Genomic DNA, 144,179 nt, shown 5'->3' on the forward strand with positions numbered 1-144,179 from the left:
AAAGAAAAGAATATACACACACACACACACACACACACACACACAGCTCATTGCCCTTATTTTGAAGCATTTATAAAATGTAACTATTTCTGTTAAATCTATTTAAAAGTATCTTAAATGCTAGAGGGAAGGTCGTCATACAGCATAGGAGTCTGTAAAGGTTCTGACGAATACTCGTTCCTTCTCAATTGTCCAACATACCAAATGCATGACCTTAGCTCATCACGAAGCACCTGTTCTTTGAATATGTTTTGATCAGAGTGAACCAACACAGATAAACATAGCTAAGAGCCTTCTGGACTGTACTACCAGCTAGTTAAAGACAATAGTAACCACAAAACAGCAAGACATCTCAGACCCTACATCACCCGACGCTTTAGAAAATTTTCAAGGGCATATGTACTTGGCATTGAATTTAGGTTTGAATGGAAGTAACTTTTCTCTCCTGAGTGGCAGCTTTGAAGAATAATTAGGAAGCACTAGAATAAAAATTGCATTTTATAAAATTCTAGATTTCGTCGTGCAACATACCATCAGTGTAAGTGGGAAACAATTTGAAAAGAAGAAAAAAAGAACTGAAAAGAGTGATGGGAGTGAATAGAGGGGGAAAGGAGGAAAAGAAAGAAAACAGCAAAAATCAGGATTCTATTAGAGTATGCCAAAGGTCAAATTATGTTTAATAACCTTTCTAATTTTATGAGGTATAAATATGATGATAGTCATGTCATGACATCATTTAGCCCTAGATTTGAAGGAGTGCTTGGTCATTTAGATAATGGAGCTGAGGATGGTAATAGGATGAAACGTATAGTGCAGGGTGACAGGTTAGTTCTTTTAGGATCATAGGCTCCTTCGTAGTGCTGCATAAAAGGGATTATTATATTGGCTTTCAGAAGTATCTTGACATTTCCATTAAAATCATCATTTTGACAGGTTTATGCATTCAGCCCCTTTCATTTGCATGGGATTGAAACTTGACATTAGAAATCCTCAGGCCAAATGCATTTTAAGCATCATGCATACTTGCATATTTATGTGTGCACGCAGTAAATGCAACATGTAAGCCTAAAGAATACATAGCAATTTTTAATAGCCTTGTACTTTATAGCTTTTACTTAATTGCTCATTACTTTGGTAAGTAATTAGGTAATCTACCAAAAAGGTGAAAAATATTTGAAGAGTTAGGATGAATGTGGTTTGCATTAAAGCTATATTTTTGGTAGTAGCCAGTATACTTAGTGCTTAGTAAGTTAAGTATTCTGGGCTGTTAGTGCAATTCTTAATTTGGTAAAGCCATTCATATACAGATCTTCCTTGACTTATAATGGGTTATGTCGTGATAAACCCATTAAAGTTGAAAATATCATTTAAGTTGAAAATGCATTTAATATACCTAATCTATTGAACAAACATTATTGCTTAGCCTAGTCTACCTTAAATGTGCTCAGACCGCTTACATTAGCCTATAGTTGGGCAAAATCCTCTAGCACAAAGCTTATTTTATAATAAAGTGTTGAATAGCTCACAAAATATATTTAATACTGTACTGAATGTGAAAAATAGAACAGTTGTATGGATACAGAATGGTTGCAGGTATATTGTGGTTTACGCTTGTGATCGCATGGCTGGCAGGGAGCTGTGGCTGGCTGCTGCTGACTAGCCTCACGAGACATTATCAAAGCATACCACTAGTCAGGGAAAAGATCAAAATTCAAAATTCGAAGTATGGTTTCTACTAAATGCATCTTGCTTTCGCAAAATCCTAAGTCAAAAAATCCTAAGTCAAAACATCTTCAGATGAGGAATGTCTGTAATTTAAACGTTATTAATTTTTTTTTTCATATCTTTTGGCTTTCATTTTTCAAGGGCTATGCCCTTCATTTAAAACCATTGAATTTCATTCCTTTAAATTCCTGTACATAGACTCATTACCACTTACCAGGTCAAACTGGGCTTTCTTTAATGTTTTCTATTCCCTAGCTACTCAAAGGGTGATTGGAGGACCAACAACATTGGCATCACCTGTGAGCCTATTAAAACTATAGTCTTGGGCCCCACAACAGACTTGCCTGTTGCCTCTTAACAGGATGCCTATGTAATATTCCCATGCGTAGTAAAGTTTGAAAAGTTATGGTCTAAGAGCTACTCAGAACAAAAAACAAATAAGCAACAAACTCTGTAAAGTACCCTGGAGTTTTCCATTTTAAAATTATCGATATATTTATGGGGCGCCTGGGTGGCTAAGTTGTTTGAGTGTCTGACTTGATTTCAGCTCAGGTCATGATCTCAGGGTGGTGAGATCAAGCCCTGCATTTGGCTCCCTGCTCAGCAGGGAATCTGCTGATATTCAGTCTGCCTGTCCCTCCAACCCCCGCAACCCCTGGTCTCTCTCTCTCTCTCTCTAACAAACAAATAAATAAATCTTTTTAAAAAGTATCAATATATTTAGAAATAATCAATTACCAAAACTTTCAGCCTTTTACTGGAAGCCTAATGCTAAAGGCAGACCTCTCAAATCTTTGATGTTTGTATGCCAATTCTACTGCTGTTAAAACCCTCTGTAGCAGGACTGTATTGCAGTGTAGACAAACTGGCCTGTGGGCCAAATCAGCTCATAGACTATTTTTATATGGTGTGCAAGCTAAGAAATGTTAGCACTCTCAGTGACTGAGGGGGAAAAAAAAAAGGAAAAAAATTTCATGACACATTTTAGACAACTTACTATTTATGGCTACAACAACAGACTTGAGTAGTTACAACAGACAGCACAGGTCCCACAAAGAAACAATTATTTACTATTTGGCCCTTTAATGGAAAAAAAATTGTAGACCCTTGCTCTACAGTATAGATTTTGTGTATGTGTGATAGGTGATAATAATGATAATCATGAAGCCACTTTGTTAAATAAAATTATTTAATGTCCTTTAGGACTTTGGATACCCAGGATAGGGGACTAGAGAAATACATAAATCAAAAATTATTTTTATTTTGCTTTGAGATCAGCAAATGAAAAGTTTCATATAATAAATTAACATCCATAATATATCATCGTATTGTTAAATTCTTAGATTACTGTACAAAGACTTTAAACTTTAAGTATATGGGCTCAGCTTAGGAGGAAGATATGCTATGAAGGCTTCTGGAAACAAAACTGACTTCATGTTTACCTGTGTTTCTCAACTTAGGAGAATTGCTTGGACATTCCTCAAAACCTCTGAAGTTTCTGGTATGGAGTGGGATCTTTGATATTTCTCTTTTTTTCAGAGCGGATAACCCCAAATTGCCCACTTTGATAGATGTCTGACTAGTGGTAACACATCCCTTCTCAATGTGGTCACAGAACTAAAATAGAAGGAAATTGTTGGTGAGTAGCAAATATGTATCACAAAGTCCTTGAGTTTTACTCCAAAGGAAAGAAGAAGCAACACTTCAGACTATTGCATTTAAAATACTGTAGAAGATTAGAAGATAGCCATTGACAGGAAATGAGGAAGACAGAAGAACTACTACTACAACCTACGACTTAGGAAAGGGACAAAGGATCTCAAAAACCTATGACAGCATTGCTATAATGTGGAAGAACACAATGAGTCATTGAGAGAAAAGATACTTATCTTAGTACTCTGTTTAAAATAATAATAAAAAATGTGATGTTTGACACATTTCAGAAGGATTTCATTCCAAAGGCTTAGCTTTGCTGCTAAAGAGGTATGTTTTAATTATCCGGAATATTTGAATATGTGAACATCTTTGCACACCATACTGGATACATGAAAAATCACTATTCTAAAACAATAAATTATAGAAATAGCATTGGTTTTAACCAATAGGGTCAGCAGTCAAGCAAGAGAGATTATCTCATAGGACAGAGTAAAGTATCTGGTGAGGCATACAAACAAATGGTTTATTAATACACTTTTCTTCCTTTGCATCCAGTTTATAAATTAATTATTTTTTATTGTGAATCTTTATAAGAATTCTAATCCACACTAGAGAAAGCAAAAGTACAAAGCAATAAGACCCATTAAAAAAGGTTAACCATATTTTTTAAAATGAGAAACTTACCCAGAAAGCTTTCTAGTGACCTATGGTGTCTATGAAGAACAAAGATAGTTCTTCAGTAATATGCAGTATATATCTCACATTTACTCAAACAAATTGGTTTGAAAATGTGTAAAACTGAATATTCCATTGCTTGCCTCTAAGAATAAAACATGTGGTGTTGCATTCTCGCAATGAGCACCATTTTAGCATTCATCTAGTGCTTCCTTCATGGGCTGTAACTTGGCTCATTCATCAGCCTGAAATGGGCTAATTTAAAATAGTCTGAGAAAGAAAAGGGGAAAAAAGCTAATTGTCTGCAAAGAGGTGTTAAGAATGAAATAAAAATATAGAAAATTAGCAGTTGAAGAGGTGTCTTTTTTCAGCTGTCGCAGCCTAGTGTCTGAGGATGCGTACCAGTAATTTGTGAAGATGTGTGGGTATTGAATTGCTCTGTGCACAAAGCCAGTCTAGTGAGTGATAACTCCAATACCAGCTTTGACTTGAGTGGATTAGGTGCTAAGTGGGTTTAACAAAATTACCCCGAGCATTACATCATATTCCTCCCATTGCTTGTGACAGAAACTATTATTTCTGTGAGACTCTGCTGAAATGAAGTGGTCAAAAATATGAAAGAGGTAAAGGGTAAGGATAAGAAGGATGGTGAAAAAAGGGTATCCTCATGTTTAGCCCTTATACTCTGAAATCTAGGGGAGAGTTTTGCTGAAATTAGAAGTGCCCAGCTTAAAAATTACGTTTCTAGTCTGGTAAAGCTTTAGCAAGATTATCCTTAAAACTTGCCACTTGTATATTTGATTTTGGAGTTCTACAAACATTTGAGATAAATAAAAATCAATAAAAGTGATTCCAATATGGTGACTATAGTTAACAATACTGTATTGTATATTTGAAAGTTGCTTAGAGATTAGATCTTGAAGGTTCTCAAATGGATTCTAAAGCAGAAAAAGGAATGCTTTGAAAAGTTTTCTTTGCCAATTATTACATAAAATTTTACCAGCAGTGAGCAAGTTATAGTTTTCATCAACTAAATTGAAGTCTATCCCTATAACCCATGTTATCCAGATGATATGTTTTGTTAATTGGCACCTTAGAGATAGTCAAATATGTAGTCAAAATAGTCGTCTTGAGTTTTCACTTCATTAATCAACTGTTTAACTCTGTCAGGCATTTTTGTAACTCTTTCTTGATTTTTATAACTTGTAAACTCATTACAATCTAATTAAAAGACCAGGTAAGCCAACATTAGCAGTGATTTTTCCCAAGCTAATATTATTTGTAAGTCCATTTGCAGTATTACATTTTCTTGAGTCTGAGATACATTTAACTATTTTCTTTCTTTCTGAGAGACATTTGAACTATTGTTCAACACACTTAGCTGGTGCTAGTCTTTCCACAAACTAGATTATTTTGTTTCACAGGACAGCTAAAATAATGGTATTTCAAACATTGGATTCATCTGAAGAAGTCATATAATTCCCATTTTATAAACTAACATTTTTTTTCCTCTTTGCAATCCCTGAAAAAGTATGACTATGGAAGAGATATGTCTTCATCTAATGCTAAATAACTAAACTAGAGGTGTAAGATTGGCCTAATGAAGATCTGAAGACACGAGCATTATACCTGTTTCACATTTTTCTCAGACATGATTCCTTATATTTCTAGTGCTAGACAAATTCAAATAACCAAGGGTATACTTTTTTATGTTCAATAAACAGTGATTAAAAACAGAGATCTTTTTAATAACTGAGTTAACAATTGTGACTTGGATCACATTTGAACACATTGAACCTAAAAAATTTTTGAGAATTATTTAAAATTCCTCCCTTCGAAATAAAAAGAAAAAAAAACTAGTAAATTACTTACAATAAAAATTTGCTAGTATCTATGAGAGATTGGAGAAAGGTTCAAACAGTTTCAAGTGTTTCCCCTCAGAACTCAGGAGATGGGGTGAGGGCAAAAGAAGGGGACTCAAGCTTTTAGACAATCATTAAATATTTACAGGGAATTTAGATTATTAACTTAGTTGTGTTATTTTTAAGTCAGACCTTCAGTTTCAATTAAGGAAAAATTTGCATTCTTATTTTCAATCAAAAAAATAAAGAAAGGGGGGGTAATCAGAAGGGGGAATGAAGCATGAGAGACTATGGACTCTGAGAAACAAACTGAGGGCTTCAGAGGGGAGGGGAGTGGGGGAATGGGATAGGCTGGTGATGGGTAGTAAGGAGGGCACGTATTGCATGGTGCACTGGGTGTTATATGCAACTAATGAATTATGGAACTTTACATAAAAACACAGGGATGTACTGTATGGTGACTAACAATATAATAAAAAATATTATTATAATAAAAAATAAATTAAAAAACTAAAAAATAAAAAATAAAGCCTCGTCTTCTGTAATTACTATCTTTTCTCATATAGTGTATGTGTATGCATGGGTGCATGTTAGAGTATAGGTAACATTGGGAGAAAATGTCATAACTAATGGAAGAAGAAATGATTATTAGTGGGAATTCTGCAATACCGAGTCAGGAACATGCCCCAAAATAGCTTCGGGTTGATGGGGAATACTTAAGCTGCCAGTGGTTTAACTGTTACTGACAGAAATCCCCTAGGGCAAGGCAAGTGATGAGCAGTGTAAGGAGCAGGCAGAACACAGTTCTGGACAAATGCACAAGCCCTCGTCAAATATGGAAACTGCCCAGATGCATCCATGTATGTCTCCAGGATGGCACCCTGAGCCCCACCAAACTTAATCACCTTGTAGCACAGACATCAACATCTCTGATATGTTTACTGACAAAAGAAGGATCTTTGATAAATCTTGACAGTAGGAACATCATCAAATAGAATTCTTTGGGTTTGGTTGCCTCATTCTTTAACATATTTGCTTAAGTCACATCTCTTACTTTGATTCCCAATAGGTTCTATTGTCTGTGAAATGAAATGATTTAACACTTTCCTTAATGTTGTAAAAAGCACAAAATAAATTTTAGCAGTTATTATTATAGTGTTTTTCTGACAATTGCTGGTAAACCATAAATGGGAAAAGAGTCGAGTTCAAAATTTAATTACATTTAAGAACCCTTCTATCTCCCTGGTTTGATAATGATGGCTGTGAATCCCTTGGTTCTCTGCTTCTCCATGATAACTTCCCAATCATAAAGGGAATTTATCCAATAAATTGTTAAAAAGTATGCTTATATCCTTTTGGACTTATTTTATGGAAAACATTTTAGGCATGCCAAAACTGTTGGAAACAAACAGCCACATAGTTATTTCAATGAGCATGGAGCTACCAAAATTTGCTGGGGAGCATACGAATGGGGGAAAGGAATAAGCACCAAGTGAGAAAATCCCAATACTAAAAGCAAATAGAGAGATATTTTAAACGTTAGGACAGTTTCAAGATGACAGTACAATAAGGTGGTAGTTAAGAAAGAAGACAAATTCCCTTTTCTAGTTGAAGAAATGTTCCAAAGTGTTCTTTAGGTGATGAAAAAACATGGCAAAGCAATTGACCAAAAAAAAAAAAAAAAAAAAAAAAAAATAACACAAAAAAAAAAAAAAAAAAAAAAAAAAATTAGGATCTTTTACTTTCCAATAGTGTTTTCCAAGCGAAAGAAAAAGTTTCAGATCTTTTTTTTCTGGGAAAAAAATTCTTTCTACTCTTTTCCTCCCAAGAAGAGCACAAGATGGGGCAAAAGGAAGAGAAGATAGAATTGTCTATCTATTAAGAGAACTGGAGTCAAAGTTGGGCTCACATTCTGGTCCACTGCTTGTTAATTCTGCACTGTTGGCAAACTATTTCTTCTCTTGAAGTCTCAGGTTTTTTGTGGATTGCGTATTGGAATTCAGTAGCATGTGCTTTATATATGACTAAGGTTGTTGTGAGGAATAAATGATATCATGCATCTTGAGCAAGTTTGTCCTACATGGCACATGAAACACTAATCAATACTAGTTCTATCACTATGTTGGGTAGAACAGAATTTTCATTATAGCCTCAGAACTTGGGAAAGTCCTCACTAAGAGCTGTGGTGAAATAAGCTTAGGAAACAATAAGTTAAAGACAGAGAAACAATATGTTTACTGTAAATCCCTAGATACTTAAATTTTAAAGAGTATATCATAAACTTTGAGAAGAAAAAAAATTATTTGAAATCCCTTTTTAATCTAGTGGGACTTGTATGCAACAGAATAAACTTTGAAAACGTCACACTTTTTATCTGGAGCCATCCAACTGGATGCCCCAAGTTGAATTTCTCACCCTTTTAGCAAGTATTTTAGAGTGCTGTTACCTCCAAAACTATAACCTTGATCTTATTTTTCATTAATTCAAAAACCTTTACCTACTCTCCATGATTGCAGAAGAAATTCTAATCTCATTAGCATGGCATTCAATGACTTCGATAGTAATGTCGTTAACCTTTCTTCCCAACTCTTTTCTAAGGATATCAATGTCTCTTAAAAGCACTAGGTGTCCATGGTTTCGCACACTATTTCCTAAACCCTAATGAAACCAAACTATTTCTTCACCTGCCAAAACCTACTCACCTCTTAAGAAAGAGTTCATGTGTCCACACCTTTGGGAAGCTTTCCCAGTACCATGTTCTTCTAAGACAGAACCTCTGAACTGTTATAACATTTTTTTTCAGAGATTAAGTACAGCAGTTTATTTAAGAGAATTGTTATTATATGCTATGTCTGAATCCATTTCTCTTGTTTCTTATAAATTCAGAGAGGGAGTGGAATGTGTCTTTTTCATTGTTTTATCTTCCAAACCCAACAAGATGTCTGTGCTTAGTAGGTGCTCAGAAAGATGGCTTTGAAAAACTGGAAACATGGACCCTGCTGCTGTGGGTTACAAGAAATATTTCCATGTATGGGAGGGAGAAATCTACTATTACTGCTCTGCTAAAACACAGGTCTGCCTCAAGGCAGGTGACTATAGGTGTGCTTGCCTGGAGGTAGTGAGTACAAGTCAGTCAAATTAGTCAGTTCCTCCTAAATCCAAAGAGTATTTTTCAGTTCCTTGTCAGAAAGAGAATTGGGACAGTCACAGATTACTGAAATCACCAGGATACTCTCAGTTTATGTCTGTTAGGAAAACATGAACATAGCCTACATATGGGCATTTCAAAACCAGTTTTTGTGTTTAACAAATGCTATGAATTAAAGTACCCTCAAATTGCAGGAAAAAAATGCACTATTCAATTCGGAGCAAGAAGTTATTTTTCTCCTTACAGTAAAAATAAGCCTTACTTAATAACACTTGTAACACACACATACAAAGAATAATTTTTTTGAAAGGGCAACTACATGTTTTTAAGTTGGCTAGGCCTTCAGGAAGACTATAAAGATTGTTAGATTTATGTGGAAGGGGAAAAATGAATTCTAATAGTCAAATGTAAACATAACAAATACAAAATTGACATGATTGTTAACATACAGCATTTTAAGGACCAAGTAAGTTTTAATACAAAGCTTTTATATATGAATTCAGACTTTTTTCCTTAAAACAGAAATAGAAACAGATTATTAGCCATCATGTATGTCCGGAGATTTTGGTAAATGAACATAATCTAGTTAAGGGAGAAAAAAAGAAAAACAGGACGCTAGGAGGCCTGTTTATTTATGAGGAATCATATTTTTCTTCTTGATTCAAAGATTCTTTGGTCTGAAAGACAAGCAATCTGACCTGCTGATGCTATGAAAATTTTGCACAGAGGAAATGAACTGTTCTATTCATTTCATGTAAAAGAGATCTTACAACAGTCCTTCCCAACATTTTAAATTGCTCTCAAAAGAAGGGATCCGTGTGAGAGCCATCTGTATGGACTAAAACATCCTAAAGGCAACTTCACTGCCTGAGGTGTGACGCTACTGCAACTCAAGCAGAAAACTGTAGTCTTTAGCAACTTCAATGCCAGAGGAAAGAGATCCAGGCTACCAGAAAGGCTAGAAATTGAAGGGGAGAAAAATCACAGAAGGACAACCCTCAAAAGAGGAAGCTCCTCATCTGAGTTTAAACTTCTATCAAATCTTTGACTGTTTCCTGAACTACATATGAATAGGAAATATTCTAGAAAGTCTGGTGGAAAGCAAAAAAACCAGAAAAATCGGAAATATAAGCAGATATTTTGGCTGCTGCTCACCACATGGGAACACAGGATTGGAATCCATTTAATTAGAAAGCCTGGATAAGCACACTGGTTTAACATTAAAACCACAGAAGGGTCAGGCATTTTAAAAACAAAGACACAATTTGTTTGCATGTTAAAGAAAGGGGGAAAAAATACACTGTTCATAGTAAACACGAGAATGCTGGGATGGCTATGTTACATCAGATATTCAAAGCCAGGAGTGTTACAAGAAATAATGAAAGTCATTTCACAATGATAAAAATATCAGTTCATCAGGAGAACACAAGAATCATAAATATGTACACACTAATAGCAAGTTTTCTAAATATAAGAAAAAAAACTGACAAAATTAAAGGTAGAAATAGACAAATCCACAATCTAGTTGGAGATTTTAACATTCCTCTCTCAATCTCAATAAATGGTAAAACAAAGAGATAAGAGTCAGGAATGCTTGGATGGCTCAGTCCGTTAAGCATCTGACTTCAGCTCAGGTCATGATCCCAAGTCCTGGGATTGAGTCCTGCATTGGGCTCCCTGCTTAGAGGGGAGCCTGTATCTCCCTCTGTCTGCCAGTCCCTCTGCTTGTGCTCTCTCTCTCTCTGACAAATAAATACATAAAATCTTTAAAAAAATCAATAAGAATATAGAAAACATGAGCAACCTTACGAGAAAGCTTGAGCTAACAGTCACTTACACACCTTGCACGAACAACTGTAGAGAACAGATTCTTACCAGTACACATGGAAAGTTCATAAAAATGTACTATGCCATGAGTCAAGCATCAATAAATTTCAAGCACTGAAATCTATTACCACAACAAAATTAATTTAGAAATCAATAACAGTAAGATATCTAGAAAATTATCTCAATATATGAAAAGTAAAACACACTTCTAAACATCATGGGTAAAAAAAAGAAAATCATAAAAATGTCACAGGAAAAGATTTTGAAGTGAATGAAAATGGAAAACACCAAAATTAGTGAGATGCAGCTAAAATGTTGCTTAGGGTGATATTTATAACTTTAAGTTCTTATAAAATAAAAAGTTTTAAAATCTATGAACTAAGTTTCCTTCTTACTAATAAAAGAGGAAAACATTAAAGTCAAATAAGTAGAAAGATGGAAATACTAAATCTAAGAGATAAATCAATGAAGCTGAAAACAGACAAAAGAGAGAAAATTATAAAAGGCAAATACTGATTCTTTGAAAATTATAGAAAATAATGGTCTTTTAAGACTATGCAAAAGGAAAAGAGAAAAAAATACAACATAACAATCTCAGGAATAAAATAATTCTATTAAGACAGATTTTATAGATATAAAAATTAAAAAGGGATATATTGTAAACAACTGTGTGCCAATAAATTAGATAATCCAGATGAAATGGGACTGAAAAAAATAACTTACCAAACTCAACACAAGATAAAGCAGAATGCCCAAAGTATGCTGTAATTGTTAGATAAATTGAATTTGTAATGGGAAAAAAAATATCTTCTCACCAAGAAAAATCCTTATGAATATGGATAGACTGAATTTACCAAATGCTTAAATAAGAAAAAAAACAAAAAAACAAAATAACCCAGCAATCTTATACAAATCTTATACACTTATGTGGTCATCATCTCTTAATACCAATGCCTGACAAAGATGCTATCAGTAAAGAAAATTAGAGACCAAAATCACTCATGAACATGGATATAAAAATCCTTAACAGGGGTGCCTGGGTGGCACAGCGGTTAAGCGTCTGCCTTCGGCTCAGGGCGTGATCCCGGCGATCTGGGATCGAGCCCCACATCAGGCTCTTCTGCTATGAGCCTGCTTCTTCCTCTCCCACTCCCCCTGCTTGTGTTCCCTCTCTCCCTGGCTGTCTCTATCTCTGTCGAATAAATAAATAAAATCTTTAAAAAAAAAAAATAAAAAAAAATAAAAATCCTTAACAAAATATGTAGAATCAAGCAATATATAAAAAAACTATACATCATTACCAAATGGAGCTTATCTCAGAAATGTAAGTTCTGTTAAACATCGAAAGAAAAAATCAATCCATGTAATTTACTAGATTAACAGAATAAAGGACAAAAAATTCCACCTAAACTCAAGAAGAAGACAAGGATGTCCCATCTCATGACTTCTGTTCTATTTTGAGGCCCTAGCTCATGTAATAAGGTAAGAAAAAAAAAAAATAAAGCCATAGATGTGAGAAATAAAAAGATAAAACTGGGATTACTCACAGACAATAGGATTATTTTGGCAGAAAATCCTAAGGAATTCTAAAAAACACAAAAGACCTAAAAAGGAATGAATTTAAGATGGTCTCAGGGTAAAAGATCAATATACAACATTACTTGTAGTTTTATAAAGTACCAGTAAACAACTGAAAAATAAGATTACTAAATGAATCAATACCATTTGCAATATTATCAAACAACTTAAATGGCTAATAATATACTTAACAAAAACATACAAAGCCTGTACCCTAAAAAATACAAAATGTTGTTTGGAGAAATTTAAAAAGACCTAAATAAATGGAAAGATACACCATTATCATAAATTAAACAACATTTTCATCATATTTATCTATAAATCCAATGAACTCCAGTTAAATTCCTATTAGTTACTTTTCTGGACAAATTGTCAAGTTGATTCTAAAATTTATATGAAAGTTCAAACAATATAAAAGAGTCAAAAAATTAAAAACAATATATGGTTGTAGAAATTATCACAGAGGTAATCAGGTCAGTGGTATTAATGTAAGGATAGTCATATAAAGCAAAGAAACAGATAAGAGTGTCCAGAAACAGATTCATTTCTAAATGGTTAATTTTTAACAAAAACACCAATACAATTCAATGGGGGAAAGAACACTTTTATACAAGTCATACCAGAATAAATAGGTAAATTTATGGGGCACCAAGCCTCAATCTTACTTAAATCATAGACAAAACTTAGTTAAACAGGGCTCATGGACCAAAATGTAAAATCTCAAATGATAAAACTTTTGTTTCTTTAATTTTCATTTTTATTTAATTAACTTATATATTAATTATTTATTTAACAGAGGGAAGGGGGAGGGGCAGAGGGAGAAGGAGAGAGAGAATCTTAAGCAGTTTCCACTCCCAGCATGGAGCTGGATGTAGGGCTTGATATCAATAACCCTAAGATCATGACCTGAGCCTAAATCAGGATTTGGACTCACCAACTGAGCCACTAGGCACCCCTCAAATGATAAACATTTTAGAAGAAAATTAAGATTTTTTTAAAACTTTGTGACTTGGAAAATTAAATGATTTTTTTTCATGACTTTGGGGTAAGGAAAAATTTCTTAGAATACAAAAAATAGTAAGAATAAAAAAAACCTCTAGATTTTATTGAAATGAAAACGGTGATGTCATAAAAAGTCATTAAAACTGAGAAATGAAAAGACAATTAATATGAAATAAATATTTGTAATACACATGTACCTGGCAAACAACTTGTATCTAGGATGTATAAAGAATTCCTATAAAGAGTAACAACAGTGACAAAAGCCTCAGTTAAAACAATGAACAGAATACTTAAATAGGTCTTCAACAAAAGAAGATATATATGATATATATTCAAGACAATAAGCAATGAAAAGGGGGTTGGCATTATTAGCCATCAGAGATATACAAATTAAAACACTCGCATCTGAATGGCTAAAATTAAAAAGACTGACATCACCAAATCTTGGTAAAGATATGGATCAGCTAATACTTTCAAACACTGCTGGTGGGAGTATAAAATGGTACAACCAATTTGAAAACTGTTAAACAGTTTCTTCTACAGTTAGAAATATGTTTACACTATGATTTAGTAGGATTTTGCCTAATTAAAGAAATGGGCAAATATGCCCATGGAGAGACATGAATAAGAATATTAGTACCTGGTCCACAAGAGTCAAAACATAAAAGTATTTCAACTGCTATCATCAGGAGAATGGATAAAATAATTGTGATATATTCATACAACAGCCCTTAAGAAGAAAAATTTCCTACTGACACATTAAAAAACATGGATGGGCTTCCAAAACACTATGGTAAGTGACAGAACCGGACACAAACACTGCATATGATATTATTTCATGTCTATAAATTTTAACAAGACTGGATAGAAAGTGTGATACAGTCAGGTCAATAATTGTCTATGGGATGAGAACTGACATAAAGGAAGGACTAGGCCATATTCTGGGGTGATGGAAATATTCTGTCTTGATTGGGATGGCTGTTACACAGACGAATTTATCAAAATTTATCTAATCATACACTTGAGCTGTCTGAATTTCACTGTGTATACGTTTTATTTCAATTAAAAAATATTCTGCCATGATATGGAATGGGCTTTGAGAGAAAATTAAGGTCAGTCGCAGAAAAATAAAATTACAGCTATTTGCACACCTTTGTACTCAGTAAAGATACACAAACACATTCAAATTCTTGCAACCGGTACATTAACCAAATCAAGTAATCATTTTTAAGTACAAGAGAGGAAAATATCATAGTGATAATTTCTGAAATATGTGAAAATTAGCATTTTTTATATTTTGATTTTTTACTTGTCACTTGAAAACATTTGCATTTAAAGTTTTTCCTATGTTCTATCAAGTTCTGTTTATCTTATAAAAATGTTTTAAATTTAGAAGGCTGTAAATGAACAGCACTGATTCTTATTTATTTTTACATGTTTTTTGCCAGTCTTTGTAACAGTTGATATTTAACATTTAAAATTGAAAAGAAAGCATAAAAATTTACTATCTCTCAGAAATAGGATAAAGATTTCATTTTATTTTGAAAAATATGGAAACATGTCAGAGCCATATTGTTCATTTACAAATCAAAAACACCATATTCACATTTTCTCCTTTAGGAAAATTAGTAAATTTTGTGTTTTTGCTCAAAAAATATTAATGAACTAAGATTAGGAATCAGGCCCAATTTTTCTCAGGAGTGTTGGATCTAACACTGGTATCAAATATTTCATTTTGCAAAGGCATTATTTCATAGAAATGCATTTAGTAATAATGAAAAAGGATCACATGTTAGTTTTTAGGTTGAAGAAAATTCCAATTTGACGTTGTAGACACTTCTTCCTGAATGTTAAAGGACAGGGTTATGTATTTACCTGCCTGGTGGGCATTTCACTCTACCCTACATCCCTAAACCCCTACCAGGAATGTCTCTGATGCTTATAAGTATGTTTCAGATTAGGTGGGAAATGCAAAGAATGAATGTCAGGATTATTGAACATTTTCATTCTCCATTTGAATTCAAGAAAGCACTAGTCAACAAGACGGAGAAATAGTTCCCATGATCCTATTTCATGTTTCTCTGTATGACTAAGCCATTCTTATTCTACTTTGTCATATTTTATATTAATATCTTGAAAAATTGTAAAGGTTACAACAGATCCAAAAATCTATTGGGTCACGTAGGTGTCATGAATAAATGAAGCGTGGATGTAAATAACTGAGCACCATGATGAGGATAGCGACCTGGCCCCCTCCACAGCAGGGGCTACCCAGCGTGGCATAGTACCTTCTAGAACTTACGCATTTTCATAAGAGGCAGAATACCCACATTTGTACGGAAAATGTTAGATGTTGAAAATAAAGATTCAAAAACTGTCAGACGGTGTGCAAGCTAAAGAGAATCCACCTGCCTCTATTCATTTAGTGTCACCAATTCTCCCCCTTATTCATCCTGCCCCAGACTCCATGGTTGAGAAAGAAAAATGGTGAACAAAATCCTACTAAGAATACAACATGTATGGTTATTAGGCATAATTTGAACTTTAAAGTGGAATGCCAAAAAAAGGTAAATAATTAAACCAAGTTACATAATGTTTAAATTTGAGGCATCTATCTACAGACCAGACGCAAAGCTAGAGTTGACAGAGAGGTGTACAGAACCACCCAAATTTATGGAGGCTGTCCTTCTTTGGTGACTGCTGTTGATTGCATTCTATTCTGGGATTGAGTGATGTTTGAGTAATTTGAGATAGAAAGATTTAAGAAGTCTTTTAACGCTACACTGTATTTTTCTTCCTTATAACCTTTAAAACTGGAAGAAAAAATAGAGACAATGGCAGAGAATTTAACATAATGACTCATTTGTGTGTTAATTCTGAAGCAACATGGTACCATAACCTTAACAAATAACATATTAGTAACGCACCTCTTCTTTGTTATTCTAATTTAGGAGGTTCTCAGAACATTCTGAGACATACAATATGCCAAGAAAAAGGGTGCTTAGCACATTTTACTGCGAACAGTTGTTACTATAAAGTTGCAAAAGCTGTAACTTTTTAAATCACACAGGTTTACTACTATAAACATACTAATTCTGCATTTACTACCTATCTGGGAATTTTCATCTATGGTTTTAGAAAATTTCAATGAAATTCAATCCAATTATTAGGAAATATATCTACTTTGGTTCCTCTTCTTCTTCTTTGTTACTATGTATAGATCACTAGATTGTAAGGGTCCTTCTTCAAGTATATATACTGACGGGTTAGCCCTATTTTACATTATAGTTGTCCAGTGAAGCACATCTGTCCTTACTTATTAACATATGAGAAACAGACTTAAATCCAACAAAAAAAAAAAAACTCTTTTCAAAGATTTTAACAAAAGATATCACAAGAATTCAAATATGTCTTGAGATAATTGGTGAAGCTTCATATTACCAAGTCTAGGTATATTCTCAATAGGATTTATCCCTTGATATAGATGCAATCCAAAATAAATGTGACTAGGTTTCTTAAGGCATTGTTTAGAAAGGAGAATGGAGAAATACCAACATCATGCTTGAGCCACACACGTACTTGCCGTGTGTGTGTGTGTGTGCGTGCACGTGTGTTTATGCACATGTATGTGTGTATGTATACACATGTACATATAATATATATAATGTTATATATTTATACATATAATGTGCATAATATACAATTTTCTTATTTTTGCTTTAGCAAAGATAATAAATGTAACCAAGCAGAAGATTAGGAAGGGTGTGGGGAATGACAGTTCACTTTTGAGCTCTGAAAATAATGATGTAACATGTCAATATCTGTTTTCTCGGCAATTTAATCACCTACAGAAGCCATAATTGCTGCATTAATTATGTTCTGAAGCTGACATTTTTGGTTTGATGAAAATATACAGCCACCAAGGAAAAGCATTCTTTACTTCTACCAAGAAAATTGATAGCACAAAGCTTTCTAACCAAGGAGAAATGTGACTCAGGCCAACAATAACCTCAGAAGCTATCATTTGTCTATCAAACAACAAATATATGTATACATTCAAGACAGAGAAGAAATGATACTCTTCTGTAGTTCTTTGAAATTCTCAATCTTAGCAGGGTCTGGGTGACCAAAATGGAAACAATTTAGGAAATTCATATCCTCTAAAACAAACAAACAAACAAACAAACAAACAAAAAACACCCCCCCCCCACAAAACATCTCTTGAGGTTCAAAGCCACTATTTATTAGAATTGCTCAACTAAAGTAGTTGAGATAGAGTGGACATTTCAGATTATGCCTATACCATTAAAATTTTCTTGCAATATTATTAGTTTTTGTATAATATGGGCTAATTTACTATACCTTTTAAGCAAATCATGTTTTATAATACTATCTTGGAGAGCATTTCATTTAGTAGGTACTTGATAAATATTCTCTCTACATTTCCAAAGACATACCTACAAAATATGTTATGTAAGGGGAATGATTTGTCATGTTCCTTCCCTTTGATTTCCTTTTTTTTTTTTTAATTTATTTTGTTTTATTCATGAGAGGGATAGAGACGGACAGAGCACATGCAGGGGGAGAGGCAGAGGGAGAGAAAGAAGCAGACTCGCTGCTGAGCTGAGAGCCCAACCTGGCGCTCAATCCCAGCACCGAGATCACGACCTGAGCCCAAGGCTTAACCATGTGAGCCACCCAGGTGCCCCTGATTTCTATTTTCAATTCAAATGTTAAAAGTCAACTCTTTTCAAGATTTTTTTCCCACAAAGTTTAATGCAACTCAGCAATAACCCAAATATTCTGAGTCAATTAGAAAACACTTATTGGGTACTTACACTTTGCCTGACAGTTTGTTAGGTATTAAGAAATGTAGACATAAAAACTCTTCCCTTAAGTAGTTTTCAATCTAGTTAGAAAGACAAAAAACAGACAGCAGAGGAGAAAATGTAACATAAGAGCAACAGCTGAATTTGAATGGTGCCAGAAATTTATAGCATTGAATTTGTCAATTACCCAAACAAACTGATGGGCTACATTACAACTCACTCTTGTAACATTTATTTGTTTTTGTACTCTAGTGTTTGGCACAAGTTATAGTCTTACTGAGGGAAAAAAGATTTGACGGCATTTGTTTGAACAATAGATTAACTGGATCATTGGAGAATGAAGGCAAGTGAATGTTCTTAATTTTTTTCATGGATTATTGATTAAACGGGGGGGGGGGCTTTTTCTTTTACATGATCCTACTGAAACTATTTCCTGAATGATTAAATTGGCCTTCCTTTATTGAAGAGGAAAATTGACCAGAGCAGGCCGTGGCCGGAGGCCCCAGAAGATGGTAAGTTACTAATAATAAGCTGGAGATAACCAGAAGCCCTACTGGGAGCAAGAGATAATGAGCCCTTTCTGCTCCTGCAAACAGGCTTCCTGCCACAGGCTCCCGTACTACTGTTCCCGCCTAAAGCAGCCCCCACTCCCCCAGTTTAAAACCCCTACCAGCAGTCAGCATAGCCTTTGGAAACTGACTGCCTGCAGTCCCCTATAAAAGCCCTACAACCCTGTTGCCTGGGGCCCAGAATTTGGAGCACGATCTCATCTGGGTTTGCCGGCCTAAAATAAATCCGAGTTCTCCTACTTCTCCGAGTGTCACTTGGTCTCTCTCAGGTGTGTTTCTTATTTTTCTGCAACATTTCAAGGATAATTTATTAAAAATATGTGAAGCATTAAAAATGCCAGAAAAATCTGTTAGTCTTAAAAATCACACATTAAATTTGCCAAGCATAGGGGAAAATGGGGTTGGGGGGAACTTTGAAAATATAACAAGACCACCAACAAAAATAATAAAATTTACTTAAGATATTGTACTTTAAAAAAGGCTGTGTTAAATTCCTAAATGTAAATAAATACTATTATAAATAAAGACATTTATTTTAAAAATAAAAAGATATAAGTGATTTGATGAAAGAGAGATATAAAGAAGAGTTGAAAATGCTAATTATGAAGGTAAGGTGAAAATGCACAAAGAAAGAAGAATGACCCTAGAGCCAAACTGAACTACCAGAAGATATGGCATGTGGACAACATTTAATCCTCCTTGCTTCATTCAGCTTTGTATGTATACTTTGCATTTCAGCTACTGTTACGTGGTGGTAAAAATCAGTAATTTGCCAAGAAAATTGTTTACGGAATATTGTGACTTCCACATCAAGATGAGAACATTCCTTAAGTGAAATAAGCCAGAAAGAGAAGACAAATACTGCATGGTATCTCTTAGATGTGTAATCTACAAAAATAAATGAATAAATAAAAAAGCAAACTCATAGAAGCAGAGAATAAGAATAGATGATAGAATGGTGGTTACTCAGGGCTGGGAGATGGGAAAAATAGGGAGAAGTTGGTAAAGGTTACAAACTTTCAGCTATAAGATGAATAAGGTCTGAAGATCTAAAGTGAAACACGGTGATGTTGGTGATAATGCTGTGTTGTATAATTGAAAGTTGCTAAGAGAGTGGAACTTAGGTGTTCACACACATACAAAAAGGTGAGGTGGTGGATGTGTTAATTAACTCGATGTGGGAATCCATTCACAAGGTATATGTATATCAAATCATCATGTCGTACACTTTAAATATATTACAATTTATTTGTCAATTACACCTTAATTAAGCTGAAAAAAATGACAGCATTCCTCTATCTACCAATCATTAGTGAACTATTTTACATTACAAAAACATATGTAGAAGAACAAACTTCAATTGCATTAATAAAATATATATATTGTTTGTATTCTCAAAGGGATACTTTTCCTTTTTAAAATGAACACTAGGATGTTAATATTCACAAAAATAGTTTTAATAATCTTTCACAAACTATTGGAGAATAAAATATTAAAATATTTAAGACACAAGAAGTAGGTGTTAAAATTGAGAGTCACTAAATGAAACTTCTAGATTCCTGATCATAATATTACCTTTCTGGCTTCAATGCCCTTGCATATGATACCTTATTTTCCTTTGCTAGGATGACAATTTCTTACTTATCTCATAAGAATCTCCTTCTTATGAAGAATTTCCTCCTTAAGAAGAATCTCTTCTTTGAAGCTTACCTTGACTATCCATAGGAAGATTACTCAGGTCTTTGACCAACCACTGTACTTTGTCCAGATCTTTTTGGATATGTGTTTAAATGAGAACAGGTATGATAAATCAAATGCATTCTTTTGGTCACCAAAATTGGTGCTTGCATGGTGCATACTAACTGTTAAATAAGCATGTGTTGAATAAACAAGGAAGTACTTGTCTCTGCCTAGGAGATGTTGAGATGCATTAAAATAAAAAGTGAGTAATTAGTCTGATTTCTCCAGAATGAATTCAGGGACTGAGGAATATGCAGGTGATTATTATAGGTAGTGGGGATGATTAACCAAAAGCCACAGTGACATTAATTATGGTCATATCAGTTTCGTAAAGTTAAATCTCAGGAACCAAAATGGAAACAATGCAAGCTACAATTATAATGGCCACAACTGTATGGCAATAGCAAAGAGTTTTCTCATCTACACAATTCTATGGTGAAATTTGTGACTTGCTACTAAAAGTTCAATCTTTTTTCATAAAAATTCTTTGAGATAGGGGAGTCTGGGTGGCACAGCAGTTAAGCGTCTACCTTCAGCTCAGGGCATGATCCCGGCGTTACGGGATCGAGCCCCACATCAGGCTCCTCCGCTATGAGCCTGCTTCTTCCTCTCCCACTCCCCCTGCTTGTGTTCCCTCTCTCGCTGACTGTTTCTATCTCTGTCGAATAAATAAATAAAAGCTTTAAAAAAAAATTCTTTGAGATAGACGGACTTATTTTAATAAGTCAAATAGTCACCCAGAGCACACTTCTGTTACTTTCAACTAAGAGGCTTGAATAAGGTATAAGAGTAGAGATTTTTTTATTGGTGGTATAGTTGTTTTAAAAATGGGAATTCATTTTATAGATATTAATTCATTGCATTTATACAACCAAACATACCATCCATTTCTTAGTTTCCATAAAATATAAAATTTAAGAGAACATGAATTAACTGAATGGCTTACAAATGGTAGTCATTTCAGCATAATCTCTATAATTAATTTTTATGGAAAATGTGAAAACCACAGGTTGATATACTATTTTGAACTGTCTTCCTATAACTGCAATGAGAAAAACAGGTGGTGCCTGTAATTATAAGACATACAACGGTATAAAGAACACAATGCTTTGTCTGCTTGGGATGCCCTTTCTGTCCTATTTACCAAGACTCTCTTAGTCACCTTCCTAGATGTACTTCAGATATTATCAGCTCCATGATACCTTTTTAAGATCCACCGAAGGAGAGTTAAGAAAACACCAGTTCTTGTGTCTTTAGTATTCTATACATATTGTACTAAAGGCTACTTGTCTTAGCAATTGCTAATTTATATACCTTACTAAGCTTTTAACTTCTAAAAATCATGATTTACACATCTTTACATTTTGCGTACTTCACAGAGCTCCTGAAACAATGTAGCAGCTCAATATATTTTAAGTAAATAGAGTGAATGAATGAATGGAATCAATATTTTGAAAACAATAATGAAAAACACAGGAAATCAAACTGATATCAGAAAGCAAGTTAAATTTAGGTCTTGGAAATAAAAAAATATATAAATATTACATAACTGTATTTTGCATGTACTCAAATACTTTGATGGCAAAACTAGGGTAGTTCAGAGAAAGAAAAATTCTGCAACAGAGAGCAGAGCTAACACTTTCAAATAAGAAGTACAGGGGAATTTGCCAAAGGTGTTAAGATGTGAGAAAAAAAAATGAGAGCAAAGTGTGCATAAGAGCTTCAAACCAACCGGTCCTAAGCTCTTCGAGTAATGGCCTTGGGGAGAGACTTGTACACTTAGAGAACCAGAAGCATCAAATGTCACTATTTCAATCTCTTCCTGGAAAGATGAAGAGTCAGAGGCCAGGGAATTTAACGGACTTATCCATATTATTAAGAGGTGAGGAAGCCAAGCAGGGAATCCCAGTAGAAATCAGATAACAAGAGCTGGGTTCTCATCACAAAGTACCAAAAACCAAAACAAAACCCACAACAAACAAAAAACTTTTGAAATCATTTGTTTTTATTGGGGTTTTTGTTTTCAAAACAAAAACTCTGCAACTCTAAGGGATAATGACTGCTGTTGGGAGGTGGCAGAATTAGTAACAGAACACAGATTTACCGTATTTACCATATTTTCAGTCTACTATTCTAGTTCAGTATAGTAGTAAGAGTATTAGCTTTGAAGTGATATCAACCTGTGTTAGATTCCTGCCATCACAACCTACTGTGACGTGGCCATGGACAAATTACTGGCTAAATATCAATCTTTGAATCTGTAAACTGGGATTAATGAGTGTCCAGTTCATACTGTTGTCCTGAAGAGTAAATGAGATAATGTAGGACAAATGAATAATGCACACCCCAGCAGGTAAGGTGAGGACAGGACTCATAAGCTCTAAAGATACCACAGCAGTCACTGCAGTCTCCCTACACATGATCAAAGATTTATTGCCATGGACATCACAACTGTGCTGTCTATAATAGTCTAAGAATAGAACTAGCACATGACCCAGCAATCCCGTTTCTGCGTACATATCCAAAGGAAATGAAACCACTTCCTTGAAGAGGTATCTGTACTACCATATTCACTTCAGCATTACTCACAATAGTTAAGGTATGGAAACAACGTAAGTGTCTGTCAACATGAATGGATCAAGAAAACATAGCATTAAAAAAATGATAACTATGTGATGTGATAGAGGTGTTAGGTAAAACTATAGTGGTAATCTTACTGCAATATATAAATGCATCAAATCAACACTTTATACATCTTAAATTTACACAATATGTCAAATCTTTAAAAAAAAGAAAAAAGGAAAAAGGAAAGAAATAAATACAGACAGAAAAATATTATTTAGCCCTAAAAAAGAAGGAAATCCTTTCATTCGCAACAGTATAGATGAACTTGGCGGGAATAAGCTAACTGACATGAGCCAGACGTTGAAAGATAAATTCTGCATGGTATCACTAACACATGGCTTTAAAAAAAAAAAAAAAAGATTAAAATCGTAGAAATAGAGAGTAGAAAAGTGGTTGTCAGGAACCGGGGGGAAGAAATAAGGAGAAAGACGGATAGAAGGGTTAAAAAAAAAAAGAAAGAACATCGGGAATCTATTAATGGTTAAACTCTCAAGTCCCAATGATAAATATACATCATGTTGACAGTCAATTAATAAAGAAGTCAATAGTTACAATCTGAACTGAGAAGTGATAATAATAAAGTTTATTTGTAGGCTATGTTTTCTTTGGATTCTATATATGTGGGCTGGAGCAAAGACTATAATCACATTGTTTTGTTCACAATATTCAAGAGTACCACATTTTTAGTATGCAAATCCTTTTACAATCTGATCCCACCCTACTGTTTCCGCCCTTTTCCTGTTCTTTACCCCAACAAAGACTTCACACAGGTGATGATTATAGATACAGAAGGTTTCTAAATCACTAACCAAAATTTTCCACCATGATAACTCTTGATCTCACTTTCTTTTTTCCAACTGCCTATTAGCCAATGCTGTTAGATGGACACTTCCAAAGAATATTTTATTATAGGACCGTCCTTCATTGATTCTTGTTTGAGTCCTTTGCACACCTGCCCCTCTCAGGTTTGTGACCATACTCATTTCAACCTTAATCTCCTACAAAGCCTCAATAAACTTCATAAAACATATTCTTAAAAAAGAGATCTCCTCTCGGCCCAGGCTGACCGTTCCAGGCAGCACTTGGTCAGAAGAGAATTTCTTTGAGCAAATTTGTAAAAGATGGCATTCTCCAGGCCAACAGAGCTCCAGAAGAGGATGCAATGAGGTCTGGACTGAAGCTCCCACTTGCTCCTACAACCAAACACAGCAGTCCAGATCTTTTCAGTATTAGTCCTGGATCCAAAACCTCTGGAGCCAGATGTGTTTCAGAAATCAGAATTTTTTAGATTTTAGAATGGTAATTAGGTGCACATTTTAGTATATTTTATAATCCTCTGGCAGGGTTAGGAGCAGCATCTCATGATGAAACACATTAATATTTCTTCAGCAAATATGTGAATAGTCACATAAGAAAAGATAAATAAAAACTGTAAGTAGTCTCATGTCAGATAAGACCAGAGTTGCCTCCAAATGTGAGTTCAGGCTGGGCTAAAACTGAACGTTCTTGTAATTTATGTTTAGGTAAAAATTAACCTAACCTGAACTCATATTTGGTGGCAAACCTGGCTGAACTGACATGAAGATATTTATAGCTATTCATTAATTTCTAAGCTTCTTGAGAAGAAGATTTGCAATTTTTTCACCTTTGTATGCCCTCTAGCACCTTTTAATGAACTTTCCAACAGTAGCTATCAATACATTTGTTGAATTGAATACACACACATACATATAAACACATATATCAAGACAATAATATTTTAAAAACAAGAGAAGGAAGACAACTAAATGATTATCATGGAATAGCAAATAAGTCAAAGCATTTGTACTTCTTTCCTCCCCTTTTCTGCCATGCCCTTAGGAAGTATATGGGTAGCTTAGTAAACGAAATCTGAATTTGCTACTTTTACCCAGCAGAAATTCACATACCAGGAGCAGAAGCAAGTGCTTACTTGTCTTGCTTCATTATCCTAATGAATAAGATAAGACTTTCAGGGATTTGTAACTGAATCTCAGACGTCGAAGTGTTCTCAGTTTTAAAAGAAAATTTGTATCTGTGCATATAAAGAAGAGCAAAGAACGATTATTTCAGGAAAATTGAACTAAACCTAGTTAATGTAGACTTAATTTATACATGTTGATATTTAACCTTTATGGCATAAAATGTGCTTTATATAAGAAACAGATAACATTGCACTAGAATTGTTGTTTTATGTATTGTAGGGGGATATATCCTGCCTCAGCCTATGAATCATATAAATCTACACACCTTTCTTTCTGCAGAGGTGGCAAAATGCCCCTTCTTTTTAATGCTCGAGAGTGAACCATTACGATAAAGAAGTGTGGGCTATTTTCAGAAGTAGAGTAGAAACTTGCATGGTGATAAAATCAAAAGCCCCTTGTATCTAGGTAACAGAAAATCTTTACATACCTATTGTTATTCATCTCCATGATGCATAAATATAGATATGTAGCCGTATAACCCAAGTTCTATACCCTCTTCACAATAGAGGGTTCTCTTACTCCAAACAAGTTTTGAACTTAGGGAAAATTCATAATAAAAATAAAATAATACATATGAATAATTAATACATGCATATAGTCCATGATAAAATTATTCAAAAGAGCAAATTAAGATGATATCAACCATTAATTAAACACCATTTAAGGAAATTTCCTGAAATTATTTCTCATATCAATTGCTCCTCCTTTTTTTAACTTCAGAGTATCTAAGATTACACTAAATGGAAATATCTTACATACCTGACTACAGAATCAATAACGAACCATTTAGAAAAGATAACTGATAGTATGGTGTCCTTACTCTGGGTTCTCCTGAAAAAAGAACCAGAGACAAGACTTTGGGTTCTGCTGGCTTCTCAGGCAGGTGATCACAGTGAGAGAGGCACAAAGAAAAAAACCACCAGAGCCAACACTACTGAACCTTATGGAAAAATGGCACTCAGTGCCACTAGAAGTCCTCTGAATCACATTTAGATTACAGGGATGCCCTGCCAAAGAATGGACGGTTGGATCATTCCTCCAGTGACTTACTTTATTCCACTGGTTGAAGAATTCCCTTACGGCATTAACTCCCTTGAGTTTGTGTTATACCTGAACTTGGGTTGATCAAGCAACAGAAGAAAATCCTTCCATGTGGATCAAGACTTTTGAGTAATTAAGAGAATGGGATTTATTACCTGTTAATAGTGTTGCTGGAGCAGAGAATCACCGGTCTGGGCCTTCCACTTGCAAGCATATGCTTTGTTTCCTTTCATCATTATAACTGATATAAATTATTTTTTGAGAATGGAATGTTTACCATGTTCTAGAAATACTACACACACACACAAACACGCATACACTCCTGTGAAATTATACATATATTTTCTGACATTTATCCTGAAGCATACAAGAAGCTCCTTTCAGCCCTTCGAAAGGAAACAGAGACATTTTATGATGGCATAAAAGAGGGCTCATGCATTTCCCTGGGGCATCAATGATCAGGTTGCACTCACAGAGCCTGATCACTTCCCACCCCCCACCCATAATCCAAGATGGACTTTAAAAATAAAAAGAAAGGTACTTCACCAGCATAGGGCTGAGGGCCCACTAAGGGTAATAAAGGGTTATTACTAAGTACTATGTAGACAATGAATGATGATTTTGTTTGGTAATCAGTTTGATGTTTGGCAAGGAGAAGACAGATAGTCCTAATCTTTGGACAATAATTATCTATGAGAGGGAGCTACTAAATGATTTAGTAAATGATTTAAAGGACATGAGTGTGAGGACATCTGCATTTCAGGAAGATCACTTAAAGGGAGTGTACTAGGAACATGTGAAGCTGAAGGAAGGGAAATGAGAGAGAAAGCTAGTGCAGAATTGAAGGCAAGGAAGGCTAAAGACCAGATGTAGGCAATGGGAGCAGAATGGAGAGGAAAGATTTCAGGACCATGAAAGCAGCCTAACAAGGAAACTTGTTGACTAAATGTTGGCAGGTCTCTCTGATGCTTCCTGGTTTCTGCCTGGGTAGCAAGGTGGATGGTAAAGTGGCAAAGCAGACATTCAAATCCATTCTGGCAGGTTTCCAACCTGGTACACTCTCTATTAAAGCGAGACTTATGGTCCAATTTTCAAAACAAAAGGAATGCAAGCAATTTCTTCTTTCAAAATTACTTTTTTGTGTTTCTGTTTTCTGCTTACTTAAAAAAAATCTCAAGGAGACTCACAAGTAGTTTTTTTCTAACCACCTCAATTCACTTGATATTTAGATTAATATACTTGAATTTATTTCCTTGTAATAAACAGATTGACTTGTCCAAGAGCCAATAAAAGCAGCATAGGGGCACCATGTATTTCTATCAGAAATATAGTATAGCAACTGACAATAATAACAGTAATAATTATCCAATTTCAAGATGGAGAAGTACCTTTGACCTCTATTTGATCCTTCTGGTCTATCTCAGTCTGATTCAGCATTGATTTCTTTCCCAAGGAAGTTGCTATAATCATGTTATGGCTGATTTATCACAATATGCTTACTGGCTAGTAATTTCTCATCCTGAACTTGCTTCTCTCATTTTTTTCCTCCATGAAAAGACATATTGAAATGTTCTGTTTTCTTTTAAAGCAAGGCAGATTCTCCGAGTGTTCTTCCATATTTCTCTCAGTGGGTGGTGTTAAGTGACCTCCAGTCTTTCAGAACTCTCCTAATTGCACTATATATGTTGGCAGGGCAAAAATCAAGCATAAATAAAATAAATAAAGCTTTCTGCAGGAAATCTAATTTAGATTGCAAATATGGTAATAGAAAAAGAACATATGCTCAGAAATCACTAGGTTTAGGTTCTAGAATTTTCCACTAAATTTTTGTGATTTTGAGGAAGTCACTTAGTCTTTTTGAATTTGCATGTCTTTGCTTTTAAACTACATTTAATTGAACCCATTCTATATACACAGATATGCATACCTAATAATTTTATGCACATCTATAAATTTTGATAATATAACAAAAATCATTACTATAGCTTAGTGTGGGCTTTGATGTCAGTTAGTAGATCAGTAAGCAGGTATTCATCATTGAAGAAGAGCATACACTTCATTTCAGGTGAGTTTTATATGAGAAACACCTTTAAAATTATCCAGTAACCCTGGATAGTACCACTGGGGTTCCTCAATTTACAAATGACAAAACTGAGGGTCACAGAGATCGAGTAGTGTGCCTTAGGTTCACATGGCTTATTAGTTCTCCCTTCAAGGGACTTCAAGCCAGGGCTTATATTGTCTAATCCAAATCCTTATAATTCCTCTGCCAAAAAATTAACAGTTGCTGGCACATGGCCATTAACAAGGAAATTAATCAGGAGAGATCAGATAGTGCTGTGCAAACAAACAACTCCCAAATTTTGATGATTTAATACATTTTTTTCTTCATTCATGTTTTACCTCTGCTGTGGGTTGCTGTGAGCTCTGCTATGTATCATTGCCATGCTAGGTGCCAGGCTGACAAAACAGCCATTATCTGGATTTTTGCCAGTCACCATGAGGAAAAGTGAGAGAAATGAGCAAAGCACAGCATGGCTCTTAAACTATCTCCTATAAGTGACAAGTCACTTTTTGTCAGATTTCATTGGCTAAACAAGTCACATGATCACATGCAACTCCAAAGAAGACAGAAAAGTTAATTTCTACCTTATGCCCAGAGAATGTGATATATTTAAATGAACATAAATAATGAATACCATAGCATGTTTAGCAAGTGAGAACATAAAAAATTTAAGTTTATTTCTTAAAATAGAGAAGTTCTTCAGAGTCACATTTATAATGCCCAATTCTCTCATAATTTGTCCCTGAATCTCTGACATAAATCAAACCTTCAGGAACAATAAAGTATGTACTTCTGAAAATTTAACAGTCAACATTTAAAGCAGACTTTACCTATCAGTGACCTACTGGCAAGATTCAGCTGGTACATGGGTTATCTGGCCCAAATAGCATTTTTTAAAAATACTGAATTAGCTACTGATATTTTAAAATGGAGATTTCGGGTACAAAAAAAATGTTTCTTTTAAAAATCAAAGATCTGGTAGAAGTTGACAATCATTCACCCATGGCAAAAGTTGACGATGCTAACATTACCCTCTATTTAGATCAACAATTTTCTAGTTGGTTCTAGAAACCATAACTCCCTCTTTTCTTAACAACCAGGTTGTGTCACTTATTTAATGTGAATGACCAGTCAGAAACTGCTAACTGTGCATCAAAATGTACTGTCCCACTCTTTGGACAGAGTATATTTCTAGAGTATATTTCTCAGTTGTCTTTGTACTTGGGCAATATGGCTTATTGCTTTCTGGTGGAATGTGAGGGGAAGATGTGTGAGCCACTTATTGTCCAATGCCTAGGATATTCCTGAATACCTGCTCTGAACTGTTATAGAGACTTAAAAAAATGTCCATTGTGTTAAGCCTCTGATACTTTGAGATTTTTTACAACAGCAGTTGATTAGCCTATTTTGACTGGTAGATGACTTATGCAGACATCTGAGTGTGCTCACAACAAACTACTTAAGGAGACTCTTGTACGTACTATTCTTGAAAATTCTCAGGGACCAAATCATTTCCATGTCTTTAGCTGGAGCAGAGGGAGTGAAGGAGGCAGAGAGAAAAACAAAAGAACGCAAAGGGAAATATGAAAATGCACACCCTGCATGGTTTGAGAAAGACTAGTTGAATCAATTCGGCTTCATTTTAGAGCAAGAGTAGGAGAAAATGCACAATTTTAAAAGGATGAGAATGCCAGGTTAAGAGAATTTGAAGTAAACTGTGGGGAAAGAACAAGTGAATTAGTTTAGAGTAAAAGTGATATGATCTTGCATCTGTATTTAGGGCCACTCATTTTATATCACTATAAATTATAAGTAGGTGAGCTTGGAGAAAGTGGGATCGTTAGAAGGTGCTATAGGCATACCATGGAAAAAAAGATTATCAGGTATCATTTATTGAGTGCTTAATGATTCCTGGGCCCTAGGCAAATCCGTTCCTATGCATTATCTCAATTAATGAAAGCAGTATTATAAAATATCCATTTTACAGACAATAATATTGTAAAATGCTAATTGACATAGCAAAAATTACATGTTTAATGGGTGGTGCAACTGGGATCTGAACTTAAATCCATCTCTTTTTCTTTTTTTTTTTTTTTAAGATTTTATTTATTTATGTGACAGAGAGACAGCCAGCGAGAGAGGGAACACAAGGAGGGGGAGTGGGAGAGGAAGAAGCAGGCTCCCAGCGGAGGAGCCCGATGTGGGACTTGATCCTGGAATGCCAGGATCACGCCCTGAGCCGAAGGCAGACGCTTAACGACTGCGCTACCCAGGCGCCGCCCATCTCTTTTTCAAGTCTGTACTAATAACTACTAAAATATAGTGTATAATGCAATCTGAACTTAAGTAGTGAAGACAAAGTAGAAACTATATAGGAGTGAAGAAGTAGCAGTAGGACTTCCAATTGATTTAAACTGTATTGAGATGCTACTAAGTACCAAGCACTGGGCTGGAAAAGTAAAGCATTGTTTTGACTAACAAAGAATTGAGAGTCCAGGGGTAATTGAGGATTTGAGACAGAGACAATGGCCAGGCTGTCATACCATTATTATGTCTCCTTCCACAAATGGAGATTGTGGTAACTAATTTTATTTTATTTTATTTTATTTTATTTTATTTTATTTTATTTTATTTTATTTTATTTTTTATTTTTTTTAAAGATTTTATTTATTTATTTGACAGAGAGAGAGACAGCCAGTGAGAGAGGGAACATAGGCAGGGGGAGTGGGAGAGGAAGAAGCAGGCTCCTATCAGAGAAGCCTGATGTGGGGCTGGATCCCAGGACTCCAGAATCACTCCCTGAGCTGAAGGCAGACGCTTAATGACTGGGCCACCCAGGCGCCCCTTTGGTAACTAATTTAAAAGATGGTCCCTGAAGAATTAAACCACCTACTATTTATGTTTTTCTATATCTCCTGTGTTCATTGAATCCAGGCTAGCCCTGGAACTAGGGTTAATCAATAGAATATGGTAAATTCAACCTGTGCTCATACTCACCTAGCCTTTAAGAATACAGGCAGCTCCCTAATTCTTTCCTCATGGAAATCTTACTTTGGGAGCCTCAAGGTGCCATGGAAGAAGTCTCAATACAAGGTGGAGACTGCACATGGAGAGACCACATGAAGGAAGCACATGGAAAGGTAACATGGAGAAGAGAACACTTCAGGCTATATAAAGAGGGAATGAGGCCGAGCCTTCCCAGAATCAAAGCTTCCAGATGAGTCTAAGCCGTATGCACCATCAACCTTCAATAACAAGAAACCCCAAATAAGATCAGCCTAACTGATCCCAAACAACACAAAACAATGAGAAATAATAAATGGTAGTTGTTTTAAGTTTTTAAGTTTTGGAACATTTGTTACACAGCAATAGATAATTGAAAGAGGGACATTACATGTCTGGAGGATATTAGAAAATGTGAAAAAGAATGGATTTGAATTAAAGAAATAACTTGGCTAAAATAATAATAACAATGGCAACAAATACAATAATATCAATAATGAGATTATCAGGCATTTTAAAAAATTCAAACCCTTGATTGCACCAGACCATTCCTATTGCATTGTGTGTTACTGTATTAATTCAGATACAAGAAAACACATCATGTAGCATTTGAAACAAGAATATCATATCCTTCCAATTACAGCAACATTCATTGGATCCTAATTCAATGGATTGAGCCCATAAGGTAGGTAAAAATTGTTCCCCCAACCAATGCTATAAAAAAAAACTCCACTGATTTATGCATTTCATCTACTCTAATTATCATCATAGTTAGAAATGGCATCCCTTCACATATAATGAAATAGTCTGTTCAGACAGCTGTCCAGTTACTTCAAATTCCAGTCATCCATCACCTAAATCTTTATGGAGCAGCATGTGTTATTAGCCCATTGCTTACAGGCTACCTGGTTTTGTGACTTCAAACTATAACTGGTGGGCAAAGGACATTACTACATTGTGCTCACATTTTTCTGCATAAAATAAATGAACTATTTGTGCACAGAAGGCTTCAATTCCATATTGCCAAGCATCCATGAGATAAAAGTGAGTTGCACCGCAGGTAAGGCAATTTTGTCCACAGAGTTGACACGCAAGAAATATCTGTGGAGCAAACACCTGACCTCCATCAATCCATTACCTATTGATTCTGAGAGAAAATGAGGGGTTGATTATTCATCTCAGGTAAAAGAAGAAAAATGAAACCAACCTAGGCAAGACAAGAATGTATTTTCAAAGGGAAGGCATCTGGTAGTCTAAGATCATGGCTTTAGAAGGAATAGTGCATAGTAGAGTCATAAACTTTGCATAAATTGTCAGCTGGAGAAATGCCAACAAAGGAGAGATATGGGAGTATCTTTCTTCTACGTGACTAACTCCTGTTACTATTGCAGGATTCTGATCATATAAAGAAGAAATATGCTTGCACGTATGCATAATTTATGGGTAAAAATTGGCACTATTACTGGTGTGAAATTTGGGAGGGTACTGTTGAATAAAAAGGATGCAAAACCTTACTAATTTTTAATTATTTAGTATAAAAGTAACACATGTTTGTTGTAAACAAAGGCATACATAGTCACACAGGGAGAGAAGAAAAATCTAAAATAAAAGTGAAATACTTCTTTATCTGTTCCCACTCACATTCTCTTTCCCCAGAGGTAACTAATGTTAATGGCTATACAACTGTTCAGACACATCTGTAAACACATACAAACAGATACCTATATAGACACATGTTTAAAAGTGGGTTTAAGATATATATAGTTCTGCAATGTGCTTTTCATAATAATCAATAGTGACGAGTATTGGACCTTCATCACTTTCAGTGCACATAGAGATAACTCATTTCTTCAATGGTTTGCTTTTATTCCTAAAAATGGGTGAAACCAATTATTTAATGCTTTGTCTATTGATGGACATTTATGTAACATCAACACTTGTGTGACTATTTCTATGGCAAGATAATAACAACAATAATAATAACAGTGATCACTGCAATAGCTGACAATTTCACATTCTTACTATGCACCAGGCACTATGCTAAATGCTTTATGTGCTCAGTCTTCTTAGCAATTCTTTGAGCCGAGTATTGTAATTGCTCCTTTCGATGGTAAAATGGAGGCTGGGAAAGGTGACATAATTTGTCCATGTCACACAATTAGTCCTCCGCACAACCATGATTTGAACCTAAGTCTGTGCCAATACCTAGATTATTAGACATCACACAAAACTGTCCTTTGAAAAAAAAATTTAGAAGAAATAACGAGTAAAAGGACATGCCCATTTAAACTTTCACAGCATAGCGATTCGATTTGTGTCTACTCAAATATTTAGTGTATTACTTTAACTATACATATGTATTTACAATCTCATAATATGTAAGATCATCTATTAAGTTAGAAATCTAGATGTTCCTCACTGGCATTTTACAAGGCAATTTTGGGAGAGCTCACCTTGTGCCTCATTTACATCAGTGTCTTCAAAACAACCAGGACCACTTTTGAACTGTCTTGGTTTTCAGCACACATCCTTTTCAATTCCATTTCAGTTGTGGGGGACATGAGGCTCCTTGAAAGTAGTGTGAATTTGTCCCTGATAATTTTATCCTCAACTCAAAGTAGTCACTCCTATGATATTAGAAACATTTCTTTTTTTTTTTCCATTTCCCATTCTTCTTATAAGCTTATACATACTTTCCGAAATGGAATCATTTACTGAATTGTCTTTTAAGAAGTAATATGAAATCTTTTATAGACAAAATTACATACAGACTAGTACAATGTTAAGTGCCTTAATTTCTATTTTGCTCAGGCAGCTGTAGGGAAAGGCTCCCAGTTTTAACAGTAAGTCTAGTAGGTCCAAGGGAAAGTCAAATGACTGTGTGTGTGTGGGTGCACACGCGCGCACCCACACACACACACACACACACACACACACACACACACTATGAGAACCAAACCAAACCAAAACAAAACAAAAATCCTGTCTAGACAAGTGGACAGATTTTTCATATCTAAACTTGCTTGCTAGGATAGAAATAGGAAAAAAAAGTAAAATCATATATAACAATTAGTTTACCAGATTACAAAATACTTATTGAACTACTGGTTTAAATGGATTAAAACATCATCAGTATATTGATCACTTAGGGATTTGGATCATAAGCAACAGAGAGTGAGTATGATAATTTGGGCATAAAAGTAGTTTATTACAAGACAGAAAATAGCTCATATAATCTCCATTTGGCCTGGAGATCCCAGCTTGGAGGTCATGTTGTTAGGGGGAAAAACATCTACAAATCATACTGTGGGACTGGTCCTGTGATATTCTATTGTCAGGAGTAGACTCCATACTTCATTCCAGCTGTGCCTGACCCTGAGTTGTGCTGCCTCTGAAAACCGGGTGAGGCCACCATAGCTAATGCCATTTATGCCATATTGGATTTCTATGTAGTCTCTATTTCCTTATGACATTGGCTTTCTGATCAAAGTCCAGGTAAGCTAGTCTGATTGGCAGAATTTAGTTCATCTGTCCATGCTGCTGAGAGGAAAGTTGAGAAGTCTGGTGCCTGCCATTCTCTTGATTCTTTGATTCACATGTTCACATATGGAAAAGTGGTCCTGAGCTGGAGCTGGCAAAATAATGAAACATATTCTCTGCTGTCCCTGAGCTGAAAGGTCTTACTACATTATTTTTTCTATGTTATAATTTTATCATTTGGAAATAATGACTGTTTATTGACCCCCACAAGTATTTTTCCCTTGTAAGGATATTCATTCCCTTAAAATTCTGAAAATGATTAATTTTAGACCAAATTACATGTGATTTCCAAGGTAGTTACAGTAGAGAAGAGATTGACTTTAAACTACTTGAAGAAAAGGTTGTATAAACATTGGCTCATCAGTCTCATAAAGGAATTCCATTTCCTACACCAGAACTGGCAACAATTTTGTGAGAGTGAAGTGCTCCTATACATACTGTATCAAGCTTTTTATAATCATAATATTTGGAACGTCTGTGGCGCGCTCCCCCTTAAAAGTACTTTAACAAACATTAGCTATAATTGTAAAGAGCTTTAGGATCCTTAGGGATGAAAAGTATTGTATAAATGTGCCATGTAACCATGCCTATTACTTCTGTACATTGCTGCATAAATTATCAGAAAACGAGTAAATGGATTTCAGTTTCATGCATTTGAATGTTAATTGGGAAGAAAAATCTTCTTTCACCAGTTTGGAGATGACAATTATATCACAGTCTATTTGCTTTAGCAGGTATTCACTCTTTGTTAATCTTGACAGATTATAACCTCAGGTGCGCTCTGTGTCTGGAAGTCTTTGTGTGTATCTTGACACAAGGTTTAGTGTCAATTCCAATGTTCAGTCTGCTGTGAAGACATTCTACAGTATCTCTGGCCTCACTATATATCACCCTTGTACATGTACCTAGATTCTGCTGAAGCAGAGAATCTAATCCAAGTGGTTATTACTTCACTGAGCAGCCATAATGCTCTGCGAGTTTTGTTATTGTTTGGCGAGGGATTTCGATAAAGAAATTTAAAATCATACGTTAACAATTTTTCTAAAATATCAAATTCTTACACTTCTATTGAGCGACAAGTTTATTAACAGTTCTTTCTTGGTAGCATACCAAGTACATGTGGTTGGTCCCTGATGTTTAATTCTCATTCCAGGAAGCTTAATTTTTAAACCACAGCACTTGGTATTTTAGCTTCTCTGAGTTTTTCCAGGCATGAAAATAAATCAAATAAATAGAAGGCTTGCCTATTTTAAAGTGATTTTTAAAATTTTCAGAAGTACTATTAATCTTCTTGCCCTGGAATTCTAATACCCAGAAAACCATCATAATTAATCCTTTTTAACATCTCTCCATTTCATCCTTTACTTTGTATATTGATTAATGCTAGTGTTTAACCCAGTGTGGACTTCCAACCATATCATGCTTCCAACGTTAGTGAATAAATTCAGTTCTATTATATTTAAACAAGGGTAAGAATCCTCTCAGTGTAAAGGGCTTGTATCTGAAACTTTTTTTTTTTTTTTTTTGAACCATCAGGGCTGTTGCAACCTAATATCCCTGAAATTCACCTTGGCTTTTGGTTCTTCATTTATAAATTCAGGCAGATCCTGTGGATGAGTGAAGCAGGCCTGGCATAACACAGCTGGCATCAGTAGGGCTTCTGCTATTTGAAGGTAACGGTGGCTAATGTAAATTACTGCCACATGTGGATGTGGATTTTGAGCCGCTATAGCTTCTAATTTATCAGGGAACCCAGAAATCTAGAACTTGAAATAATGACAACTAATTCAGATAGAAAATAACAGCACTGCATAAACACTTCCATGGACCAGATTTGGTCTAAGATGGGAAACAACCATGGCTTTCCATCCTCCTTGCCTTCTGGATTGGCAGGCAGTGCCTTCACCTCCATTACAGCTTTGACACTACACTTCCTCTTCAAGACTTCCTTCTGGATTCCCTTGCTGACTCTACCTGAGCCCAGAGATTCCCCACTGTGGCACTTCTCTTCTTGTGCTGCAACCTTACAGGCTCACCCTAGCCTGGTAGTGGGACCCCCCACAGCCACCACTTTAGTTTAAGCAGGCAGCCTTTGGTGCTTGAGCTATTAGGATAGTCCTCAAACTATTCACTTTGTCTCTAGTTTCTCTCTACTTTAATATAACCTTCCCACAAGTGACAGGTTAATCTTCCCATATAGTAGCTTTCATTGTATCACTATCTTGCTCAAAAGCCTTTAACTGCTTTGCATTTCATAGAAGAAGAGATTTAAAATCTCACATTAATAAATTCTAGCCCATCACAAGGGCTTACCATGGCCCAATCACTGTAACTAAGTGCTTTACATGCATTATCTCATTTAATTATTGCATTGAGGTAGATATTATTACCCTTATTCTATGGATGAAGAAACTGAGGCTAATCTCCCACTGACCTCATTTTATGTAATGAAAAAAATATATAATCCTACAATGGCCTGGAATCATATGTTAAAAAAAAAAAAAGAAAAAATCTCCATTTTTATTTCAGCTCTGTCGATTACTGGCTGGGTACCTTTTAAAGACTTACATAAACTCTCTAAGTCTTATCTTCATCATCTAGGGCAGAGAAAACAATACCTATCCCTCAAGGTTATTTAGGATAAAATGAAATGGTTTATGTATAGTATTCAACCAAGGAAGGTTGACATTATTAGCTTAAAGTACACTTAAACTTTGCATTTCCCACTAAATCAAAAGTCTAAGAAGAATACTCAATTAAATGTATATTGGTGGAACTGGAAATTGCTGAAAACATGACTTCAGAGATGCTCAAATGATCACATTTGCTTCTTTTTTCACTTATTCATTCAACACACACATTTATTGAGGGCATTGTATATGCCAGACACTACATATATGGGAGAGGCAAATACGAAGGTTGGCTTCCAGTTTTAAGTCATAAAAATTAGAGGAAGAGGAGTAGGTTTATGGGGGGTAGGAAGGAGGATGAGTGCAGTTGTGAAGCTGTTATTATTTGTGATATCTCAATTGACATCTAAGAGAACTATCAAAGAGGGCAAATTGACATAAAGTTCCACAGTTCAGAAGAGAAGGCTGGCTAGAGAGGGAAATATAGAGGTCTAATGCACTTATATTTTATTTAAAGCCACAGGCCAAGATGAGAAGATTCGGGGGGGAGAGAGAAATAGAAGAATATATAGACCAGAGAGAGCACTGAGTAATCCCAACATTCTGAGGTTAGGTAAGAAGGAGGAGCCAAAAAAAAAGGTGACATAAAATCATAGTCGAAGAGGCAAGAAGAAAATCAGTAGGGTGCAGTGCCAAAGAGGTCATCTTTAACCACATAAAAAATTTTAGAAGGGCAGGTGTTGAAAAGAGGTTCTTTTGATGAGGTGGCCTGGAAGCTTCTGGGGACCTTAGAAAAGTATTGATGAAATGGGGGCAAAACACAGAAAGCATTGTTCTGCCACCTTCTTACTGATATAGGAAACTCCATTTCCCAATGTTGCATAACCTTGAAAGCTACTGCTCAACATTTATGATTGATTTGAGGGGAAAATAGTTCATCAAAAATTGTAATAATCTGAAGGGCCATGAGAACACTAAGGGCTTGAAAGAAAGTTTTTGGATATCCGACTAGGGGAGGATAGGGTTTGGGGGAGAGGGTGAGGGGTGAAATGACTGGCAGTGCTGAAGACAAGATCTCCCCCTACTTTTCCCAAGGGACTGACCTGGTTTTAGTTTCCTGAAGTTTTCCTAACTACTAAAATACACCTCATTTCATGCTAGTGTTGAACTAACCTTTATCTTAGGAATCAAACAAGAGAGACAAAGCTTCCTGAAAAGTATGATTCCTCAAGGAAAATAGCTAATCAGCAAAATAGCATTTTCCTTTTTCTAGAGTGCAAAGTATGCTGATTTGATTTCTAAATGCTATGGTTACCATCAAAATGCTGATGAAATCAACTCCACACACCCTGCCTGGGGGCATTCCTTGTGCCCAAAAGTGAGAAGCAAGAGAAAAACAGGCTTTTTCAAAAATCTCTTCCACCCTTTCTCTCTTCTTGAACTATTTCGCTTGTATTGTATTCTTTATCTCTTAAGAACATCTGTTATCTTCCACGCACTGTACCAGTGTTAGGGACATATCAGTCAACCAAACGGACATAACATCCTACTCTCATGTTGCTTATATTTAAGTGGAATGGTTAAGACATTACTTCAGGAAAAAAAAAATCGTGCCCATTTCAAATATGCTATTCTGTGAATGTGAATGAGTAAGCACATTTGTCCATTATAGTTCATTAATATTTATTAACTTATTAGTACTATTTTGTTGTCAGATTATTTAGCTGAAACATCAGAAATTGGGAGCCAATGGAAATAGGAACAGGGACAGATGTTTTGAAGGCAGGGGTAGACAGAATTTTGGAAAAGATTGGAAAAATGACAAAATAGCAAAGAGATTAGATCATTTTCTATTATTCATAGCAGTTATACTGAGAATTTGGAATCACTAGTTTAAATTAGGGAGGGTTTGAAACAAACCTATCCCACTAATGTCACAATTTTGTGAAAAGTTTATGAAGCTGGAAAACATTAAGAAAACCCTACACTCTTCCATATCTTGTTTATTGTAAATAACACTGCAATAAACAGATGGGTGCATATATCTTTTCAAATTAGAATTTTTGTTTTCTTTGGGTAAATATCCAGTAGTGGAATTACTGAACTGTGTGGTATCTCTGTTTTTAATTTCTTGAGGAACCTCCATTCTGTGTTCCACAGTGTCTGCAACAATTTACATTCCCATGAACAGTGCACAGGGTTCCCTTTTCTCCACATCCGCATCAGCATTTCTTATTTCTTGTCTTTTTAATAATAGCCATTCTGCAAGAAGTACAAATTTCCCATTATAAAATAAATAAGTCACAGGGATGAAAGTACAGCATAGGGAATATAGTCAATAATATTGTAATAACGTTGACGTTGTTCAGTGACAGATGGTAACTAGACATATTATGGTGAGCCTTGTGTAATGTACAGAATTGTCGAATCACTATGCTGTACACCTGAAACTAATATAGCACTGTATGTCAACCATACTTTAATAATTAAAATAACAACTTAAACAATTAGACAGTTAAAATAATAATTTAAGAAGCACACTCTTTTTTACTTAATATAGACCTTAATTGGCTAGAGGGACAAATGATAAATGACATCTAAAGAATCTATATTAGTAAAGAAAATAAGGTATCTTCTCTTCCAAATATTCCACACTGAACTGATCAAATATTCCTGACAATGGAAGAAACTGTCCAACAAAACTCTGTTGCCTGAATATTAGTAAGCTGTTAGCATATTTTCAAATTCTCATTCCTTCCAGATTTGCATGTTGAGAAAGTGATTTATGAAATGACTAATGCAATGAAGACTTTAACCCAGTCTGGCAAACAAGAAAGCTAATTAGTGGCAATAATTTACTTCTGGTTGGAAATTCATAATTTGCTGGGTCATGACCTATAATTAATATATTTTCTGTGTTTCTTTCTTTGAGATAATTGATGGTGCATATTGAGTGTTGCTTTAGGAAAACTTATGTCTTAAGTGCAATTAAAATTAAACCATAATCTTGTGTAGGTAAATTATGTAAGACATTTGAAATCAAAGAATCTGCAAATTAGTGTCTCACAATAACAGTAGAAGAATTAAATGTCTTACTTAAAATCACACTGAATAAACATAACCTTATAGGAAAAAAAACTTTTTTGTTTTCTGAAATGGCATTAAAAATATAACTATGACTCGTTACTGCTAAAGAAAAAATATTTGCTCAAGTTATCAATTAGTATAGTACACTGAAAACAGACAATTTATTGTTATGGAGTTTCCTTTGGTATTGAGAACATTTTAGTAAGAGAACAGAAATTAACATAATTAAATTCTTGTACTTAATACCTAGAACGGACCATTGCTAGCATTTCTTATCTTATTGAGATAAGTCATATCCTCCTGTGCCCTTCTGTCAGAGGCAATTGTTATCACTGATGTAGCAGAGTCTATTTTTATAAATTATTATACATATCTTTATATATGATTGATCTATTCTGTGTGTAGGTTTTGTAACATTTTATATAAGTAGTATTGTAATATATATTCTCCAGTTTGCTTTATAACTCAGCGTTATAATTCTAGAATCTATCTATATGTGTGCAACTTGTTTTTTAATCAAAATTGTGGTTTTGAAATTTTTCAGTATGTGTTTCCTTGTCTATCCCGTTCCTGTTAACAGCTGTACTTTCCCATTTACACACACACACACACACACACACACACACACACACACACTAACTTGCCCATTATGCAAATTATGGACATTTATACACTTTCTCGTTTTGCTATTTTAAATCGTTACAGTAAACATACCTGTACATCTTCCTCTTGTAAAGTTGTATAAATATTTCTCTAGAGAATAAACATGGAAGTGAAATTTCTGGTTACGCACATATTCAATTTTACTGATAATGCCAAACTATTCTCTAAAGTAGTTATTCCAATTCACTCTTCCACAACAGAGAGCTTGCAGTCATTGCCAATACTTGATACTTTCATACTTTAAAATGGTTACCTATCTGATGGGCAGGAAATAGTATCTTGTTTATTCACTTATTTGCATAGGTGTTTTCTATGTCTCTTATCATTAATGAAATTCAGAACTGCTTCCTAAATTAATGTTATTTGACATTCTTGTTTGTCGCGTGCATGGTCATATTCCTTTGTCTCTTTTCTCTGTTTCTTTGGTTTTTTTCCAATTAGCATATTATAGATTTGCCTTTCCAAAGTATTTTATAAATAAACATATTTTTGATAAATTAAAACCACTACAAAGTGTAAAAAGTAAATTTAAGCTTTTCATTTAACCTCATCCGTCTGCCATTCTGCCCAAATCCTATTTAAGAATGCTAGGACACTTGGAAGATTTTATAGAAACAGGGCTTCATGCTGCAAATAGCTTGGTATTTGCTAAAGTCCTCAAAATAATTTCATTTAGGACCTAGGGGCTTTGCACAGGAATTGTCCTGTCACTTACAAATGTGCCCATACGGACACTGACATTGCTCTAGCAGTCCCTTTTAGGAGGCTGCAACCAAGTGGAATGTGGCATATGTCACAGTGATGGGTATGAAGAGATTCAGTGCTCTTAAATACATCATTACTTTGTAGGGACTGAACCTTGTACAGGGGTTTCCTGCAATCTGATCTTTACCAATAAATCTTTCACAAATCTCCACGTGGTATTCTCATGATTGCTGTGAAGATGCAATTAAAGGGACATCTGGGGGGAAAAAAGAAAAAAAAGGTAGAGTTTCCAGAGGGGACTGAAGGGGAAAAAAGAACCTGAAATCATTTAGGCATACAATGATGAAGTAAAACACAGCACATTAGAAGTCAAATAAAAAAGTGATAGCAAACATTACATGCATATATATGCATACACACATATATATGTATTGCAGACATACATATATATGTACATTTATGTATGCATACACACATATATACATGGCTCTGAGGATGTGTTCAGCAGAGCACTAATCTCCAGCAAACAGTTCAATGAGTCCATAAAATTTACATCCAAATTTATTTCATTTGCTCTAATGAATCATTATTTACATAACCTATCTGGAAAGGATTCTTTTAGGTAGGTATTGTCAATATGATTAGAATTTAATATTTATATAACCCCAACAATGCACTAGGTACTGCAAAATTGATGAAATTGAAGCAAAATCGTAACTTTCACATTTATCTACCTAAAGATAATATTTTGCAACCTCTGTCTACTGTATTTTCCGTTACTGGGAAAAATCTCTATTGAGGTTGCTTTCTAAACATACAAAGATAAAAATTTCCTGACTTATATTTAGAGAGTAACTACACAGGTTGTAAGACTGTGAGAATAATAAAAATGAGGTGAAAGGAAAACTAGAAGAGGAGGTAGTAACAAGGCCTTATATTTTCAAAAGAGAATAGAAAATATTGAATCAGATTAAGTACTGAAGAATTGAAACAGAATTTTGAACAAGTTGTTATCATAAAAATCAATTCAATAAATATTTATTAAGTAGGTGATTTGTGCATTCTAAGGTCACCCCTAATTCACTGGTTTGGTAAGTCAGTTGCTTTCAAAAATAGTAATAGTAATAATAATAATAATAATAATAATTTAAAATCCTGATATAAATCACCTGAAATTGAACTCACATAGTACAGACGCTTGAATCTTAGTAAATGATGATGTTAGTCATCATATCCACTTATCAATGAGGGTGAAAGTGAAATTAAGGATAGTGAACATGGAAAGAGGGTATATAGCACAAGTATGCTAGAATTTGGTTAGGCAAAGAGATGATCATCAAGAGGCAAAGGAATCAGATTTGAATATCATCTTAAGGAAAGAAAGAAATACTTTACATTTCTTGTTTTAAATATAACTTTTATTATTCTCATAAAATCTGTATAAAATATTAAGAACCAAAAAAGTGGAAAAAGGGGAAAAAGTCCCCAAATTTATACCAAGTTTATTTATATGATGGAACCCTAATAAAATATTAAATATTCTTCTACCTGTTTTGTGTGTATGTGAGCACGTGTGGGTAAACACAGTGTTTAATATAGGATTTTCTAAACATCATCTTTTGTAATTTGGTATTTTAAATGCACACATAGAAATCCACACATATATGTACACACATACACAACCTTTCCCTGTCAATGCATTCAGATTTGCATCATGCTATTAGTGGATGCTTGTATGTCATTGTAAATTGTATTATTATTTTTTATAATCCATTTCCTCTGGGATTTTTTTTCTTCTTTTTTTAAAAATAAATAATGCTTTTACAAGCACAGTTTTTCTAGTTATTTTCCTGGCGCGTCATATATACAGTTTTGCCTCTGAGATTCTAGTGAAATTAATTTCTAAAAAGCATCTCTGAATAAATGAAGACAGAAGTGGAATGTGTTCAAATAGAAACTTAAAATTTCAGTCTATCTATGTTTCAGGTGTATGGGAACCAAAGTAAATAGTTTTTCAAAAGCACAAATTTGAATTAAATATACATAATTCCCGTTTAGTAACATAGTTATTTCTTGTGTTTGCAATTATATCTAAAAACGCCTTATCATTAATAACTAAAATATATATTAAAAATATTAAAAACGTGACAGGCTTAGGCATCACCAAGCTAGAGGGATGACGACTCAAGGAACAACGGAAGCTGTCTATTGTCTATACTAGCTGAACTTCAGTTCTGCTTATTATGTAATTTAAATTTAGGCATATGCTCTCATATCAATTTATGACCTAAGATTTGACTCAGTGTTACTTTACAAGGCTTGAGCTAAATTGAATATCTAATATTGAGCTAAATTGAATATCTAATGAGTAGTGAATATCTAATGATATTGAGCTAAATTGGATATCTAATGAGTAGTGAAAATTTTTAGTTTTCACTTGGTTTGGGTTTGGTTTGGTTTTTATAATGAGACATATGCCATTTAAGTTCCATTAATTCCAGTAGAAGGAATTAAAATAATCCATATTAATCCTGAGGGAGATGTCTCCTGTCATCAGATTTTAGCCCTATCTGGTGGGACAGTTCAATTGTGTGTTTTATAATTCACACAGAATTACTGGAGTGTGAATTACTAAATAGGAAGGCCCTTACAGCAAAGGAGCATTAGAAAACAACACTGAACTGGAAGAGATTTGTGCTTTACACCAGCACTATTTGATTGTCTAGAAAAATCAGAGGACTTACAGACTAAGACCCTTAGGTTATATCTTCTCTCTAATAGAATAAAACTTTTAACTTTGGATAAATAATTGAGCCTTGGTATCCTCAGGTGTAAACTGTCTATCTACTAAATCTCAGTGTCATGAAAATAAAATGCATGTATATATAAAAACACATCAAAGTTCTTAGTAAACTCAGACATATACATAACATTGTAATACCAAATTTTACAATTCATCAGGAAATGCAATGCAGTCTTTCCTACTAAAATCCCTGCTAAATGGCTGCAAAGTTGACTCCTACAACCTGGGATCAAATATCAAAATGTGATGTCAAAAGTCTGTATGATGTTCTTCCTTTTGAAAGAAATCTTTCAGTCTGTCAGGCAGTCAGTTAAGAGTAGGTAATTTTATTGAGTGCTCTCTCTGCCAGGATATTGAATTCCCTCGCCCATCTCAAAAGCTTTGTGTTATCTCTGACTCCCACCTCTCCTTTGTGTTCCATGCCTATCAGTTATGAAACGACATGGGACACCCTCCATTGCTCCTGCTTTTGCCGTTCTGGACCCATGAGCTCAGCCGTATTTCATTTCCTGTCCTTGATGTCAATAAGGTTGTTAATTCTATCCTTACATAAAAAAAGCATTACTCTAACCAGTTTCAAGATGTTTCTGATCCTTACAACCAAAATAGTCATAATTAGGATACTTTCTGGCTTACTCCTCCACATGAAATCTACTTTATATGGAAATTATTATTTCCTTCGGATTCCCCAATACCCTGTATCTTCACTTGTGTATTATTATTTTTATTTTTCTATCTCTGTCTATTGAAATTGCAGTTCTTCTTTAAAAGCCCAGTTTAAATGCTATTGCATTAAAGAAAGCTGTCTCATTCAGGCCACCAGGCTGAGATCCATTGTTTTGTTTTGGTTTTACCTCTCTAATAATGCCTCCCTACTTCCTATGTTGTATCTTGCTACATTACAAGACTTTATCCATTGTCCATCCTTCACCATCATACAGTAGATCATTGGGTATTTGTGAACAGGGAATGTTTTCTACTCATGTTTAAGACCTACACATGTAGCATGGTATTTTTAGTCACTGTAAGAATAGATACATGTGGGGAGAAAAAAAAAAGGAACGATGAACAAAGAAAAAATGACAACTGCACAATATATTATAGGACTCCTTCTAGGAAAAGCTTAGAACACTGAAAATGTATTGGTAGGAAAACCTTTAACTGAAATAATAAATGAATATGTGTTGTTTATTTTAGAAGTCTTACTCTTTGAAAATATTGTAATGTCTTCTTTTTTACTACTCTACTCAGGGTCTGGTAGGCATGGAGCCATCTCAGAAGCACCCTGAGACACCAGCAAATGGCAGCACCCTGGCCATGGACCTGATACTAATTTAATTTAAAGAACACATTAGTATGATTTACATTCTGTTTTTGGGCACCATTTCAAAAGGGAGGCTTTACAAACCTCCAGCAATTCACTGATGAGACAAATATGAATGAAAAATTGATAAGTAACTGTGATAGAGCCAGTTGGAGCAACAAAAAGAACAAAGAAAGAAATTTCAAAAGTATCAGATAAGTGAATCTGGATCATATATTGACAATCAGGATAGCCAACATTATCATCATTCATCATTCCCAGTTGAATTTTCACAGTAGGTGATACTGTTCAGTTGAAGAAACCAATTTATCTATTCATTTCAACTCAATTATTCATAAATTCTGTCTCACTAAGGAGACATAAGAGAGCCAACGGATGATGAAATCTAGAAGTTGAGATCATATCCAATATTATACTATTGAGTTGGAAGGGCCATTTTGTCTCAGTTTCCTTCCCACAGAAAGTCTCTTTTGCAAAGTCCTTGGCAGATTCTTGTTAATCTCCAGGTAGTGCATTTTGTCATTCAGATTTTGTCACAGATACCACCTAAGGACTTCCCTGAACAGGCCATTTAAATCAGAGTCCTTTGAAACTATTTATGATAGCATTGTCTTTTGTTTTCTACACAGTGCTTATTGCTATACAATACAATACTACTTATTTAATACTTTGTTTACTGTCAGTCTCTACCCATAGAATGTTATATCCATAAGAACAAGGACCGTGTTTAGATTGTTCACTGATGTATCTAACTTATCTAAAATCGTTCCAGGTACATGGCAGAAATTCTACTAAGATGTAGTTCATGTTACTGAATAAAACTAAACATTACTTAAAACCTACAGTTGCTATCTTTCAGGGCAGTTCACTCTATTGCTAGAGGCTCCTGTTAGAAAGCCCTTCTACTTTTGGAGAAAAGTCTGTCATCCCATGACTGACTTCCTGTTCAGGCTTCTTTAACAGGGCTATTCTACCTTAAGGTTGATCATTTTAATATTTGAAGACTCAACCTTGAGTCAGTCGACAAGTTACTGAGTTTTAATCCTTTGTTACTTCCCCTCCTAGACACCGAGACTGATTTATTTATTTATTTATTTATTTATTTATTTATTTATCTATTTATAACAAAAGTTTAATAGTTGCAATGGTGGTTAAGATGCAATAGGTATCATGCTACCAGAGCAGTGATTCTCACTTTCCTTGAGTTCATGGACTAAGTGTTATGAATTCAATGAAAATACAAATGTGCTCATCAGAAAATTGTACATGCAAGCAAAAATTTACATACTATTTCTGGAGATTCACAAATACCCCCAACTCTACTTAAAGACCCTGAATGATGAACAAGGTGTTTCAAGACACAGTCCCAATCCTCAAGGAGTCCTCTCTCTACAAATGGGCAATCACCTTCCCTATGTCTTCTTTTCTCAAGGTTTCATAAGTGCATGTTGCTGCACAGATGGTAGTTTAGAATCTAAATGGTTAATTCCTATCTCAAGACAAAAAGGTGCTTTTTAATGTTAAATTGTGTAATTTTCAACTGCAAATTATGAATGGTAAATCAGATTCTCTGGCCTATACCTCCAAGTCACTTGGTAAAAAAAAATCTTTCAAAATTTAGAAACATAATTCTACTAACCATTGTTAGGGATATTTTTACTTACATGGCTTTAATTCAGTGATTTGAAATATAACAAAATTGTATTCACATCCTCTCTATACTCTGTTCCTGATTGTCTCCTTTTAATAAATTCCACTGAGAGAAAAAGAATTTATTTTTGGTTTGCAGTGATTCCAAGGGCAAGATATAAAGACCTTGATAGCTTCCTAAGTGATAAAAATTTTCTATAGGCAACATGCATAAATAAAATGATTTGTTTTAACGTGCACTCATTATAGACACTGCCTGATGTATTTCTCTCTATAGCAAATTAAATAGATGTTTTTATTCTGGCAGAAATCTCACTCTCCCCACTTTGCTTTTGTCTCTCTTCTGAGAGGGATGAGACCTCCTCTGTCAACTTAGAAGCTCTTACTGTCACTAGGCAGAAAGAAAGCACCTCTCCGTGGATGAGGACTATCGTCTGCCAATAGATTTGGCTGTCAACCACCCAAAAGCACTGTCACTCAGTGTCAAAGCACTAACAACAAAGCAATTATCCACACAAAAAAGAAAGAGAATCAGAAGACCCAAGTTATGTAGATAAAACAGAGCCAGTGAAAAATATAACAAGCATCTCTGAAAACTAAAGTGTAGTTCTCTTCCTCCCTCCCCTCTCTCCCAATATGCTGCCACATCATCCGTAAATCCTTCCTAATTTTTTTTTTTTAACTTAAAGCTTGGCAAGTATTCCCAATTATTTTGTGAAACACCAGCAACTTATTTTCCATAGAACATACTTCTTCTATTAGAGGTTTTATCTTATTTGAGGGAAAAAGATACATTCAGGATCAATTAAAATTCAGACAAATCTATGACTTAATTTGTAAAAGCCAAGTAGTAACAGCCCTCGAAAAAAAAGACTATCATACAGAGGATAATTTTAAATGGACAGAATAGAGTTGGAAGCAGAAAAAAAGCAACTGAACATTCAATTTTGATGATGCTAGGCAAAGTGTATCAAATACTGCAATACTAAATAAAATAAATTTTAATCTATAGGCTACTAATAAGCCCTGCAGGTGTAAATCAGGTTAGCATCCAAATATGGTAGAAAGACAGTGGCTTCATAACAAATTGAATTTTCTCCCAGGTTATGTAGTTATTCATTTTTTAAAATTTCTACATTCATTCGACAATTATTTATTAAGCACCTCAAATGTCCCAACAACTGTACTAAACTCTGAGAATGCAGTGGTGAAAAGTAAAATCATTCTTGACTACTCTGGAAAGAGTCTATTGGTAAAGATGAATGGAAGCAAGTAGATAAAAAATCATTTTCGACTAGGGTGTCACGATAGTTCAGCTTTCTTTCTGGCTCTATATTTCATTTGTCCTGTGCCTTTGAACAAGTCATTTCCTTTCTCTGGAGCAAATTTCCATGCTCTGGAAAACAAATGAGATGGGCTAATCTATTAACTTGTAATAGGCATTTTGTTCTAAAAAATTCCTGGTGATTCTATTTGACGGCTTCTAAAATCGCTTTCTATAATTAACATTCATACTTACAGGAAGATAACCTGGCTATCGAGAATACTTTGGGTACAACACTGAAAGAAGTTTGTGAGTTTTATTACCCCTGAAATCCATAACTTTTACTTAAGTCCACTAACATAATCATCATTATAATTAATATTATTACATTTTCCAGGTGCAGGAATTTGTGCAGCTTTAATGGGAACATATACCAGAAAAAATAAAATTGATAAAAATATCCAAAATATTCAGAATATGTTAAAAACTGTGGAAAGTTGTGGGGATGATGGATAGTCATTTAACTAAATTTGTTTTTAATTTAAACCTTTAGAGAATCATTAGTGTTCTACATTACTATTGGATGAAGACATCTGTTATTAACCTAGATATATCTCTTTATCCTCTGGGTGCTTAGATTTTTCCAGGTGAGTCTTATCAAAATATAAAAATATGGTCTTAGAATTAAAAAAAATTGTACCAGGCCATGAATTTTAACTTTGGTTCCCTTAGATGAGAAGTCCTATATAATTTTGTAAGCCGTTAATTATCATGAGAATATGAGATTATATGAAGGACAGGATTCGTTTTAATAGTTTGTTTTTGAAAAGTTAACAAGATTTAATCTGTATTAACAATAAAGATTTAGTATTATTTTTTAGTAGAAGATAGAAAATTTGTATTAATAATTACTCAATTTGTCTAAGTCCTTTGTAGAAAAATTTAAAATATAGTAAGTGCATTATATAATTTTTGCCAAAGTCTGAATTGTCTTACTTGATATTGAAAAGCAGCATATTCAGTATGTTCATGAGTAAAACTACAGGAAGAAATAAAACTTTTATGCAGAAATGATGATACACTGATAGTTTATTAATTCATTTCTTATTTATTTATATTTCTTTCACCACATCTTCCCCTGGTGATTACTTAGTTTGGTTACTCTGCTTTGAAGATAAACATGTATTCTATCTTTCAATAAAAAAACAGTAAAATGGTGTCAGGATATGAAAATATGTGAGTAAGTACCAAAACTGTCTAAGAAAAGCTTTCACGTAAGAAATTCCATACTCATTTCATTAGATTTATACACAGAAGCCAAGATTCAATGTGTGTGTGTGTGTGTGTGTGTGTGTGTGTTTGTGTGTTTCTTCTCCAAAGTAACATCAACTATTTGGTAATGATCTGTGAATCCTAATTTCTAGATGGGAATCCTAACTTCAAGCTAATTTTCTAGGTAAGAATCTGGGAGGCTGGGGAAGCAACAGTGATATTTGAGAAAGATCAGATTAAAGGCATAAGATTGCACTGAGTAAGTTCATGACAAATAGAATATATGTACCTTCCCCCAAAATAGGTAGGCATATTTTATTCATATTTCATTCCGGATCACCCAGCACTGCTGGTATATACTTCAATATGTGGTATATATATTTGTCATACAGAAATTAGTTAAATGGATGCTATAAATAAGGATTCTGATTTCAGTACAATTTCTACCATCAGAGTAACTAGTTGAATTAATGACCTCGATGGTAGACTACCAACTCTGAAATTATATCAGTCTAATTATTTCGTAAGAAGAACATGTCATATCAAACATCTCAGATCATAAATATATCTTTCTTATTTTGAGTAGTTCAGATTAAAAAGGAACACACATACACACACAGAGACATATACACACACGGTACTCACTCCATTCATAATGGTTACTTATATTTCAACATTTGTATTTATGGACAATTTTAGGCTGATATAGAAAATATATAGAATGAAGAATTGTCTTTTATTTATTCTTTTTCCAAGGTACAGAAAATTTATTTTCAAATTATAAGAGGAGCTATTGCTATATTTTACAAGCTGGAAACCTGGTGGAATCATAGGCTTTAAATTATTTTGCATCTATTTTATGTAGTTTTGCAAATATAATACATTCATTCTATTCCAAGGTGAGAAAAACTTTTTTTTGAATTTATTCCAGATTTCATAAAAACTGCTTGCTAGACATCTCCATTGATAAGGCAAAGATGATAGTAGTGTTGATAGCAAATGCTTACCTAGCCTAACTTGACCCTGTTCAAAATGCTTTACATACCTCAGTCCATTTAATTCTAACAGCAACTCTCTGTGGTTTCTGTTATTTCTATTTCACAGATGAGAAAACTACAGTTAAGCAACTTGCCTTGATCACACAGCTAGTTAAGTGGCAGATTTGAAATTGGATCCGATGCATTGAGCTCCAAATTCAATGCTCTGAACTGGTAGGCTGATGATATCAATATTAATATGTTTTAATTAAAAATACTAAAATATATTAATCAATGATAAATTACAAGAAATAAAAGTTGAATTTATCTTAAAGATAACTTTACAAACTGGTTATTTTAGAATAGATGCTTAGAATTAGAAATGGTTGTTGGGGTGGCAAAAGATTATATCACTTCCTGATGTTTAGATATAGAATGGTACAATTCCATAAAAATTCTAAGAGAAAAATGAGTAATTTTAGGTAAAATAGCCCTGTTGATTTAAGTTTTGAAGCAATAAATATTAAGGATAAATATTTCTTTTTGTACAGATTCATTTTGAATGATCAGCTTGACAAATAGTCATCTTGAGTTTACTTGATAATTATTAACAATTTTACTGAATGAATTTCATTTAATTCTGATACTAACTAAAATTCTACTCGTACATGATATTTTTCAAAACGTCAGCTAAAGGACTTACCAAATATGTTAAATAAATACAGTTCTAAGCTACAGAAGTCTCAGAACCAATTACACAAAAAAGGTCAACATTTACCAATTAAATAAAGAACTTTGCATTCCAGTATGTATTTACTAAAAGCAAAACTAAAAATGTAGAAAACTCATGTGGCTTTCTTATATACACAAAGATGGCATTAGTTTTGTGAATGAAGAGAAAAAGTTACTGAACAATTCATCAGTATTGAGTTGTGCTTGAAATAGTAAGATAAGTAACAGAAAATAAAAAACTCAAATTCAGAAGGATTTCAAATTTTAAAAAGAAAAAATCCTAGGTATGTTCTTTTATATTGTATAAGTGCAGACAACACTTTGGCATTTCTGGGGAGTCCTTGATAGAAAAGGATCAGTTTTTGAGGTGGACCCCAAATGGTTTTATAATAGTTTCATTTTGTCCTTGAATAAAATGGGCCAGGCTCAGAGATGAGTTGACTAAACACAAAGGGTGATCTTGACCTTTCCCTAGCTTTGAGTTTACCAGAGCTCTCCTATTAGAACTTTCATAGATCTACTTTTATTTTATTTTATAGTTGTATGTATGTCTATATATTTTGTCTTATCTCCAGCACTTCCAAATCTAATAGCTGGAAGTATAAAAGAAGTCCAGAAATTGTTGTCATGTATAGCGCATATGAATGAGTTTCTTAGAATCATTGCCAATTTGGGTATCTCCCAACTTGGAAACTTTCCCAGATGGGTGCACTTAAAAAAGTTATGTCATTCTCCAAGTTGTTGTTGATAAATGTTTCTGTGGATGCTAATAGACGTAAACGTTATTTCCTATTTAGACTAAGTATAGAAATGGAGCATTTACAACATCACATTAGAGATTCTTATCAGCCAGGAGTGGAAAAGGGCCTGGGAAAGAGACAAAAACATTACAATTGTATACAGTGATTAATTCATGTGTAGGGTTTGCCAAGGTGTGTGTTTCTGGAGAATTCAAGCCAGAGCTCAGAAATAGGTCTGTGATTGTCTTATGTAGGAGGGGTTCACAAATATCTGAAGTTTTAAAATAAAAGTTCTCTGTACCTCTAACTAAATTATACTATTTTTTCCTATTATAATGGTATAGACTAGGATTCATCCTGACCAAAAAGAAAAGAGAACAAAAAAAAAAAAAAAAAAAAAAAAGGAATATGGGTTTGCTAATCTGATTCTCCCTAAACTATACTCAGAATATTCAAAAAATTTATTGGATAGCAGATGGTGGGAAAGTATAAGAAATGAGAACATGTTCTCAGCACTGAACAAGGACAGGATTTTCTATAGACACACACAGTGGAGAAAGAATAGTCTCAGTGATGACATGATCCTGAATCTGAGGATCTGAGGAGAGAGGTAACTCTATTTTTAAGAATCAGGTCTTTGCCAATTTCTTTTGCTTCATCCAAACAAATATTGGGAAAAGAGAAAGGAAAGGGAAAAAATGGAGAAATTATGTGAACTCAAGCAGAGAGCCAAAGACCACCATTTCAAAACATGATAATTCCTTTGGAAGTTCAAGGTTAGAAGAATATCAAATTGATCCAAAATAAGACACATATTAATATTTAATATGACTTCCTCCTGTCCATGTGCCAGTCAGACATTTGGTCCTTAGCATGACATTAATGAGACTGTGAGCTCCTTGAGACAGACACCATGTCTGGTTTATTTCTCCACACCCCATGGGATCTATCCCAGTGACTAGTACTTAGAAGGGGCTCAATACATATTTGAAGAGAGAAATCCAAAATAATTAGCCTTGTGTTTATCTTAAACAAAGCTTTGCTTCCATTCAAAATTAGTTACTTGCTGCCACACCGCTCTGAAAGCCTCTATATTGTCAATGAATAAATATAAATAAGTACAAATCACTGTTACATTTGCAAAATTAAACACTGAACTGGGTGGTTGCTAGGGCCCTTTCTTAACATTTTTTTATCTCTGGATACATTGTCCTGTGTTCCTCCGTTTTATGATGAGACCAAAAAAACGTAGGATACTAGCTTTGGTAATGCTTTTCTCTTTTCAGGTGGTGATTTTTTTTCTTCTTCTTTCTTTCCTTTCTCTTTTCTTTTCTTCTTCTTTTTTTTTTTAGGTAGAGGGGAATCAGTGTGAATATACTGGCAATTTCAAATAAAAACTATTGCTTTGCTTCAGGTTAAATCACTTAACCTGCTGTGAAGCAATTAGAATCCATTTCGCTATTGAGCACAGCTAGGTGCTTAATAAAAGGGTCACAGGGAGTCACACACAAAGATGGCCACTCAACGCTGCAAATCCACCAGCTGTGCAAAACAGTCACTATCCTGATGCTGGACAAGTAGGTCCATTCCCGGACTCCCACTCCCCATCTTGTAAAGACTACTGAGTTCCAGAATTTACAGCCTATAAGAGTAAGGGAAGTGATTGCATGCATTTTTTAAAATGCTATTTTATTAAATTTTATTTTACATGATAGAGAATGTTGCCAGAGTTTTTTACATACATGATAAATCTCTCACTTTTCTTATTTATTGGCAAATGATGAAAGTCAAAAACAATTCATCACCTGCCGGGGCCACTCATATATAAAACCAAGCCTGCTGTTATCCACCGTGCTTTAAATCAAAACTACACATCTAACACACTCTCGCCCTCGCACATTCCACACTCAGAGAAAAGAAAAGGCAAACATAATAAATGTCTTCTCAGAAACAGAGGCAGTCCAACAGTCAGCCAAAGCAAAATGTTCTCTCTCACATTTACCTATATTGTTCTTCTTAAAGAAGTGTAATGGGAAATCAGTCCAGATTTCCGATGTTGTCACCCAAGTCTGGAGCCTACTTAATTTACCACTTAATTAACCACTAACCTTTTCTTAAGATTGCTCAAAACATACATCCCTGTCTAATTCTCTAAAGTACAATATAAACAGTATTTTTTTCTAATGAAAACAAAGAGACTATATATTTATGCAAGAGTATGAAAGAAATGCAAAAGTTATTTTTGCTTTTACAATAGGAATATGTTAAATGTAAAAGACTACTTAAGGGGTGGAGAGCCACGTATGTGTAATTAAAAAAAAAAAACTTTTTGAATGTGCCAAGCAGAAAAAAATATTAATAGGCACTTATGTAGTTAAAGAGACTTCTATTTTAATTCTACCTCCTGAAATACAAATTTCTAGAACTGCACCCTGCCATAATCCTAAAGTCATGCTGAAATTCCTACTTACATCAGGGATGTTCCATAGTATCTTAATTTTATAACGGTAAAGTAAAAGCAATTCACATTTTTTATGCATACTTTGACCATAATACTGGTTGGCTGAGTATTATTTTGAGTTCCTGTGGCTACTGCCCATTAGTTCCAGTGGAGAAAGATAATGACTCCGTGGTATAGCAATTTATCATACCACTGCTAGATCTGAATTCCATATTCAGCCACTACATGTGAAACCAATCCAGAAAGGAGATGGGAAACCAGCAAACTTGAAAACCAAATATCTTGCATCAGTTATTGTTGACTACTGCAAGAAGAAAATGGTACTGCTTTAATTGTTTTGTCTGAGACTCCATCTTATGTAAATCAAGAGGGAGTTGCTCTGGGGCGCCTGGGTGGCTCAGTCATTAAGCGTATGCCTTCTGCTCAGGGCGTGATCCCAGAGTTCTGGGATCAAGCCCCACATCAGGCTCCTCCGCTAGGAGCCTGCTTCTTCCTCTCCCACTCCCCCTGCTTGTGTTCCCTCTCTCGCTGGCTGTCTCTCTGTCAAATAAATAAATAAAATCTTAAAAAAAAAAAAAAAAAAAAAAAAGAAGGAGTTGCTCTGCCTCATTGAGGCCTCCAAAAATTTTCTCCCTTTCATGGGTCAGGACATGGAATGAAACAGAAAATCTATGAAAAGAGTACTTCAAAAATGGCAAAGGGAGAACAAGTATGAACTTACTGAACTTGGATTCTCTTCTTGATTCAAAGAGTTGAAGACATTTGTCTAATACCAGCAGAAAAGTAGCACAGGCTGGCTTTCTCTCGTTGTTTTAGACAAATCAATGGAATTTGTCCTGAAACATCCATACTTTTAATACTCTTTGCAACCAGTGGAACGTTTTTTTGTTTGTTTGTTCATTTGTTTGTTTTTTTAGGATGACCAACTGAGGTCTAGGATGCTCAGGGGCCATAATTAAATCTACTTTCTGTGAAATCAAAACATTGGGTTTGGCTTCATCAGCACTCTGAATAAAAGAAAACTATTATTTCAGTGGTAGAGAGTTGGATTTCTTACATCTCTAAGGATATGGTTGGGGCAGCAGCTACTTCACCAAATCCAATCTCCTTACAAAGCCAGAAGTCAAGAGATTTATCATTGCCAATGCTGGGCGATTAGAAAGTGTAATTCATCAATGCCATTTAGTGGCCAGTGAATGAATGGATCAGACCTATGTGGAAGCTGGCTTTTAATGGTAGAAGGGGAATTCACCTAGACAGATAATCTATTTCTCAAAAAGGAATTGACTTTAAAAAGTCTATTTGATTGTACCCTCATTCATTTATTACTTGTATTTGGAAATGTCCTATCTACCTCGTTTTCCAAGTCCTTAATCCCTCTCTACTGGATCTCTGACCTCTGAGATTATTTACTTGTTGAAAAGATTTTCACAGTTATCCAAAAAGACCAGAGCAAATACAATATGGAAAGGAGAAAACAACCAACCAACCAACCTTCATTTTTAGGCCACTCCCACTTCAGTAGACCACCCTGAAGAATCTTCAAATGATAAGATACTCATGGCTAAGTTAAAAACAGAATATGACTGAATTATGCAAGCCCTACTTACACACTTAGTTATGCTGCTGTAAAAATAGTCAAGTGATAAGAGTTGGCCAAAGAATAGTGTGTTGAGCTTTATTATAATTCTAATAATAAATTTTGGTTTTCTATTGAAGTTAAAATTAAAATTGTCTTTTCTGACACTCTTGAAACACATAAAATAATTCATCTAATTACTTTGTTAGAAGCATGCATGGAAAATACATTTCAGATTCAGTTCTCAACTATTATTCAGATACTATTTTTTGAAGCCACGAAATTACTCATGATATGCCTTCTGAAAATTACTACAGTCAAAATCAATTCCTTTCATTATTTACTTTGTGTATGCTCTTATATATTTTTTAAGTGACTTCTCTTCCCTGCCCCCTCCCCACACCGCTTTTTCTGCCCAATCTCTTTAATTTACCATTCCTTTCAATAAAGGGCTTATCTCCATGAAAAGTATAATACGTTCAAAAAGTAACTTACTCTCACGGAAAAATACGCTTTTCCTCATTGTGAAGGTATTTCCTCTCATGACGTCCATTTCATAATTCAAGTGGTATATATATATTTTTAATATATATGCCTAAGTCAAGGCTACATAAAGAGTTGTCCTTGGGTAGATGTAACCTGAAAACTGTTACTGGTCTGCAATGTGATGAGATGGTGCTAGGATATAAATTACAACACTAGGCATACTGTTGTGTTCAGCTGACATTTTTTTCATAGAAGGACTTTCTCAATAAGGAAATGGTCAGAGGCTATTAATAAGTAGTTTAAGTACTAGCACTTTGACTGACAAAAACTACCATGTGTAATTGGTCTTATGCCTAATCTGTTTCAAAGATCTGTGGACTTAACAAAAGTATAGCTTTATAGTATTGTAACAGAGGACCTATTTTCAGTCATCTTTTTCCCTTTTCTACCACAGTGCTATTTCAGTGGCATAATGTACCATATCATTCATTCAGTCATTCACACATTCACTCTATATTTAACAGAGTGTCACTTCACAATAATACTTGTTTTCACGGAGTTTATATTCTGATAAGAGACAACACCGAATAATAAAATAAACAAGTGTATAAACTATGTATATTCTGAAAATCATAAATGCTTTGAAGAAAACAAAACAAGATGATGTGATTAAACCTGGGAGGACAGAGTGGCATATATGTGTTGCTTTAGAATGAGCATAGGAGCTGAGAACATAATGTTGAGGAGAAATCATCCAGGGGGGATGTAAAGGAAGAGCTGCTTTCACAGAAAAAGGCCGTCTAGTGCAAAGGTCCTAAGATGGGATGAGCTTGACATGTTAGGGGAGTAAGAAAAGGGCTTGGTGGAAATGGAGCCTAATGAGTAAATGGGGAGGCCCACGGCCTACACTAGGAAAGACCACCAATAACACCTCTTCCTTAATCCACTTGTCATTGGATTGGCATTATCACTTTAGCAGGCATGTTTCTTCTCAAATTGCTTAACATTTCCAATTCTAATTGACAGAATTATTGAGATCAACAAGCTACTAGCATGTCTAGAGTGATAACATTAGGAGTTATAATTAAATGTGTCTGACTTGTTTGAGAGCATAAGTTACTCCTTTAAAATCACTCTTTAGGACTCAGGATATCTAATCAACTGAACACACTCTTGTGGCCTGAAAAAGCTCTGCCTTGTGGAGATTTATTAGAAATTAAACCAAATAAAAAGCTAACCCAGGGTCTTGGAATTTGATTGATTCAGAGGCCATACAGAGAACATGAATAAGTGAAATGATCATGAATAAGTCAAATGAATAAGTCAAATGATCAAATGATTATTCTAGTCTGATGGTAAACTGCAACCAACAAGTGTGGTGTGATAAGGAACGATGGGATCATGGTGAAGTGGAAATGAATACGCCCTTTCTCAATGTACATGCCACCATGGAGTTTCAGCCCATAATTTTTACATGGGCATATGGCTCTACTGCGGCCAGATCTTCTGATCTGTTCATGGGAAGGCAGAATTTGGGATTTGGAGATGAATGCAAATGATCATTTTAGAAGTTGGCAAGTTATTAAAAGCGAAGTAGATCAAACAAAACACAACTTCAGGCCTCCCTTAGCCCACTGGCTGCTGGTTTGCAAACTCTGATTTAATCATGGGGCTCAGCTGATACTCGAGAGGTGAATAAATATGACCATCTTACTATATGGCAACTTTCATCAATGGCCAGAGGGCCTGTCCCATTTCTTATCTTGCATGGTGGTAGTTTAAGCCTCGTAACAATAGTCCACAACAGTTCCACATTTTGTAACATGCCCCATCACTGGGGTTATAAATTCTGGGAATTTCAAATTCTTCCTAAGAGGTTAGTAAGTTTAATGTACTACCCAGCATCAGTTAGTTAGCTAAATGATACATTTCTACACAAAGACAGAGATTAATGCCACAAGGACATATTTTAATGCCGAATACTTTTTTTTAAACTTATAATACCTAGTATTACTCTAATGAACATCAGTCTACTACCTGTTGATAATCATTAATCTAACTAAAGTACGGCAGGTGACAGCAGAAGTTTGGTTCCTATGCTATTTCATTCAACAAAATCAAAATCATCTCGGTTTAAATGGGAAAAAAATATGAAAAGAAAAGCAGCTGTTGAATCACTCTGATTTCCATTTTCAATCAATAACTAGCCCCTGATATCTATTACATTAACCCTCAGGAGAGAGATTTGCCACATGTCATTGGAAGAGGGTTGCTAGGAGGCAGGGTCACCTACCCAGGATTGGATTCCTTTGGTTCTCTGGGCTGCAGCACACCGTGTCTGACTGTATTCCATGAGCTGCACTCGGTGGCTGAACTCTCCCAAACGCTTGAAAGTATCATAGGCCAAGACAGCAGTAAATAGTTCATGGGGAAATATCTGTTACAGGAGCGTCAGTAATCTTAGGTACCACATTATTATCGCTCACTAGTCAAGAGACCCTGGGTGCTTTTTGTCACACGTTGCCTTGTCTGGTCACCATGAAATAATGACCATCAGGTTACATACAGTATGATATGTGTATATGTGTGTCTCTAGGCATGAGCTTCTCTTTTTCCCTTGCTAGTAGTTACTTTAACAGAAAAATTTCAAGTCTGACCTATACCTGGCTGCTATCCAAGAATTAAATATAGCAATTTGTTACAGTAATATTCCTCCAGAGTCCTTCAGCAAGAACACAAACTATTTATTTTAAGTTATGCTTAAAGGTGTATTTCATTTTTAAGTCTCATCTCTGGCACGCAACATATTCTAAGCAGCTTTCTCTCTCTTCAGTAGTACAAGCGATTTTCCTCAAAAACTTCTTTTCCAGCATGGCATATCTCCCTCACTAGTGTTTACCACTTGAATAATCACATCTGATTTTGGTTTGCAATAGTTTTACTGAAAAAAATAAAGAAAATATTGTACGTATGGAAAGGCCCTGCCTCCCCCAGCAATCCCATCAAGACTACTACCTCTTTGTGTTAGGAAAAATATATATATTTGTATATAAATATATAAAGTATACATATATAAAAATTTCAAAACAATTTCATTTGCCTCTTAAATGCACATCAATTTTAATAAATTATTTTAAATTTCTAACTAGATGCTTAAAGTACTCTTTCAAGCGGTGTTGCATTTTCTCTGCTAGTCCTACGTCCTGTGCTGTCCCCTTTCTACGAGTCAGATGTATTGTACATATTGCCAATATTTGTATTGCAGCCATCTTTTTAGTGTTTTCAGATGTGTATCAGTTCCCTGCGGCTGCCTTCACAAATTACCACAAATTGGGTGGCTTAAAACAACAGAAATTTATTTTCTCACAGTTCTGGAGGCAAGAAGTCATAAATTCTACTGGAAGGGCCATACTCAGGCTGAAGACTCTAGGGGAGGCTCCTTGCTTCTTTTGGTTTCTGATGATTACTGGTGTTCTTTGTCTTGTGACAGCATAATCCAGTCTCTGCCTCCGTCTTTGCACTGCCTTCTTCCTTTTGTGTCTCTGTGTCTTATAACTCCCTCTGCTTCTCTCTCATATGGACATCAGTCATTGGATTTAGGGCATGCCTTAAATCCAGGATGATCTTATTCTGAGATCCTTCCCTAATTACACCCACAAAAAACACTTATTCCAAATAAGGTCACATTCTGAGATTTCAGGTAGACATCTTTTGGGGGCCACAATTCAAACTGCTACAAGTTAATTTACATAATTTTTAAGAGTACCTGTGTTATATTTTTTCTTGTACAACTTTTTTCTTCTTCCCATTAAAAAAAGCTGGTTTTATGTGATTTATAAATTAGCTACAGAAAGTAGGAGTGCACATTATTTTTAGAACAATTTCTAATTGCATTCAGTGGTAAAAAATACTTTTTCAATAAGGAAAAAATGACAAGAATATATAATTTTAGAATTATATCTTATTATGCCCTGTACAGTGTTGTTCAATGATTATGTTCTGTAAATTATGCTTAAGAAAGATTTCTAGTATGTTTAGGCTGACTGAACTATGTTCTTTTTTTTTTTTTTTAAGATTTTATTTATTTACTTGACAGAGAGAGCCAGCCAGCGAGAGAGGGAACACAAGCAGGGGGAGTGGGAGAGGAAGAAGCAGGCTCCTAGTGGAGGAGCCTGATGTGGGGCTCGATCCCAGAACACCGGGATCACGCCCTGAGCCGAAGGCAGACACTTAATAACTGTGCTACCCAGGCGCCCCTGAACTATGTTCTTTTTAAACCGAATATTCTATAAAAATTAAATATCACAATTTTGAAGAATATTTAATACTACTAGACAGTGTGAAGAACTTTAGATATAGAATTTAGTCCATGTGTTATATTTGTCTGTATATTTTAAAAATTATTATCTCTGGCTGATGGTACCATTTTATAATTCGTAGTCTTTTTTCTGTTTTCTGATTTTTCTACCATCGACTAGTCTTACATTTATAATTTAAAAAAATATTTAAAACCTTATGTATACGAAGCAACCATTTCCAAAGTTCTTAATATCCAGGCTGGAAATCTTCCCCCGCCCCCTCTCTTTTTACTATTATCTATCTACACTGATTTAATAATGAGATAAGTTGACAATTAGCCTGAATTTCCATAGCATTTATCGTTATCTTATTAATTCATATTTATTTACTTCCTTAGTGCTCACAATGTTCACTCACTCTACCTATAAAGGGGGACAAATATGAATAAATCATATCTCTGCCCTCAAGGGACTTGCTATAGATTTAAGAAGACAGTTAAGACAAATCAGTAATTGCAAACACTGTGATAGGTGGTATGGTAGTGGAACGTCCTAAGTTCCAAGAGAGCACAATGGAAGAGCACATACTGCTGACTGGAGGAATAAGAGAGTTTCCAAAAGGAGATGTCAACAGAGCTGAGTGTTGAAGGAAAACACTTATATCAAGAAGGGAGAAGAAGAGCATTCCAAACAGAGGAAGTAACAAGTTCAAAGACCTGAAAGCCCTAAAGTTCCAAGGTAGTCAGGGAGGTTTCAGGGAGTTATAAAAAAGTCAGGGACAGATCATGTATATGACTTCATCTGGAAGTCTCTGGAGAACAAATGAAGGCCTAAAAATGGAATGGATGTGGGCATATTGGATTTTCAACAAGAATACTCTGGCAAGATGCAGATAATTGGATGGATATAATGGCAGCCAGGGTTGCAACTAAGAAGTTGTTCCTAATGCAGGAGGTAAGAAATGAGGTCTTCCACACAGACAACTGCAGTGCTACACAAGGTAAATGCATGGACTTGAAGTCTACTTAGAAGGCAGACACTGCTATTGTATTGGTTTGAAACAATGTAGATTAAGGCAAAGTAACATTTGAATCCTTGTTTCTGTCTTGGTCCTCTATTTTTGTGATGGTGCCATTCACTCAGACGGGAAACAGAGATGAACAATTTCAGTGAACAGAATGAAAAGTTGAGATTGTGGAAATGCTTACTTTGACACTGTTAATGTAATACCCAAGTTCAGGTGATTATAAGGCAGTTGAATATTTAGGATCTCAAGCTTAAAATAGCATTAAAGACTGAAGGTTAGCATTATGGAGATATTAAAATATATTTGAAGCAATATACATGCACAAGGAAAATATGTATAGCACAAGGGTGCGTGTGTATTGTTTACCTATATGATTTTTAGGAGGAAAGATTCCCTACTATTTTTTGTCATATTCTAAAAAGTGCTTATTGCTCCCCACAATAGTTACAAATCCCCAATATAAAATGAATAGATGTTGGAGGATAAAATCCCGATTTATCACATAATTAAAATGTGGGTCCACAAATGAGGGTAGTGGGAGAAGAACAAATGAATGGGATTTAAAAATCTAGTGGGCAAAGGAAGGAGGGAGTTTTAAGGAAGAGAAAATAGTCATTGGGTCAAATGCTATGAAGAGATTATTAAAAAAAAAAGCAAAAAATATATTTTGGATATGCAAAGAAAAATCACTAGTATATACAAAATGTTCTCCTATTTTAAAGAGGTATACTGAAGTTTGTAGGGGTACCATGATGATCTGGGATTTGCTTGAGATTATATTAGGACAAAAAGAATTGAAACATATGTGGTAAAATCTTAACAGCAATTCAATTCAGGTGATATGTTTATGGAGCTGATTATATTATTCCAATTTTTTTCCTGTTTGAACATTTCCATAATGAAAGGTAATACAAATAAAAAATTAAAAATTAAAAAGAAATACACTTTGCCAGAGCCTGTTTCCTATAAGCCGTCAGTAACAGTGGAATCTAGACTTAAAAAAAGTTTTCAAGTTCTATTTACATGAAATATTTTATTTGCTCTCTCTCTCTTTCTAGGTCTCTCTCCTCCTTTCACTCACCCTCCTCCTCCCTGTCTCTTTCCAGCACATATTTGGAAAGTAACTATTACTATTGCTCTGCCCATCATAATTCATATGCAAAAACCAATTTTGGCAAGCAAATCTCCCTAAATGCCCCCAAAGGAGAAAAAAAAAAGGGGGGGTCTGGGTCTAACAGACTATGCTTTACTTAAATGTTTGAAAATACTAAAAACACTTGCAAGAGGAAACACTTCTTCATTAATTGAAATGTGACACAACCAAAAACAGGGATTCCCAAGGTAAAAGTTTATGATGGGGTAGGAATTAACTGCTCATGTGTCAGGCAACGGTTTCTGTCAAATGTGGTGGGGCTGTAACTCAAGAAAAACCAGGTCCACTTGAAGAAGTACTTGAAAAAATATGACGCTGTGAAATGTTTGTTCCCTCCATGTTGAGCAGTATTTTTTTTTCTAGGCTCAAACTTCAAAACAGCCTGTAAGTGTATCAGCTTGGCATAAGAATATGTAAAAGATTTTCTGCTTTCGCATATAAGGTATACATAGACACACAGAGAGACACGATTTTTTTCCTTTTGCAAATAGCACTGCTTTATGGCAGATTGCCAGAACTCACAGAGGCATGTTATCACACTGTCAGGAGGCATTGTACCAATGAGGAAAGATACCAGTTTTAGGTATTGTATAGAGTAATTGTGGTGTAGGTATTCCAATTGATAGAAGAGCAGAAATTTTGGCATTACATCAATAAGCAGTATAATTAAGGTAATAGGTAGCATGCCATCTAATCAAGTTACTACTGTAATACCAATGTGAGTTAACTTACTTTACACTCTCTGAATACTAATTACTAACCCTTTCAAAATTTTACAAGATGCAATATATTTAACAGAGTTTAACCTAGCTAGATAATTACTATTGTGCTAATAAATAAAAATTATTGTTGAATAAACATACTGTAGCTAGTTTTTATGGATTTCTTCAAAAATATTCTCCAGTTACTACCACTATAATTAGAGGATATAGACTAAATCTCATTTTAAAAAAATGCTTTAATGTCAACATGGTATCCTCTGCCTCTAGTTTATGTAAAGCTACCTTTATCATATGGAAATTTAACCAAAAAAACAACATTTTAAATTTCAAAATGCATTTAAAAATCTCCATGAAGTCAACTGTCATCTCTATTTGTGTGAGGGAGTGGACGAAGGATGCATTTCCTAGAAAAGAATTATGTTTGCAATTTCAATTATACTTGGCCGATTCCCACTTCTAATATAGTCTCCTGCTTTCAGAGCCTTCCATCTTGAAAATGAAATAAAATAAAATAGAATAAAGTAAAATAAAATAAAATAACTTAAGTAATTAATGTTCATAATCCAAGTCCCTCTCTATATGCACCACTTCTCACACTTTTATTTTCATTTTTCTCTCTTTCTCATACTTTCAAATCATTTGCTATTTACCTTCTTTTTCTACCTTCTTTAATTTTCATCTTCTCCCATCCCTACCTTCTATCATTCATCTCTCTTGGTTCAATCCTGCTTGCTCCCTGACTCAAGTGTTGCCACTCACAAGTTGAGTTCTAAGTGCCTCAGTGATGACGGGTCTCTTTCTGCATTTACTGACAGAATCAAATGTCAGTGTGACATACATATGGAAGGAAGCCCTACAATTTATAATATAATACAATGTGCTTTTGGCTTTTAAATAAGACCCAGACAATTTTTATAGCTACAATCCTGACAATTTTTTAAAATGATGTGTTATTTATTAGGCATCCATGTAAAAATGGCATATTAAACACAAGCATCTATATATCTTCCTCCCTGAAATGTCACAAATAAAATAGAAATGTAATAAATATAAACACACAACATGGATAGAATAGGTATTGTAATAACAGCAATAAAAGTAGGAAAATGCTAGTGCTAGACCGTGTAGCAAAAGTTGGAAGTATACCAGATTTATACCACAGAATGAGGTATTGTTTAGAATAAAGGATACCTTTAGTAAAAAGGATAGCAAAGATTAAATAGAAGACATCAGCAAAGAGTGGATCAAGAAAATCCAGACCATTTTCCTCATGGATACATTAAACATACAACTGGAAACTAGCTAAAATAACTTTATAGGATAGGACTTCTGGTAACCAGTTAAGGATCTACAGCAACCAAGTGAAAGCCCAAACAAGGAAGGGCCACATTCAAAACGGTAGGCAACTTGTGGCATTTTTACTCAGAATTTCCTTACTGTCTCAATGCATTTTGGGAAAAGCAGTGGCCTCATTCCAGTTCTCTTCCGTGAGCCAGAAGGAACACAGCAAACCTAATTTGCAACATTAGAACTTGTGTAGGTGTTGCCTGGTGGGTCTCTATGTCACGCAACACAAAGGTCAGATGGCAAAAGCAGCAAAACTCTAATCTTAAGTTAGGGGAAACTGTGAAAAATAGTGGTTATGGCTTGTGAAAACCACAAGGATAGTACAAGACCTCTCTGTGACAAGAGAGTACTGACTGAAAGTGCTATCATCTTTCTGAAAATAGGAGGTCTAATGCACATGTGTATACTGGATGGTAATATAAATAGCCTTCTTCCTCCCCAAATTTAGAATTTTAACAACCATGCCTTCACCTGACAAGCAGATGATTTTTAAAGATTTCTCTGGGGAATCTGACTAGCACAAGAGGAAAACTTTAAAAACCTGAAATTGAAGGTACCTAGATTATTGACAGAGACTAATCACATCACAATAAAGATAACGATTGGCATGCTCTTCAGTGAGGCTTTTATTCATAATTTTCTAAAGCACCAGACTTTTTTTGAAATGTTTTTAAGAACTTTCAGAGAGAGAAGAAAAATAAAAATATGTTAAAATACAAAATAAAAATTCAATTTTTTTCATACTTTTCAATATTTGAAAAGTAGAAGGCAATGGGACAATGTCTTAATTCAGAAGAGCAATTATTTCAACCTACAATTTTATACCTAGCCAAACTTTAAATCACTTCCCTGGTACAATAAACATTTCAGACCTGTAGAGTCTCGAAATTCTTAATTCTCATACATCTTTTTTTTAGGAAGTTATTGCAGGTTTGGCTCTCCCAAAGGAAAGAGTAAAACAAGAAAGAAATCAATGTCTGTAGGAAATATGCCACTCCGCCAGGAAATAAATAAAGGTGTTCCCTAGGATAGTACTGAGGATGGATTCTAGCATGGTAGCTGTATAATGAATACATAGAGTTATGTATCTATGAGAGACTTTTGGAGGAAGATGAAACGGACAGAATAGCTGATGTACCTGAGTGTCTGGAGAGGAGACTTACATAATCTTTGACAAGTTTTGAGCTTTCATTGAATTACACAGAAATCTGTTAATGGGCTGAATTTTGTCCAGCTAAAATTCATGTTGAAGTCTTAAAGCTCAGTGCCTCAGAATGTTACTGTGTTTAAAAACAGGATATTTAAAGTGGTGATTGAGTTAAAATGTGGTCATTAGGGTGGGCACTAATCTAATATGACTAGTATCCGAAGAGGAAATTCAGACACAGACATGCACAGAGAGTAGACCATGAGAAGACACAGAGAGAAGATATCCATCCACAAGCCAAGAGACCTCTGAAGAAACCAAGCTTGCTGACACCTTGATCTGACTTCTAGCCTCAAGAATTTTTTAAAAGATTTATTTATTTATTTTAGAGAGAGAGAGTATGTGCAAGTGTGGGGAGGCAGAGGGACAGAAGCAGATGCCCTGCTGAGTGCAGAGCCCAACACAGGCCTGGATTTCATGACCTTGAGATCATGACTCTGGCTGAAATCAAGAATTGGAAGCTTAACCAACTGAGCCATCAATGGAAGTTAACCATCTGGGCCCCCAGCCTCAAGAATTATAAGAAAATAAATTTCTGGCATTTCAGCCTCCCAGTCTGTGGTACTTTGTTATGGCAGCCCTAGCAAGCTAACACACTAACTCAATAACAATGAAAAAATCAAGATCACTATTAAACAAACTGCTGTTCAGGAAAAGAAAAGGATTTGCACTAACCATAAATATAATGGGATTATAATGGAACCAGGAAATGGTCAAAAGGGTGATTGTGTGCTGGGCAGGGGGAGGGAGGGTAGGAATAAAGCAAAATATTGATTCTATATAGACAATTAAATTGAAAATTCTCAAAATAATTTAGAGGATTGGCAGTAAGCACTAATGAAAGAGCTGAAAATTGTTTCCAAAGAGATGAAACTGATTAGGGATAGAATATATTTCTTTGGAACTTTTAAACATTTAAGCCACATATAAAACATGCCTGTTTTTTAAAAGATTTTATTTATTTATTTTATAGAAGTTACGGAGGGGCAGAGGGAGAGAGAGAATCTCAAGCAGACACTGCACCCTGTGTAGAGCCTGACATGAGGCTTGATTTCAGGAACCTGAGACCGTCATCTGAACCAAAACCAAGAGTCAGATGCTCAACTGACTGAGCCACCCAGGTGCCTCCCACACATAAAACATAAACTATATGATATGTAGTATTTACTAGGTTATTTGTCACACATTACAAATGAAAAATTAACATAGTAGAAGAGCTAAGTTATATCTCATGTTTAATGCAGTTTGATAAAGGCAGAACCGGGATTTGAAATCAAAACTTGGGTGTCCCAACTCAGTATTCATTTTCAAAATGACACCATATGACCTGGACTTTTCAGATCCTTAAAAATGGAATGTTGTTTCTAATCCTAATATCTATGAAGGGGTTGACAAGAGTATGCCACAGGTATTAGACACTACTGAGATGGCTGCTGCTCCTGCCGCACAGGTTTTAAAGAGAGAGCCATTAATTTTCAATTAGGAGCTTTAAAGATTATCCAAGTCTTAAGTTGGGCTTAAATGAAAATTTCAGTTCATTCCAGGGTAATTATCTTGGTATGAAAGCTAAAAGTAGTGAGAACGCATACCTTTTGAAATTAACAGTAAATAACTGAACCTTCGTAAGTGGAAAACTATTCTTTTTCTAGATTGAAATAGGAATACTTGGGCTTAGCATCACACCACTGTAGGGAGAGCTTACGGTTTCAATCTATTTCCTATTTGTGTATTAAATCAAAGAATAACTTCACTTTGTTAATTTACAAATATTTAAAGTCGATTGAAATAATATTTTCATTTCTATATATGATTATGTAATCATGATGGAAAGAAATAGTATACCAAAATACAGTTAATAAAGAGAGTTGTGCTAAAGCACTCTTAAACCTACAGATCCTGTCTCTATTTTCAAGTCTTTATGGCTTGGTCTAAAAAGGCAATAAATATCAGCAGTTGTCAGCAATCCCTAGATCCCAGGGGAACTTCCCCAAGAACAGGTTTACATTTCAGATCCCATCCATATACTATCTATTAGCACAAACATAAAAGTAGCATAATGAATTTGTAGCCTGATCAGTCTATAGGATTTTCACCTTACTTTATTCATTCTTGAGGATTTCTCCTTTACCTCCCATATCAATGTCAGCCAAATATTCATTTAATCTGTTAACATCTTCCATGTAATGAACTGTGATTTTTTTTCCTAGTCATCAAAACAATTTAACTAACAATGATGGAGAATTTACCTTGGGCCAGGCTCTATGCTAGTTACCAAAAATCAATAGTTAACATAAATTGCATGTGCAAATCAGAGTCATGATGCCCCATTGTACAGCCTAAGAGTTTGGTATTGTAAAGTGCTGAATGGGGAGTTGGTTACAAGCAGAAAAATGGTGGGACAAGATGTTAAAATAGCAGGCTACAACATAGCCTGAGAGGCTTTGTACTTCATCCTTCAACTCTGATGTTTTCAGTCATGAAACTATTACATATTGGAGTCTCATAACACTTTTTTTGTGAGGAGTGTAACAATTAGTATTGTTGTTTTTGTTTGTTTAGTAAATTAGAATAGATTCATCTTCCTTCTTATATCGTTCATAGCCAGTTGCTTTTTGAGTAAAAAAGAGCTGACATTTCAGGTGCTATAATGAAAATTAGAAATGGAAATATGTAAGGTATGTACCATCTCATCTGCTACATGCTAAAGTGGAATTTGCTGTATTTTTCTCTATTTCTGGCCTCTTCTGTCCTTTGGATCTGTTCTTTGCACACTCCTTGTAGTTCCAGGAGCTTCTTCTAACAGTATTCCACCTTGCTACTCACAAGGGTATGTGTACTATGTCTAGCCAACCATGTTAGGCCATTTTTCTGGTCACAGTGGTTGGCACAGGAATGACTGTAACCCAACTGCAACACACCTGATGTGTCCTGAAGACAAGGATGGTCTACCATAGGGAGAGAATGAGGAAGTGCATCTAAGAAATGCTTTGGTGAGGACAGTTGGGTGAGGAAGATAGAAGGGGAAAGATAGAAGGAAGGAGGAAGGGAGAGAGAGAGTTGGGAAGTGGTCAGGAAAAGAGATCAGAGGGAGAGGGAGAGAGATGGGGAGATGGGTAGGGAGAGAGAGAGAGAGATCCAGAGAGTGGGGGCAATGAGAATATGGAGGCAATGTCATTTGAAAACCCCCAAATCCATTCTATATTTCAACAACACATTTATGGTTGCCAATATATTTTTAATTTTATTCATGTAATTGTGTGTGTGTGTATTCTGAACAATATTTATACATTGTGTATATGTGTGGGGGGATTTGAGAACCAATTATAGGAAGTATTTAAGGAGTTAAAAAAGCAAGTGATTTGGATTTTTAGAAAAACATAATTTTGATACTAACAAGAAATACAAACAAGCAAGCCTAAAGGCAAAAGGTATATAAAAAATAGGAATATCATTACAATAGTCCAGGTGACATTGATTAATAATAAGAGTTATTATTACCCTTATGTTATTAGTTAATATTTATTAATTATTATTACTTAATGGGATAGTAAGTATAATTTACTGAGTATTTACAATATGCATATTACGTGCTAAATTTCTTTTAAGTATCACCTCATTTAATTCTCATAATGTCTCTAAAAGTGACATGTCCTCATTATTTTCATTTCAGTTGAGGTCTAGGAAGAAGAAGTAATTTGTCTAAACTCATGAGAATAGTAGTTAGTAAATTTAGAATGCACATTTAAGTCCACCTGACTCCAGGACCCATGACTGTTAACACTCTTCAGCATACTTCCCAGATTATGAGGATTTGAACCAAGGCAATAAAATTTGAGATTATGGAGAGGAGAGGGGAAATACAGAGTGGGTAGTAATTACAGGATTAGCCAGCAAATAAAGAATTGAGAAAAATTAAAAATTTTGAATTAAGTATATAAATGTGGTACCATTAAAAGAGAGATTACAGAAGAGAAGATTGGGGAAGGAAGAGCTTTGTATATTGTACTACAAGAATCTAGTACATTCTTAGAGTTTCATGAATTTCCAATTCTTTTCTTGTTTCTTTAATCAGCTGTTAATTATATTATGGGACAAAAATATTAATGTATGAGTGTTATTAGCTTTTTCTTATAATCTTACAAAAAGGTTTCTGGTTTTATTCTTTCTGATTTTTTCCACTACCCATTTGGTGAGGATCTAGATTTGCCAGATGATTCATTTGGGCTTTTGTTATGAAGAATATAGAGGAAAGGGGTAAATATAGAAGGTTTTAAATATTAGAAACATGAAAAGAAAATTTTAGAAAGTTTTGTACAAGGCACACCATAGGATTTGAGATATAAATGAAGAAAGGTTTTCTTTGCAGTGGCTATCCCCTAAATTGATCAGTAATCAAAGAAAGCCATTCTTTATGTGAGAACTCACTTGTGTTGCAGGCCTTTGATCAAGACCCTTTTGTGTGGACTAGCCCACTTGAATCATAATTTCAACAGAGTTGAAATGAAAAACTCTTTTATACACCACAGCAAAAAATTATTTAATGTGAATAGTGAAAACATGTAATTGTTATATGGTGAAAATAAATACATTTTTGGTTGTAATATAATTTTGACAAAAATTGGACTGTAAGGCTTATATTATCATATCCAAGGCTTGAAACAGTACTTTAATTCTTGGCACAAACCTGGAGATTTGAGTTGAATAAGAAAGAGCATCTACCTATGAACAAGTCATGTAGAAGTATGTAAGTCTTGGAAATAAGTTTCCAAAATTAGTCTATAGTTAAAAAATGAGACCCTTTTAATTCTATCCTTTACCAAGTGTTTGTTCTTCTCTTTTTCCTCTCTCCCCACCTATCTCATACCAAGCCTTCTCCAAGCCTGTCTTTTGGACCATAAGTGAAACTGTCAATTTCTCTTTAGTAACTACAATGTATAACAATGAAAATAACAACTCCAAAATAGTTTCTGTATGATATCCTCAAAAGGGCTATCTTTTGCATTTGCAAATCAAATGAAGCGCTTCCAAGCTAAAGTCTGTGTCTCTGAACTACTTCACCTATACATGAAGTTATCTCAAGGACAGTAATAGATATTAATAGTTTGTTGACTCACATAGCATGTTTAAGATAGCTCACTGAAGACTTCACTATGAAACCAGAGAAAGAGCCTGCCCTTAACACAAACTGCCCAGTGCACCCTTCAAGATCTACAGAGCAAATGCTTGAAGTTTTAGAATGACCGTTGGATCTCTACTAATGATTGTGAAAGATTCAAAATTACCTAGGTCCGTTCTCCTGGGACACTATTAAATAGTACTGAAAGTGAAAAGGCACTTACAAATCTATATAAAAATATCAGATAGGCATCTAAAATACCCAGCTGTTGTTTTAACACTGGAGACATAACAACTCAGAGGCATTGGAAGCTTAAAACAGCAGCAGGTAACCAACTAAGCAAAAAGGGGCATTCTGGGACAGGAATTCTTACACAGCAGCCCATATCAGCATGTGATAAGGAGCTTAATTGTTAAAAAAAAAAAAAAAAGATCAGCCCTACCCTACACCAATTGAACCAGATGCTCTAAGTACGTGGCTTGGATACCTGGATTTTGGAGAAACTTTCCCATATGATTCTGAAGTGCACCATTATTAAAAACCATTGGGCACCTACTACTGAAACCGATATTTTCCCTGAGCAAGTAAGAAGTATCATACCAACAAAAACCCCCTGATGAAACAATCTCACACTCTCGCTTGGGTACCATTATTATTGTTTAAAAAATCTTTACCATGTGAAACATTTTCAAGTTGCTTAGCTATTCCTGCTGCTGGCAGTGGACAGAAAAAGCCAGGAAACTGGTAGGAACTGTATTTTCTCACTCTGGACAACTTGCTAATGAGGTTTATCTCAGTCTCTACACTCAGAGAGAGTACTTAATGTTCAAAAGACTTGTGAATGGGATCCATGCAGCAATCCACATGCAAAATACAACTGTGCAGAAAAATGGCATTTTTCACACTTTCAAATGAATTTGCTTCTGAAAGTTATGTGAACTCAAACCAAATTTTCTGCTCTTCTGTCCTACATGGCTGCAAATTTGGCTGATGTGGAAATTTGCTTGAAGGTAGAAAGTATTCTACCTACTACACTCTTTTCACAACTCATATTCAGATACGTTTTTGCTTCAATCATTTTTTAGTAAGGTGTATGAAGGTTCACCTTCTCACAGTAACTTAGAATTCCCTGCTATACATTAGTAAATTGCTCCCAATATTAGTGTTAATTAAGTTTCTTGTTGATATTTCTAATTTACTTGAATTCCTTTTAATTTGCTGATCTTTCACAACATTCTGTGGTGCTTTGGAAATTACTTCAAATATCTTCACATCCAGTAATATTTTTCAAGAGGTTGTTCATATAAATATTGCCATAGTCCATACTGTCATATTCAAAATATTCTATCGAATAAGAGAAACATAGGTACAATTCAATGACATCTTTCAATAAACATTTTAGGATGAAACTAATGAATTTCCTAAACTAGCATGAATACTAAAAGTATTTTTAACACATTAATATAATTATAACATTTATAAGAATATCATAATTCTGAATATATGCAAACATATATTCAAATTCATGTAATTATTGTATGTCTATCTTTTTGTCTCATACCTTATCTCCAAAATTTGATTCTAAACCTCTAGTCATCAATGCCAAGTTTTGAATTGCACCATTACACTAGAAATTTGAATGATAAAACTTTATATGAATGTTTAACAGTTTAAAGTAATCATATGCATATCTAATATAAAAATCATAATAAATAAAAGTAGCAGTGAACTTGGAAAATGCAGAGCTGTTAAATTTAACTTTTTCCTCCATTTGCTACTAGGAAGCTTTTCAAGGAGGATGGTTTTCAATTATCATACATCTACAAAATATTTTTTATGTTCTTTTCTTGCTAGTCATTTAAATTTGAATATCTTCATTGTATAACATGCTTTCAGACTTTGAACCAGGTCAATACCCTCTATAAATAAGGTTAAATGTAGCAAAAGTACAAATGTCTTTTTGTCTCTATCTGGTTATAGACTACTTAAATTAATAAAGGAATGTCCAGTAACTAGCGAATAAGACTGCCATTCTAAATATCATTGAAGATTTTCTCTGCTTTTATTTATTTACCTATTTATTTTCTTTTTCATTTGGGTGGTTATTGTGCTATATTAGGATGGAGTGGGCTTGCTAGGACAGGATTTAGATAATTACCGTAACTTTGGAAAGTATCAAAATTTTATTACAGTTTGTTCACTTTACTCTGGGCCATTGCATGACTTTATGTTAAGGTGAATGTCAAAATAGCCCAAGATTCCACTGACCAAATTATTTCTCTCTGTTTTATTATCAATTTATGTTACCTAAGGGCTTGCAGGAGAAGAGCTGAAGGGTATGTTTGGAGGAAGTAGAACACGAACCCATGCTAATTGATTGGCAAGGAGTTAGTTCTAAGTTCTATCACAAATATGCCTTGATTATTCTTGTTCATCTTTGAATTTCCCTCTCAATAATTTTGGTTTTTATTTATCATTTTAGAAATTTTCACCTAAATGGAATTTGTTGTTATTTAAAATGTTCCTACTTTTCGTATATTTTTAAGTTCTTTGATCACTCAAAAGCACTCTTCCTTCTTATTAAGCAATAAAATTCCACAAGTAAGTATTGATATATTTAACTTACTTTTCCAAAAATCTGTGAAAATGGAAGTATCATAAAATCTAAATATTAAAATAAATTGATCATTTATAAATATAAATGATTTTTCCAACAGTATTTCATTATCGAAGAGTTGTATGGAGGTTTTGAGATTGAACAAAGCTCTGGAATACTCCACTGATGGGATGGGAACAAGAAAGATAATTTCAGGGACTTCCCAATGTTGCCTGGGGAAGTCTTGCAAGAACCACTGTTGACATTAAAGTAAAATAGAGGTGAGGGAACGAATAAAGGTGAGACAAGCACAGGTCCCCACACAGACCATGTCCCAAAAGCCCAGAGTTTTAAGAGTCAGCAAGCTTGGCTGTGATAGGGCTCAGAGGGCACTGTGCTGCTCCTGGAAAGAATGCAGGCAAACAATCCAGAGGCAGACAGCATGAAAATGGCAATCAGAAAAACACCTGGGACACAGAGGGGAATTATTTGCTCTTTTTGGAGTGCTATCCTGAGAGCGCTGGACATGGACACTCTTCTCTGGGGACAAAGACGCTGGCTGGTGCCATTTTCCTCCCTTGCCCCTCAGCATAAACACACAGCCACCTGCAGGAAGCAATGCAGAGCCAACGCTGGCTGCCTAACCTGCTTACATCAAGTCCCCCACCCCTGCACTCTGCCAGTACTACCCTTCTGGGTCAAATTTGCTTCAGTCCCAGCACAGCAGGTCGCTTCCCCAGAAGATCAGGAGAAACCCTTGCCCACACCATGTCTCCCTACCAGACAGTTCTGCAGGGCTTCAGTTCTAGTGGAAGTAATATCAGGTCTCATTTAACAAGCAAACCAGAGCACACCTAGTTAAAACTTGTCACATTCTGGCCAAGGACCAAACACTCCCCATTGCAGGGAAGGAGAGCCTCCGCAGATGACTGGCCTGAAGGATAGAGCAGAAAACCACAACAGTGGAGTGCACACAGACATTCCTTGAAGGACCAGGCCTTGGGTACTATATGACCTCTTCTTCACGAAGCTATTACTCTCAGGAGCAGGATCATATGTGACGAGGTTGAAGAAAACAAAACTTTATTTTTCAATCACCAATAAAATATTTTCTAAAAGCCCTTTCCTATCGAAAGGGATAAGTACTATTAGTACTATTTAGCAAAAGGGATTCTTTAGAATATGAAGGAAAAGCCAGAACAATGAATATCAAAAATTAAATGCTATGGTTACTTAATACTGATTTGAAAAAAATATATAAATAAAAGATTTGGTTACTTGCACATACAAATAACATTTATTTTTGTTAATTCTATAGCGATATACTTACCAATTTGCTAGACCATTTTTATAAAAATGAATTTAATAAAATATTTTATGTTCAGTATTAAATTTATTTTCAAAGTATCATGTATTTTAAGTTTTACTTATTTATTGACAGTAGTGACTTGAATAGTGTTCCCAAAAAGGTATTGCCAAGTCTTAACCCCTACTACCTATGAGTGTGACCTTATTTGGAAATAGGATCTTTGCTCATATACTTAAAGTCTGGAGATGAAATAAATATCCTGGGTTTAGTGGGACCCTAAATCCAATGATTGGTGACCTTACCAGAGAAAAGAGAGGGAGATGTGGGACACAGAGATATAGAGAAAAGAAAGCTGTGTTGAAATCCAAGTGAAGACAGAGGCAGGGGTTAGAATTATATTATAAAACTACAAGGCAGGGAATGCCAAGGTTTTCCAGAAACAACAGAAACTAGGAGAGAAGCATGGAATGATAGCTTCTCCCTCATGAAACTTCAAAAAGAAGCAACACTTCAGAACTATGAAAGAACAGTGCTGTGAAAAATATTGATGGAATTTTGGTAAGGATTGCATCTAATGTGTAGATTGCTCTGGGTAGCATAGACATTTTAACAATATTTGTTCTTCCAATCCATGAGCATGGAATGTTTTTCCATTTCTTTGTGTCTTCCTCAATTTCTTTTTTTTTTTTTTTTTTTTTTTTTTTTTAAAGATTTTATTTATTTATTTGACAGAGATAGAGACAGCCAGTGAGAGAGGGAACACAAGCAGGGGGAGTGGGAGAGGAAGAAGCAGGCTCATAGCGGAGGAGCCTGATGTGGGGCTCGATCCCGGAACTCCAGGATCACGCCCTGAGCCGAAGGCAGACGCTTTAACCGCTGTGCCACCCAGGCGCCCCTCTCAATTTCTTTCATAAGTGTTCTATAGTTTTTCAGAGTACAGATCCTTTACCTCTTTGGTTATGTTTATTACTAAGTATTTTATGGTTTTTGGTACAATTGTAAGTGGAGTCAATTGCTTAATTTTCTTCTGTCTCATTGTTAGTTTATAGAAATGCAACTGATTTCTGTGCATTGATTTTATATCCTACCACTTTGCTGAATTCCTGTATGAGTTCTAGCAATTTTTGGGTGGAGTCATTTGGGTTTTCCACATTGAGTAACATGTCATCTATGAAGAGTGAAAGTGTGACTTCAAGCTATATTACAAAACTGTAATCAAGACAGTATGGTACTGGCACAAAAACAGACATGTAGATCAATGGAACAGAATAGAGAACCCAGAAATGGACCCTCAACTCTCTGGTCAACTAATCTTTGACAAAGCAGGAAACAATATGCAATGGAAAAAGGACAGTCTCTTTAACAAATGGTGTTGGGAAAATTGGACAGCCACATGCAGAAGAATGAAACTTGACCATTTTCTAACACCATACACAAAAATAGACTCAAAATGGATGGGTAAAAGACCTAAATGTGAGACAGGAATCCATTAAAATCCTAGAGGAGAACACAGGCAGTAATCCCTTTGGCAGCTGCAGCAACTTCTTGCTAGATGCATCTTCAAGGGTGAGGGAAACAAAAGCAAAAATAAACTACTGGGACTTTATCAAGATAAAAAGCGTCTCCACAGCAAAGGAAACAGCTGACAAAATTTAAAAAACAACCTACAGAATGGGAGACGATATTTGCAAATGTCTTATCAGATAAAGGGCTAGTATCCAAAATCTATAAAGAGCTTATTAAACTCAACACTCCAAAAACAAAAAATCCAGTCAAGAAATGGGCAGAAGACATGAACAGACATTTCTCCAAAGAAGACATACAAATGGCCAACAGACACATGAAAAAATGCTCCACATCACTTGTCATAAGGGAAATACAAATCAAAACCAAAATGAGATACCACATCACACTAGTCAGAATGGCTAAAATTAACAAGTCAGAAAATGACAGATGTTGGCAAGGATGTAGAGAAAAGGGAACCCTCTTACACTGCTGGTGGGAATACATGCTGGTACAGTCACTGTGAAGAACAGTGTGGAGTTTCCTCAAAAAATTGAAAATAGAGCTACCCCTTGACCCAGCAATTACACTACTAGTTATTTACCCAAAGGACACAAACATAGTTATCTGAAGGGGCACCTGTACTCCAATGTGTATAGCAGCAATGTCCACAATAGCCAAACTATGGAAAGAGCCCAGATGTCCATCGGCAGATGAATGGATAAAGAAGATGTGGTAGGGGCGCCTGGGTGGCGCAGTCGTTAAGCGTCTGCCTTCGGCTCAGGGCATGATCCCGGAGTTCTGGGATCGAGCCCCACATCAGACTCTATATATATATATATACACACACACATAATGGAATATTACTCAGCCATCAAAAAATTGAAATCTTACCATTGCAACGACATGGATGGAACTAGAGGGTATTATGCTAAGTGAAATAAGTCAATCAGGGGTGCCTGGGTGTCTCAGTCAGTTAAGCATCTACCTTTGGCTCAGCTCATGATGCCAGAGTCCTTGGATTGAGCTCCACGTTGGGCTCCCTGCTCAACAAGGAGCCTGCTTCTCCCCTTCCCTCTGCCTGCCATTCCCCCTGCTTGTGATCTCTCTCTCTCTCTCTCTCTCTGTCAAATAAATAAAATCTTAAAAAAAAGAAGTTAATCAGAGAAAGACAATTATCATATGATCTCACTCATATGTGGAATTTAAGAAACAAAGGGGAAGGGAGAGAAAAATGAGATAAGACAAAATCAGAGAGGGAGATAAACCATAAGAGACTCAACTATAGAAAAAAATACTGAAGGTTGTTGGAGGGATGTGAGTGGGGGAATGGGATAACTGGGTGATGGGCCTTAAGGAGGGCACTTGATGTAATGAGCACTGGGTGTTATATGCAATTGATGAATCACTAAACTCTACCTCTGAAAGTAAAAAAAATAAAAAATAAAAAATAAAATAAAATAAAGTAATAAAATAAAATAAAGACAGGGAACCCAAACAGACAAAGAAAAAGAACCATGAAAGAACAAATTTCAGTTGTATAAAACCACCAAGTTTATGGCACTTTACTATGGCAGCCCTAGGAAATTGATACATTGACATATAAGTAAATGTTAATTGTCTGGTATTCTCTTATTAAATCACATGCTCATCACAGGTGAAGTTATCAGGGAGCATATATCTCCAGCCCCCTTATGCCTAAGACACTTATAAGCATTAGACAGACATTCTTTGGGTTTGTCTTCAGAGTTTTTAGTGAGGATAGACCAGGTTGGGTAATTTTGGTTTCACCCTCCCTCTACCGGTAATCAAATGAAAACTAGCAAGTTAAGTTATTTGGCTAAGGCCAACAAGATCCTAGTACTAAAACTGAAAAAAGCCCAGTGCATGTCTCCATTTTAAAAAATTCCTTCCCCGTTACCATGTGTACACACACAATTGTACTTTGCCAAGTACCTATATATGAACTGCTACCTTGATAAAATATCTCATAGTATTTGCCTATATGTAAAGTAAAAAAAAAAAAAAAAGAGAGAGAGATAAGGTATTACAACTAATGAGTTTTTAAAAATTATTGATTACAAAGTCATACATCCATACATAAGCACACTGATTATGTTTCTCTTAACAGAAATACACAGTGGAAAATAAACATTTAAAATAGTCAAAGATATCAACAACCTAAGAAAATTTCTAACAAGTGGTGTACAAGGCACACAAGATCCTAAAATGTTTTGCCCTAGATTAGACCAAAAGAAAATAAATGGAGAGAAATGTTATGCTCATGGATTAAAAAAAATTCCATATTGAAATGATGCCAATTATCCCAGTTTTATATTCAATGCAATCCCAATCAAAATCCCAACAGTTTTTTGTGTATGTGTGTGTGTGTGTGTGTGTGTGTGCGTATGTGTGTGTATGTGTTTGTGAAACTTTTCAAGCTAATTCTAAAATTTATATGGAAATACAAAGAGCCAATAGCCAAGGCTGCTTTGAGAGGAACAAAAACAGGGTAAGAGCTGTTTTCCTGGATATCAAGACTTACTTAAAAGTTACTATAGCTAAGACAGTTTGATATTTGTTTAATAGCCATATGGACCAATGGAACATTATTAGAAAGTTTAGAACAGATCTACATCTTCAGGGACACTTGATTTATGACGAAGGAGGCATTGTAGAATAGTGAGGAAAAGACGGTTACTTCCATAAATGGTGTTGTTTCAATTATATCTCCATATGGAAATACAAAATGAAATTCGACTCCTACTTCACTCAGTGTGCAATACTGAATTCCAAGTGGGTTGTAGACCTAAATTTGAAAAGCACAACAATACGCTTCCAAAAGACAATATTAGAAGAGTATTTTTATGGTCATGAAGAGTAGGGAAACAGTTGTTAAATGGTAAGTACTAACTATAGGCTAAAGATTGATAAATTAAGCTACTACATTAAATTAGAGCTTTATTTGTCAGAAGATACCATCAAAAAGATAAACAGGAAGCTACAGAATGGGAGAATATATCCATAACATAAAATTGATAATGTATCAGTATAAAAAAAAAGCATACAATCTAAAAGAAAAAAAGATCAAGTGATTTGTATGATACTTCACACAGAGAAAAAGAATAATAAACATACACAAATGTGCTTAGCCTTATTACCAATCAGGGAATTGCAATTTAAAATAAAAACAGAATGTCACTTTCTACCTATGAGAGTGAGTAAAATAAGAAGAGTCACAAGACTTAGTGTTGGAGATGTGAAACACCTGAAACTCATATACCATTGGTATCAATGTACACTGATAGTGCCACTTTGGAAAACTGTTTGACATTATTTTCTAAGTTTTAACAAATAAATATCCTATGACCCAATACATGCCTAACTGGAATATATTCACATGTGCCCAAAAGACACTGATAAAAATATTTAGAGAAAATATAAAGCTAGAGAAAACTCAAATGTCCATCTGCACTAAAATGGTTAAATAGTATATTCATACAATACATCTTTATTTTTTAAAATGTACTGTAAGGAACATAACTAAAATATTGTTATATGCAAAAACATGGATAAGTCACATAAATGTAACGAAGTAAGTCAGACACAGAAAAACAACATGACATGATTCCATTTATATAAAGTTCAACAGCAAGTAAAACTAGAGTGTTAGACATCAAGCTGGAGTGTTTACCTTTAGAAAAGAAGACTAGGGGGCAATAATTGAGATGACAACTTCCAGAGCCCTGGCAGCATCCTATCTTTTGAGTATTATGGTGGACCCATGGTAGTCCCTATGTGATAATTCACTGAGATACATGTTTATCAGCATTTTTCTGCATGTGTTATAACTAAATAAAATTCTACAGGATTAAACACAAAACAAAGAAAACTAGCATAATTTTCTTAACATCAGACAAAAGATATTTTAAGGCAAGTTGACTAACTAGAAAGAAAGAAAAGATACTCACTTTAGTATGTCACATTTTAAATATGTATTATACCTTAAAGTAGAAATGTTAAAGAGCCAGCCAGATATAGAAGTTTCTAATTTACGGCAGAAGCTTGTGTGGGAACTACTTTCCAACTAAGAGTTGGGGGTCATCAGCTAGCCATGGGACTAGCTGAGATCGGCCATGGTAGAAACTCCATCAGGATAAAAGAAGCTTGATACTAGAGTAGTAAGGGTACTGGTTGTTAGGAAAGGAAGAGACAAATGAGGTGAAATTGCCCAGCCTTCCCATTTATTAGCATACAGAGTGGGTTTGCCCCAAGTTTTGCTAAAAGTTCCACTTAGGCAACTTTTAACACATTTTACAGATCTGCATTTGGAGGGCAATTTGACATGCCAAGTTCCAATGTCTAATACAGCTGTACCATATTGAAGTTGGGGTTTCTCCTGTCACTACTCTCTGGTCCTACAATCAACAAAATGTCAGAAACATACACTGTTACCAGAATCTCCCTGTGTCTTTCTATGCCTGGATTCTTTAATTATGGGACCTAAAGCTCCTCAGAAGCAATGTGCCACACTCAGTATGTACCCCTTACTCTACATGCCCTTGGAAGGCTTTCTGTCCTGTTCATTGTATTTCAAAAAAGGAGTGTATGAATATGGGGTTGAGATGAATTCTAGCATTCGAAAACCACCTATGCTCTACATAACAAGATAGCTGCACAGATGTGTGTGCTCTGATTTGAACTAATATTAAGTCTCTGAGTCAGATGGCAAAAGTTATGAAGTGACTTCTTATCTGTTTCTAGTCATTGATTTTAAAAGGTGAAGACTAGGTAGATATTTCTGTAGCTAGATTCACTGGTATTATAGTTAATGGAATTCCTACTGGATAACTGATTAAAAAGATTTTATGAATACTTAGGACTTTTGATCTTTACCCTTACTCTTACCTATGCTTACCCATTCTAATTTACTGCTCTGAAATTCTGTTTCATATTTTCTCACTTGAACTGTCCTGGACTTCATTTCTCCCAAGTGACATCAAATAGGGCTTAGCAAACACAGGCCTTTCGTTTGTGACACATTTGGCTCCTCATCCAGAAGGGGAGTAAGCACAAGTTAAATGCAATTTTATAAATTAAATAAGGAGGAACCGCTGAATTGAGATGAACAGTATTGCCTTATACAAAAGAAAAAACCCACATTGTCGATTTGGTCTATTTTTTTTTTTATCTCACAGATATGCAACATGTAGTAAGTGCTTTATAAATCCTTGAGATAAAACACAGGTTATCATATCCACAGGATGCCTGACTAGGCACCTATGGTCTGATGGAGTTGCAAGACTTGGTGTAAGTCTAGGCCTTCCGGCCAGTTAGTTATATGACCTTGGGCTGGTAGCACAGCCTCCCTGAGCTACAAATATTTAGAAACTAATAACCTCCAAGGATAACTCAAAAAGAATTTTGGGTTGTGAGTGCTGAATTATGATAAAAGATATAAAATGACTTCAGAAGTCATAAATAGTGTCAAAATATTGTTAATAACTATAAACTTGATTATACTTACCATTTCTGGGCAACATGTAGGCATCCTGTTAACTTAATATATTTAAGCCTCACTAGAACCAGTCTAAATAGTTATGGTAAACACCAATTGGCTTTTCTGACCAGCATCTATTAAAATATTTCCTTCTAACAACTCTACTATCCCCTTTCCCCTAGTGCTTCTTCTGGAGTTGACTTTACATCAGCTTAATCACTTCGCTATATAAATTGTCTTGAGAATGAGCCTGTGGCTAAATCACGGCCAGAGGGACATAATGTTGGATGGAATTTTACAACTAAGACTCTTCCTCTTTTCTTATCACATGAGAGTCTGAAAGTTTGCTACCCTGGAAGCAAATGGGAACTCTCTTACAGCCAGGCAGAAAAAGGGAGCCTACCCAGAGGAAGCTGGGTTGAAGAACAGATCCCGGGACATAGAATAAATTCTGAATTGAGTTGCATGTGAATATGCTACCTAAACCTGAAGGATTCCTAATGGATAGAGATGATATCAATACCCTAAATATCACTTATGAAGAACCTGAAGCTCAGGAATGTCAAGTCATTTTTCTGAATGCCGTGTGTGTATTAGAAGATGCAGTTACTGAATAAAGAAGTAGAGCCAATTCCAAAGCCTATTTTGGACTCTCTACCTAGATGTTAGTAATTTATTGGTCCATAAATAATTGTTTGTGAATGTGTGTGTTTGTATACTCCATACTGAAGATAGCTTTGTTGTGATAACAGAATTTAAACACTGTCTCTCAGTTTGGGAATATTCTCCAAGGAGAAGAATCCTAGAAATAAATAGAATAAGAAATTTTCTCTTTTGAAATAGATGAAATCTCTTCTTTTAAACATGCACAGTGTACATTCACATGATACCCTAAATTTAATGCCAGGCTTTCAAGGACATAAGCTCTGAGAAATGATGGGATGTACTTAAAATACATTTTGTAATTTCATAGTTATACATAAATATGTAAATATGTATATGTGCAAAGAGTCATTTTATAGGACATTTGGAATATATATTGAACTGTATCATATTTGAATTTATTATATGTGAAATTTATTGCTTGTTAGACACAATAAGCTTCTTTTTTAGAGTTCTACAAGGTTGTTATTTTTTAAATTCTTGAGACTAGACCAGACAGATGCCACACATTTTAAATGTTCTAAAAAGTTGACTGTGATTTAAGCAATATTTAAGTAAAAATATCAGTCTTGAGTCCATTGGCATTTGTATTGATTGTGAGTTAATCATTACTAATTTGATACATCTCTCTGTGAAGCTGTTTACTGTTTTCAGGTGAGACATAATTGCTTGGGAATACAGAACAGTATTGTCTAACTCACCACAACTTTTTAAACGATGTGATAATGAGGTTCAGTAACACTGTGAAGTAAATAAAGAGTGACCAAAAATGGAATCATAGATGTTTTTGATTAATTTCAGCAAAAACTATGAATGCACAAATCACACCAGGAAAGGTCCTTTATGGATCATGAGATGCACAACCTTCTGTGTCCGAACTACACATCAACATCAGGTAAACCTCCCAAAATCTCTACAGGAGCAAGTTCTGGCATTTAGAGAGATACTTTTTAAAGAGCAAAGTTGTGATTGTCAGTGCTATTGAAGGCTGTTCTTCTCAGAGTCATAAGTCAATAGTCTGAAGAGAGGTTTATATTTTAGATGTTAGGTGTCAATTGTTTCTGTCAACATTGTATTTGCCAGGAAAATATGTCAAGTACATATGATAATGTGACAGCTCTTAAGCATTGTCTCATGAATCAAAAAAGGGGGGTATGGATCAAATAGCAGTATTGTATTTCTTAGAAAATATAAAAAGAAGAAAAACAAAGAATAAAACTTTAATCCTGTGGATTTAATTTTCTTTTCACAATTAAAGCAATAACAAGTCAGTATTTTACAACTATTTAAAGGAGAGTAAGAAGTATAAAGAAGGATCCTAACAAATCATTTCCCTCATTTTAGTGGGTAGATAATAGTAACTATTGAAAATAATCTAGAATAACAGATGCTTATTCTAGTCTCTGACCTTATAAAAGTGAGTCTGGACAACAAAAAACCGTGAAGGTATTTGATGTTTCATATAGACAAAAATATGGAGAAATGAGGACCATTGGAGAAGTCATCACCTACAATTTTAGGTAGACATTTGGTTTTCAAGTAACAGAAAATCTAATACTTGTTCTAGTAATATAGACATTAAATTATCTCACTTTGAAGAAGTCTGAAAAAGGCAATTATGGTATTTGTGCAACAATATCCTGCTCTGCTGTCTTTGGATTTTTATCTGGTCTTAGGTTTGAGTCACAATATAGATGCCACAACGCTCGCATCATATCTTTACACCAGTGATCTGAACACAGAAGAAGAAACAAAAAGGATAGAATTTTCCCTTTATTAGAAAGGAAAACCTTTTTTTTTTTTTTTTGACACTGAAAAAAATTGCCATTTATATTCTTTTGGTCATAACTATGTCACTGGGCGTCCTGAATTGGGAGAGTGGTTGGAAAGTAAATTATCAACAAAAGGACAGTCATATCTGGCTTGTCCTAACTATATTTCAATCCACTGTGATGGTCACATTGCTTTCCTGAACAAGATTGAAACTCTGAACAAAAATGAAAGTAAAAATGGCAATCGGGTAGGCAACAGCAGTGTCTGTGACAGCTACCAAGGCACTATGAAAACTCTACTTTCTCTTTTCCATTATATCTTACACATTTCAACTAGCCTGTTCATGAAACTGGCCCAAAACTCTCAACTTGATAATTTGGGCATATGAGAGAAAATATGAGAATAAGAATGTGTATATAATCTCTTTCTTTTTCTCAACCAAGTCATACAAACTTTTTAAAAAATAAATTTGCATACAATGATGCTACAGTGGGTTGAATGGTGGCACCAAAGTGATATGTCCACATTTCAATTCCCAGAAACTGTGAATTTGTCTTTGTTTGGAAAAAGAGTTTTGCAGATAGAATTAAGTATCTTGAGACAAGATTATCCTGAATTATCTAGGTGAGTCCTAATTCTAATGATAATTATTTTATAACAGACACACACACGGGAGACTTAACAGAAGAGGAAGCAATATGATCCCAGAGGCAGAGACTGGAGATATAGAGCCACAAGCCAAGAAACACTTGGAGATACCAGACGCTGGAAGACACAAAGAAAGAAATCTTTCTAGAGCCTTCAGAGAAAGCACAGTTCTACTGACACTTTGATATCAGACTTCTAGCTTCTAGAACTAAGAGATAATAAATTTCTGTTGTTTTATACCACTGAGTTAGTTTATTTTTTTCCTTCTTCCTTCCTCCCTTCTCTGTGTTTACTTCTGCTAGAAGCCAATGAGTACAATTTTTTTTGATATCCCTTCAGTGTACTTTTAGGGTACCTACAGTCAGGGAGCAAGAATTCCTGTCCCCTTCAAGGCCCTTCTAGGCAGACTGAGAAGCAAATGGACATGAGAAAGATTAACAGGAGAAAATCAAATTTAATAGCATATGTATGGGGAATCCATATAAACACGGTTATTCCAAAGACAGTCAAGCAAAATGAGGTATGTGTGTTATCCCGAACTAAGGGAGAAAGGAGTAGGGGTCTGTAACTTCAAAGAGAAAGAATACAATCCCCAGGTAGGATGAAAAAAGAGTAAAAGTTTGGTAAACAAATATTTGCTGAGCCACTCATAAACAATAGGACAAAGAGAGAACTTTGATTAAACAGGTCTTGCTAGATTCCTCCCTATCTACCACACCTAGTTCCTCATAATGTAGCTATCTAATGGTGATAGTTCTCTTCCTGGAGCAGGTCCTCTATCTAAATTCTCTTTTGGCAGTTGAGGGGGATGTAAGGAACCTTTCCTGAATCTGCTGGGTTTTGATTGCTTTATAAATCAAAATAGTCTTCACGACAAAGTGGCCCATTTTGGGGTGGCCTGCTTTTGACCTTATATATCACTTAAAATAATCTCAGTTTCAACTGCCCCACCTTGCCACAGGACAAAGAGTTAGTTCCCTGAGGTCTAAAAAAAACCCAAAACCCCAAAACAAAAAACAAAGCAAATGAACAAACAAACAACAGAAACAGACTCATACATACAGAGAACAAACTGGTGGTTGTCAGAGGGGAGGGGAGTTGAGGACAGGGCAAAATAAATGAAGGGAATTAAAAGGTGTAAACTTCCAGTTATTAAACAAATAAGTAATGACATTAAAAATGAAAAAAAAAACCAGCATAGGAGATTTTGTCAATAATATTGTAATTACGACAGATGTAGTTACACTTAATTGTGGTGAGCATTACACATGTATAAAATTGTCAAATAACTATATCACACACCTAAAACTTATATAAAACTGTATGTCAACTATACTTCAATAATAAAATTCTTTTTAAAAAGAGTTAGTTCCCTGAAATCAGCACTGCTTTAGGCATTTTGCCTTAGATTAAATCTATCATATCCTCATGAATCTGGTTTGAGATTTATGATATTTTTTACATGTTTGGTAGAGAGGGCCCATAAAGGTGTCTGTTACCTTGTGCTAGCCCAGCAATACATTAATAACATATACTGTCACTTCCATTCCCAAGAAAGATCTAGATGTTTTATTGTAAAAGGACTTCTCTGATTATCTAGTCTGCCATATTATTAGAAGACCTCTATACTACTACTTTTCTACTATTATTTCACTTAACTGAATTAGGGAAATAATTTTATTTGATATTCTACAGCTCTAAACTAGCAATGTAACTCTACTAGTACATTTCCTACACCCACATTTTAATATGTAAAAAAAGTCTATATCCCTGAAGTTCAATATTATGACATTATACACCATGTTATGATGGATCTATTTTCTTTTCTTAGAATAAAAGTAAATGAGAAAGCAAAGACTGTGGTTTGTTCAGAACGGGTGCTCAAACTCATATTAATGTAGAGACAAAAATGTTAATGTTAATGAGTAAAATGGGTCTAGCATTAACATGGCCAAGACATATTCTTTCTACAGCAGGAGAGCTAAGTACTCCATTCTAATTAATTGGTGCCATGGGTCTAATTGTTGGTATAATTTTGTCAGTCTTCTCATTATTTTTTAGGAGAGACTGTATTTATGATTTTGTTTTAGTAAGTTTCACTGTTTGTATGCAACAAACAAAAGATGATTTCATGTATTTGAAAATACAATATTGACTAAACAAAAAACAAAACAAAGCAAAACAACAAAAACAAGAAATCAGGGGATTTGACTTAGACTGTAGTCAAACATTATTTATTTATAATTTTAAATTTTAAAACTTTGAAGATCCTTAAACATCATCTGTGTAACTTACACATTTCACATACAACATAGTTCAGCTATGTTGAAAGACTTCAAGTCAATTTGGGTCAAAATTCTTTCTAATATTTTGGAATACTGACACCTTATCCAGTTTTCTTTCAGAGTTTCAGGATCCAGTTCAGCAGAGCAAGTGAAATTTGAGATAACTGCTTAAAACTCCCCATCACCACAATGTTTTTTAGAACCTTTTGTTTGTACCACATATTGTGCCATTTAATTTAAATCTAGCACAATAGTTAGAGTGTATAATAGATCTGTCTGCTGCAAAAGTATTAGTTCATAAAAAAACAGAAAGTTTAATAGCAAAATTTATAATTCCAATAATAACCCTAAGATATCATGTATTACTGACTGACAAGTCTGGAGTGAATGGTCTTCATTACTGAAGACCCTTGGTGACACCAGACATGTCTACAATAGCTAGTTATTTTCATTTCATGAACTTTATCAGGTCTTAAGATCAACAAGAGTTCTATTAAAATACCTCTAAATCTTTTTGATGGTTGAATAATATTCCTCTGTGTGTGTGTGTGTGTGTGTGTGTGTGTGTGTGTGTGTACACACCACATTTTCTTTATCTATTTATCAGTTGATGGACATTTGGGCTCTTTCTAAAATTTGGCTATTGTTGATAATGCTGCTATAAACTTTGGGGTGCATGTGCCCTTTCATAATAGCATTTTTGTATCCTTTGGGTAAATACCTATTAGTGCAATTGCTGGGTTTAGGGTAGTTCTATTTTTAATATTTTGAGGAACCTCCATACTGCTTTCCAGAGGGGCTGTGTTTGCATTGCAAACCAGCAAACTACAGCAAACAAACTGAGGGTTGATGGAGGGGTGGTGGGTGGAGGACCGGTAGATGGGTGATGGGCATTAAGAAAGACACTTGTGTTCAGCACTGGGTGTTATATGTAAGTGATGAATGATTAAATTCTACTCCTGAAACCAAAATTACAATATATGTTAACTAACTAGAATTTAAATAAAAATTTGAAAAAAAATACCTCTAAATTGTCTACTAGAATCTGAAATACAAAAATCACATTTTTGTGACTTTATGATTGATATGAGTTGCAATTTGTGATTAATAAGATTTGAAAGACCACATACTACTCAATAGCATAAAAGCCCAAATAATCTAATTTAAAAATTGGCACAGAAAGCTAACAGACATTTTTCCAAAGACATACAAATGGCCAACAGGTACATGAAAGGATCCACAACATCATTAATTATCAGGGAAATACAAATCAAAACCACAATGAGATATCACCTCACACCTGTTAGAATGGCTAGCCTCAGAAAGACAAGAGATAATTAGTGTTGGAATGAGTGTGAAAAAAGCAAACTCCTGTGTAACGTTCGTGGGAATGTAAATTGGCACAGTCAAAATGGAAAATGATATGGAGATTCCTCAAAAAAATTAAAACTAGAACTGTCGTTGATTCAACACTCCCACTGCTGAGTATTTATCCAAAGAGAATGAAAACAGGATATCAAAGAGCTATCTGCACACCCATGTTCACTGCAGCGCTATCCACAATGGCAAAGATATGGAAACAATCTAAGTGTCCATCAATAGATGAATTGATAAAGATGTGAGATACACATATAAGTACACACATAGATACACACACTGGAGTATCATTCAGCCCTGAAAAAGAAGAAAATCCTGCCATTTGCAACAACATGGACAGATCTTGAGGCACTATGCTAAGTGAAATAAGGCAGACAAATAAGGCAAATGCTGCATGGTATTACTCACATGTGAAATCTTAAAAAAGAAAAAAAGAAAAACGAAAAGAAAAAAAGGAAAAGAACAGAACATCATAGACACAGGGAGTAGAAAAGTCGTTGTTAGGCCTGGGGAGTGGGGGAAATAAGGAGAGGTTGGTAAGGTGTACAAACATTCAGTTATAAGATGAATAAGTTTTAAGGATCTGATATAAAACATGGTTTATATTTTATTTTATATTTATATTTATATATTTATTTTATATTTATGTTTATATTGTATTGTATTATATAACTGAAAAATTTTAAAAGATTTTATTTATTTGACAGAGAGAGAGGGCGTGCACAAGTGGGGGAACCGCAGGCAGAAGGAGAGAGAGAAGCAGACTCCTCGCTGAGCAGGAGTCCAATGTGGGGCTGGATCCTAGACCCTGGGATCATGACCTGAGCTGAAGGCAGACTCTTAACCAACTGAGCCACCCAGGGGTCCCTATAACTGAACTTTTCTGAGAGTAGAATTTAAACGTTCTCACAGAAAGAAAATATAAGTATATATCATATATTTTTTATGTTATATAAAAATATATGTACATAAATGTATGAAGTGATGAATGTATTAATTAACTAGATAGTGGAAATGTTTTCACAATGTATCAAATCATCACAATGTATACTTTAAATATCTTACAATTTATTTCTCAATTATACTTCAGTAAAGCTGAAAAAAAAATTGATTATTCATTTATTTAATAGGTCTTATTTAGCAACAATGGATAAGATACAACAGTAGGCATAACAGTGAGAATACCAAGAGGGAGACATCATGATCTGGTGAAAGAATAATGAACCATAACTTAGGAACTCAAGGTTCAGCTTTTATATTGTTCCTAGATTGTGTGTCTTGACTGAGTCACATTAATGACATAGATTTCAAGGTTCTCACCTATCAAATGGGGATAATAATGACCTCTGTTGCTATGTGGTTTGAATCACATAATGAATAGAGCAGCCAACCTCATAAGGTGAAAGTGATCAACAAATGTTAGGTACAATTACAAAAAAATCTTTTTTTCCCCCTAAAAATGTTATTTATTTGAGAGAGTGAGCACGCGAAGAAGCAGGGGAAGTGACAGAGGGAGAGGGAGAAGCAGGCTCCCTGCAGAGCAGGGAGCCCGACGTAGGGCTGGATCTCAGGACCCTGGGATCATGAACTGAGCTGAAGGCAGACACTTAACTGAGCCACCCAGACACCCCCCAAAAATTCTTTATTAATGTTCCCTTGTTTGTATTTTATAACAGTATCATACAATGGTTCTATGATTTTATCATTTTCTAGACAAGAAAACTGAGGTTTGGATTCATTAACTCATCAATTGTCTCACTAAGAAGTAGCAGAGGTGGGTTTGAACCCTGCCTAATTCCAGATCCCATACTTTTTTTTTTTTTTTTTTTTTACTACTCTGACCTGTGGTTACAAAGCCCAATGTATAAGATGTATTAAATGCCAAATAGCACTGATGATAAGTGACATCAAGGAGGTAAAGTGCTGATCAATGAAGCTGTCATAGAGGAGGAAGAATTTTCCTTGAAGAGAGAAAAAGATTGAAGTATTTGGTTTAATAACAGGGGGGAATATCACAAATCAGGACACGTGTCAGGTTGTATTTTGCAAAAATGACCTTGGCAAAATCGCCAGTTTGGGGGTTGCTATGGTGTCCTAGAACCTTGGCATTCCCTATGAAGAGGTGAATTCTATTTCTCCTCTTCTGGAAACTCACTGTACTTTTGTGACTACTTTAACAAATAAAATAAAAAGAGAAGGAAAACTATTAGAAGCTTTCCCTTCACATGAGTGTTACATGGTCTGTTAGGGTTCTCCAGAGAAATGGAACTAATAGAATGTATAGATATATAGAGAGAAAAATTTATTTTGAGGAACTGGCTCATATTATTGTCGAAGCTTGCAAGTCTGACATTTGCAGGGCAGGCCAGCAGGCGGGAGAACTAGGGAAGAGTGGAGGAGGTTGCAATCTTGAGTTCAAAGGTATTTGGATAAAGAATTCCTTCTTCCTCAGGGGGACCTCAATTTTTTTCTCTTATGACCTTCAACTGATGTAATGGGGCCCACCCTCACTATGGAGGGTAATCCACTTTACAGGAACTGTACTGATTTAAATGTTAATCATATCTACAAACTTTCAAAGAAACATCTAGACTTGTGTTTGACCAAGCAACTGGGTACCATAGTCTAGCCAAGTTGACACATAAAATTAACTATCACACATGAGTCGAGTCAACAGAACTATATAACAAAAATCAACTTGGGAATTATGGCAATTAAAGAATTTGGCTGAATCCAAACTTTGCCATTTCTGCTTTGGCCATTGAGGCTGAAGCATTTCACTTGTATCTATTTTTGAAAACTTATGTTGATATTTCCACCTAACAAAATCTATAAGTACCCATATAATTAAAGGATAATCATGACAATATATTTTGCAATTAAGAATTTCCTTTAAAACAGTTCCAAGGAAAGAAAGCCATCAACTCCCAACCCTAAGACTTCCCAGGGAAATGCTCTAATAATATTGGGATTTTGTCTTGCTGTCTAATTTTGAATATAGTTTGTCTTTGGATGGTAGGCAAATCAATGATTAGAAAAAGAGCTTTGAGAGGACTGCTGAAATCTTGAAGTAGTTTCTTGCAAAATGACACAGTCACAATGAGTGTGGACTCGGTGGCCACAGACCTGACTTCGCCTGTAAGAGATGTGCTGTCTTGGGCAAATCACTTTATTTCTCTGAGCATAACAATACTCATTTGTAGAAGAAAGTGATTCAACTATCTACCTCACTGGATTATTGTACAGATTAAATGATATTACACAGACGAAGAGCTTAGCATGGTGCCTGGAACAAAGTAAGTGTTCAGTAAGTATCAAATACTAATAAAAAATACAGATTAATGTGATAGGTAGGCAGCTTTTAGGGGCACTATCTGTTAAAGTTCTGGAATTAAATATCCTTTATGAGAAACTGACACATGATATATCAAGGGTATACAGATCTTTTTCATTATTTCATCCATTCAAAGTTACTACAGAGGGCTGGGCGTTGTCCAACATCCCAGGAATTTGTTGGTGAATAAATAAGACACATGTTAACTTTCATGAGCTTACAGTTTAGTGAGTAAAAAATAATAAATAAATGTGAGTATGTGAATGCATATTGTGATAAGCTATAAAAAAATAGCAGATTCAAGCAGTCCTACCTAGATGGGGTGGTAAAAATAAAAGAACAAAATAAGCAAGGCCTTTGCCATATAAGACCTCACAGGCGATGACAAAAACTATGGATTTTCTAAAAGTACAAAAGAAAGTCATTTTATGATTTTAAACAGGATAACGGCATTACCTAATTTATATTTTTAAATGATTTCTTTGATTTCTGTGTATAAAAGAGCTTCCTAAGAAGGACAAGAAACTAGGAAAATCAATAAGGGAAAGAAGATGCAGTAAAAACAGAAAATATGTGTAAAAAAATGGAGATCAGGAGAAATGAATTGATTTGAGAAATGTTTCTAAGTTATAAATCATAAGAGTGTTGACAAATTAGATACAGGGGTGGGGGCAGTTAAGACAAAAGAAAATGAAGAATGATTCTAGTTTTCTCTAGACACTTGGGAAGAGGTTCATGACAGACATAAATAAGACTGAGAATAAAACTGGCTTTTCTTTCTGGGAGGTTTAGTAATTAAGAGCTTTTGGAGACATACCAATTTTGAGTGCTAAGAAGACAGCTAAGTAGAAACACAAAGTAGATAGATATCTGAAGCACATGGGAAAGGCTTATATCCTAAGTAGAACTTCTAATTCCTCAGCATACCCTTGGCATGTAAGGTCGGAGGACCTAGAGACAAAAGGAAGAAAGAAAAGTAGAGGCATGGGGTATATTTACTAGTTTCTCACGGTTCTCATACCCAGTTTCCACAAATGGGGCAGCTTAAAACAAACATCTATTTTCCTACAATTTCAAAGGCCAGAAGGCAAAAGTGAAGGTGTTGTCAGGGTCATGCTCTCTCTGAAGGCTCCAGAGGTGAGTCATTCCTTGCCCCTTCTAGCTTCTGGTGGCTCCTGGCATTCATTGGCTTGTGACAACATAACCTCAATTTCTGCTTCTCTCTTTGTGTGGTCTTCTCACTATCTTAAGTCTCCTTTTCCATTTTCTTATAGGGACAATAGTAATTGAATTTAGCATCCCTCCTATTTTCCAGGACAATACCAACCTGAAATTCTTAACTTAATTACATCTGCAAATACCCCATTTCCAAAGAAGTTTATGTTCACAGGTACGAAAGGTTAAGCATTGGACAAAATGTTTTGGGCACTGTTCAGTCCACCACATGGGGTTAAGCCATAGGAATTCTAGAATTAAAAGTTTGGGTAGAGGAAGGAGGAGGAGTCTGCAAAAGACATTAAGATGTTGCTTTTAGAGGAGAGGAAAATGAGGGAGTAGGGGTGCCACAAAGGCCAAGACCAGCAAGTGTGTCAAGGAGAATGTGGTGAGATTGAATGGACCATTGCTCTGTTATGAATAGTAATTAAGAAAATCCATGCAAAACACACAGTGTAGAGCCTTTTAAGTACTCAAGTACTGTTGTTGTTTTCACTGCTGTTGAATACAAAGGCCCTAATTTTCTAGAAAAGCATTTTAACCCAGCATTGAAAATTATTCTAGTGGAACTGTCCTGTTATTTGGTTAAGTGATGGATGTTTAAAGGAACTTTAAAAAATGGTCATACTGAATAATGTAATTTTTATCATCTGCACAGAAAAAAGGAGAGAACTTAATTGAAAGTCCATTTTAGGATACTCTCAATTAATATTTCAGCTTGCTTAAATTTACAATGCGTTTTTTTCAAATATATCAAATAATGCATTGATGTTAGTAAAAAATTTCTGCAGCAATAAATAGAATATGGATTTTGAAGAACTATTTAAAGAATTACAATTTTAATTATTTTTCTAAAATGTTTATAGCATATAAGAAATATATATTAAAATGTGTAAGTTTTGAAATATATCTATTTCAAGGGTTTTTCCTCCTATTGGGGTCATTTCAAATCTTGATTCTGTGCATAGGATTTCAAACTCATTCTGTTGCTAAAATTCTTAGGAGCGTCTTAGAGCTTAGAGAGATAGGATATCAGAATATTAAACAAACTTGTACAAAATATCTTTAAATAGACTAGAACACCCTTGAACTAATTCTATTTCCAATACTTCAAATTTGATATTAAGGTACACTTCATTTATCAGCTTGCCACTTGAGTGACTTATAAAATTTAGGCAAAGTCAATGAATGAAGTTTCTAAAGAAGTACCTTAGAAGTATTATTATTTAAAAAAATATATAGTGGTTGTATTCTAAGAAAAAAAAAAGTAGGATGGATTGTGATACACACACACACAAATACACACATGTAGATACATAAGAGAGAAAGAAAGGGAGAGAGAGAGAGGAGGGAAGGGGAGGAAATGGTTCATGGATGGTGGTGGTTTCCATACTTTTTGGATCATGCATAATAGTAGTATTTTGTGTGGGCATATATACCAAATATTTCCTCTATTTATTTAAAAATATATACAACAACTTCCAAGATACAACCTTTAAAGGATGAGGTGAAAAATTAATAGAAAAGATAAAGTTAAATTATTAACATACTTGAGCTATATTCACCTGACTTTGGAGAAAACTTACTTTGAGGCATTAGAGGAGTAGTTGGCCTATGATAGTAGTTAAGATGGAGGGCTTGAAAGCCAGGTGGCTTGAGCTCAGATTGTGGCTCTATACCTACTAGTTAGTCTGTGAATACTAGACAGGTATAAGGTCATCCAAGACTGCTGGGTAACCTGCTTCTGTAAACCCAATTCACTCCCACATCTTCCTACATACAGTGTAACACTAGGAGTAATCATTGAACTAGAATGTATTTCTAGGTTAGAATAAGGTCCTTCCATAACAGATGGAAGTATATACCTTCACAGATGACAAAATCACCCCAGTTCGTTTGGGATTTACCCTGTTCAGCACTGAATGTCCTTCATTCATTTCCTAAACCTGCCCTAGGCAGACAAAGATGGTTAGTCAGCAACCATGTAACAGGGGAAAATAACAGCTAAAATGGTAACACATTCTGTCTGGAGTACTTAGAATTCTTCTAGAGGGGTTTTCTAAATAAATTCAAGCTTTTAATTTTATAGTCATTAAATATAAAGTAATGTGGGAGAAAATGAGAAATTATAAGGGTAAATTAAATCTTTGCTACTCAATATGTGTGTCTTCAGACACAGTATGGGCATCAGTGTGAAGCTTGATAGAAATGTAGGATTTTAGGCACCCACCCAGAATTAGTGGATTGATCTAATTTTCATAATACCCTCTGTGTATTTCCAAACATATCAGATTTTGGGAAGAACTGATATAAAATAGCAAGTGACTGTCCCCCATTAATTTCTACATTTATCTCACTTCTGATAATGCATTAAATCACCTGTAGCTTTTATACCTGGCCTCACCTAAGGATATTCAGGTATTGGAGGGTTGTCTTGGTGTTTTAAGAATTCCATAAATGGGAATTACTGAACTCTACACCTGAAGCTAATGATACACTGTATGTTAGCTAATTAAATTTAAATAAAATAAGTTTAAAAAAAAACAATTCCATGAGTGTTTCTGATTTATAATAAAAGCTGAGACCTCTAATTTAGAACAAATAGGTGGTTATTTCCCTTACCCCAGTCACCTTAGGATTCTCTAGCATACACAGTATTATTCCATTTATAACAATGATTTAAGGTAGGGGTTCTTACAACTGCAGTATTACACTTATTATGGAAGGTTTGCTAAAGTACAAACTACTGAGCTCCACCTCCACAGTTGCTGATTCCTGGGACTGAATTTGTATTTCTAATAACTTCTCAGGCAATACTAATATTTCTGGTCCAGGGACCACATTCTGAGAACCAATGACTTGGTGACCTGGATCTGAACTTAAAGGATCAAGGTTTAAACTGTATCACTCCCATCAGCTAGCTCTGTGGCCTTGGGAGAGCTGCTTTACTTCTTCCACTTCTGTTCCTGCATCTGTAACATGGGAATAATTTTGGTATGCACCTTATATTTATAAAAGAAGTCATTTATATAAAGCATAGCACGAATCATGTGGTACTGCTTATGAAGATATTTGTCACTTTTACAGTCCAAAATCAAGGAATACTTAATGTTACATACTTTGGCCACTGAACAATCTTACTCCTTATGACATTAGACCTAAGACCTGTACTTCAAAAAAAAAAAAAAAAAAAAAGATTCAAAGAGCAATTGGAGTTGACAAATATTACTTACACCTTTTCTTATTTTCTGCAGACTCAAGGCTCATTAGTTTATTAAAGGCCCTGAGAAGTCCTTCAGTATAGAAACCTGTTTAACTTAGTATTTTCCATATTTAAATCATTGGAAATTAATGTTATTTGGAATGTACTTTGAAAAACACTGGCTTAGACAGTTAACTTTCTTTTAAAATGGAATGCTATGCATTGATTTATCAACTCTAGAAAATACTCCCACAAACTAATCAGTATTTCACTGTAAAGGCAGTGCACTATCCGATAAGCAATCTTTTGAGAATGGATGGAAGAATGTCACACAACTGAAGTGGGGTTAAGAACAACGGACAGAAGACAATGTTCTATTTCTGTACACAAGACTAAGTGAAAAATGCTCTAACCAGATCTCTTGTAAAGTCCAGATAATGGTGCTATAACTCATTGTCTGAAGTTTGATAAACCACAGAAATGATTCCCAAGACCTTAAGCCTCAAATATATTATAAATATATCTCCAATTGATTGTTAAGACCATTTTTATTAGATTTCAAGGAATCGAAGGGCTTAAAGATAACCTACTATTTATGGATTTACTAATAAATAACTTCATTCAGACTACCATCTTGCTTACTTCTTAGGTGAACTCACTCAGATCCATGGCTTTAAACCCACCTATAGATTGATGACTCATCGATTTACAAAACTAGCCGTGACTTGTTCTGTGAACTCAATTCATATATCTAGCCACTGATTTTATATCTTTACTTGGATGTCTAATAGGATCTCCAATTTAAGTTGTGCAAACTTGAAATCCTAGTTCCCATGAACCCTGCCCCTCCCAAGATCCCCAGATCTGTTTCTTTTACAGCCTCTTCTAACTCGGTAAATAGCAAGTCCTTCCTATCACTTCCTTGTACCAAAAGCCTTGGTATCATCCTCGATTCTTCATTCTCACACCTCACATTCAATTTGTCATCATCTGATGGATCTCCTTCTATACATATATCTAGAATCAAGCTTCTTCTAATTATTCTTACTGGTACCACCTAGTCAAAAAACCACCAGCATCTATTGCCTAGACTGGAATATTTATTTCCTTGCTGGTCTCTCTGCTTCTATCCGGGGAATCCAACAATCTAGCTGCGTAGAACAGGCAGAAAAATCCTTTTAAAAGACAAATCTGATCACAAATTTCCTTGCTTGAAACTTTAAAATGGTTTAAAACCTTCCCATCTCCCTCTGAGTAAAACAGAAAATGCTCATTATCACCTCTAAGCTACTTCATGTTCTGGTCCCTTCCTACCTCCATTCTGAGCACTCACTGTGCTTACTGCTCTCTGGATTCTTTCTGAAATGCATCAAGTATATTTCCATTTCAATGACTTTGCACGTCCCATTTCAGTGCCTGAAACATTCCTTCCCCAGATATATCTACATGGCTCACTCCTGGACTTTGTTCAGGTCTTTGCTCAACACTGATGATCAAAGCAGAATTCCATGATTATGCTTTCTGAGCTAAAATCACTTCCATTATCTCTCCTTAACCCTCATAGCAGTTAGCACTGTCTGACCTATACATTTATTTGTTTGTTACTTATTTTCCCCCACTAGAATACAATTTCCACAACCATTTGCTCTCTCTCTCCCCAGGATGTAGAGCAGATATTAGCACATAGTAGGCATTGATAAATATTTGTTGAATGAATGGATGAAGTAGCTAATGTTTTCATGCTTCTGGGTCAATCTGTCACCTATACTTAAATTTTCACCAAATCATCATCTACCTACATAAGAGATATTACTATGATTTAATTACTATTCTAAGCTTAGTACTCCCACTGGATCACTTGATATCTAAATGCAATTGAAACCTTTCCAATTTTTACTCTCTATGTTCTTCTTTGGAGCTAGAAATTGATTATACTCCCTTTTCTTAATATTCTCATGGGATGGGATGGAGGAGGGCAAAAAGACTGCCTGAGATGCAGCTTCTGTTTAGGACACTAACCTCTTACATTTTTCTATTTTTTTTTCCCTTTAATTCCTTGTGGAATCCTTGACATTGTGCTTAATTTTGTGACCAAGGATCTATTCACATACACTGGTTAGGTTAGTCAAAAACAAAATCCCAAAGAATAACAACAAAACTGCATGTTTCTATAATAATTATTTAAAAACCTATGTTACTATATATTGTGATAATTCGTATTAAAGTATCTTCCATATTTAGCTCAGCTCTCCGTAACTTGAAGCCTCTCAAAAGGTGGCTGGTGTAAAAATCTTGATATATGATTAAAGAGGAGGGAAACTGTATGAGCTGAAGCTAAAAATAGGCAAGGCTTGTTTTATTCTGACATTTCAGCCAGCAGCTCCAGCTCTCTTCTGGGAAAACAAGTATCAAATAGGAGGACAGTGGCTCTGTTCCTTGTTTATAATCTACAGGGAACTGTTGACGGTTGGCAACACTTGAACAATTTAAAAAGCCCGACCTCTATGTTCTAAAAACATTTCAGTGAATATGTAAAAGTCTCCATGAGGACTCCAGTGTTTGGAAACATAATGGTAAAATTTTGATTGAGGCTCAGTATTGATTAACCTCTTTAAAGTTCTGGCAGTGACATTTCTGCCATTAAGCTGTTTGTCCGTGCACTTAATATTGGGAAAATTGAACACGAGAGGTCAAGGGCTTAATAAGAAAGAGCCCCTTTGTCTTTTTTCACATTCCACCTTTTGCAGAATACAGTTTCTGCAATATTCATTCCGGTGGCTATCAAAAGTGCCTATGTGGTCCAGGAGCAGCAGGAAGCCCTTGAAAAGAATCCTGAAAGAAGAGACAAGAGACCAAATTTCCTTTTTTCCTCTTCTAACGTTTACCTGCTGCTTCATAAATCACTTGAGTGCTCAGTGATTTCATTTCTTATCTGTATAATGTGAAAGATTAAGTCTGTATCCTACCTCTAAAAGATATTTGCTAAGAATGACAAAGTTAGCATTGCCTCATGGCTTGAGATAGTCTAAAATAGACATTTCAGCTGTGACCTTGGCATAAAGAGAGATACATCCCCACATCTTGTATTCCCCAGCTCGAAACAGGAATCATGAGAAGTCCCCATCTCCCACCTCTACTTATATCAAGATAAAAAGAGACCAGTCCTCCAACTTTCTAGTAGAGATGGTGATAAGACAGCAAAAAGTGGGGGAAAAAATGTTTTTTCAACTATCTTCCACTAATCATACATCTTAGTAAGAAGTGACTTTAGCAAGTTGTTGTTAGCATTCCCATTTATATTTGAAGCAACTGAAACCCAGAAGAGTCAAACATTCCACCTAAAGTTATAACGTGATTAAGTGTCAGAAATAAAATACCACCATTAATGCAGAGCAACTTCTACTTCACTTTCTTTCATCATGTTTTTATGTAACTTTTTCTTATGGTCTGAGGCCTTGCATTCAATGTCCCCTCCCCCTTTTGGTACCTTTGTCTACTGACAAATATAACATGAAACCATTGTAAATAAATGTATAAACTTTAATAAACTTTGGCCAGAGGTGATCCAAGTCTCAAGGTTATAAATCTTATCTTCAAATGTGCATATCCCATATCTTTATTTTGCTACTTGTAATCAAATAAGTTTTTAGCCTAAACTCAGACAAAACTGTTCAAGAAATAAATTACATTAATGATTGTTCAGAAACCAACAGTAATGGAAAAAAGATGGAGGATAATTTTGGGAGAACGTAGGAACTGAGATAAGTGGGGGCACAAGGAAAGCTTCCTCAGGATGCTGATCACAGTCTGCGTGTTAATGAAGATAATTTTTAAAACATTAACTTTGTGAAAATTCTTATCATTTTTGGACTTTTCTGTATATATGTTATTCATTAAACATTTTAAAATTTACATAATATTGTCTTCTTAAAATTTAAGATTGGAAATGAGAGAGTGCAAAGAATATATTTTCCCTCAAACCAGTGTGTTTTTTTTTGTGTAATTAATACTCATACAAGTCCATCTATTTAAATTTTGCAAGCTGCATTTTTAGGGTCTCTTAACTTTGGGGAGGCAGCTATTTTAAATAGACTTAAAAGAGCAGGATATTCATCTCTAAATGATCTTCCTTGGATAAGACAAAGATAAAGCATCAGAGGCATTTTGTCCATGGATAGCACCTGAAACAGCATTTTTTTCTCCTTGTTGGCAAAGGTAGGAAAGTTTCATATTGCCCTAAGGGGATAAATTCACCGGCTGCTAATCAGGACTGGTTTTGTGTGATATGGACATCTGTCTAACAAGAGCTAGATGAAGACTGCCATGTCTTTGACAACTAGAAGACAACTGAACAGCCTTTAGATAGTAATGATTCCTGTCAAGTTAACCTACCGCAAAGAGATGGCAAGAAGTGACTTAGAGTTGAAAGGTTCCATTGCCTACCTTTAATCCCCTAAGCTATCGGGTCCTCTCCTCCTCTTTTGACAAATATGATGTTTCATTTTTTATTGATGCAAGAGAGTACATATGGTCCCTTCATTTAAATCTGCAGTGATCCAGGTAAGCAAGTGCTGAAAAGTTACTTTAGATACATTCAAGCTAAGGGATTAAATTTACCCTACAAACTTTTTTTTTTTTTTTTAATCCCATCTCAAATAGGCAGCTCATGGAAAAAAAAAAAAATAGGAGTATCATGAAGAAAAAAAATACTGCTAAAACCAGAGAATGTTTACAAGCAATTCCCAAATCTAGAGATCATTTAGTTTTCTTGAATACATGAATATTTTATAAACTGGTAATATCAGGACTTTCTACCCTTAAATATCTGTCCAAAATGTTTTATGTCATCTGTTGGTAAATGATTTTAACATTCACTTTTCACCTGATATATCTTCCCGCTCATACAATTCATTTCAGAGGCATAACTTGTTTTCTTTGCTAAGATTTCATTTCCTCCCATCTCAGAATTTGATGAAATCTATTTCTTAGTTCCTCATCTTCCAGTGAAAGCTGACAACAAGTATCAGACCAAATGTAGCTGTCCCATATGAAGTAATTTATTTCTGTCAAATATTAGACATTATTTTTTTCTTGACATAAGATGACTGATATTGTTCTGTGAGATCCCAGAGGTGCAGCTTAACCACTTAAGGACTGAGACTCATTTAAAAAAAAAAAAATGTATTCCATTCAGAGGATTAGGTTTTGATTTGGGGAGTTAGAAAGCAAGCAGACAGAGTCAGGAAGAGGGGTAAGAGTAAGAGTTAAAAAATAATAACTTAAAATTAATACCATCTTAGGCCAAAAGCAGTCATAGAGCAATTCTGGCATTAAAAGAGGTTTAAATTATATGTCCATTCTATACTGTATCAGAGACATGGTTGTTCTCATAAGCATGCATTCAGCATCTCTAGCAACAGGAAGGCAGATCTCATTCTGGTCCACCCAAGGTAATATAAAAAATTAGTAGCCTTTAACAATATACTGAAATCGATGGACAGTTTGCTTTATTGCAAAAAGCAGATTTCAAAGAGAGGAAATCCAAGTAAGGCAAAGGGCCACAGAAGTTGGCAGGTGCTCTTTTTTATTTGTTTTTACAGCATTTTAGCAAGCTTTATTATGTGAAAGGAAATGGTGTTCTGTACAGCTGCAAGATGGTTCTCACCTAGCGGGCCCATTTTAGGAGATGAGAAGGGAAAGTCCAGTGAATTGGTCACTGTATCCATACTCCTACCTTGACCACAATAGTTCGGTTTGACTTTACTTTATAGGTTGGAGTTCCTTACATATGTAATTTTTAAAAAGTCCTAGTGACAAAGGAAAGCAAATAAGCAGATATCTGGGAAAAAATAGCAACAATTAAAAATCTTTGACAGAGGATCACAGTGGAAGAGACGGAAAAATAAAATAAGATGAAATTAGAGAGGGAGACAAACCATAAGAGACTCTTAATGATAGGAAACAAACTGAGGATTGCTGGAGGGGAGGTGAGGGGGATGGAGTAACTGGGTGACAGGCATTAAGGAGGGCCGTGATGTAATGAGCACTGGGTGTTAAGCGCTACTGATGAATAACTGACCTCTACCTCTGAAACTAATGATACACTATATGTTAATAAATTGAATGTAAGTAAAATAAAATAAAATACTACTCCATTACATAATAATTGTGCAAACTGATGGAATCAGCTATCGGATGACACTGACTTTTTTTTTCATGGTTACTAACAAGCTGTGATGTGTCTGCCATTCACTGTTTTAGGGGTCTAGGGGTTTCTTCATGTTTCAGATGAGAACGATAATTCAGCCTCTTCTTTGATTCCTTTAAGAACAGATTTGCAGATCAAATTAGACTATAGGCATAGAGTTATTTGGAAAGTTGTAAAGTGGTAAACAGTAATGAGTGCTCTGTCATAGAGATCTCAGGCAGCTTCTTGCTTTCTGCTTAGCTACTAAGTCTCACATTTTCCATAGATGGTAAAGAAAGAATGGGATTATTCTAGAATTAGATTTTTTATTTTTATTTTATTTTATTTTTTTGTTACTAAGTATAGCATGGTATGGAGGCATGAAGTGATATCCTGAAGTGATATCCTGATTACTGGTTTAAACTGTGAATAGAGCATGAAAGGGGACAAGAGAAAAATAAACAAACTGAGGGTCTACTATGGTCAGATACTATATTAGACATCTGCATAAGTTATCTCATTTAATCCTCTGAAGAACAAGAAAACCAAGGCTAGATAACCGAGGTTCTTTGGAACATAGTAAAAAGGAATCAAATGCTTGTACCTAAATTCTAACCCCAGTATAATTTCTAATTTCCTACATGGACAGAGTGTCCGTAGCATACTTCCCTTCCATGCTTTGTATAACTGCACTCTGGTTTACTAATGAAAGTCCAACACAAGGGAAATCTAAACCCAGATGCTCCCCAGCTCACTTCCTGGTGACCTTCTGGAAGGAGCACCTCCAGCAGGCAGCTCCCCAGAGCATTTCTCTGGCATCCCAGCCAGCCTCTCTCCACAGACTGCCGATGAACTCTGCTTTGGGACAACCTAGTTAACTCTCCCTCAACCACTGGGCCACAACCACACTCTCTCCTCTAAGTCTGAATCTTAACTTTGGAGAGGATTCACTTTCCCAAAAGGTTGTTCCTTTTTTGACTACTCTCCCTCAGCCCTAGAGTTTTCTTTAGTGTACTCTTTTATTCCGTTTTAGCTAATTTCCTATAAATTGTTAATCATTTTTACAGTAAGCCTTCCCTGTTCAAATTAAAAAAAAATCTAGACTATTTATCAACGCCTGGGCAATATGGAAGCGGGACCCCATTCATTTATTCAATCATTCGTCATTCATTCAATAAATAGTTATTAAGCATCTGTGTCAGGCACTGTTCCAGAAGTCTGAAAAAGAACAGTGAACAAGATAAAAACAAGATTCATTTGTTCATATCACAGGAGATACAAAACAAGAAAGAGTATCACCATAAGAGAATACTGAAACTTTGGTAGTATATTAATTAGTTTTTTATATACGAAGAGTAATACATTTCCTATAGGTTATCAATATTACAGGCCCATTCTAAGACATTAAGTTTTGCTTTTATTTGGCCAAAAGGTATGCATGCAAGATTCCAAGACAGCCTATATGAAACTGAAGTTAAATACTTCTCAACTATTAATGCCAGGATACATGGTTTCATGTTTTTAGAAATCTGTTTGATAAAACTTTTTTTAAAATAAAAGTTTTTTAAACTTTTTTTTGTCTTAGTTCTATTTTAAATATTAAATACTTATCAAATCAATTATTTGCATTTTTTGAGAAATAATGATTTTACTATGTGCAAAACAATTAGTTAATGTGTCTACAAAAAACTTTAAAAACTTTACTATATATTTCTGAAAAAATGAAGCAGCAGAACCTCACCATATATCCCAGATCTGTTCTAATTCCCAGGAAAAGAGAGAGCACAATATCTTTGGATAATATATTGCTCCTGGTAAAAGTCAGCCTCTTATTAGCTTTTTTGGTTCCTGTATAATGTGATGAGAATTCAGATGTTGGATCTAGTTATTTATCCTTATCTCTTCACCCCCGTTAACTAATTCACTGCCATTTAAATTGAACTTAGCTTGGTGCTTTCCCTGCACATGCATGACTTGACATTTACACTCATTAAATTTCATATTCCACCCCTGAACCCTTTAGCAAAGGACTTTCTACAAAACAATAAGATTTTTTGTTGTTGTAGTCACTCCATTAATTTTATTTCCAACTGCAAATTTGACAATATGTATTTAAATAATGTATTAATACAAGCTATTACAAATATTAGACACATGAACTTCAGGAATCAACTGCAGGGGATTTTTTAAATTTTAAACCCAGAGAAAAATTCAGTAAGAGTCATAAAGCCACAATAAATTGTCCATATTTTAGAAGTGTAGAATATTACACAGAATTCAAATTTGTAAAAGACAGGGAGGCAAAAATGAGAAAGTCCTTGCTATTTAAATTCGGTTAATTTTAATAGTCATAACAAATATGATTTGTTTCCCATGAATCTATTATGTGCCCCATCTAATGAACTATACTGAACAATAATCTTGAAAATACATCAGAGGCCTGTGTGTATCATCCAATAAATGCTGTAGTTACAATTCATTTTTCTTTATGTGGCATTTAGCATTGTTCAATTTTCAAAATTTTTAATAAACATAATTGAAATGAGGTTTATACTTATATTTTCTTTTTTTCTGAGTAGCTGTTTGCCAGCAATAAGACTCACAACTCATGAAAATACAGGTTTATTCTTTTTGGTGATTTATGAGATGGGAGATTACATTATCTGAATATCTGAAAATCCTTTTCCCAATACATTTAAAATTAATCTTAATCCTGTTCAGCTAATTGAGATCTTGCCCTCATTATTCCTAAAAAAAAATACACATATATATTTTATCAATTGGTGAAATGAAAGAAAGTTTCATTTCCCCCTCTAATAAAGATGGCTATTATACGATTTTCATTCTTAGTTGGGCATTTTTTCGTCCAAGAGTTTGGTCCTATAATGCATATTTAAAATATTTTCATACCAAACTAAATACTACATGCTGTTGGTACCATATTTTCCATCAATTCCCTTTGAATACATTATATACACTAGCCAAATTTTATTTTACAATGCTCTTAATACTGGAGCAGTTTATTGCCCCTTAGAGGTTTTTTTGTGGAGCCATGGTTTACTAACAATTAGCTTTAAAAATCTGCCACACATAAAAATATTTATGCTTAGTTTACATATACTCCCCTGGAGATAGACAGATAAGACTGGATGTACTCCCCCTGAGATAACTCTGCATGTCATTACATTTTAACCGTCTTTATGTTGATAGCAATTCTTCTCGGGCTTATCCAGTAGAAAAAGAAAATAACATATTCTTTTATTAAAACAGCATCAGCATATGCTGATTTACTTATAGCTTTACTTCTAGTCATTCATATGCACACCAACATTCACACCTTTACACTAATAAAGATTGGCAAAAGGACATTACTTGCAGCAGGAAGAAGCATAGATCATTTTTAAAAATTTCTCTAGTTCCATTTGGAAAGGCAGCCATATGTTGGCCCAAGCAAAGGAAATCCCCTTCCAATAGCACTATCTGAAAATACTGATGGAGAATGGAAACAATCATAAATTAAAAAACAAAATAAAACAAAACAACCAGGCAATCTTTCAGCACACCACCATCCAGTGAAAACATTGATCATGCTCTGTGACTCTTCTATGAGAAAGAAACAGTTTTACAGGGATTATTCACCACAGATTTTACAATTTACAGTGTAAATGTATTTATTATTCAATCTGTTTCTTTTTCTCCATGTATAGACATGAGCAGGATTAAATGTCTCTTTTTAAAAAAAAATTCTTTTGTTCTTATTAAAAATGTATCATATGCAAAATTAATTGTTAAATTCAGAATGTTATATGTTAAACTGAGATATAATTTTAGACCTTTATAATTTTAGACACTCTTTATTTTAAACATATTTCACAAATGGGATATTTCACTCTCAATATAGAAACAAATGGAATACAGATGATTTCCCTCCCACAAGCCAAATTAGAAAAAAAAAATCTAACTTATCAATTGGGAAGTTGAAAACAAATAATTGAAAAGATAGTTGGCATCAAACTGGAATACTTATGTTTTTTTTGCTTCTAAACTGATTTAAAGAAAAGAAACTGAGAAAAGAATGAACCATCTACCCAAATCTTGGAGTGCTTTTTATAAGATGCAGACTGTAACAACGTATGAGAAGCAGTGCTATATAGCGGAGAGGATCTGAATATATTACTTGATTTGTGGTTCTGGGTCTATCGCTCACTGGTTGTGAGATGTGGGGCCAGCATTTTGAAGGTTTTTTTTTATAATTAGTCAAAAGCAGTGATCCTAGGGCATACTGTATGTTCAATAGTTACATCGAAGAAAGTACACTGTGTGAAGAAGGATGGAGGAAATTTGAGAAAATATTGAGGACATTTTTAAAGTTGCATCTGCCGTTTTGGAGGTTTGACTTTGTGGGGCTTTCTGAAATGGTACCTATGTCCAGGGAAGTGACTTCTATATCTTTAAAGGAGACTCACTTGCCAAGATTTGAGGAATTATCTGGTACGATTGCATCTGAAGAATATCAGGATTTTTATGCCTATACATTTCTAACTGTTCGATTTGAACACAGGAAAATATAAAGCAATATCATGAGCCACCATCAATTCCTGTCCTCATTCTTGCTCCCCAGGACCATTTCTGAGGCAGAGAATAAAGACGTTGATGTGACATGAAGCTAGAAAAGCAAGGGGTAGATTTTTCAAAGATCTTGAATTCTGTCCTAGGGCTTTAAAATTTAATTCAGAAGGTAATAGAAACTTCTCTCCTCCTCCCTGGAGAAATACTCATACTGACCTAACTTCTAAAATGTAAATATTTTGCCAGTGAAGAGGGTGGTTTAAATACAGTATCCTTTCCTGATTTAAACCCTTCAGAGTGTAGGGATAGAGGGCACATTCCTCATCTCATAAAAACCATCTATGAAAAGCCTACAGCAAATATCATTCTCAATGGGGAAAAGCTGGAAGCCTTACCCTTAAGATCAGGAACACGACAAGGATGCCCACTCTCACCACTATTATTCAACATAGTACTAGAAGCCCTTGCAACAGCAATCAGACAACAAAAAGGGATAAAAGGTATCCAAAACGGCAAAGAAGAAGTCAAACTGTCTCTCTTCACAGATGACATAATCCTCTATATGGAAAACCCAAAAGAATCCACCCCCAAACTACTAGAAGTTTAGAGCAATTCAGTAATGTGGCGGGATACAAAATCAATGCTCAGAATTCAGTTGCATTTCTATACACGAACAATGAGACTGAAGAAAGAGAAATTAGGGAATCCATCCCATTTACAATAGCACCAAAAACCATACATTACCTTGGAATTAACTTAACCAGAGACATAAAGGACCTATATTCTAGAAACTATAAATCACTCTTGAAAGGCATTGAGGAAGACACAAAAAGATGGAAAAATATTCCATGCTCATGGATCAGAAGAATTAACATAGTTAAAATGTCCATGCTACCCAGAGCAATCTACACTTTCAATGCTATCCCGATCAAAATACCAAGGACATTTTTCAAAGAACTGGAACAAATAGTCCTTAAATTTGTATGGAACCAGAAAAGACCCCGAATCTCCAAGGAACTGTTGAAAAGGAAAAACAAAGCTGGAGGCATCACAATGCCGGATTTCGAGCTGTACTACAAAGCTGTGATCACAAAGACAGCATGGTACTGGCACAAAAACAGACACATAGACCAATGGAACAGAATAGAGAGCCCAGAAATGGACCCTCGGCTCTTTGGGCAACTAATATTTGATAAAGCAGGAAAAAACATCCGGTGGGAAAAAGACAGTCTCTTCAATAAATGGTGCTGGGAAAATTGGACAGCTACATGCAAAAGAATGAAACTTGACCACTATCTCACACCATACACAAAAATAAACTCCAAATGGATGAAAGACCTCGATGTGAGACAGGAATCCATCAAAATTCTAGAGGAGAACATAGGCAGCAACCTCTACGACATCGGCCAAAGCAACCTTTTTCATGACACATCCCCAAAGGCAAGAGAAACAAAAGATAAAATGAATTTATGGGACTTCATCAAGATTAAAAGTTTCTGCACAGCCAAGGAAACAGTCAGAAAAACTAAGAGGCAGCCCACGGAATGGGAGAAGATATTTGCAAATGACACTACAGATAAAGGACTGGTATCCAAGATCTACAAAGAACTTCTCAAACTCAATACACAAGAAACAAATAAACAAATCATAAAATGGGCAGAAGATATGAACAGACACTTTTCCAATGAAGACATACTAATGGCTAACGGACACATGAAAAAATGTTCAAAATCATTAGCCATCAGGGAAATTCAAATCAAAACCACACTAAGATACCACGTTACGCCAGTTAGAATAGACAAGGCAAGAAACAGCAATTGTTGGAGAGGATGTGGAGAAAGGGGATCCCTCCGACATTGTTGGTGGGAATGCAAGTTGGTACAGCCACTCTGGAAAACAGTGTGGAGGTCCCTTAAAAAGTTAAAAATTAAGCTACCCTATGATCCAGCCATTGCACTACTGGGTATTTACCCCAAAGATACAGACATAGGGAAGAGAAGGGCCATATGCACCCCAATGTTCATAGCAGCATTGTTCACAATAGCTAAATCGTGGAAGGAGCCGAGATGCCCATCAACAGATGACTGGATTAAGAAGTTGTGGTCCATATATGCAATGGAATATTACTCAGCTATCAAAAAGAATGATTTCTCAACATTTGCTGCAACATGGATGGCACTGGTGGAGATAATGCTAAGTGAAATAAGTCAAGCAGAGAAAGACAGTTATCATATAGTTTCTCTCATCTATGGAACATAAGAACTAGGAAGATCAGTAGGAGAAGAAAGGGATAAAGAAAGGGGGGGTAATCAGAAGGGGGAATGAAGCATGAAAGACTATGGACTCTGAGAAACAAACTGAGGGCTTCAGGGGGGGTAGGGGAATGGGATAGGCTGGTGATGGGTAGTAAGGAGGGCACGTATTGCATGGTGTACTGGGTGTTATACGCAACTAATGAATCATCGAACTTTACATCAAAAACCAGGGATGTACTGTATGGTGACTAACATAATATAATAAAAAAATATTATTAAAAAAAATAAAAATAAATAAAGAGGGTTAAGAATGCAATCCCAAACCAGAGAGGGAGACAAACCATAAGAGACTCTTAATCTCAGGAAACAAACTGAGGGCTGTTGGAGGGGAGGTGGGTGCGGAGATGGGGTGGCTGGGTGATGGGCATTGGGGAAGGTGTGTGTTGTGGTGAGCGCTGTGTGTTGTGTAAGACTGATGAATCACAGACCTGTACCCCTGAAACAAATAATACATTATATGTTAACAATTTAAAAAACACAATCCTAAGGCATGGTGAATTTAAAATGTCACTGAAGGCCTCAGTTAAGGAAGGCTGTAAATATCAAAAGGAAACTTTAGATAAGAGACAGCCTCTCAGATAGCTCCTAATGACTACTGCCTTCTGATTGATATCCATGTCCTTTGTAATCCTGTCTCCTTAAGTGTGGGCTGAATGTACTGAATCTCTTCTACAAATAGAATATGGAAGATATTACTGGATGACACTTCCAAGATTAGATTATGAAAAGGTAGAAATTCTGTCTTGGGTGTCCACTCTTGCTCTTTCTTGGACTCTTGCCCTGAGGGAAGGCAACTGCCATGTTGTGAAGCAGCCCTGTGAGGAGGCCGGTGTGAGAAAGGAAGAAGATCTGCCAACAAACACATGTGCAAGTTTGGAAGAAGAAACTCCTACCCCTAGTTGAACCTTCAGATGAGACCACGGTTCAGCTGACATGACAGTTTAATTGCAATCTTATGAGAGGCATCAGGTTATGACATTCCAGCATCCTTTACTCACAGATGGTGTGAGATAACATGTAATTGTTGTTTTCAGCTATTAAGTTTGGGGGTAATTTATTATGCAGCAATAGATAACTAATACAGAGAGAAATTGAAAAATAAAAACATAAAGATAATAACAATGATAAGAGCTAATATTTCTTAATTTCTACTCCATTGCTTGTACCATACTAAGAGAAATAGAAACAATAGATCAAAATTCTGGGGATTATAAGAAAAAAAATGTTACATATAATGTAGAAAGCAATGATGATATAAGAGTCAAGGGAAGAGAGAATGAGAAGGGCTGATTCTCACACCCATTCCTATGTGTGGGTTTTTTCACCACACTAAGCAAATCTGTGATACTAGTTGTGTGTCCTACAATATGACTCAATTCTGATGCTCTCTACCTGAAAACAGCATCAGATCCCACAGGTAAAGGGCTTAGTCCCATTGGACATAGCTCCCCTATTTCAGACACCCATCACCTGTCCAAACTGTCACCTGTGCTTCTGACCCACTGTTTACTGATTAGAGTTTGCAAATGCCCTCTGTAGGTTTGCTAAATTTGCTAGAACAGCTTATAGGACTCAGAGAAACATTTTACTTACTACATTTCTGATTTATTATAAAAGCGTATTACTCAGGAATACCCAGATGGAAGAATGCATAGGGCAATTTATGGAGAAAAGAATGCAGAGCTCCTATGCTGCCTGAGTCTCTGTCCCTGAACCTCCACGTGTTCACTAACTCAGGAGATTTGCAAATCCTGTCCCTTTGGGTTTTTATGGAGGCTGTATTACATAGGCACAATTGATTAAATCATTGACCATTGGTAATCAATTCAACTTCTAGCCCCTCTTCCCTGCGGTCTTGGGGGTGAGACTGAAAGTTGCAACTTTCCAATCACATGGTTGGCTCCCCTGGTAACAAGCCCCCATCATTAAGTTCTTTCCAAGAATAACCTCACTAACATAAACTTGGGTATGATCATAAGGAGTTTGTTATGAATATTAAGAAAGCTTTATCACTGTGATCACTTAGGAAAGTCCAAGGATTTTAGGAGACAGATACCAAATATATACTTCTTATTAGAAATCACAGTATCACAGAAAGATTAAAAATGTTATAGAAAGGAAGAAAATGGAGTAGGTAAATAAAAAGAGGTAAAGAAAAACTATTTCAGGGGTGCCTGGGTGGCACGGCGGTTAAGCGTCTGCCTTTGGCTCAGGGCGTGATCCCGGCGTTATGGGATCGAGTCCCACATCAGGCTCCTCTGCTATGAGCCTGCTTCTTCCTCTCCCACTCCCTCTGCTTGTGTTCCCTCTCTCGCTGGCTGTCTCTATCTCTGTCAAATAAATAAATAAAATCTTAAAAAAAAAAAAAGAAAAACTATTTCAGTGCAATGAGTTTATAAGAAATTTATTTAAATGCTAATTGAAGCAATGTGATTTTATTCTATTATTGGAAAAATTTTAAGTATAATATATAAAATATGTAATAACAAAAATACTTTCTACAATTAAAAAACTATGAAAATCAAATGGAAATTATTTGAAGACATTAAAAAGTTAAATGCTCTATAACAGGCTGAGTCTTATAATTTTTTTTTTTACTTTATGTCTTTCCAACCTTTCTCTATTTCCTCTAGCTTGAACTTTATTATCTTGACTTGAAAAGAATAAATCTGCCAGCAGACCATTTATTATTATTATGAGCCAAGACAGTGAAGAGAAGAGCCAACATTTTGACCACTTCTTATGTGCCAGGCATAGCCTTAGTTGGTTTAAATATCATCTCATTTATTTCTCACTTCAATGGGGCATGAGTTTGGTGTATCATTACAATTGTAAAGATAAGAAAACCAAAACTTGGAGGTCTTAAATAATATGCCTGAGGTCTCATAGTTACCAAATGTTGAATCTACTGAAACTCTTTGCCTGTGATTTCCAAACACCCCTTCCAATCCACTACGTCACTTCATTTGGGAACTGAGATGATTTATCTATAAGTTCCATTTAAGCAGCAAAGTGCTTTGGTCCCCTGTCTTTCTACACCATAGTTTCTCATGTATTTTAATCACTTTTTTAAGGAAACTTTCATCTTACTTTATCACTTCCTTACCCAAGCAACATCCCTATTCCCTGGACTTGTTTCTTGAGTTATTTTGCTTTAAAGCAATCATATTCCTCTAAACCCATTTAATATGTTTTCCTAAGAAGGTAGCCATGATCTTAAAGATCATAGACTATTTCTTCATTGCATGTCACTTAATCCACTAACTGATATATGGCAAACCAGGCATTGAGAGTCCCCAGTACTTAAACTGGTCACCCATTCTCCTGAGTAACAAATGATCTCTCTTTAGATTTAAAAGGGATCTCTTAATATGTGGGGCTCACTAACACTTCTTACTTTTTAAGTTATACATTTTGTACTCTGAACTCCTGATGTGCTGACCAAACTACAAGTGATCTTCACCTTTCTACCTTCATTAAGCTCAGGCACAATCTGGGCAATTTCTTGCCTAATTGCTCTTCCTTGCCTGATTACTGTCAGCTGGTGATGCTCCTTTGCTGAAGTGCAATATCAAACAGCAAACAGCACAATATACCTATTTTTTTTTTTTTACATAATCACTTTCTCTCTACCAGAATCAAGAACGTAACGTGCTAAATTACTATGATTGTTGGAATATCATTTGGGAAATATAGGCTAAAAAAATGCTGTGTTTGGAGGACTACTACTGCCCAAATTGCATTTTTCACTTTTTTCTCTTTTTGTTTTAGCACATAACTATGCAACTGAGTGGAGGGAACAGCAATTCTAGCTCATTGCTAGTTGTAGGAAATCATGCAAACGCCAAGAATCTGGGGCAGATGACAATCTCTCATTTGCTTTTCTCCCACTAAAATATGTAAGGACAGAATAAGAATGTTTTATGTAAAGTGGACTAGTATTCCACGGGGTCAGTTTAGAAGAGGCACTCTAGCTGAAGGGAAACATGTTCATTTCAAAGAATAGTCTTTTCTGTTTTTTTCCCTATTTTTTTGTTGCCTTGCTCCCTTTGTTTCAACCTAGATAGTATCATTTGACATTTGTCCAACCTCTGAATGCTCTCTCGTGTAGCCTTCCTGCTCTGGGAGACACTTGGCCCTTTGGTTATTCCTGCACCTTCTAGCCCAGTTCAACACCATTTAGCAATTCCTCAGTATAATGCTAGTGCACGGCCATCTACTACTGTGTCATCTAGGGAAGATTTGCATCAATAACTGGGAAATAATGCAGGAAAAGACAAAAAGAGATAGGTGTGCCTGGGTCCGTAAGAAACAAAAGATTATTATTTTATAATATAACACACAAGAATAGAATAGTTGTTAAAATACTGGATTTAAAAAACCTGAGTTCAAGTGGAGTCTCTGCCAATGACTTCCTTAAATTTTAGTTTATAGGCATAGTAATATATTGTGCAACTTGAGGTTATTGTAAGAATTCAATGAGATTAAACGAGATAATATTTATAAAATGCTTAGCATAGTGCCTGATGCTTAATAAATGTTAGTATCTATTATTTTTATTATTTTTCATTAACAACTAACACTTACATAAAGAACACTTATAATCATTAGTTCATTTATATCTTCACACTAAGCCTCAGAGGCATTAATATATTCTTTTTGCCAGATTAGAAACATGAGGCTTTGGGAGAACATATATACTCATATTTTTTAATGATGATGATAAATATATTGTTCTTCTAAAACAAAAAATCCCTTCTGGAAGTAAATATAAGAGGTTTTATGAATAGACCTTGGAATAGGGTTGAAATTTTTGCATTTTATCATAAACCACTCATTCATTTATTTATTTAGTGTAACTCATTCATTTATTTATTTATTCCTCCAACTAATATTAGTCACTGGTTCAGGTACTTTGAACAAAAAAGACATCAGTTCTTGCCTTCACAGAGCATATATTCTAGAAAGACAGATGATAAACAATAAACAGAATATACCTATAAAGCATATGGTTTGAAAATAATAAATGCTATAACCAAGACAACAAATACCACAAAAGTGAATCAGAATAAGGAGACTTGTGAGTAGTGGTGGAGGGAGGAGTGGTCAAGAACAAGTCGTTCTATTAAATCAAGTAATCAGGGTAAGCCTTTGAAAAAGTTGGAACTGAACTGAGCAAGGTGATAGTAAAAAATATCTGAGGGAAGAGTGTTTAAGCTGCAGAAAGGCTCTGAATTTGGATCATATCTGGCATGTTTGAAGAACAACCAGGAGAACAATGGGCTGGAACAGAGTAGGTGAGGAACATAGTTGGTGATACTTCAGAAATGTTTTTACTGATCCTTATGGATCAATGATAGGGATTTGGCTTTCACTCTGAATGAAATGGACATCTCTTGGAGAATTTTGAGCAGAGCAGTTCTATTATTTGACATTCTCAAATGGTAATAGACAGTGTGAGGACCTGTCCACTGGGGCAACGTGTGGGAAGACAAAGCCTATGAATTCAAGTCCAAAATGAATGGTAGAAACACAGCCAAAAGTTAAATAAGGTTCCAAGCAGAGTGAAAGAAGATAACAAGCAAGCAACCCAGGAGACAAGGTAAAAACTGAAAGTAACCTAGTGACAAGGCTAACAGCCATGAAAGTTACACCCTGAGTCAAAGTTTCAAAGTTCTACAGAGGCTGGGTATACTGAGAGTGTTTAGCAGGCAGCAAACTAAATCTTTGCTTGCCCTACCTACACAGCCTGCCATTATCCTGCTCCAGCCAGTTTCTGCCATGAAGAAATGAAAGGACAGCATTGCCAGAGTTTCAGGTTTCTTACAGAAAACTAGGAATCTCAATTTTTAAATTATAATTTCAAAACTTTTAAATGCTGAAAAATAAAAATAAAAATAATGTATCACTGTGTGGTTAAAACAAAACACTTCTCTAAGGAGCTTATAAATTGTGAGCTGTTCACAGCTGCAAGTGTGTAACTCCTATTATATAAATAACTATAAAGACTGAGGTGTGGGAAAGGTGGGATGCAGTCATTCTGGAGACGGACACCCATTCTGTGCTGCTCCACAAAGAGCTCCTATTATTCAGTAGATGTGACCAGAAGGCAATGCGCACTGCCGTTATTACAATGCCCCTCCATTGTTCCTCCGATATTTTTCTAATGGACTCTCTCTGTCTCCAAAAAATATCATAGGGTGATCTGTTGTTTTCTGTGAACATGAATTTCAGATAGGGTGTCAGCCACTTGGAAATGTTTTTGTCCTGGATAGATGGATTTAAAAAAAAAAAATTGTGTGTGTGTCTGTGTGTGTGCACGTGCACACATACACTTGTGCTTTACTTATGATATTCCTGTGTGTTTACTTATAATTCCTGCTTTTTCTTTCACCCTCATTTCTTTTCATATTTCTTTTCAGATTCCATCATATCCATAATTAATTTCTCTCATTTATTAAGCAGGCCATCTCTCTTCCTTGCTCTCTTCCTCTCCTTCTCTGTTTCTCCAACTTTGGACATTCGGTATATGCTAAATTCTCTACCAGAACATTTCTAGCCCCTCTATTTGGTGAATTTCTACTCATCCTTCAGTTTTTGAGTCTTCAAGCTGGAGATACTGTCTTGCTTCATAGCATTATTACTTACCACACTATATTGTAATTGCCTAATTTCTTGTATGTATCTCCCCCCATTGTATAAGCACTGAAAGAGCTAAAGCTGTCTATTTTTCTCAGTTTATTCATCATATTAGTTTGATCTTATGATGCAGTATCTGTACATAGTATGTGCTGAATTAGTATTTATTAAATATAGACAGATTGAGATTGTCTAGCTGCAATTTAAAATGACTTTGAGATTCATTAGTACAATGTAGTCAATTAAAGAGGATATATTAATTTGGAGTTTATAAAACACACTAAATTGACTAATTTATTTGTTGCATTCACCTTTGTAACTAACTATTCCACCTTGTCTTACTCTAGTGTGTTGTTGTGAAAAGGCTTTGTTCTCACAATATAATTACAAATTCCTTACGTATAAAATGTTGCACACAGTACCAAAGACACAGTAGGGGCTCAATAAATAATTAATAAATTAATTAATAAATTAATAAAATTATTAATTATAATTAATTAATTAAATAAATTTTAATTAATAAATTAATTAAATTAATAAATTAATTTGATTTAAAACACTGGAGCTTTTAAGAGTTGAGGTTTAGTTTGTTTTCTAAAACTAGGTGCCTTACATTCAAGAGTGGGGTTTATGTTATTATCTTTGAAGGCTTTCTTTATGATATCTTCCTTGCTTGGGCAATCCTATTTATTGAACCTGAGAGATCACAGATTGGGTAGATATTTACACTTGGATCATAACATATACATCAAAAGAAAGATTGAATAGCTAACATGAAGGCCAACTAGAATATAAGCAACACGTTTGTGTATTTCACGTTGTATTTTTATTACTAGATTTTTTTAAAGGATGGAAGACATATTTTCAGAAATCATTCATTCTACTGCTAGGGTGTCATCTAGTAGTGAGTATTATAATGCACTGTATATAAGAATACAAGTACTAGAAGCAAAAAAACAGTTATTTTACTCCTATAGAGTCAACATTTGCTTAGAAGAATCATATCCATAATTCCTCCAAAAGCAAAACTTCCCCCTTAATTAAGTTCCTATTCTTTCAGTTAGAGATGTGAAACAAGCTGGCTCTATTTTACCACAGCAGAAGAAGAAATAAACTGAGAACTAGAAATCTATCTATATATGAAAGCTCAAGCTTACGTTGACTCCTTTAAAAATCATTAAAGGAACTATAATAAATTGCATCCTTTGAAATGGAAATTACCTAACTTCCAAATTCACTTTTCAGGAACTTTTTTTCTTATGGATGATATGTTCTCAATATGATTTCTTCCAGACCACAATTTTCCTTTTCTTTTACCTCCAGGTTTAATCCCAATCAAAGCTAGCAAGTTCCATCCCTGTGGGGCACTAAAGAGAATTGTTTCACATTGTTACTGGTAGGATTTGTGACTTTAATTATTTTTGCAATTATTTGCTACAATTCAACTGTGATTTTATTCTATAATCACAGTTTTACTTCCTGATCAATTATTTGATGCCTCTTCAAAACAATTTGGCTAATCTAACTCTGGGCCTTACACATTATGTTGTTTCATAAGTGCTCATAGTTTGGTTTCTTGTTGGAATACTTCAGAAAAGCAATAAACCTTCCCATGGGGCAGACAGAGCTTTGCAACTTTTTTTGTAACAATTTAATTAGCAAAATTATTAGAAATGTACTTTATACTACTGTGATGTTTCAGCTCATTTTGTGTTTCCAACCAGCAACCCCCCTACTTGGCTACTTAAATATGAAAATCTAGATCATGATTAAGTTACTGAGCAAAATAGTTCACTTCTTTAAAGAGATACCTAAAAGTCACAATCATTTTTATGTATGTATGCCTGGTAGGGAAGATAATTTTCTTCTATTTTTTTTTCATACTTTCACTGAAACTGTCCACAAATATATTTTTCCCTACCTACTGTTTTACTTTTTACTAGTCAGGTTTATTTGTCTTTCTTAACCTAATAAAAATTCAATACATGTTTTCCATGAAGAAAAAGAGTTTTTTTAAACCTTTTTTTAAAAGATTTTATTTATTTATTTGACAGAGAGAGAGAGACAGCCAGCGAGAGAGGGAACACAAGCAGGGGGAGTGAGAGAGGAAGAAGCAGGCTCGCAGCAGAGCAGGGAGCCCGATGCGGGGCTTGATCCCAGGACCCTGGGATCATGCCCTGAGCCAAAGGCAGACACTTAACAACTGAGCCACCAAGGCGCCCCAAAGTTTTTTTTTAATTGAGAGGAAAACAAATAAACTAATATATATGTGTTTGGATTTCACACAAATGCTAAATTATTTTTAAGAAATGAACATTAACTGAATCTCAAAACATAATAATTTATCTTTTACCACATCAGTGTGACCAATCAGGTTTCCTATTAACCAAGATTTATCTTGGCATTTCATATGAACTGATTTTTTTTTTTTTTCAAATAGCCCAATAAACACCTGTTGCTGGTTATGGCAGAAATGTAATATAATTGGTTAGAACCAATAAAGCAAATTAAAAAACAAATCTGATCAGACAATTCAATTATATACTTTTAGACTTTCAAACTACCCATCTCATGCTGATCAACTATACAGTTTTGCATGAGTTGGGAAAAATGTGGATTTTGTAGACTGGAAACATTTGGTTTATTGAGTGTCTTAGTTTCCTATTGCTGCTACAACAAATCACTGCAAGCAATAGCTTAAAACAACACAGATATATTATCCCGAAGTTACGGAGATTAGAAATCCAAAATGGGTCTTACTGGGCTAAAATCAAAGTGTCTGCATGGCTGCACTCCTTTCTGGAAATCGTAAGGCAGAATCTGTTTTCTTGACTTTCCTGGCTTTTAGAGGTTATCCACATTGCCTGGCTCCTAACTCCTTTCTTCTGTCTTCCAAGTCAGCAATGGATAGTTGAGTATTTCTCTTATTACATCACTCTGACACTGAGATTCCTAACTTTCTCTTCACATTTAAGGACCCCTTTGATTATATCAGGTCCAACTGGATAATCTAGGATAATCTCTCCATTGTAAGGTCAACTATTAGCAACCTTAATTTCATATGTAACCTTAATTTTTCTTTGACATGTAATATAGCATACTCACAGATCCTGGGGATTTGAACATGAATGTCTGCTGACCACACTGAGGACTAGTAACAAGCGTAAAAAGATTCTGCAGAGACTTCAAAGCATAGCTATCCAAAGCCTGGATGAAGTTTAACTTTGGAGTATTTTAAGGACTTCCTTCAAGTTGGTTCAAATTCTTATTTATTTCCTCATTACAAACAAGATAAAAGCAGAATAAATTCTTTGAGCTTTTTATAAACCTTTATAATTTCATCACAGATTTTATGGACAATTTCATGTTTATACTTTGAAAAGTGCTTTGCCTAAATCCAACCAAATAATGTACTTGGAAGTGGTTTCCTATTAACTTTACCATATTGCATGTGGCAATCTGTCTTAATCAGAATAAGAAAAAAAAAAAAGAAAGAAAAAATCAGAGCAAGGGTGAAATTAAAGTTGGAATAGAATCTGCTGATTTTTAACATTAATTAATTAATTAATTAATTAATTAAATATTTCTCTATACCTGAAGTCTCACATTCATCCTTTACTATTAGACAGTAAGAAAAAAACTAAGAAAATAATACGCTATGGTATAAAATGAATTGTTGTACCAATTTGCCTACCTTGTCTACCTGTCATTTCTGATCCATCCAGCCATTTTTTCATCCATTATTCCTCAGTAAGATAAGCAACTATCTGTTTTGTCTTTTAGCTCATTCATCAAAGATTTACTAAATTGCGTGCCAATTCTGAGGTTCAAACTTGAAATATCGAAGTAAGAAAGAGCTGTAGAAACAATTTTTAATATGTCTATGGCAGCATGAAATACTAAATGACTTCTCGCCAGCATTCTACTCTTGTAGAGATTGTTATTTGATCATCACACTCGTGTTCTTATCTTACTGAACTTATGGTTAAATTATATGCCAGTCTCCTCTGCATGAGGGTAAGTTCATATGACTCTATTTCAGTCAATAAAAAATATCATGAGAATTTTGTACACCCTTCTAATGCTCTGTCCTTTAAGACTTCTTTTCATCTTTTCACTTATAGCTGCCTGGAATGGAGGCTTACTCACCGTGTGATGGTGGGAGTCACATTTAAGAGATTGAATCCATAATGTGAAAAAATTCCTGTTTCTGATCACTGATTAGAAGAGAGTGGCCCCATCAATCCTTCCAAACAGAGGTGCCACCTTTTGACTATTTGAGATAAAAATAAACTTTTACTGAGTTTAAGCCATTGAGTTTTGGCATTTATAGCCACTAGTGTAATTGAACAGACATAAAACCAATAATGTGAATTAAAGCAAGTATAAGAACTTTAAAATTAGTCAAAATCTTCAGAGACATTATGTAGGATAAAATAAAGTAGCAACCATACAGAGCAAAATTAAAATGAAGCAGCTCAATATCAGCAGATTTCTATACATGCAAGCCAAAAGGCACTTTGTGGATATAATGGGCTCATCCTGAAATTATATCATCCTATAGCCCTTGCATCAAACAAAATCTGAGATTTGGAATGATTGGTACTGTAATCTATGGATTAGAAACCATATGGGCAACACCATAAAATATGCTTAGGGAACAGATTAAAAAAAAAAAAAATCAGGGGTGGTGGCATTCTGCAAAAAGCTGAACCAGGAAAATTCAACTAATTCCATGAAACACTAAAAAGGAAGCTAACACAGCATACATACAAAAATATTATAAAAATAAAAGGTAGAAAACCAGCAAAACTAACTAAAATTTTGGTAAGAAAAATGCTGTCACAGAACACATGAGCATTTTGCTCAAACATTTCTCCAAGAATTAGAAGACTACTGTGAGGCAATACCTCCATCAAGGAAAACCACACAACCAATATACAGAAAAATCCAATAAAATAGAAGAAAATAAAAATTGAACTGGCAGAACCCATAGAATAAATGGGAGTGGGGAGAAAGGAAAACCACAACCTTTATAGACAGAGAAAGAGACAGGGAAGAAACAGCAAAGAATAGACACTGTGGAAAATACAATAGGGGATTTAGTGGATGGGAACGATTGAAAACAATCAAAATAAATGGGAAAAAAGGAAATTATAAGGTAAAATATTTATAGACAAAAATAATTGTAGATGCAAGGCAAAATAGATATATACTACTATTAATTGGCTCTACCATAGAAGTAGACCAAATATTTGAATAGAAAAATTATATGGAGATCTTATTCAAGAACATATTCCTGAATAAATTGAAATATGAATCTATGTGGTTAAAAGATACACCATATGCCAGGAAAAGTAGACTCAAAATGGTTAACATAGGATATACTTCACGAAATACCGGATCTTAATAAGGAATAAATCCTTTGAGCAGATCTAAAAAAAGACCAAATCTTTCATTAAAAATTCAGATTGACATCAAATTGGATATACCAACATTCAAAAACAGAGGAGCACAGAAAAGATTAAACGAAATGAAAGGTAAAAAGTAATACCAATTAGAAAAAGAATGTGATCTAAGGAATTATTTATCCAATCATGCTGTTCCCTATGTAAACAGTCAACAAATATTTTTTTAATATGGAAGACCTCAATGGACATATTTCCTTTGAGCCCTTATTTAGAAAAACAAAGAAAACCACATGACTTTAGCCAAATAAGAGATTTTTGAGGGGAAATCAGAGCAAAAATTCTGAAACTACAGAATCAAAAATAAAATAGATTTATGGATTATAGTGAGAGATCAGAATTTAAATTACATGCCTGACAAGGCAGAAACTATATGACTAACAAAAAATATTAGAGTAAATTAGGGTAAGAAAATGAAAAATTTGAACAAAAAGATTAGGACAAGGGAACTGGTGTGTTTACTGATGTAAGCAATAATAATCTGTTTTGATACAGAAATCTTATGTTTAGTTTCAGGAGAATATAAATATATGAATGTGAATTCATATACATGTGAATATACATATTCATACACATACAAAAATACATACACAGAAACCTCAGAGTCTAAATCACCAATTATAAACAACAATATAAAATTTTCATATTGGATCACAAAGCAAAACCCAACTCCATACTATGTATAACAGACATACCTAAACAAAGTTCTTCAGGGAGTTTGAAAATGAATGGATGTACAAAATTATGTGAGGAAAAGACAATATGAAAACATGGATCATGGTCTTAATATCTGTACAATGTATACAAATAAATGATACATTATTATCTAAAACAAACAAGACTGCTTTATAATGATAAAGTGTATGAATTATACTGACCCTAAATTCACAAATTATAAATATAGAAAATATAAGGAAAAGTAGAAATATACTAACTGTGGGAAAAAATAATGATAATACAGAGTCTACTACTGAATTTCTACAATAGTGCTCATAGAATAATGCAATAAAAAAGGACTGCATATTACAAAAGAAAGCTTCAATCATCACTGAAACATAGAAAAAGTGTAGAAAAATGTGTCATATTTCTATGTAATAAACTAGAACTTAAAAACCAAAATTGAGGAACTGAAATAGTCAAAATAATTTTGAGGCACCTGGGTGGCTCAGTCGGTTAAGCATGTGCCTTCAGCTCAGGTCACGATCCCAGGGTCCTGGGATGGAACCTAGCATAAGGCTCCCTGCTCAGTGGAGAGCCTGCTTCCTCCTTCCCTTCTGGCTCATGCTCTCTCTCGCTATCTCTGTCTTTCTCTCTTAAACAAATAAATAAAATCTTAAAAAAAGAAAATAGAAACAAAAACAAATAAGATCACTCTCCTTGTAAAAACAAAACAAAACAAAACAAAAAAAAGTCCCTTCTAAAACACCTTTGTATCAAAAAGGGAAACGGAAATATTTTAGGATTTCTGAAAAACAATGATAACATAAACGCTATCTAAGTAAGTACTATAAGGAAAATTAATTGCTTTACATAATAATAGAAATTTAAGAAGGATATAAATCAATTATATATTAGACTCAAACTTAATTAAAATAAAAATAGCAGTATAAACTGAAAGAAAAAAATAAGTTAAAAACAAAAAATGAAAGAGGAAAAAATAAATTCAAAAGCTTTCTCAATAGCAGAAAATAGAAAATAACTAAGCTTATAAGGAATAATAGGATGTTATTAATAAAATATACATTTTAAAAAAATAATAGAATATCATAAAGAAAGTACAAAAGGATAAAATTTAAAAGGAGAAACAACAAATACATTAATAGATGATGAAGGAGAAGTAACCACATAAAGATATTGTTGAAAGAATCTTAAGAAACTACTCTACACAATTTTCAGGAAAAACGATTGCTTTTCTATGAAAAATGTTACCAGAATAGATCTCAGAGAGGAAAGAGAAAATGTAAACAGAATTATTGCCATTAGATGAAAAGAGATATTTGTCAAAAAACTAACTCCCTAAGAAAGCACTGGTCCCACCAGTTTTCTAAGGGAATTCTACCCAATGGTTAAACAACAGGTAATTTCAAACTTTTAAAACATTTTTTAGAGAATTAAGAAAAGGAAACTTTCAAACTCATTCTACTAAGTGATTATAATGCTACAAAGAATTATATATATTAATATAAGCTTTTATATTAATATGTCTAATAAAAATGGATTATGTCTATATATACCAAAAAGCATTTGATAATATTCAAAAACACTTCTTTATTCAGTAAAATAAGATTGATCTATGCTTTCACAATATGAAAAAGTCATCTAATTCACACCAAAGCTAGAGCCATCTTTAGTAAGGAACTCAAACCAATTAAGAAGACTTCAAAACACACTATCACCATTGCTTTATAATATTTTCCTAGAGATGCTAAATAAGATCATTAAACAACATTAAAAAAAAACATTGAAAGAGAAAGAATGGGGGTAAAACTCAATATTTAAAGATGACATAACTATATATCTAAAAATTCTCAAAAGCAACTGAAAACTTGCTATAAACAAAAGAATGTCATATCCATTGTTAAAAAACAAGCAGACATATTTTATATAAATAAATGACAAGATAGTAAATATAAAATAATACAACCACAGAATAATATACAAATGAAAAAAATCATTTATAATAATAACCAAAGACAAGTACATAGGAATAAATGGAAAGAAATATTCAAGGCCTATTTGAAGTCAGTTGTAAACCCTAATGAAGGTTATAGAGAAGACCTGAACAAAGAAAAGGACACATTGAGTTACATAGCAGACCACGTAAACTTGCTAATTCTCCACATTTGTTTTATTAATTTAACTTGATCTCAATGAAAAGTCAAAAAATAATTTTAAACTAAAGATGATTTTAAGTAGGTATGGAGAAATGAATTAAGAACAATAGCCAGAAAAATTTAAAAATTACAAAGTTAAAAAAAGAAGTGAAATGACAGAAAACACACTATAAGTCATCAATACTTAAAGTAGTATACTACTGAATCATTAATAGATAAATTAAGGATAAGAGAATATCCAAAAATAAGGAAAAAATGTATTTAGTGCAGGATAAAAGAATAACTCAATCAGCGAGTAAATATATGTTATCAGTTAGTTGTGTTGGCATAATAATGTAAAAAATATATCAAAGGCTATTTTTAGGATAAATGACAAACTGAGGAAAATATTTTGCAATTTTGCAACCCATAGCATGAAGTGATCATACCCCTCAGTATGTAAGTAGTATCTGGAAAATTGGTGAGCTAAAAGCATTAAAAACTTAATACAAAAAATCAGTAAGAAGATCACTCACAGAAAAGAGTGTAAAAGCAGTTTTAAACACATGCAAAGATGATAAATCTTAATAATATTAATAGAACAAAAGTTACTACTATAGTGGATTATTATTTTTCACCTATTATATTAGTTAAAAGCATAAATTCAGTATCAAATATGTTGGAAAGGCTGTGGGGGAAACACATCTTCATACATAGCTGGTAGGAATATAAATTAATTCAATTTTATATAAGACAATTTAGAAATTGTCTTATATAAGACAATTTATCAATATTATAAAGATGTTAACTCTTAGCCTGGCAATTTCACCATTATGAACACATCTTATAGACACATTTGTACATGTGTCACATGGCCTGTGTAATAGGTCTTTATTGCAATAGTGTTTTTAGTAGCAAGAGATGAAAAACAAATGTCTACTGATGGAATATTGTTTTAATATTTGCAAATGATATACCTGATAAGGGGTTAATATCCAAAATATATAAAGAACTTATACAAAGCAATACCCAGAAAACAATCTAATTTAAAAATGTACAGAGGACCTAAATAGACATTTTCCCAAAGAAGACATACAAATAGTCAACAGACACATAAAAGATGCTCAACATCACACATCATCAGGGAAATGCACATCAAACCCACAGTGAAATATCACCTCACACCTGTCAGAAGGGCTAAAATAAAAAATGCAAAAAACAACAAATGTCGGTGAGAATGTGGAGAAAAAGGAATCCTTATGCACTGTTGGTGGGAATGCAAACTGGTGCAATCACCATGGAAAACAGCACAGAGATTCCTCAAAAATTAAAAACAGAATTACTATATAACCCAGTATTTCAATTACTGGGTATTTACCCAAAGGAAACAAAAACATTAATTTGGAATTGTGATGCTTCCAGGTTTTTCTTTTTCAAGATTGCTTTGGCTATAGGGAAGATGATATATATATATATTATATATATATATATATTATATATATATATATATGTACGCACACACGTGTGTGTGTGTGTGTGTGTGTGTATCTCAAATAATATGGAATATCACTCAGGCATCAAAAAAATGAAATCTTGCCATTTGCAACAATGTGGATGGAGCTAGAGTGTATTATGCTAAGCAAAACAACTCAGAGAAAGACAAATACAATATGATTTCACTCATATGTGGGACTTAAGAAACAAAATAGATGAACATAGGGGATGGAAAGAAAAATAAAACAGAGGGAAACAAGCCATGACACACTTAGCTGTAGAGAACAAAACTGAGGGTTGTTGGAGGGAAGGGGGTGGGCTACTAAATGGGTGATGGGTACTAAGGAAGACACTTGTTTTGTTGAGCACTGGGTGTTGTATGTAAGTGATTAATCACTAAATTTTACTCCTGAAACTAAGATTATACTATATGTTAACTAATGAAATGTAAACAAAAAATTGATACAAAAATAAATAAAAGGACAAACATCCACTAATTTGGAGAGACATATGCACCCCTATGTTTATTGCAGCCTTATTTACAATAGCCAAGATACGGAAGCAACTCAACAATCCATGGGTAGGTGAATATATAAAGAAGATGTGGTTTATACATTCAATGAAATATTACTCAGCCACAAAAGAGAATGAGATCTTGCCATTTGCAACAACATGGATAGACCTAAAAAGTATAATGCTAAGTGAAATAAGTCAGACAGAAAAAGACAAATACCATACGATTTCACTCATATGTTGAATTTAAGAAACAAAACAAATGAACAAACACAGGAAAAAAAAGATAATAAAAGACTCTTAAATACAGAGAACAAATTGGTAGTTGAGAGAGGGAAGGTGGACCTAGGGATCGCTGAAATAGATTAAGAGTATACTTATCTTGAGCACTGAGTAATATATAGAACTGTTGAATCATTGTACTGTATATCTGAAACTAATATAAGAGTTAGCTAGTTTTACTTCAATAAAAAAAATCTATATATTTATCTGTAATATATATCTGTATATATAAAATAAATAAAAAAGGTAAAGAAAAATGTATATTGTTTCCTATTTTTTGACTAGAAAAGAAGGTTAAGTAAAGAATCTATAGTCATGTTTGTGTGTATAGCATAAAGGTGCTGTGGAAGGATATAAAATAAAGAATAGTGGTTCTTAATGGATAGGTAGGAGACAAAAATGAGAAGGAAACATTTCCATTGTTCAATATATACCATTTTATAATTGCTTCATTTTTAATATTATGAATATAATTTTACCCAAGCATTGAATGAAAAAAGAAGGAAAAACCTCAAATGCTCATTTCCACCACCACTCACATGGTACTCAAATTCCCCATAGAGTCCACTCTTCCTAATCAAAGAATTTGATGATGCTTCTGACATCCTGAATGAAGCGAAGACAATAGTAAATCTAGAAGCAAATACTAATTTAAAGAATTACCAGCCAATTGGGATTTGGCTATTTCAGGTGTAGATAAATATGAATTAGTAATTTATAGAGCATAATGCAATTAAAAGCACTCCATATTTTCTCTTCTTTGGGAGAATTAATGTTTTTATTTTCTTGAGTTCAGGAAGAAAACATCTCTACCTTGAAAAGACAAACAAATTGAAATCCCAGTCCGAATTTTATTTTGAAGTTATGTTAGTTTGTTCAGCTTGACAATAAGAGAACTGTTTTCTTCTTTGTCATCATCAATCTTGTCTGTGATATATTGTATTTTAAGAACATGAAGGCAAGCTACACAGGAACAGAACTGTAATGTAAGTCAACCTGCCATTCAATGCACTAATCCTCTAAACATCTCAACTGTCAAGCGACAGATACCTGGGAGCTCCTGTGCAGCAGATAAAGAAAATCACTGGGCAACAAATGAAAAATGTTCAAAGGAAAACTAGATGCACATGTCTTGATACAGTTTTCCATCCCAAATGTGGAAATGAATGATACAGTGATATTTTGACCTTACATAGTATGAGTGTATAATACAAATATTATATCCCAGTTACTCTTTTAAGCACTTTATTTATATCATTTAAATTTCACAGTAACTATATGGGGTGAGCATTATCCCCATTTAGAAATTGAGAAAACAGAAACTCAAGATGGTAAGGAACTTGTCCAAGGTCAAAGGGATCAGAGCTGAGAGTCAAATCCAGGCTGTTTGATTTCAAAATATTATTATTCTCATTAACTTATGAGCTTATCGAGATCTACATCTGGAATAGCCACATTTGATTTGGCTGGTGACTTTTTAAATCACTATTTGGTTCTCTGTTGACTATTGTTTTGCCTTTACTCAAGGTGTTAAAAGCACCCCTAATTACTTTGCTCTCCTATGCATGGCATCACACAAACATTGCTTTTATACTTACCCTCTAATTCACAATAAACTATCTTAAGCAACAGAGCAGATTGATGAATTGGAAGGGGTTCAACAGAAATAGCAACACTTTATACACACGGATATAAAATTTCAATTAAAATCACTTGTGTCATTTTTTACACTTATAGGTTATCTGAATTAATTAAAAAATTGGAAAGAAAAAGTCAGATGACATTACATTACTGCTAGTTATCTTTCCCTTTGATACACAGATCATATTTTACACAAATTATTTCAAAGGGTAAGAAATAACTCAAATTGCTACATGGGAAATTCCATTATTAGTGCCAAAATAATACAGATCATCATTTGGATACATTTTCATTTGATTATCTCTGTTGTTAGAAGTTTGTATTGTTTATAGATGCTCTTTCTCTACATGAAAATGATGTAGATTTTGAAAATAAAAATTACTGCAAATAAGAGAAAATTCTTAGTCTGTACTTTGTTAGAATGCATAAGGATACTTTCCTGTACTTTACTTTCAATATTATTTAAAATTCTGAATCTGAAAGGAAGTAAATATAGTTAACTGGGTCATGGTCATGTATAGCTATCCACTAAGAATTCTTTCAGTGGATTTTTAAGGGGAAAAAAATGTTTGTATATCTTTTTCCCCCTAAAACAAATTATCTCTTGATTCTGGATTAGATATGACCCTGAACTGTGGGCAATTAACTTTGAATTCTATGGTCTATATGGAGTCATATGGACCTCAATGTAATCAATTCAACCTCATCTCAAGCCCTGAGCATATATTTGCTACATGTGGGTCTTAGAACACTAATCTCCAATTATCCCAATGGTTAGTTCCTGTTCTCTTTAATCAGACCTCCACTTCTTCAGAAACACCATCCTGACCACCCAATCAACTTAAAAAACACCATCACTTGATTCCACTCACTCTCTACTACATCACTTCATTTTACTTTCTTTTTAATCACACATCCATGAAGTTATATTGTTTATATACTCGTTTAATATTATTTTCACTAATAATATAAACTTTTTATCCTGTGATTCACTATAGCTTCAGCATTTGAATAGATGGTGACACATGATAGATGCAAATAGTTGTGTGTTCCATCAACAATTTTTTTTAAGTTTTTCTAGTAGGAGTACTGACTACTGAAAAGCAAACTGAGACAGAAAAGAAAACTAAAAGTGTTCTGATATATTACATAGATGCTATTAAATATGTAAACATATAAGAAGAAAGAAAATAAATACTTTTAATGTGTGTACTCCCATCATTACCTTCCTCTCCCCCTATTATTGGTGTCTACCAAGTCACGTAGCAGAATGAGCACTATCCTACAGAACTTCTGTGTCCCTATTAGTTCTGTGTTTAGCTAACTGTGTAACCGTGGGCCATAGCACACTCACCAGTTTTAGTTTCTTTATTTATAAATGAGTCTGAAATTCCTCTTTAACTTTAAATGCCATCTTATAAAAATGGGATTTTATAAAGAAGGAAAAATTATTTTACATCTGGGTAAATACATACATTTATATATACTGTTTTAGAGGTGAAAATAGGTTGGCATATTTAGGATAAAAAGCTAAGACTGCAACATATATTTAAGTTGAATTCCTATTAAAAAAAATCTCGCAACATCAAAGCTTGTGTAGTCTATTTTTTGCATATGCATTCAAAACCCCTAGAGCAATAGACATGTTTTTAATGACTCAAAAAGTAGAAACTGCCAATTTATTTTTCCTCAAATAATTAAATCTTTAATTAATTTCACATATAGTTAGTAATAAGCATCATTCTAGTTTTGAACTTTCAAGTATTCCTTGGTTTGTTTTTAGCATGCTTCTGTGCTTACTGGAGCTACTTAAGTCTCACGATCAGTTTGAGAATAGCTCTTAAACTTTCACTTCTTAAAAAAAAATAAAACACATTCCAAATGATGTGGGGAACTGTTGAGTCAAGAGATACAAATTATATGAAACTATAAAGTGGCATAATTGAGCAAAGCAATTTTGGTGAGAAACTAAAAAGGAGGGGGAAATCATGTAAATGTGATTATTTCTAATTAGAAACAATGAGTAACCAAATCAAATTATACAATGAGGATTTGATTTAGATCCCTGGAGGAAAGCAACACATGCATTTGCATTCATCTCCAGCATTTCCTTTTCTCTTACTCCTTTTCAATGCTTTCTTAGACCCTTAATTGTAAGTAAGACGGTTGTTAGTACAGATCCTTAGAATAGTTCTGTGTATGTAGGTGGCATTCCAGTTAAGATTTATGTTCTTTCATCATATTTGTCAAAAACTTCCTGGGTGTGTGACGTAAAGAAGGCACAAACCTTTTCCAAATTCACTGCTTGGTATTCTTACATAAACCACAAAAAGTGAGAATTACTGTGAGACCTAAGTACTGGTCCTAGATTTATGATAGCTAGCTAAGTAACCTTGACTAGATAATTTCATTGTTAATTACCTAAATTCCTTCTTTATAAAATTAAAGTATGTGCTGTGGCAGGGGTAAATAGATTAGTCAAAATTTAAGCAATCTATGTTGGGAAGTTTCTTCTACTAGGTGTTTGGAGGAGAGCCAGATTAGGTACTTAAGACTCTAGCAAAGTAAAAGCACAATGCAAAATAGAATAGAGTAGACCTCAATGAACTTACGTAGAATTTTACAATTTAAAAACCACTGAAAGGGATCCTTTCACAATGTATGTGTGTATCAAGTCATCATGTTGTACATTTTAAAAATCTTATAAAGAAGAAAAAATTATCATTTGTCAATTAGACCTCATTAAAGCTGAAACAAATAAAAATCTTATTTGCTGAGATAGAAAACAGACCGGTGACTTCCAAGTCCCAGGGTGAGGAATAGGGGAGCAACTGCTTAATGGGACTAGATAGAGGTGGTGGTTGGACAACACTGTAAATGTACTAAATGCCACTGAAGTGTTCACTTACAATGGTTAATTTTTTATTATGTGAATTTCACCTCAGCAAAAAATTTTTTAAAAAAGAAAAAAAAAAAGGTTGCTTTTATTTCACCTGGTTGTTAGTCTCTACAACTGACATTGAGTTAGAGAAGAGTATGTTCAACTAACTTCTTTGTTGGATGACAAGTATATTAAATTAAAAAAAAAAAAGCAACACTTATCAACATTTATCAACATCTAAACAACTACAATTTATCATACAGCTAAATTACATGTAACTCTTTAGTGTTTTCAAATTTGGATTAACAAATGCCTATTAAATTTTTTTCTGAAATTTTTTTCCTGATTTATTTTCATGTTTCTCTTCTCTCTCTCTCTTTTTTTTTTTTTTTTTTTGAATTAACTGCTATTCTATGAGCACAGTATGACCTCTCTCTCATCTCAGGGCCTCTGTACAAAAAATCTTACTCTCAGGGAGGCCTTGCTAAATCACTGTAATCATTTTTAATCTTTTTTATTTTGCTCTATTTTTCTTTATAAAGCTATCATTCCATGCCATTATGTTGCATATTTGTTTACCACTTTGCTTATTGTCTGATTTACCTACTGTAATATGAGGTCCCTGATAGTAGACGCATTGTCTGTTTTTTTGTTTGTTTGTTTGTTTTGGCTAAATCCCCAGTGCCCAGAACAGCACCTTGCTCTTAAGATGAGCACAGTGAATGTATATTTGAATGTATATGGGGGATGGAACTTCTACGTTTGGTTCTTAGAGTCTCTTAATGTAACTGAGCATTGCATACAAAAAAAGAACAGAAGCATAGCCCTTGTCTTCAAAACACAAGGGGCTATAGTCATAAATTTATTTCCAATCTCAGAAGACTCTGATGAATGCTATAATACCCATTATAGCTTAGCTTTAGATTGAATGGACCTGTAGGACAAGTAGACCAACATGGATTGGAGGCAACTGTGAAGACAGCTTTGAATTGGTGCATATCAAGTAGAGGCAAAGGTTGGGAGAAGGGCACAGTGATTAAATAATCTTTAAGTGACCCTCAAGTACCAACATTGTAATTGTAAAAATTTCGTTAATTAACTTGTTCATTGGCTAAATGACTGTCAGCATGATACTGAAGTTGTAATTTATTAGGTATATGGTAGCATGATATCAGACTAGCACTTCTTAGTGATGAATAGTATTTTAAACCTTAGTTGAATAAATGTTTCTTGATCAAATAAGCTTAGATAATTTTTTTTACTTATCAATCCTTGTTGCAAAGTCAAAATATTCTCTAGCTTATAAAGCTTTTGGAATGTCTTACAGCAAGGAAACATTATTAATGTTTTGATGATCCAGTTTATATCCTCAGGACACTTGCTTACATCTTCCCAAACAATATACTCTTGACCTCAGAGTATATTGAAAGTATATATAGAAAGGACTGCTCTAGAGAGTATTCTTCCTGAGGGCCTATTCCTATTTCTCATGTATTACTTTATAATTCACACCAAGCCCAGTGTAGGGGATTAATATAAGAAGGTTGAATGGATAAATGTTGAAAGAGTTAATAAACTGCATTCTGTTTTCCTAGAACCAAGGACACATAAAAAACATTCTGGAGGCTAAGAAAAATTATATAAATATAAATATATATATGAATACTATGAATATTAATAACAATATTAATGTTTCACATTTATTGTTATAAATATTTCTTAGCTGTAGATTTGCATCAGGAGACTTTGTCAGGCTATTTTTCTAATCCTTGTGGCTAGCTTATGTGGTCTGAAAGAAAACATTTCCATCCCAAGTAGGAGACAAAATCTTCAATTGGAGAAGAAAATAAATTTTTAGTACAATCACTTTCAAAAAATTATTTAATGATAGCATAGTTTGTCTGAATTTGATTGATAAGATGAATGCTCTAGAATGTCTACTGATTTATATAAGTAGTGCTAAAAGAGAGTGTTTATGACTCATGTATAATATTCAGCACCTCCCAACCCCTCCATTAAATAAAATTGTTCTCAACTGGGCTAGATTTCAACCAATCCAGTTTTTCACACGTTTAAAAAACAAGTTGATGAATTCATGTCCAGTTCCATATTAATTATATAAACTCAGCAGACTGTGTTATTTTAATATGCTTTAAAAAGGCTTGACAGATAAGCAATAGGTAGAGTCTTTAATCTCAACCGAATGACAAGGTTTATAACAGTTATAATAATAACATTGAAAGCAGTTTCTACTTATTAAGCACCTACTATATGCTAGGAACCAATTTATTTATGTATGTTACTCACTACTTAATTTAATACAAAAAATGTATTGTTGTCGAAACAAGATTTTCTTAACTTGTGCCACAATGAGTTATTTTATGAAAGGAGAGCACAGAACCACCTCACCTGCCAAACTGCTGCCAGTTGTTTTCTCAACAATCTACTTGAAAACCTCCCATTTCGACATACAAGGGAATCTAGACTTTCAATTCAGAAACACCCGTGCATGCTGTAGAGCTCTGCCACCATTGGTCATTTTAGTTTTCTGATTTATAGAAAGATATAGCAATTTATTTGTGTGTCTGAAAAGCAATTAGCAAATGCTAATCCTTTTTCTTTTCCTTATGTTTCCCTCCTTTGGAATTCAACTGTAGACAACAATTCAGTTTTTTTTACTTACTCAATTCAAAAACCTGAGTCACCTGGGGCTTCTCTCTTTCTCTCAGCTGTCATGAAATTTGTCAACAAGTTCTGTTGCTGCTACCTTCAGAACATGTACACATTTTGAACACTTTACTTTCCATCCTGGCCTAATCTGCTATCATCAGTTCCCTGGTATTACAATAGCCCTCTAAATGCTTGCCCTATCTCCATGCTGCCTCCACTTGAATCCACTCAACATGCCAGCTGGAGTATAACTTAAATATTATAGGGTCTTATAAGCTATTGTAAACACTTTAGTTTTTATTCTGTGTGAGATGGGATGCCCTTGGATGGCTTTGAAGGGAGATGGGCCATCAAGAAGCCTCCCTTCTGTGCTTTGAACACCACACATAATCTCCAGTTTCAGGGCCTCATCACAGCCAGCACCCTGCTCTTGGAACACTCTTCCTCTGAGTGGGCAAGGCTCGCTCCCTCAGCTCCTCAGGTATTTACTGAAATGTCTCGTTCTCAGTGTGGCGTCCCTGGCCACCACATATAAGATTACACCTTCCCTTTGTCATTTCAGGCAACTGCCGTCCTTTCTCCTTGTTCTCCTTGACACTCACCACTGTCTATCACACCGTATACTGCACTTAGTTCTATTTTCTTCACTTTTTAGCTGTCTCCACTAGAAGGTAAACATTATGAAAGCAGGGATGTTGGTCTGTTTTATTCACTGCTGTATCCACACTCACATCAACTAGAAGAGGACCTAAAACATAGTAAAGCCTCTTGGTAAATATTTGCTTGAATGAAATGGAGAAACTGACCTAACACAAAATATCAGAATTCATCCAAAACCTAAATTTTCTTCTTTTTCTTTTATTTTTTTTTAAAGTGAATAAAATATACAGCCTTAAGAGTGCTTCATTTATCTTATACACGTAGGGGATTATTATATACTTGCCAGATGCCAAATTCCAGGTGCCACACTATTAATCATACAGCAGCTTACAAACCCCATGGCTCTTAGTCTATGCCCCCATGAACCAGAGAACTGAAGAAGAGAAAATATTAATAAACCTCACAAAGTTGAACTGCATGGCATTAATTGAATAGCTTTAATTTAGAGCAATAAATTATTAGAAATAACTGCCAGAATTTGCAAGCTACAAAGTGCACAGGAATGACAGGAATCTGAACGAGAAAATGTTTAAATTTCCCTTAGAAGAGACTGAGTAGGGCTTAGTGAAAATTAATTTGTAAAAAACAAAGCACACAACCCCCCCACATATATGCAAGCAATTGTGTCCCTCATATACACATGGTCACAGTTTTCTTCTTTGCATGTCCATTGTACTGTTACATATACATACATAAAATAAATAGTATAATTACATAGCATAAATAAAACATGAAATAGATTAATTTGTAAGGATTTCATATGGCAAATTTTTAAATAAGAAACTCCAATGCAAATGAAACACCTGTAAACAGTCCTTTTAATCTGTAGTATGCACCAAAACAAGGGCCCAATTTTATGACTGAACATAAGACCTAAACTATCCAAAAGAATTACATTTTAGAGAAATTTCTGTCTAAGTGCAATGCAAAAGAACAGAGGCAGTAGGATGAGACTATAGCTAAAAGGGATTTAGGCTGGACCCCAAAGATAACTTACTGAATAAGGGTCACAGGTCATGGGGCGCCTGGGTGGCACAGCGGTTAAGCGCCTGCCTTTGGCTCAGGGCGTGATCCAGGCGTTATGGGATTGAGCCCCACATCAGGCTCTTCTGCTATGAGCCTGCTTCTTCCTCTCCCGCTCCCCCTGCTTGTGTTCTTTCTCTCGCTGGCTGTCTCTATCTCTGTCAAATAAATAAATAAAATCTTTAAAAAAAAAAAAGGGTCACGGGTCATGAAAGAGAGTGCTGAGATACTACGGAAGCTTTTCTTTTGATGATTGTAATGAAATGGCAGATCTTTCAAGCCTTATATTTTTACTGTGGGTATCTTTGTTGACAATTTAAGAACAGTCCAGATCATGGAGAAGATGATGCAATTTACTTATAAAATCAAAACAGCGCGGTCTAATGGTTATAAATAGTGAGAGACCCATAAGACCAGAATTGTAGTCATAGTGCTCCTGTCAAATTGCTTCCCAACCTTTTCAAAGTCATAGAATGATAATCACGGTGAAGTTTTGAAACTTCCCTTCAAAATGGCGGAGGAATGTGAAATCATTCCTAACCCTCCCAACTTCTCTAAGCATATAACATGCCAGATAAAATATTTTAAAAAATAAGATACATTGCCAAGCTTGTAAGCAAACATTGGAATTATCCACATTCTAAGAACAAATTAGAAAGTCACAAATTATAGCTGTTATAACTATTCGAAGCTCTGCAGCTCTAGTCCCAAAGAAAAAAACTCCATATTGGACTTTAGAATTATATATTAATTATCCTTATACTGAGTTTAAAACTACTTTGTACTAGTATCTATTTCTGGTAAAACTGCCTTTTATAGTCATTTTGAAAAAAAAGTTTTTTTGAAATTCCAAAATTATATTTGTACACAAAACGGAACTATTTCTAATATCTTTTTCCCCCCAAATTCAGAAAGTGTATTCTTAAGTCTTGTTAAAGTTTTAGGTACATATAACCTGCTTTCAAAAGTCACTTCCTCTCATTTGTTTTAAGCCTGGGAAGGCCTAGTAGCATAGAACTTCATATACTACCAGGATTTCTCCTTGAAGAGTTGTAGTAATCGTGCCCTCTTTGTTCAAAAAAGCATACTACACTGGTAATTTGCATTCTTCTTTTTTTTTTACAATAACAATTATGCCTTTATTGGTTTAGAATCATGCAGATACATAAACAGATAGACATGCTCATTTTAAGTATCTGGGGCCAATATATTTTTTTTGAAAAAATTTTTATACAAAGGAATCCTTTAAAAAAATAAAACTGGTTGTTTTGTCCAACCGAACTGCTATACTGTATAAAAAAATTTTTTTTTTAGTCCCTAACATATCCCATTCCTTTCACTCTTCCTCATGAGAGATGGTCTCTCAACTTGGTGTCTGTCTTTGCTTTATGCTGTTTGTCAATGTCCGTGGCTTTGGCTGCAAGCCAGGTTTCCACATGGGGCATGAACACTTCAGAGTGAAGGAGGGAGAGACTAACTCCTTTCTTACTCCAGAAATCATATTTTTATTAATATAAGGAAAAACTGTGTTTGAGTTTTAGCTATGCTGATTTGTTAACTCTTACTAACAGAATTTTTAATTAAAACCTGTTTTTTTCACATGATATTATTTATAATGTACTTATAGAAAGCAATATCTCAAAGGTAAAAAAAAAAAAAAAAACCACACCCACACTCATACATACATATAATGACTGGTGACAGAAACATCTATTCTTTTTTTTAAAGATTTTATTTATTTATTTGACAGAGAGAGAATGACAGCCAGCGAGAGAGGGAACACAAGCAGGGGGAGTGGGAGAGGAAGAAGCAGGCTACCAGTGGAGCAGGGAGCCTGATTCAGGGCTCAATCCCAGGACTCTGGGATCATGCCCTGAGCTGAAGGCAGATGCTTAATGACTGAGCCACCTAGGAGCCCCAGAAAGATCTATTCTTGAATTTCTTCTCTACTCTGTGACCCTGATAAGTTATTCAACTTTTTAAAAGCCTTGTATGTTTTTTTTTAAAAAGATGATTGTTGCAAAACTTAAAAATACTTAAAGCTAAGTACCTACTGAAATGTGAGCATACTCAAATATTTGTTTTCTTTTGAATAGATAATTACTATTTTTTTCTTGACCCAAATTAAAGACTTATTTTAATTAAAATACATTCTGTTTGAAAGCATTTACTCTTTAAATTGTGTGACAGCCATCCTCGTGTTTGTTATCTCCTCATAATCATCTATACACAGACACACACAGTTTTGTTTTTTTTGTAAACAATAATGTAAACACCTACCTTAGCATTCAAAAATTGTCAAGTGGCTCAGAGACTTGTGGCATTCCACAAAAGACAGTTCTAGGCTTATGATCATTGAATTATTAGTAATCCATTTAATCCTTGTGCCAAACTACTACACAGACTTGGTGACTTTAGGGAATATGTAAAAGTCTCTCTTTTTTTCTTCTTCTCGTTTATTGAAGAGAGAGTACAAGTTAGGGAAAACTAAAATTCAAAATTGAGTCTGAAGAAAATAACTAGATTTCTTATTTCTGATCTTTCATTTATTTTTTGCCCAAATAACATCAAGGAAATGCTTAAGATTTAATTTCCCATCCTGTAAAATGGGAATAATAATATCTCTACCTCAAAGTTCTGGTAAGGATTAAAAGAGAATACATGAAAACTGATTAGCACAGTGTCTGGAACATATTAAGCACTCGAAATTAACTACTATAATTCTAACAGCTTTTTTAAAAAAGATTTTATTATTTATTTATTTATTTATTTATGAGAGAGAGCACAGGGGAGAGAAGGAGAAGGCACAGAGGGAGAGGTACAAGAAAACTCCCTGATGAGCATAGAGCCTGATGAGGGGCTTGATCTTATGACCCTGAGATCATGAACTGAGCCAAAATCAAGAGTCAGATGCTCAACTGACTAAGCTACCCTGGTGCCCCTCTAAGAGTTCTTTTTAATTCCATCAATTTCTCCAGTATAACTTGCTTTAATTCATCATATAGCTTTTGAAATTATCGATATAAAAGTGTGCTGGTTCTCATACATAGAACATGAAAAACTCTAATTGAGGGGCCATTGGCAAACAAGTAACCTTGATATGGCAGTGTTCTATGTGGAAAAGACACTCATAGTTTACGCTTTTTTTCCCTGATTAAATATGTGATTTTCATGCTGTCACAGAACAAGTAGAATCACAGTTTATATTTTTAAAATAAAGATTTGCATTCATCCCATTTCCCAACTCAAATAATACTTAGAAAGGAAGTACCATTTCTTGTGAATTTATCCCACATTCCTCTGCTAAGACACAAAGATATCTATAAAATCAGAGCACTTTATTTGTTTGAAAACCATGGTGCCTCCAAAGGAGGTTTTTCTTCTTTAGTTTTAGTGAGTGTCAGAGTCACAAGGGCTCTGCAACAAATTCCATGTTGAAGAGAGAAGATGCCAACTGTTCCTCATACCCGACAAATTATTTGAGAGTCAAGAGTCATAAAAGGAGCTGATTCTTACTTGGCTCCTTAGAGGAAGTATTTGTGTGAAGGCGATGTGTGGCACAAAGCTCAGGGTTAACTTTAATTGGGAAAAGAACCCATAGAATTAAATTTAGCATCTTAGCAATCTCATAAACTTGAACTGCGGATTTTAGAGCATTCTCTATAACTCATGCTGAATACAACTAATAAAATGATCCCCAAATAAGAAAAGATATCACCTACTTATAAAGAGAAATGAAAACTGTTTTCAGCTGTCATAAAATTCTTGTCAGATATGCAGGCTATAATTAACCTGATATATGTATAGAAGAATTGTTATAAAAGGTGTGATTGCACTGTGGATGAGTTATGTTGTTTAGCGAGTCATGAAAACATCGAAATTACATTTATAATATCACATATATTATTTGGAGCTCCATGATTTATTACCTAGTATTTATAAAATTTATGCCTAAGAATCAACCAAAAAATGATATTTTCCTGTTTCATAAAAATCCATCTCTTTAACATATAAAAACTCTTTGGCACCTGAAGAGAGAAAGGGAATGAAAACAAGAGAACAAACATGGGCTTTCTTTCAGGATGGAGTGGTTCCATAAGCTACATTTTATAGCAAGGAAAACAAAAGAGGCTCCTGATAAGGTTCTTCATCATTAATCTCTGTCTCCTTGCTGGTGCATAATCTATATGAACAGGGAGGGGTCTGGGGGATTTGTGGCAAGTATTAGGTTGAATTTCTCAAGGAAATAACTTTTCAGTTTATGTGTATGCCTTAATCTCTGTAATAGAATAATTCTCTTTTTATTAATTCTTATAACTGTTTTATGACCTTCAGTGGCAAAATAATTAATTTAATTTTTTTCTGTATCTATAAATGAAATGGCAAGGAAATTCATAATAAAAGAGAAGGAATTTCATCTAGGTTTACCTGACATAGACAAATTCTCCAATCCATTCTTTGCTCAGAAGGTAACATGGTTCTTTTCTAACATAAATGAGATGATGTCCTATGTTTCCAACCTTTCACTGACTGCCAAGTGAATAATATTCACACATACATAGAGCTTAAAAGGCCCTGCTGATCTTTCTCCTGAATTCTGCCCTAATCACATCTTATTCCACTTTACCTACAACTCATTGGTCGTCTTTGATTCTTGGAACACATTGAGGCTTTACTTTTTTTTTTTTTTTCATCTTCTCAAATCCTGTTTCCTCTGTCAGATCCCGTTTCCTCATTACCTTCCTGCCTTATTCTTTATCTTCAGGTTTCAGATTAAACATAACTTTCTCAGAAAGACTTCTCTGATGGGGCAAATATTATTTGTGCTCCACAATTTCTAGACTTCTGTTCCTTCTTACGCATCTGGGAGACACGTTCCATTTCTCTGAAGTTAGGCACAGCCATATGACTAGTTCCAGCCAATTACAAATCTCACTTCTAGGCTGGGCGAGTGAAAATCCTCCTACATGATTCTTCCAGCCTCTTCCTTTTTAACAGTGAACTTGTTGAGATGGTGGAGCCAAAGAACATGTTGAGATGGTGGAGCCAAAGAACCTGATGGATCACTGAGGCATCTCAAGGAAGACAGATGTCTTAGGGGGTGGCTGGACAGCAGCTGGTTTTGTGTGAACAAAAACTAAAGTTTTATTGTGTTAGGTCACTGAGATTTGGGGTTATTAGCTATGTTATTGTAATGGAAGCCTGACCACACCACTCAAATTAGGTCTGCTATAATATTTTCTTTAATAGCACATATCACAATTTTGTTAAAATTCAATATGTATCCATTTCTTTTTTCAATGTCTACTTTCTCCTGTAGACCATGAGTTGGCAAATACTTTTGGCAAAGGGACAAATGGAAAATATTTTAGGTTTTGCTGCCCTCAAGTCTCTGTGGCAACTACTGAACTCTCCTTTTACAGTGCAAAAGCTGTCATAGACAATATATTAAATCATTGTGTCTGTGGCCCAAACATATATAATGGCCTATACAGATCTGGCCTGTGAACTATAGTTTTCCAACTACTGCTCTAGACTATCAAATCCACAGAGGTAAGGAGCATTTTTCATTTACGATGATATACCTTTCACTAAAAGAGTTCTGGGTACATTGTAATGGACTTTTTCTTAAAAAAAAAAAATGAATGTGGTATGCTAAGGGCAGACAGTGCTAAATTGGGTGGTTGACAAGTTTCTCTAGTATAGCTGATAAATTTGTTGAATGTAAACTATTTAGAATATATCTTAATCCTAGATTATAGGCCCCCAGACTATGGATGGGTCTTAGCTACTGCTTCCAGATGCATCTTTAAATAACCCTATAATCCTTTTAGCATAAAAGAGAGGTGGATAAATGCATGAAATCTATAGGATAAAAAAGAATAGGATACAATACCTTGAATCCTACAATACATTCAGTTCCAGACTAATTTTTTTTAAATATAGGTTGAAGTACATGCAATGAGAAGGTGTAAGAGTAGTATGTTCTTAAACAGTTTATTACCCCTCCCACCCAACTATTTCTTTCTTCTTGAAAGTATTGATATTTTCCTCAACCATGCCATTAACTATGCCAAATTTCCATACACTAATTAAACATACAAATTTATTAAATATGCATTATGTGCAAGGCACTCTGATGAACTCGTGTAGGATTTCGTTTAATACTTACAGAAACACCATAGGAATGACACTTTTGCTGTTTCTATTCCAGAATAAGGAAATAAAGACTTATGAAGGGATTACCATAATGTCCAATGAAGAGTGACACCAAGATTTGAAACCTAATCCAAAATGATTATTGTGTCACAGTGTTTCCTTTAAATTGTTGGTTAAATAAATAATGGTAATGATTATATTGATAAACTGAAAAATGATTTTTTTTTAAGCAAGAAAATGTCCTAATTTTCTTAAGACTAAGCCGGTAGACTAAGCCGGAGACTTGAAAGACTCTTTCTAGGTGGACTGATCAACTACTAAATGCTCTCTTGTTTGATTCACTAATGTCAACTCCAACAGATCAAACTGGCTGTTCAGAAGGGGGAATGAACCATGAGAGACTGTGGACTCTGGGAAACAAACTGGGGGATTGGGATAGGCCGGTGATGGGTATTAAGGAGGGCACGTATTGCATGGTGCACTGGGTGTTATATGCAAGTAATGAATCATGGAACATTGCATCAAGAACTGGGGATATACTGTATGGTGACTAATATAACAAAATAAATATTATTAATAAAAAAAAAGTAAAAAAAAAACAAATTGGCTGTTCACATCTGATTTGGCACCAATAAAAAGTAAATATAAGTAACTGAGAAATTTCTAAAAATTTAATTATTGCTGTCTATTTTATGCAAGTAATGAGTGAGTAAAATAAACAAAAATATGAAAGGACAAATTTACATTATTAGAATTTTTGAATGGAAATGGATATTATAATCATTCTGACTTGATGTCAATTAATTTAGGGTGCCTACATTAAAAAAAGGAAAGAAATTTATTTGAAGATGAACATTTTTCCTAACAGTTTTTATTCTTACTAATATTTGTGAGACTAGATTTGCAGACTCAGTTGATTTCTAATGAAAAATTGGCTAGCCATCTAGCTTCTCCACCATTTTGGGGAATAAAAGGTCATGAACATTTTCTAGATATTATTCATTATGAATAAATCTATTATAATTAGTAATAATAGACAATAGTTTCTTTCAAAATTATATGTCATTCTTAATCTTTTCCCATTTTAAACGGTTTGAAAGTTCATAGTATTGGGATTGTGCAGAACAAAGACATTAAGAATATTCAGATCTCTTAATTTTAGTTTATAGAAACCGTGCTTAACATGGTGTCCCACTTGATTAAAATAAAAGTTTCTTCAAAGTAGAGAGGATTCAAACCCTTGTTAAGTAAATCTTTCAATGATGTGGTTCTGTGGTGTTTTATTTCCGGTTTTAGTGCAAACAAAAGGCTGTAGGCTATGTATTTTTA

The sequence above is a fragment of the Ursus maritimus genome, unplaced genomic scaffold (assembly GCF_017311325.1).
Source record: "Ursus maritimus isolate PB19 unplaced genomic scaffold, ASM1731132v1 scaffold_15, whole genome shotgun sequence".
Lineage (NCBI taxonomy): Eukaryota > Metazoa > Chordata > Mammalia > Carnivora > Ursidae > Ursus > Ursus maritimus.